At 56.7% G+C, this 135,076-nt stretch overlaps 8 protein-coding genes and 1 long non-coding RNA gene across 14 annotated transcripts; 4 read left to right on the top strand and 5 right to left on the bottom strand.

The window, feature by feature from the left end:
- Positions 1-3,331: 3,331 nt before the first annotated feature.
- LOC127391524 (uncharacterized) lies at positions 3,332-8,250 on the bottom strand. Of its 2 annotated transcripts, XR_007891049.1 has the most exons (3): positions 8,189-8,250; positions 5,648-7,694; positions 3,332-5,374 (listed from the first exon to the last, which is right to left on the bottom strand). It is a non-coding gene; the product is annotated as an uncharacterized LOC127391524 (long non-coding RNA). The 2 variants fall into 2 exon arrangements; XR_007891048.1 differs by having other exon boundaries at positions 3,332-7,694.
- Positions 8,251-10,225: 1,975 nt separating this feature from the next.
- CRYBA4 (crystallin beta A4) lies at positions 10,226-11,522 on the bottom strand. Its single transcript, XM_051634081.1, has 5 exons — positions 11,413-11,522; positions 11,170-11,288; positions 10,807-10,948; positions 10,551-10,693; positions 10,226-10,455 (listed from the first exon to the last, which is right to left on the bottom strand). The coding sequence occupies exons 1-5, from the start codon at positions 11,503-11,505 to the stop codon at positions 10,308-10,310; spliced, it is 645 nt and encodes a 214-aa protein (XP_051490041.1). The 5' UTR covers positions 11,506-11,522; the 3' UTR covers positions 10,226-10,307.
- Positions 11,523-15,364: 3,842 nt separating this feature from the next.
- On the top strand, positions 15,365-19,654 carry CRYBB1 (crystallin beta B1). The gene is made up of 6 exons (XM_051634058.1): positions 15,365-15,541; positions 16,137-16,293; positions 16,978-17,096; positions 18,766-18,898; positions 19,032-19,174; positions 19,360-19,654. The coding sequence occupies exons 2-6, from the start codon at positions 16,156-16,158 to the stop codon at positions 19,538-19,540; spliced, it is 714 nt and encodes a 237-aa protein (XP_051490018.1). The 5' UTR covers positions 15,365-15,541; positions 16,137-16,155; the 3' UTR covers positions 19,541-19,654.
- Positions 19,655-29,346: 9,692 nt separating this feature from the next.
- On the top strand, positions 29,347-34,416 carry TPST2 (tyrosylprotein sulfotransferase 2). The gene is given in 7 exon segments (XM_051633599.1): positions 29,347-29,480; positions 30,109-30,393; positions 30,395-31,017; positions 32,199-32,397; positions 32,829-32,879; positions 33,475-33,523; positions 34,205-34,416. Coding segments are annotated over 5 exon segments (1,116 nt in total). The 5' UTR covers positions 29,347-29,480; positions 30,109-30,180; the 3' UTR covers positions 33,505-33,523; positions 34,205-34,416.
- Positions 34,417-34,750: 334 nt separating this feature from the next.
- TFIP11 (tuftelin interacting protein 11) lies at positions 34,751-42,979 on the top strand. The gene is made up of 12 exons (XM_051633590.1): positions 34,751-35,036; positions 35,361-35,514; positions 36,153-36,309; positions 36,846-36,973; positions 37,430-37,582; positions 38,185-38,694; positions 39,361-39,467; positions 39,703-39,871; positions 40,047-40,290; positions 40,928-41,070; positions 41,323-41,488; positions 42,534-42,979. Exons 1-12 carry the CDS (start codon positions 34,840-34,842, stop codon positions 42,887-42,889), a joined length of 2,484 nt encoding a protein of 827 aa, XP_051489550.1. The 5' UTR covers positions 34,751-34,839; the 3' UTR covers positions 42,890-42,979.
- Positions 42,980-43,520: 541 nt separating this feature from the next.
- SRRD (SRR1 domain containing) lies at positions 43,521-45,563 on the bottom strand. 4 transcript variants are annotated; one of them, XM_051633597.1, is made up of 7 exons: positions 45,428-45,563; positions 45,221-45,261; positions 45,000-45,136; positions 44,822-44,920; positions 44,564-44,718; positions 44,305-44,350; positions 43,521-43,824 (listed from the first exon to the last, which is right to left on the bottom strand). In XM_051633597.1, the coding sequence occupies exons 1-7, from the start codon at positions 45,532-45,534 to the stop codon at positions 43,600-43,602; spliced, it is 810 nt and encodes a 269-aa protein (XP_051489557.1). In that variant the 5' UTR covers positions 45,535-45,563; the 3' UTR covers positions 43,521-43,599. The 4 variants fall into 4 exon arrangements, with proteins under 4 accessions (XP_051489557.1, XP_051489558.1, XP_051489555.1 ...); XM_051633598.1 differs by having other exon boundaries at positions 43,521-43,722; XM_051633595.1 differs by having other exon boundaries at positions 44,305-44,718.
- A 102-nt stretch (positions 45,564-45,665) lies between these two features.
- On the top strand, positions 45,666-59,159 carry HPS4 (HPS4 biogenesis of lysosomal organelles complex 3 subunit 2). 2 transcript variants are annotated; one of them, XM_051633591.1, is made up of 13 exons: positions 45,666-45,779; positions 46,310-46,400; positions 46,914-47,057; positions 47,984-48,091; positions 48,434-48,550; positions 48,676-48,770; positions 50,117-50,189; positions 50,847-50,880; positions 51,470-51,566; positions 52,038-52,965; positions 55,820-55,952; positions 56,649-56,757; positions 58,239-59,159. In XM_051633591.1, the coding sequence occupies exons 1-13, from the start codon at positions 45,739-45,741 to the stop codon at positions 58,408-58,410; spliced, it is 2,142 nt and encodes a 713-aa protein (XP_051489551.1). In that variant the 5' UTR covers positions 45,666-45,738; the 3' UTR covers positions 58,411-59,159. The 2 variants fall into 2 exon arrangements, with proteins under 2 accessions (XP_051489551.1, XP_051489552.1); XM_051633592.1 differs by lacking the exon at positions 45,666-45,779 and adding an exon at positions 45,978-46,184.
- A 3,021-nt stretch (positions 59,160-62,180) lies between these two features.
- Positions 62,181-67,907, bottom strand: ASPHD2 (aspartate beta-hydroxylase domain containing 2). Its single transcript, XM_051633594.1, has 4 exons — positions 67,520-67,907; positions 65,853-66,967; positions 63,441-63,554; positions 62,181-62,677 (listed from the first exon to the last, which is right to left on the bottom strand). The coding sequence occupies exons 2-4, from the start codon at positions 66,739-66,741 to the stop codon at positions 62,568-62,570; spliced, it is 1,113 nt and encodes a 370-aa protein (XP_051489554.1). The 5' UTR covers positions 66,742-66,967; positions 67,520-67,907; the 3' UTR covers positions 62,181-62,567.
- Positions 67,908-72,548: 4,641 nt separating this feature from the next.
- Positions 72,549-86,547, bottom strand: SEZ6L (seizure related 6 homolog like). Its single transcript, XM_051634457.1, is given in 16 exon segments — positions 72,549-74,448; positions 74,753-74,855; positions 75,073-75,184; positions 75,302-75,334; positions 75,590-75,784; positions 76,009-76,200; positions 76,295-76,489; positions 77,652-77,848; positions 79,685-79,823; positions 79,906-80,100; positions 80,984-81,150; positions 81,407-81,572; positions 81,991-82,176; positions 82,703-82,895; positions 85,309-85,442; positions 85,602-86,547. Coding segments are annotated over 16 exon segments (3,183 nt in total). The 3' UTR covers positions 72,549-74,418.
- Positions 86,548-135,076: the final 48,529 nt, after the last annotated feature.

The following is a 135,076-nucleotide window of genomic DNA, read 5'->3' as shown; positions in this document are numbered from 1 at the left end:
CATTGGCCCTTCCCTGTTCTCCCTGGTTTCCAGGGGTATTTGGGTGCAATGGTGTAAACACCATTAAAAGACACCCAGAAAGTTTCCAAGACATGTTTCACTTTGCCCTGGCCCAACTCCTTACCATTTTCAGAATATTAACTTGGTGGATCATTAGTTGTGGGAATGAGAAGTGGCCAAAAATAAATTAAACCAGGGACTCCATTATTTTAATTAATGTTACTTCCACCTTCCTAATGAGGTTAGGCCAAGAGGCCCCATGTGCAGCCACATTTCAAATCATACAGTGACATTTGGGCCAAACACAGTCCCCTCGAGGTGGCCCTGAGAGATGCTGGGGACAAAAAGCACACGATGCTTCCCAGGATCGAGCTCTGGGGCTCAGGAAAAAGCCTCACTGAGGATCAGAGTGATGGGTGTGTGGCACTGGCACTGCCACCTGACTCAGTGCCTGTGAGAAGAGCACAGCTCTGCCTGCCTCCCAGAGGGAAGGGAGGGGAAAGATGGAAAACGGGTGGGTTTTTTAATGTCATTTTTGCAGCTCTGGGGACAGGGCAGAGGCACCCGCGGCGCTGGTGGCAATGGCACCGCTCCATGCCCAGGTGGCACCACAAGGAGATGCACATGGGCAGCATTTCTCTTGCCTGGACACCCCATCTGGCAACATGTGTGGGAGAGATGTGTCAAAACGCTGCTCCTGGGGGGAAAACACGGCAGGCAGGGCTGCTGCCTGCCCGCTCCACCGAGCGGGGGCTGCACTGGGGCCTCAGGTCCCTCTGCCCGCACTTCTGCCTCTGGCTGCTGGTGAGGGCTGCGGGCAGGGCCCCGCTGAACTGGGGGCGGGATTGCGGGCGGGGTCCTGCCGAGTTGCGGGCGGGATTGCGGGCAGGGCTTTCCCGGAGCACGAGCTCCACCTGCCGCCGCCCTGCCGGGCCGGTACCGGCAACTCCCGGTCCCCCCGCTCCCGCCGTTCCCGCCCCGCCCGCGGCTTCCCCCGCCGACCCCCCGAGCCCCGGGCCCGGCCCCGCTGCGGGGGGTGTCTGTGCGGGGCAGTGCCCGGCCCCGCACCCCGCGCTGCCTGCCCTGGATGTGACACCCCCTCCTGCACCCTCCCCGCCCCGGCGCGAAGCCGCTTCTTCCCAAGGGCCGTGGCATCTCTGTTCCCTCCTGCCCTGACACTCCGTCCGGCCCCCCCGCGCCCCACATTGCCCTACTGCACGGTGCACATGGGAGCTGCCCCCCCCCGCCCCCGCCCATCCCTGCCCGTCTCCCCCCGCCTCCTACACCCCACAAAGACACCAGACGGCAGGGAGGTTGCACACTTGCCATGTTCACAGAAGATATTACAGGCAGCAAGGACATCCTTGGGGCCGTGGGGACCCGCGGGGCTCCCACTCACACCACTAAGGCAGTCCCAGGCCTCCCCTCCCCAGAGGGTCCCCTCCCCACTCCTGCACCCAGCCCCACCCCGGCCGTGCCCACCGGGTGAGGGGTGGCTGCGGGGTCCCGGCCAAGCAGGACAAGGCACCCCAGGGCCAGGCACCATCCTAGACCCCTGTCCATGTCACTCTGGGGTGCTGGGGCAGAGCGAAGGAACAGCTCGGCTGTTTTGTGAAGCCTCGCACCCCCGAGTCCCCAGTGCCCTGTCCCCACCAAGGGGTCTGTGGGTAGCACTTGCTACTTGTGCAGGATTGCACTTGAATCCTCTGGACCATCTGGGTGACCCGTGGTCCCATCACCCTCATTAACCAGCCTAGGGAAGTCCCTCAAGACTGGCTGGAAGGCTGCCCTGAAGCTGGAATTGGGGTGTCTGTAGGGCCAGAGAGGTCAGCACCTCATGACGGGTGGGTTTTGAAAACCCCAGCCCAGTACTCAAGGTGCTTCCAACCTGTGCAGGAGCCCTGGACCTGCCTTCCCTGTGATCGACCTAGCTTTTCCTCTCCCCATGCCTCTGCTGGACCCTTTGCCCCTACCTGCAGCAGGGCATTGCCTGCCCCTTCCATCAAACACAGGAGCATCAGCCCAAAACTCCCCCCTGATCCCAGCCATGCCAGCAGGAAGGGAGGCAGTTGGTTAGTGGGTTAAGGTGGAGGTTGGGAGCCACGGAGCTGGGCAAGAGGGATCCTCGTCAGTGTTGGAGCTCAGCAAGACCCCCCAGCTGGAGGGCCAGGCTATGGTCAGTGCAGGACACAAGCCAAGAGAGAGAAGCCAGAGCTGGATGCTGGCCTGATCTGCACACCCCTGGACAGATCTGCCCTGACCCTTGGATGAGGCAGCCCCCCTCCACTCCTGTGTCCCCCTACCACCACACACTGGGATGTCCTGAGTCAGCCCCTATCCCAGCCAGCAACCATCCTCTCCTGGAGCACAGGGCTTGGCTCTGCCCTGCTGGTCATGGCAGCAGTGCCACTGGTGCAGCCAGCACTGCTGTCTTACTGGGGATCACCAGCCTGCATGACAAACCCATGCAGATGTGCCAGACCCTGGAGCTTTAACCCTGGAAAGGCAGGGGACATCTATCTGACTGGCTGACAGACAGAAAGCAGAGAAGATGCCCCAACAGTGCCCTGGCAGAGCCCCCTCCAGTGCCTGCTACCTTCTCCTGCCTGCTCCTGCCCGTTTGGGGGTCACCCTGCAAGTACCAACCCAGCAGTTAGTTAGATGCAGCCCTCGGCACCGTGCGGTTAGTCAGGACAACGCTGCTGGCAACGGCTTCCACATGCAGCAGAGGCACAAGAGAAACTGTGGAGAGACAAAGGGAGTGAAGAGAGAAGCCCTGGAGCGCCCGCGTGCCGGAGCAGGGAGCAGCTCCAGACCATTCCCCATGACGGGTGAACTGGGGCCCCAGGAGAGCCCCAAACTCAGGCTCTGGTGGGGCTCATGGCAATTGCATCGCTTTTTGGCTGAATTTCTCTGCAGTCTGGGTTTGCTGGACCTTTATGGCCATTACCCATTAACAGTCATCCTATTTCCATCCAGTCCCTATTCCTCATTTAGCCACATGAAATTTCTTGTCAAGCAGAAGGCCAATAGGGAGATTCTCAAAGCCCCCCAGCCTGAGCATCTTCCCTTCCCTCACACCGAATGGGAGACAAAGATGCTCAGCAGCACTGAGAATGGGGCTGCTGCAGGTTAGTGACCAGGAGTCCAGGAGGAGGACACGGTTCATTGTCATGGCGAACAGCACCCGCGAGTTAAAGTGCAAAGAGTATTTGTTAGTAGCAATACAAGTCAGGAACAGTTAGTACAGGTGGTTAGTAACAGAAGCATGACACAACTGGTCTGACTTAGAGGACATACAGACTAGAGGAGAAATGAAGAGAAAAGCAGCAAAAGGGTTAGTTTGTTTAATTCAGTTCAGGAATGTGTTAGTAACAGAGATCTACTGGCTTAAAAAGGAACTGAAAAGCTTCTGCTGATAAAACCGTTTTAGGCTCCTAGTCAGCAACAGACTCCACAGGCAGAGCTGGGCATGGTGTGTGGGGGGAAACCCCCTCCTGGTGCCAGCAAGGGGCAGGGGCTGGAGCGGGCTGCCCCCTGCCTGCAGCGGGGGGCTCGGGCTGCCAGCCCTGCCCGTCACCCCTGCAGCACCGCCCGGCACTTCCAATCCTACTTACCCAGCTTTTCTGTTCCCCTTTAAGGACAGCGCTGGCTGTTAGTGGGAGGTGAGACAGGGCGGTTAGTAGGGCATGCGCTGGAGCTGGTTAGTGGGTTAGTCCGTGTGCCAGGGGCCGTGGCAGCCCCGGCAGCCCTCGCGGCGGCGGGTTAGTAGGTTAATACGGGAGCAGAGCGGCAGCATGCAGAGCCGTCGTTACCCCCACCAGCCCAGGAGCACTTTCCTGGGAAGTGTCCGTCTGGGTCTTGCGGGAGCAGTGGGGCTCCCGCTAGTGAGAGCAGGAGGTGGTTTTGGGCTTTGCCACCAGATCGAGTTTGGGAAGGTGTTAGAGGAGGGTTTAGCCTGCACAGTGTAACTCACTTCTTGAACTGAATGCTTCACAGGGACCTGCCCTACTGTCCGTGTTGGCGAGGCACAAACCACCCGAGCAGCCTGTGCTCCCACACAACATGTGTTTCCTACCCCCAATGTGGGTGGGACAAGAGATGGGCTGCACGATCTCGGCAGTGCTGGCCTCTATCTTGGCATTACAGCACTAAAGAAGCTGGAAGAAGCAGAGAGAGGGAAGGGGTGAGGCATGGCTAGTGCTGCCCAGGGCAAGGGTACAGGCAGCTCTGCAAGAGCAGAGCCTCTGCCAAGGCAACAATGGCTGCACTGGGTCTCCACCAAGCCAGAGGAGAAAGGAGAAGGAGGTTCACCAAAGAAAACCATCACATGGAGCAGAGGAAAGGTGCCTGATAGCTTATTCCCTCCCCAGCAGAAGCTGCCTCCCCGTGGGGCTGCCTGCAGGAGCAGGCGGCTGTGCGGTGCTGATTGCCAAGGGGCAGCAGGAGCAGCAGCTCTGCACCATGCCCCAAAAACCAGGCTGGGAAGGGGCACCCAGGGCACCCCCTGGGTCACCTCCTCCTTCAGCATGAGCTCCTTCTGGTCCCCAAGAGGATGCTTCTCCATTTTGTACTCTAAAGGACTGTAATGCCTGCCACGAGCTGTGTCTGCTCTCAGTCCCCAACCCCAGCACTCCTGGCTCTCCCGCCTGCTTGGGGAACACTTGCTGGCACAGGGCAGCAGGGAGATGGTCACACCTGTTTATGGGGCCACTGTTAGCCCCACGTGACCCCACAGAGGCCATGCCACAGGCACCTCAGAGTGATGCACTGCCCCTGGCCCTCCCCACAAAAGGGAGTGCAGGCAGTGTCCTGCTGGGACCTGGCACCAGCAGTGCAGAGCCCTTCCAGAGCAGAACTCACCAGGACTTTGCTGACAGGACAAGCAAGATCAGTGAGGACAACCAGGGTCCCTTGTAGGCCATCATGTCTCCCTGGGGAGCCATCAGAGCTCCGTTCCCATCCCCTTCCCCTTCTCCCTCCTACATTGCTTTCAGTGGAGGAGATGTGTTTCATCCTGCCCACGCCCTGCCCACTGCTGGAGAGGGTATGTGGGGAGATTCCCACACTGGGTCTGGCCGGGATGCAGCAGCAGGAGGGAAGGGGACCCCAGAACCTTGTAGGAAACCGTGTGCACACGCAGACCCGTGTCCTCAGGTGTCACCAGTGCTGTCTCTTCGGCCATGTCCCCCGCAGTGGCCAGGCTGGTGGCTCTGGCCCATGGCAGCCAGCACCAGGTTGCTCTGCTGGGGCCAGCCTGGCTTTGGCATCCGTGTGTGGGTGGTGGTGGCTGCTCCCTGAGCCCTGGCTCTCCTCTGGGCACAGCCTGTCTGGTCGGACAGGGGCTGGGGCTGTGCCCCTGGGGCTGGTGGCACTGGGGAGCAGAGATGCTGTGAGACCCTGGGCAGTGCAGTGGCCACTCCCTCCCCACCACTGGGCACACAGGAGACACATCCTCTCATGCAGGTGGCCCTGGGGACAGTGACCTCCTGCATCCAGCTGGACCCTGGGGAGAACCCTTGAGGGGATGGGACTCTAGGGAGGAAGGCTGGCTCCAGGCTACCCAGAGCCCTCCTGGGTAGCAAGGAGAGGGGAGAGATGGGGCTGGCACCGTCCGTAACTTCCACCCTCCCCCCACGGGTCCTACCTGTGGTCACCAGCTACAGAAATGCTCTGCAATGTCCCCCCGTCCTGTCTGGCTGCTCTGCCACGGAGGCCGCACAGGGGACTGTGTGTGAACAGACCTCAGGTCAGTCATTAGCAGCTGCAAAAGAAAGCAACGAACGCAGCAAGGGAGAGCAACACGGCACATCGTCCTGGGGCAGGGCTGAGCCAGCGGGGATGCATCCTGCTGCTGGGATCCTGGCAGGGACGGAGGCAGGAACACAGCCAGAGCCTCCCTCAGCTCTGCTGTCATTCCTGTGCCTCCCCATACCTGCAGGATTAAAGCCCCAAGGCAGCATCGTCTGCTCTGACCCCCCTGCTGCTGGCACTGCTCCTGGCCCCCCCAGGGTAACCTGCACTTGTTCCCTGTGTGGCTGTGCTTGGCTGCCCACCACTGCTCCAGGGCACCCAGTGCATGAGGAAATGTCACCACCCCCTCCTGTGCCTGTAACCGTGCCCAGCAGGGATGACCCAGACCTGCCAGCAGGGATGACCCAGACCTGCCAGCAGGCATGGGGAGCACCACAGCAGAAATGGTGGCAATGGCCCAAACTGTCTGCTACTGGAACTGCCTGCACTGGGGACAGGGACTGCCTATCACTGCTTCTGCCTTTGTCACTGTCACTGCTGCTTCTGCCTCTGCTCCTGCCCTGCAGTTAAGCTGGGTCTCTGGGGTCCTGCTCATGCCGCTGGGCACAGCGTGTGGTCCCAGCTGCGCTGCTGTGGGTGCTGCTCCAGCTCTGCCCGTGCTGCCTGCCCTCCTCCTGCCCTGCTCCTGCAGAAAAGCCAAGCCGGCCGCGGGTCCCGGGGCTGTGATGACTCTGCAGTTCGGCTGCGGTTCATTGTGGCCGCACGTTGCAGGCGCTGCCAGCAGGACGGTCCCTCCCGCGGGGGCAGCACGTCCAGGCGGTATCTGCAAACCAGATGCTGTGGGGCCAGCCAGCGGGGCCAGGCTCAGGATCGGGGGCAGGCGTAGTTGGGGGGGGGGGCAGCGGCAGGCTCCAAAGATGCCATCGAGCACCTGGCAGATGGATTCCCTGCCTGAATCGGGTCGGGAGGTGCCTGTGGTGGGGCAGGCAGGAGGGGTCTGCAGGGGGTGACCCCTGTGGGGTGGCCTCTCTCACCCAGCAGTAAAGCACACCTCAGGAGACAGGGGGGAGAAAAAAAATGTTATGTGGGCAGCACTGAACCAAACTCCTCTCGTGCATGGCGAGGGGTGATTGCCAACCCCAAGCTCCAGCTGCCTCTTGCCACACCAGGCTGGTAGCACGTACAGTGCCTGAGCACCTCGAAGCAGCACTTGGGTTAAACGGGGGCTAAAAGCCCCCACAAGCAAGGAGGGGGCCGGATGGGAGCCCAAGCCAGTCAGAGAGGGACGTGAGGGCAGCCCACGAGCTGCCCTGTGCCTCTGCCATGCTGCTGCTCTGCTGCCCATGCCCCTAGGGACACCTCTGAGATGTGGCATCTGGGCACCCCAACCCCCCAGCTCCTGGTAGGGGGCTGCCACACACCCCTGCCCTTGGCCCTGCCAGCACTGCTGTCTCCCAGCAGAGCCCAGGCTCAGCGCAGCCCCGGCTCTGGTGCAGCCACAGCAGTGCTGGGTGCTGCCTCTCTTTGTCTGCAGCTCTCGGCTGGGCAGCGTGGGCAGCCTTGGGGAGGGGGAAGGGCAAGGGGGGGGAGAAAGGCTCCCTGCAAGTCCAGAAGCAGCTGGAAATCTAATTATTTCTGGGCTCTCCCAGGCAGGATATAATTGCAGACACAAAAGGCGGTGAGACAATGAGGGACAGAAAATGGCTCCCCAAAAGGAGCCCGGGCAGCATCTGTCAGGGGGAAGGGCTGTGCTGATCACCCTGGAGAGATGCTGGCCCCAGCCTCTCTAACCCCCTACCTAAGATCATCAGGTTTGGGAGAAAATGGTGGTTTCAAGACAAAGAAGTAAACCAGCATTTTGGCTACATTTCCTTCCAGGAACATTGAAAATCAGGCAAGAATCCATTTACCTGTCTCGAGCCCTATTCTTGATGAAGCGTCTGAAAAAAAAATACAAACAAGCGGTGTATCAGTTCACATTAATTCCGGTGGAGGGGCCGCAGAGGTTCCCAGCTGGAGCTGGGCATCGCCCGCCGGGCCGGGGTGCGGCTGGGAACACCCCGCTGCTCCTGCGCCTAACAAAGGGCCCAGGCACTCCTCGGGAGAAGGAAGCGGGGGATCCTGCCAGTGCTCGTGGCTTCGCGTGGGATTTATTTATAACCAGAATAGGAATATACCAGTGGGGGAGCATTTTTTTTTTTTTCTTGCAGACGGAGCCGCAGGAGCAGCAGCGGCCGCGGCTCCGGGCAGCGATGCCCCAGGACCGGCCGCGTCCCGGCTCCTGTTCGGGCACCGCGGCCGGAGGCGGGGGGGGACCCCGGGGCTCCGCCTGACTCCCCCGCACCCTCAGACACCCCCAGCCCCCCTCAGAGCCTGCAGAGGAGCCACATTTCCATCGGGAAAAGAGCCGAGCGACCCGTGAGCGCGGCGTTACCTGGTGTCCGGGGCGGGCTGGGCTGGGGCCGCGGCTCCGCACGCTCCCGGCCGCCGCGCAGCTTCTTTGTGCTGGAGCCTTCCAGAGAGCATCCCTGAGGAAGAGATTGCCATGCAAACTCCTCCTCCCCGCAGCCCCCGCCGGGCCCGCCCGGCCCTACCTACGGCGCAGGAGGATGCTGCAGCTCCCAGTCCATGGAAATGCTGGAAATGCGGCCGAGTCACCTGCCCCCCTCCCGCCCCCCGGCTCCACACCGCTCCCGCTGCGGCAGAGCCCGGGGGCACCCACCCCTTGGCAACCAGGGGACAGGAGCCACTGGCCACGGCCCCCACTGCGAAGGCCACCATCACCCCACTGCCAGGCCCCCGAACCACCGCGGTGGCCACTTCGGGTGGAGTGGGCACCTCATACCCGCAGGGGTGGCACAAGGGGTAGGGGACACGGGGCAGGGGGTGCTGCACAAAACCACGCGGGGACATGGTGTGCAGGATCCAGCCGGGCTTGGTGGGGACAAAAGGATGGCAGGCACCCCCAGCCTGGGCACGTCCTGACCACGGTGCCAACACAGGGAGGGAACCAGGAGTGCTGCAGCCCTGCCCGGCCATGCCCAGCAGGGCAGACCCCCATCCTGGGGCCCCAGGGGACTGAGGCAGCCCTTCCACAGCTCCTTGCTGCTGCTGAGCCCTTGCATTGTTCTCCAGGTCCCTGCTGTGTCCCCGGGGACCCACCGGTCCCACAGCCAGATGCTAGCCATGTCTGGCTGTGTGCTGGCCCAGATTCCAGTCCCCTGTGTCCTGGCGGGGCTGTGGGGCCGGGCACGGGCAGGGTGGGCTGGGCAGGACAGGGTTTCCCACCAGATGTGACCATGGAGGGGCTGGAAAGCTCAGCTCCTCCAGGTCTCCCTGACTGGCAGTCCCAAGACAGACTTGCCCTGGGGCAGCAGGAGGGTTTCACACAGCCCATCCCAAAACTTTTTGTTTCTTCTTCCATTCTGTTTTTTTAATTGTGATTTCCTGTGGAGAGAATTCCTTCCTGGGCAGCATTGTCTCTGATGGTGGTCCTGCTGCTGCAAAGGGCAGGAATGGGACATTTTCATCACATCAAACCTTTTCTCCAGAGCTCTTCTGAAATGACAGTTTTTCCAAACCAGCTTTTCCTGACACATTTTCAGCTTCAGTTAACCAGAGCTTTCTCACAATCTGAAGAAGATGGTTTACCAGCAGTCCCCAACAGCTTCTTGCTGCCCCAGGTTTCCTGCAGCAACAGCCCAGGCAGGGAGGGGCAGGTGCTGCCTGTGCCTGCTGTGCTGCTGGGGCAAACACGGTGCTGTGAGCCCGTGGTGTCACCTCACTGCTCCAGGGCAACACACGGTTTAGCCTGGTCCCCTGCACTGCTGCAGGCAGAGGGGCTTGCTCTGCTCTAGGCACAGGAGGTGGTGCAAGCTGGTGTGGGTGCAGGGGTTTGTGCATGGATGTTCATGAGGGCAGGGATGGGTGCAGGGAGGGGTGCGCAGAATGCAGCAGCAGCTGGCTGGAGCCTGCAGCTCCTTCCCACTCCTAAGAAAGGCTGAGGCCACTGGGGTCCTCCCCAGCCGTACTGGAGCTGGACCACAGATGGGGTTTGCAGGGTACCAGAGATGTGAGGGTCCTGCAGAGCCCCTGACCTGCAGCGGGGCTGGTGCAGGGACAGGACAGTGGGATGTGCAGTGTTGTGCAGGGGCTGCTGTGACTGACAGCACCTGGCTCCTCACCCCTGCACCGGGCCTGGACACCCTGCCCTGGCCCCACAGCTCCTCGAGGGGCCAGCAGGGGGGGCCGAGGACAGGCCAGCACACTGCACTGCAGCTCCACAGGGAGAGGGCAGGGGCTTCACCTGCCTGTGTTGGTGACATGGGTGCCGGTGCTGGCTGCAGGTGCAGGAAAGGATGGTCATTCCCTGCTCCTCAGGGTCACCCTTGCCCCTGCAGAGCCCCCAGGCGTGGCATCGCTCCTGGCCACGCACCCCCATGGCACCCCCTCCCCAACTGCCAGCGCCGCCTTGGACAACTGAGCCTTTATTGAGCTTTGTCCCCGTCACCCCGCGGGACAGACGGTGCCTGGTGCCACGGTGGCTCCAGCGGTCACTGCTGGACCCTGCGGATGGACTGGACCTGGCCTGTCTGCGCGTGGGAGCCCCACTCCCGCACGTGCTTGTACTCGCCCGCGTGGCTGTCGCTCTCCAGGAGGTACTGGAAGCCCCGGTACCCCGGGTACTGTGAGCAGACCCACCTGTGGCAGAGGAGAGAGAGTGGGCTCGGGGCTGGCAGGACCCTGCACCACGCGGTGCTGGGTCCTGGCAGGGTGCAAGTCCCCGGGGTACTCACGCTCCGGAGCGGACGAGGAAGGAGCCCACGGCGCTGCTGCCCCAGCCCAGGGCGGGCAGCGAGGGGCAGTCATCGCTCAGCTCCCCCCGCCTGCCCTGGAAGTTCTCCTGCTCGAAGAGCATCAGCCTGCTGCGCCCGTGGTCCTGCTGCCGAGAGGGGCACGGTGTGGGCACGGCTGCCCCCTGCCCCGCCCCTGGGCTGTGGGTGGGCTCCAGGGACCAGCCCCACAGCAGGGAGCTGGGTCGGGGGCACTCACGGCGCAGACGATGGGGCGGAAGGAGCACATCCTCTCCACATGGTAGGCGTTGCTGCCACTCCACGCCTCCCAGCACGGATACTCGCCGCGCTCCAGCACGAACTGCTGCCCCTGGAAGCCACAGTGCTCGAAGCCTGCCCACCTGCCAGGGGCAGAGCAGGGTGAGACCCCCACAGCACCCACTATCCCACTCACACCCAGGGCAGAGCCTGCTGCACCCTGCAGGGAAAAGGCTGTTCCCCGGAGGAGGCAGCCCCATGGTTCAGGTGGCAAGAGGCACTGGAGACCTCTGTCCTCCAACTCCCCTCCATCCGCGGCGTCCCACAGCATGTTTGGGAGGCAGCCCCTGTGTCCCCCACTCACGCCCCACTCTCGATCTTGCAGGAGCGGACGGTGCTGAGGCCATGCTCTGGAGTGCTGTAGCAGTCAGCTGTGAACTCGTGCTTCTTTCCCTGGAAGAAAGCCTCATCCCACACCACGATCTGGGGAGGACGAGGCAGGTCAGGAGGCTCCAGGGGAGCAGAGGCCCCAAGCAGACACTGCACCCCCATGCCCAGCTGCTCGTGGGACTCAGGCTGCGTGGCCAGTCCTGCCAGGCCCCCGTACCTTCCAGAGACCAGAGGATCTCCTGCAGCGGTGGGTCATGGTGGCTCTGCCAGGGCACAGGGGAGCATTAGAACCTGCCCGGGGCTGGTGCATTGCTGGTCCCTGCCTGCCTGGCCAGACCCACCAGCCCTATGCAGGGGGTTTGGCTCTTCCCTGGCACTCCCACTTCCTGACACTGGGCTTCAGGCCATGCCTGGCATGGACAGTGCAGGCAGATGAAGGCAGGAGCCTGCAGCCACCTGGTCTGCTCTGACGGGCTGGCTCCAGCCTCTGCCTGGATAAACTGCCCTCAGGAGCTGGGCAGGTCCCTTTGCCGGCAGTGTGGGAGGCAGCAGTGGGACGGCTGGAGCAGGAGCAGGCGCAGAGCACGGGCCAGGGCTCTCCCAGCCCACCCAGGGCTGTGTGTGGGGCAGCAGGTGCCTGGCAGGGCAGCGGTGGCCCTGGCAGCCATCCTGGCAGCACGGCACATGGCAGCAGGCTGAGCAAACTGCCTGCCCACATGGGGAGGTTCCTCCTGCTGCGGGCAGGTCCCCAAGACAAAGCCCCCATGTAGGCAACCCCGGTGCCCACATCACTATGATGGCTCCCAGGCTGCAGCTGGGGCAACACTGAGCTGGGACCTCTGCAGAGATGGCCACGTGCCCATGCTGAGCAGCAACACCTGCCCCACTGCCATGGCCAGCGATGGCCCTGGTCCCCTGGCCACTGTCCCCCCATGCAGAGCAGGGCCACAGCCTGTCCCCGGCAGCTGCCCTTGCCTTGTGTCCTGGCTGCAGGACCCCAAAACCCCCCCACCATGTCATGCCATGTCATGCCATGCCACACCACCAGCCTTGGCTCCTCCTCCCAATGTCCCCACGGTGGCTCTGCTCATAGGACCCAGCCATGAGGGGTAGGGGCAGCTGCCGCCAGGCTACTGCGCTTACCTGAGGTGAGGTGCTGGTGCCTGCGAGGTGACATGCCCAGCAGCCCTCCGGCTGGGTTTTTATAGCCTCCAGATAGAGACAGAGCCCAGGAGAGCATTACTGAAACCCCTAACTCAGCAGATGGCGGGGAGGAGGGACCGGGCAGAACAAAGGCGATGTTGCAGAGAAGCTGATGAGCCGGGAGGCTGCGGCTCCCGCTCCCCCGGCCCACCAGGCACAGGCTCTGACCCCCAGCCCTGCAGCTCTGGAGCCAGGACATTGCTCCTGGGGTCTGTCAGTGCTCCTGCCATGTCATGATGCTGGCTCCCAGCTTAGGCAGCATTCCTCCTGCCTGTGGGTAGCACTGCCTGCCCCGTGTTTCAGCGGGGGACACGAGGAGGATTCCTCACTTGCATTTCTGGGATGTAGGAGGAAAGATGCATCTCTGCTTATGGCAGTGCTTCCTCTCCTTGCTAGGGCAGAGCAGCTGTCCCAAAAGCCGGGGCAGCTCTTCTGCGAGTTGGGCACACAGCAACCACGAAGCATTGCAGCAAGCAGGGGCCGATGGCACGGGAGAGCAAGAGACAAGTTTGCAAAGGGGCTGAAGAGGCAGACCAAGGCACAGGGAGTGATGCAGCAGCCTCCTGCCTCTGTGTGCAGCAACCTGCAACAGCTTTGGGGTGCCTAAATATCTTCAAGCTTTGCTCACCGCCCCCCCCCCCAAAAAAAAAAAAAAAAAAAAAAAAAAAATCGTCCTGTGGTCATGCTGGGAGCGTGCAGGTCTCAGCGGGCTGGACACCTTGCAGAGAGACCCAGGCAGCCTGCCCGCTGGAGCGGGGAGCAGTGGGGCTGCAGGCAAAGGAGGCTGTGTGGCCAGGTGGCAAAACCTGTGTGCCCAGGTAGTGCTGTGCTGTGGGACAGCGTTTGCCGGGAAGCTGCCGGGCGGCTGAGCTGGAGCATCCTCCCCCGTGCAGCCGCGGCCCCGGCACCGCGGGACAGGCGGAGCCGGTGAGGGCAGCAGCCGGGGGAGCTCACAGGCAGCCGGCTGCTCCTGGCCGCAGTGGGGCTGTACCGCCAGCCCCCCACATCCGCAGTCCCCAACAAGTGTGTGTCTGGCACGAGTCGCCCCCAGGCTCTCGCAGTGGCCTGAGCTGAGCTCAGCTTGCTGCCGGCCAGCAGCGCAAGTCACGGGCACTCCAGGACCTGCCCCGGCACCGGGATATGGTCGCGTGAAGCCTGGGCAGGGGATGCAGCAGTGGGAACTCCATGTGTGGCAGGACTCACCAGGGCAGAACAAACTTCTGATGTTGGGCATGTGCCCAGGGCTGTGCCTGCCAGGCTGGTTCAGGTCCAACCATCTGCACCAGCAGTGAAGCACGGGCAGCTCTTTGCTGTGTTTGAGCTGTGAATCCCACGTGCTGAGGCCAGGAAGCGAAGAGAGGGGGGAACATTGTAGTGAGGGGCTGGGGTAGGACCCAACAGTGCAGCAAGGGGCTTTCCAAACCATCTGCAGCCAGTGGCAGGGGTGCTCTGTGGGGAGGCCAGAGATGTCATGTATGGGCGGCTCAGTCCCTCCCAGCATGGTTTTCCAACGTCGAAGTTGGAAAGGAGCTGGGAGGGAAAGTGGAGGCAGGATCAGGGCAGAAGAAGCTGGGGGGTGGGCAAGACCTGCTGGTTGATGGCCAGGAGCCACAGGTGAGGCATCAGCGTTAAAAACCCACCGTGGCTCAGGAAGGAGAGAATGCAGCTGAAAACAGAAATCTGTCCAACAAACATGAAAACAAATGCATTTTGAAAGGCATGGATCATAAAGAGCTGCCCAGCATCAAGGTGAGAGACCAGACTGCAGGAGGGGTCCAGGGTAAGGGGGCAGCAGCACCTGCCCCAGCCATGCCTGTTTAGGCACAGCCTGCCCTAAACCACAGGAAAAGACGGGATGAATACAAGCTTTTTGCTTGGGATTTTGGGCAATAGGCTGAAAGGTGCAGCTGGGTCCTACCGCTGCTGGTTGGCATGTCACTAAAGATGACTGCAAAACTGAGGGCTCTAAGCTTTCTGAACACAGCAGCCTTTGGTGATTTACTGCTGCCAATGACAATGGGCCAGACCAGGAGTGCTGGGTATTGGAAAGGGCTGGGGGGACACAGGGGTGCAGAGATTTACACGATGAACAGAATCACAGCCGGCAAATAGGGAGTGCAGCTGATGCTGGACTCGATGGGAGCCAGGGAAAGGTCCCTCTAAGGTGCATCCTGGGGGTGGAGCAGCCATGGAGTGCAGGAGGCATGGCACTGGAGGCTGAGCCACCACAGGGACTGGTGCCCAGTGTGTCCCCTCCAGCCACCCACAGCCCCTTCACCTACCCCCTGCCAGAGGCAGCACTGATGCATCAAAACCCCACGTGGTATCATGCCATGTGGTGATGGAAAAGTGAGGGATGATACAGGATGGGCACAGCAGAGATTAAACAGACTGAAAACTGGCTAAAGCCCATGCCAGTGGGCACGGTGAGCAAGGATATCCTTGAAAAAGCAGACCACTGTCAGGGACTGAGATGGTTTACAAAGTGTCAGCTTTGATTACCCATAGTTGGGAAAAAACCCCCAACTCCTGAAGCATCTCAAAACACTTGAGTTTTGCCTCCTGGCATCTTCAGGGCAGCTCACTCAGGCATTCGCAGGTACGGAGTGATGTTTAAAGCAAGAAATGTGGTGTTCAGAGGGGAGAAATGAGCACCATCCAGCCATGGGGCTGGGCACCAGGCAGCTATGGGTCCAGGCACTGTGCAGCCATGGGGCACGGGGCTGGTGCACCCTCCCCGGCTGCAGCAGGAGCTGGGTGCCCGTGCGGGTCCGGTGCCGGGGCGGCAGGCAGGGGAGGGCAGGTCCCGGCCCGAGGGCTATATATGGCCTGGCGGGGCTGCCGCACGGGGGCAGCGGGTGCCGCCGCACGCTGCAAAGTGGCACGGTCAGGTCTTCTGTTGTGCCGCGGGCACAAAGGAAAGTGCTGGGTTCAGCGGCTGGGCACGGGGCCGGGGAGAGGCTTCCAGCTCGCCCAGCGCTTTGCAGGATGTGATGACTGGGCGGCCGCGCAGACACTGATGAGCTGGCAGTTCCTTTGTGCGCCCGCCCGGGGGTCTGCCCTTGCCAGGCTATAAAGTGGGGTCCTTGCTGCGCCCCGAAACACCAGCCCGCTCACTCCAACAAGAAGCAGCAGCTGCCCAGGTAAGAGGACAAAGTCCCCAGGCACTGGGCTGCAGCCAGACCCGAGGCAGGGAGAGGGGGACGCAGGGTCTCAGCTGTGGCCACTGCTGTGGCCATCATGGCTGGGAGCATCCTGGTGCTCAGCATTCCACTGCCTTCTGCTCCCCTGGAAGCCACTGGTGGCCTGTGGGGCCACTGGCAAGGTCCCCACTGGAGGGCCTCTCTGCAAAGCAGGACTGTCCCCTGCCACCCCCTCATGAGCTGCCCTGGTCCCCAGCTGGGCTCCCAGGCACAGACCGTGTGGAACATCCCCAGGTGCAGCATCAGGCCCCAGCCCAGCTGGGGAAAGCAGACAGAGACTGGGTGGTGGGACTGTGCTCAGGGCTCCCTGGACTACAGAAGGAGAGTGTGCATAGCTGTGACCTCCCGTGGTCCACCTCTGGAGAACCTCCCGGCAGCTCCTCTCCTGGCCTCAGCCACCCATCCTATTGCTGAGCTCCCCATCCTGATGTGACCATCCCCGGGGCAGGGCAAGGGCCAAGGCAGGTGGTGGGTGCCCACATCTGTGCCACCCCTCTAACCTGCTGCTGCACCTTGTCCTGGTGCTCTGTCCCAGACGAGAGCCCAACACCGCGATGTCTGAGACCACAAAACCCGCTGCTGCCGGCCAGGCTGCGGAGGAGGAGAAGGCAGCCCCAGCGCCGACTCCATCCCTTGACCCTGCTCCTGTCGCAAACAGCAAGGGTGAGGAGCCCTCCACAGAAGCCTTCAGGGTAAGTTCTGCTGCTCCCCACATGCAGGGACATGGTGCTGGTTTGGTGAGGGACACTGGCAGCATCTCGGGGGCAGCCTGCAGGAGGAGAGGGCAGATGATGCTGTCCCTCCCTGCTCAGTCTCTCCTGGGTGCAGGATTCAGGCAGCCCCTTGTGGGTCTGCTGCAGGAGGGCTGCTCCAGGTGCCCCTTGACCAGGATGGCTAGCTGGAAACCACAGGCTTTGGAAATGCTCTTCCCTGAGTCATGACTTCAGGACTGGGTGCCACCAAGGTGCTGCAGTGGGACTGGGGACGAGGGGCAAGGGATGGGAGGGCTCCAGCGACACTTCTGCATGTGCCAGGCAGCGATGGCCACAGTGCAGAGGCAGTTCCTAGAAAAACAGCTCCTTCCTGGCCCAGCTGGGGCTTGATGGGCCCAGCACAGGGAGATGTGGCTTTGCAGCAGCAAAACTGGTGACAGGATAAGGCCATCTCAGAGCAGGGATGGCTGCCAGGAAGGCACCTTGTACTCGGCTCATGTTGGGATGGGACTGCTCCTGTGCAGGGCCCAGCTCAGCTCCCTCAGGCACCAGACCTGAAAAACCTTGGAGAACCGAGGAGGGCATGAGGGCTGGTGGGCTCGTGCCTGCAGGACCTCTTTGCCTGCAGCCCCCTCCTGTCCCACCCTTTCCCTCTGTCCCCAGATCATCGTCTTTGACCAGGAGAACTTCCAGGGCAGGCAGATGGAGTTCACCACCGAGTGCCTGAACCTGGGGGATCGTGGCTTTGACCGGGTGCGCAGTGTCATCGTCACCTCTGGACCGTAAGTGACCCCATCATGGGGTGGACCATGGTCCTGGGGATGCCCTGGTGAGATAGGAACATGGTTCTGGGGAGCAGCCCTGGGTGCAGCATGACATGCATGGGCAGAGAGCAGAGCAGAGCCAGCACAGGAGCAGAGCTGGGGACTCTGAGTCTCCTTCAAGGAGGGCAGGATGGCCTGGGCTGGTGGCTAAGGTGCCAGGGCCATTTGTAAAGCAAAGGGCACTAGAGGCAAAGGCAAAGGAAAGGTGTCCACTAGCTCTGCTACCCGAAGCTGTTCACAAAATGCAAGAGACCTTTAGATTTTAGAGAAGCCAAGGTGAAACAAGACAGGTGTCCTGGACCAGGCTGGTGGCCAAGGCCACTGCAGAGGGAAGGCTGGAGTGGGCTGCCCCTGCACGCCTGCCTGCACCGGGCAGCTGAGCAGCAATAACGGGCTGGGAAAGTCTGAGAGCCATGGGAACAGTCAGCACAGGCAGGGACAAAATGATGGCCAAGCTAGATAACCAGACTGACGGGTGATCCTTGTGTTGAAAGAGCATCCCACCATGGCCGTGACAGGCTGGAAATGCTGTGCCTGGGAAGGCAGCCTGGCGCCAGAGGGACAGCCAGGGGCTGGCAGTGCTGTGGGGGGTGGGGGGTGCATGGGACATGGCTTGTCCTGTCAGCAGCCCTGAGAGGCTGGGCAAGGCCACCTGTGGTCACCTTGAATGACACCATGTAGCACTGATGACAACTCTGTTATTAGGAACTCAGAATATCCAACTCTTCTTGAAAGGAAAGGGGATGGAGCAGCCCCGGTGGAGCTCACTGGGGATGCCTGGGAAGCTGCACTAGATGGAGAAGGGGTGAAACTCAGGGAACAGGGTATTTAAGTGTCTTTCAGGTCCTCAGAGTCTTCTTGCCACTCGTAAGACTCTGTGCTCAAACATTACTTGGGGAAAGAAAAAAGCAAAATCAGCCAAGCTCAGCATTAGAAGTCAGTGCAAGGTCACACTGCCTGAGGTGCTTGAGCGTGTCTCCTGCCATTAGGAAATACCTGTTGGCACCTGCAGAAATAGCCCTGTTTTGCATGGAAAAAGGAAGCAGCAAATGCGAGTCTGTTGTGGTGTAGAGGGTTTTTGGAGCCCCGAGATACTCTCAGCACAGCAGCACCTCGTGGATTGCTACAGAGGTGACCTTGCAGCTGAGTAAACCCTGAGTGCCTGCACCCTGGGGATGGGATGAACGCCAGAGCTGGTGCAGTGAAGCAGGCAGGCGTGCCAGGATGAGACAGCCTGGGCAGCCCTGGCCCCGGCTCGGTGGTGCCAGAGAGAAAACAGTGAAAGTCCTGAGATAACACAAAGACAAGGCTCCTGTGTGCAGCCCGCAGGGCTCGCCAGCAGCCTGAGGGGCCCGGCGTGCCCCGGCTGAGGCAGGGGAGCACTGCTGGCTCGCTGCTGCCTGCTGCCGGCCTTGGAGCTGTGCACCAGTGAGCAGGCTGCTGATATACAGGCCAGAGGCTGCCTGGGCTGGGAGAAAGGAGGGAGCAGGATGGTGGGGCCAGTCTTGATACCCACAGCCTTTTTGGGTGCTGGGAACCCAGCTCTGGAGGCCTGCAGGCTGGCTGGGTTGGAGAGGAGCTGGTGGGTGGAATCTGACCCATGGTTCTGTCCTGCCCCTCTCCCCAGCTGGGTGGCCTATGAGCAGGCCAACATGCGTGGGGAGATGTTCATCCTGGAGAAGGGCGAGTACCCTCGCTGGGACACCTGGTCCAGCAGCTACCGGAGCGACTGCTTCATGTCCATGCGTCCCATCAAAATGGTGAGTGGCCCAGGAGCAAGAAAGTACCCAGCAGGGTCTGGCCAGGGCTGGGTCCATGCTGCTTGATGCCTCAAAGCAGCGAGCTCCAGGGCCATGGCCGTGTCACCCAGCGCCTTCCCCCCGTCTTCCCCAGGAGGCCGAGGACCATAAAATCTCCCTGTACGAGTCTGCTGACTTCAAGGGCAACAAGATGGAAATCCAGGAGGATGACGTGCCCAGCCTCTGGGCTTATGGCTTCTGCGACCGTGTGGGCAGCGTGCAGGTGCCCAGTGGAACGTAAGCTGGGCTGCGGGGGCAGCTGCCTCCTGCCAGGCTCCTGTCCCCCCCTACTGCCCACGGAGTCTGAGCCCCTGCGGGGGGCTCTGGAGCAGCAGAAAGCACCACACGGCTGGTCCCGGGGGTTTTTGGCTGCTTGCCGTGTCCGACCCCGCTCAGTCACCCTCTGTTTGCTTCCCCTGCAGCTGGGTGGGGTACCAGTACCCTGGCTACAGAGGCTACCAGTACCTCTTTGAGACCGGAGACTTCCGACACTGGAACGAGTGGTCTGCCTTCCAGCCCCAGATCCAGTCCATCCGCCGCATCCGGGACATGCAGTGGGACCAGAAGGGGACCTTCGTCACCCCCGACGCGCCCTCCGACTGAGCCTGCCGCCTGCTAGCAACGAGCCCCGGGCCCCGTGGGGCACCCCCCTCCCCTCGCGCTCGCCTGCTCAGCACTTTCCTTGTACATTGCACATTCCCTGGATGTACTCGACCTTGTGAGGCAAATTAAAAAAAAAAATACAGAAGACTAGAGTTGCCGGGAGCGGGTGGTGCAGCAGCGCGGCCGGGGGGGCTGTGCGGCAGCTCCGACCGCGTCCCGCTCCTGCCGGGAGCGGGGTGGGACCCGGCGGGGGGGACCTTCCCGGGGGAATGGCTCTCAGGGCAGGAGCCTCCCCACCTAAGGGAGACCCTGGTCAAAGCGGGAGGGCAGGGGGCTGCTCCAGCCTGGCCTCCCGCGCCCGGGGGAGCGCTGGACCACGGGGGGGGTCTTGGGTCGGGCCACGGAGGGCTCCGGGCTCCCCCCGTGCCTGCGGGGCGGGGAGAAGCGGGGGCTCACGGGGTGGACACCTGCCAAGAGGCAGGTCCGTGAGCAGCGTGACCTCAGCGGTAACTAATTAGCAGCAGTAATTAACAGCCCACCGACGGCCAATTCACTCTCAAGGAGGATTATTTAGCCGCTGCCCCGCCACGCCAGGCGCTTCCCTCTTTCCTGGGGCCTCATCCCCACCCCTTTCCCTGCTCTCCCGCCCGCTGCTAATTAGCGATGGCGCTGATTGCGGCGCTGCCGGCAGCGCAGGACGCCCCCCCGGCCCCGCCAGGCGCATGCGCGGTGGGGCGCGCGGGGATCCCGGCCCCTCGTGCGCGTGACGTCGCCGCGTCTCGCGCCGCTCCGGCCGGCGGCGGCCCCGGTGAGCGGGGCGGGGGTCGGGGCGGGGGTCGGGGCGGGGGGGCACGGCGGGCGGCGGCGGCGGGAGCTGCTCGGGCGCGGGCAGCGCTCGGGAGCGGCGGGCGGCGCGGGAGCGCGGCGGGCAGCGCTCGGTGCGGGGTGTGCGCGGGGAGCGGCGCGCGGTGCGGAGCGGAGGATGCTCGGAGCACCGGGCAAGGCAGGGGTCTCGGTGCGCAGAGCAACGGAAGCTCCGTCCTGCGCGGGGCACGGGGTGCTGAGGCAGGTGCTCGGTGCACCTTCCCTTCCCCCGTTCTTGCCTCCTGACACGCTCCCCTCGCCCCGGGCTCCCTGACACGCGTTTGGGAGCCCAGCGCCGGGCTGTGCCCTCCGTCCCCCGCGCGTCGCCGTGCGGGGAGCGGGCCCGGGAGGCACCTGTCGGGAGGCAGCCGCGGGGCTGTCTGTCCATCCGTCGGTCCGGGCTCCCGGAGCTGAGCCCGTGGCTCGGCGCTGCCTTCCCCTGCGGGGCTGGCACAGCGGCGCGGGCCGGAGGCTGTGCCGCGGGTTCGCGGTAGCCTCGGCTTGGGGGCCGAGAGGTCGTGGCAGCAGCTGCAGGTGCTGCTGGGGGGCTGCGGGTCTCTGGCTGGGGGTTGTGGACAGGCTGCCCGGGTGCCTCACAGCCCACCCGACACACCGGTGCTCTCCCTGCTGTGCCCTGTGGTGCTGCAGGGCCGGGATGTCAGACCCGTGCTATTTCTGTAGCAAGCTCAAGTTCCTTGGGACTCGTGGCTGGAGCCACAGACCTTGGTGCTGCTGGCAGCATCAGCTGGGCCGTGATTTTCTATGGGATGGGTACGGTTTGCGTTGCAGGGGCCTTTGTTCTGTCCCTCGCTGTGTTTGTTTGCATGCTCGGTCTCCGTCCAAAAAACATCTCGCAGCTTGACGCCCTTTCACACGTCTGCCTCTGGGAGTCTGAGCCTGGCCCTGCCAGCTGCCGGTGGTTAATGGAGGGGTGGTGAGACTCCCCTCTGCACAGCTGTGCTGCTCGCTCGGGCACCGAGCAAGGCTGAGTGGAGAGATTAACACGATTTGTACTAACAGGTTTCCAAATTTGATGTTGCTTTTCTGGGAGTGCTGCAGTGTGCTTGTGGGGAGCTTGTCAAGTGCCAACGCAGGTTCAAACGTTTCCTTCAACTGGGGTTTTGTGATAGTGTGTCTCCCTGCAGCCCTGCCTGCCTGTGGCACCCAGCAGGAACTGATGTGCTGTGCTGCCTGCAGAGAGAGCCAAGGGTCTGCAGGGTGCTCACACAGCCCCTGAAATTGGGGGGTGATTTCCAGTGCTGACCTTCATAACAGCCCCATGGTCTGTGCATGAACCCAGAGGGGAAAAATTTGAGGAAGGGGCTGGGTGGATCTTGGGGATGCAGCTGTGGGCGCCCTGCCAGCAGCCCAGTGTTCTGGTCCAGGGGGCTGAGCTTTCTCCAGTCCTGCAAGTCACTTCTGTGCCTGTGTGCGTGCCTGGGGGCCAGTGCTGCTCTCTGGCTGGCTGCTCTCTGCAGCTCCGTGTTTCCCAGAAGACCAGAGGGTCGCTGCTGGGACCATGACAGCCAGAATGACAAGATGTCCCAGGCTGGGGTCACAGAAGTGGGAGCTGCCGTGAGTCTCTCTGGGACGTGGTTTGCCGGTGGGCTCACCAGGACAGGCAGGCTCATGCTGTTCTCTGCCTGTAAATTTTAAAAGCTCTGTTAGTAATTTCTGTCACTATTTTAAGGACATGCTTCCAAAGGCAGTTTGCGTTACAGATACACTGAGCCCTCAGGGGATGGCAGGAGTGCTACACAGCACAGTGTCTGTCAAGAACGTTTTTGGGGAGAGAAAACAAACACCCAGCAGGTGGTTTCATTTGGCACTGTACAGATGTGTCTTCTGATGAATTTGTGATGGTTTAGGAAGCCTCAGCAGAGTGTGTTTCACTTTGGATTTCGCAGCTCTCTGGGTGTGGGCAGGCAGCGTGCAGGCTGGCAGAAGCTTGCCGTGTTGCCCTCTGCCTGCTTTGCTTCATACCATTTTGCACACCTTTAGTCTGTGTGGTTCTCCTTAAAGCTCTGTCTGCCTCCAGCATCGCAGAGATTCCCCTCAAAGACATCCTGTCTAGTGGGGAATGATGCTTTTTCACCCCAGCCCATCTGTTTGTGCTGGGCTCTGGGTGCAGGTCAGGCAGGAGGCTGGGCCCTGCCTGCAGGAGCTGTGCAGTGAGAGGCGGGTCCCACCAACCCACCCCGAGCCCCTTGTCCCCTTGCAGGATCTGCAAACAAGAAACTCTGAGAGCAGCAGGGTTGCTTAATCTGCAGTGCTAGGAAATTAAGCAATGGTTGGTTCCCAGGCGAGTGAGCCCAAACCCAGACTGGGGAATCTACAAGTGGCTGCAGCATCGAGGCCCAGAAGAAATGACCTGTGGCTCCGGAGCCGCTGCAGTCACAGGCTGCTCCCCTGGGGCAGGGAGAAGCAGCTGGGGTTTTTTCCAGTGTTCCTGTTCCTGTTTGGTGCTGTGGGTGGATCCTGTGGTGTGAGTGACCATTCCTGGCAGTGGCTGTACCCAGACATGGTCCTCTGGCTCCCTGGACAGCTGTGTTCAGAGCTGGCCACAGGCCAGCATGGTGGGGTGGCATGTGGAAGAAGGACAGTGTGCAGAGTCAGCCTTTGGTGGCCCAGCACTGGCAGATGTAAATGGCAGCAGAGGACCCAGGGCTCACAGCTGGGCTTCTGAAGACAGGAACCGAGCCGTGAAGCACTCGGATGTGGTGTTCAGGGTCATGTGTCTTATGGGGCAGCCACGCCAGGCACAGAACAGCATATCTTGGAGGGACCCAGTTCCTTTTCTTCCATCCACAGTTTCATAAGAAGAGCTTCCCCTGTGCTGGGGCTTGGTGGGAGGTGGTGGCAGGTCCTCACTGGAGGCTGTGTAGGCACAGGGGCTTGGTGGCAGATCGAGTGGGAGGCCAGACGTTCACACATTGCTGAAATGGGTGCCCCTCTGCCCACGTTACCCTCTTCTCCACTGGTGCCTTCAGCTCTGGGGACGCCTGGTGTTGCTGCGTGGAGAAATAAAACATTTTGATTTTGTTTCTTAAGCAAATTTGAGGTTTTGGGGTTTCTCTTGCAGAAACAACCTTTTATTTGCAATTCCTGGTCTTTGTGTGTGCGAGAATGGAGCTTGCTGAGACTTACGGTTTGGCATGTGGATTTGGAAAATATTTTTTTGATGATACCTTGTATTTTCTCTAGCAGCTCCTCTGATTTCTTTTTCTCCCTGTTGTATGGCGGGCTCTGACCACCCACATTCACGTGGCCAAACTTTGCTCAGTTTTGGAAAGTCGTGTTTGCACCGAGCATGGTGAGCTCACACAGAGGCCGCATGCTCCAGCTCCCTTTGGCCTGCACCCATCTCCAGTGGGGTCTGGGACAGTGGTGGGACTTGAAGGGACCCTGGTTCGAGGAGCAGGGGAGCAGCTCTCTGCTTCCCAGAGACCCCTTGTCCAGCACAGGGAGTGTGTTTGTGTGTCACTATCCGTGCAGTAGCACCTGCGCTGGCTTTGCCTTTGTCCCCAGGAGGCAGTGACTGCAGAGTAATTAAGCAAAGGTGAAGCTCTGTGAATTGAAGCTGCAGATTGATTAAAAGTCAGACGTGTCCCTCTGAAGCACAGAGCTCCTGTCCCCTCTCAGCACAAGTTCTTCCAAAGTTAAGGTGAAGCCAGTCTCCCAGGTGGGCCCATCCATCCTGGGAGGGTCACAGACACCCCTCCTGTTCTGGTGCCCATCCCTTGCAGCATGGGGTGGTGAGTACATCTCCTGTCCCTGTCTTGGGTCTGTCCTTCCAGCAGCAGCTGTGCCTTCCGACCCTGCTCCTTGATCCAAGAGGGAGTTGTGGTGAGCCCCTTTCCTGGCATTGCCAGAACTCTGCTGGGGTGTGGTGGGCACAGTGGCTTGTGCCACGTTGCTGGGGTGGAGGCCTCCATCACTGCCTTCTGCCAGCAGCTTTCACTTGGGGTGTTTCATAATTAATAAGCCAGTTTGAGACAAAGGCTGTTGCCTTACGGGGAGGTTGGCAAAAGTGGATACTGTGGTTTCCACTGCAGGAGGATAAAATGCTGTTGCTGTGCTTGGAACGAGAGGCGGGTAGAGTGAAGATGCTGTGAATTGGTGGAATTTTTATTATTTCAGGAGCACTGTAGCATTGAGCAGGATAATGAAATGTTGTTTTTTTCAAATCATAACAGCCTTAAGGCAATAAACAAACAGTACATTTGTGCTGTGAAATGTCTGTTGATTCTGTGTTGCTCTGATTTAGAGTCTGGTAAAGCAGGCTGGCACGCTCTGCACGCATCCTGGGCCAGGTTCTCCAGGGATGCTGTACAGGGCTGCCTGGCTGGGAATGCTGCACGGCTCAGGGCTCCCAGCTTACAGGCCTTGCTGGGTGACAGAGCTGGCCTTTGAAACCACTGTGTGCTGCCTTCATCCTCGGGGTGTCAGATCCTGCTAGGTTATTTTTATGTGTACTTAGCGGTGAAAATTAAATTCCTCTGTGTGCCGCCCGGAGCAGGGATTCGTGCTCTCGGAGAGAAATGGTCTTTAGTGACACCCATCTCGTCCCTGCAGGGCCAAGCCAGCACCCTGCAGGCTGTGGTGGTGGGCTGTGCTGCTGGACCCTCTGCCCAGCCCCTGGGGGGGCTTCAGCATCTGGGTAGAGCTGCTGGAGTGATGGGGAGAGCCCTGGGCAGTGGAGCAGGGATGCTCTGGAGCTGCTGCCAGGAGGTGCAGGGCCAGGAGAGCAATCAGCTGGAGTGAAACAGGGCAGCACCTGCAGGTCGGTGTGCCTGGCTCTGCTGTGGGGGTGGGCTGAGCCCCTTGGGTGCTGAGGTGCAACCTTCGACACCCCCTTCGTGGGCTGGGTGCTAAGGTGTGTGCTGGAGCACTGGGTCTTGCAGCCTTTTGACTATTTTTTCCAATTTTACTTGGGATGGGTATGTTGGCTGTTCAGGTGCCAGCCACGGTGCTGTTTGTTCTGTGCGGGGATTTTCCAAGGCGCACGTAACCCTCGAGTGCTCTGCTCTAAAATCCGTGTACTTTTAGAGGGATTAGCTTCTGGTTCCTGGAGATCGGGCTGCGTTTGTGGCCTGCAGTGCACCCTTAGCTTTAGTAGGCGAGAAACTGTTTTGCTGTTCATGTTCCTGTTCTCACCGCTTGGTGGCCTGAAAGCAGCTTCGTTTGTTTGTTTGTTTTTGAATGCTGTAGGTGCCGTTCAACAGCCTAGTTCGTGCAGATGAAAGCGGGCTCTTCCAGCACCCGGAGCCTCCCGCCGCTGCTCACCCCCAGCAGAGGCTTCCGCAGAGCTCCTGTTCTGCAGCAGGGACCGGGGTGGGCAGAGCAGGTTGGACCCTGCTCCCACAGGCTGCCCCGGGGCATCGATCCTCGCCCTGGGTTGTGCAACGGGGGCTGAGGTGAATCTTTTAAAATTCGCTGTTCAGCTTTCGCTTGGGCTGCTTTGGAGTGGAGCTGGAGAAACACCCGTGTGCTGCCTGCTGGCAGCTGATCCCTTCCTGCTCCTCACCCTCAGCCCCCACCAGCCTTTCCTGGTTTTCCTCTGCTGGGGGTGGTTTGACCCCTCTGCTGCTGCCTCCTTAGGACTGAGCATCTCTGTCCTGCCCAGGGAGATGCCTTGGAGTCATCTGGTGCTTTGAAACACACATTGCAAGGTGCCACCAGCAGAAGGTGACAGCACTTCTGGGCACGTCCTTTGTCTGAGCTCAGGCTGGGACACAGTGGTTGCCCTCGGGCGAGCAGTGTTTATTTTTGTATTGCATGCTGAGTGTGAACTGACTGGAAACTACCAATTAAGTGATTAAATTTTGCTGATTTGTAAAGATGCAAGCTAGATAACTTAAGATATTTCTTGCTGACTATGGCTTCTGCTGCTGTTCCATCACAAAGACCTCTGCAGTTCCTCATCATTTTATTAAGCATCATTGATTTGAGCTAAAATTTTCCAGGCCACACCTAAGTCTTTTGGGGAAGCTGCAGCTGATGGCAATCATTTCTGGGAATGGTTTCAAGAAAAAAGCATTTTTTGATGATGCTGAACTTCTTGCGGAAGCTGGTGTAGTTGTTTGTCATGCTTTGCTGCTTGGAGAAATGGACTTGGGGCGTTGCTTCATCACTGCAGGTGGTGCATTCCCCCTGGCAGGTGGAGAGGGCTGTGGGGTTGTGGGTTGGTGCTCGCTGGGCTGTGGTGACTGCCCTGGCAGGCTGCGCAGCCTGTGCTGCGGCAGGAGGCACCAGGAAGGAAGTCAGCAAGCGTGTGTGTCCGTGTGTCTGTGCAGGCAAGAGCTGGAGCCGTTTCCGGAGCAGAGTGTCTCTGGGCTGGGCTGTTACACCACCACTGCTCCTTGCACCAGATCATTTGTGGCACTGCAGAAGCACACCCAGGGACGCAGCTGCAGCTTTGCACACCTGCAGCCTTGCCTAGACCTGAAATCCCATGGTCAGTGGAGGCCAGAGCAGGGCCCAGCAAAAGGCTGTGTGGGGAAAGAGAGTGATGTGTGCACTTTGGACAAGTTCTCATGAAATTCATGTTGGGTGGAGTTTCCCTCTGGTTTTTAATTAGTGCTAAAGTGGAGGGGCTGTGTGTTGTTCAATGGCAGCTGGGCAGGAGAGGAAGAGACTTCTGGGTGGCTGGAATAACAATTAGTGTCTGTACTTGAAATGTTCTTACAAACATCCTCCGAGGCTGGGACACCATCCTGATGGAGGGGCAGCTGCTGCAGGGAGGCTGGAGCGTCCTTCCCTCCTGTGCTATGGATGCGTGACATGCTCGGACTGCTGTTCCCTGGGGTTTTACGCTTCCCAGCTGCTCCCACCCTCTGTGGCTTCTCCCTTCCAGGAGGTTTCATGTCCTAAAAGAGCAGCCGCCTTTCCGCTTCCCTCAGTTTCTCCTCCTGGCTCAACGCCACGGGGTGGGTGGCTGAGCTGCTGGCTGAGCTGGGACCACCAGCTCTGCCAGGACACCCGTTCCTCTGGCTGTGGTGGGCAGGGGAGGGAGCTGAGGAGGTGGGAACCCCCCTCACGGAGACATGTGCGATAAACAAATCGACGTTGTGGCTTTTCTGCCCCATTAGGTGTCTCGGCGGCCACCTGCCCTCAGCATGAAGCTCGGGTAGCAGCAACATGAGCCAGCCAGGGGGAGGTAAGGACACAGCACGGCAGTGCCACGGGCTGCTGGGGGTGGGCTGGGGATGTTCCACATGTCTGTGCACGCTGCCACTGGCACCCTGTGTGTTGTATTGCCTTTGCAAGCTGACAAGGAATGGCTTAAGTTGTTTACGCCCATGTCCCATCAGCGTGCAGTATAAGGAAGGCTTCCTGCCTGTAGGACCTCGTGTCCTTGTTTGTCACTGCTCTCCTGTCACTTCCCCACCAGCTCGCATCCTCCCCCATGCTCTCTGCTCTCGGGGATGGAGCCCCAGGCTGTGGGTCACAGTCTGTCCCTGTCCTGCAGTGTCTGAGCTGCACCTGGGGCCTCAGCCCAGGGTCAGTTGCTGGCACCTGGAGTCCTGCTCCCTGTCACCAGCTGCAGTGATGTGCCAGAGAAGCCCCTGCAAGCTCCCTAGTTCCTGCTGGAGTGGGAAGCTCTCAGAGCCAGTGTGGGCACCTGAAGGATTAGAAGGCCATCTCTGACCAGCCAGCCATGCCACCTAATTGTGCCATGATGTTTTCCACCAAATACCTGCTGTGCAGGAAATGATCCATCCCCCTAATAATCCCCATGGGCCGTGGTGGGGGCTGTGTCTGTCCTGGCCAGGCAGGCAGGGTGATCCCCAGGGACACAGCACTCTGTCCCAGGAAGCAGGGGTGGCACGGTGGGCTCCCTGCCAGCCTCCCGCCTGGCACAGCACATGAGTGAGTCCCTTTGTTCCTCTCCAACCGGAGCTGCTGGGAGCATCTCGGTGGGAAGCCCTCGCTGTAAATCGTTCCTGCAAGGAACAGAGCACCTCTGTGCTCCCTCCTTTATAAACTCCAGATCTTTCCTGCTAATTAGCCTGTCTCGGTCTGTGTAGCTGTAATTATTCCGGTTGGCCTTAAATCCTGACTGCTCTGGCTACAACACATTGAAATGGGTCTTGTGGCATTTGCAATTATTTTTAGGGTGAACGTTTGAATATATTTACATGACTCAAGCGGATCAAGATAGCAGGAAGGAGCAGATGAGCACTTGCCTTTGTAATGGGCCTGACTCTACTGCTTGGTGCAGGAAAAATGCCAAAGCTGTTTGTTATTCCCTCTGATTTACATCTAAACAAATGGCCCAGCATGTGACTTTGTTAATGTGATGCAGTGTATGGGCATTTGAAACTGTATAACCTTGATAGGTCAACCAAGCAGCTGGCTGGCGTGTTAGAGAGCCACAAAAATCATGGTGCTGGTATGGTTACTTTGCTGCTGGGATGGGAAAACACATCCCCAGGTAGGCAGAGAGGCACTGCCTCTCCTTGTGGCAGTCATCCATGTCACAGTCCCAAACACACTGGGAAAAGGTGGATGGAAGCCGAGCGGGTGGGCGGTGAGCTGGGAAGGTGGAGCAGGATGGTGGGGGTGGAAAGGGAAAGGAGCTATTCCTGGGGCGCTGGGCCGGTTCTGGGGCTGCCTGTGCTGGTGGGCAGGGCAGGGTAGGAGGCTGCTGGGCTCGGGGGTGGTTCTCCTCCCTCCTCTGAGGGGCTTGGCATGGGCTGCTGCTAAATGTGCTCTTTCATGGAGAGAGTGGAGACGAGTTTTTCTTCAGTTTTCTGAAGGAGTTCTTTGGACTGTCAGCAACACAAAATGCGTGGACATCCCGTTCCTTCCAACCATTCAGCTCTCACCCCAGCCACATAATCACAAAGAACTTGAAATCCCTGGGTGAGCCCAGGGGAGGATTGCAAAACCTGGGCTCCCGAATGGAGCAGAGGGGGGGAGGGTGTGGGAAGCTGTGCCAGCCTTTGCAGGAGTCCTTCCCGGGTAGGCAGCAGAGCAGGGGACTTGGAGAAACTGCAGGATATCCTACCCAGACACAGAAAACCAAAACAGTCTTAATGCAGGATGAAGTCTTCAAGGATTTTTATGTAAGGTCAGTCTCTGGAAGGAGGGGAATTTAATGCTGACTCTGTGTTGCTGTTAGCCTTCAGCTGGTTTAATTTCTCAGAGTGTTTCCCACAACTCTAATGGGTAACTGCTTCTCCTGACTCAGACCCTTCACATTTGCATGAGATGCTTTTGCTTTTTTCCTGTTTCAGCTTTCCACCCTCCCCTGTGACCACACATTGAAACTAAAGAAAATTTAGGAAGGGGACAGGTAGCTGAGAGCAGTGAGCAGAGGGTGGTGTGCAGGGAGAACTGCAGGGAGGGCTGGGGCTTCATCTGGGGTGAAACAGACTGTGTAGAGACTTTTTTGAAGGGACTGGCTGGGTACGCCTGGCCCCTCCTCTCTAAATCATTCCTGGAGCTTTGCTCCAGTTGTAAACCTGTGTTTCTGGGTTCACAAACAGTCCAGAAAGAACCTCTTTGGGTGTGCTCTGAGACAGACTCTAATTACCTCCTGGGTAGAAGGCACCTAGCCTAGAAGTTGCTGATAAGTGAAAGAGATGACAAAGCCTGGGATGGTGTCAGCATCCTGGAGGAGCCGGGAGGCTGAGGTGCCACCAGGGCTGGGCTGGATTGTGGCTTCTGCTCCCCTGACTCTGCTGTTTCTCTCGCAGATGCTCGCTGGGATGAACACCTGGTAGCTGAAAGCTGAAGCGTGGTCACCAGCCTGTGCGGAGGAGAACAGGATGCGGGTCACCACGAGGAGGGTGTTGCTGGTGGTGGGCTCGGCGGTCGCCCTGATGGTGACTCTGCACCTTGGCCAGCAGGTCCTAGAGTGCCAGCAGGTCCTGAGCGAGAGGAGGCACAGGCTGATGAGACCCGAGAATGAGGAGCTGGTCATGATGGATTCCAACCACGTCGAGTACCGTTACAGCAAGGAGATGCCCCTGATCTTCATCGGGGGGGGTCCCGCGGAGCGGCACGACGCTGATGAGGGCCATGCTGGACGCCCACCCCGAGGTGCGGTGCGGGGAGGAGACCCGCATCATCCCCAGGGTGCTGGCCATGCGCCAGGCCTGGTCCAGGTCGGGCCGAGAGAAGATGCGCCTGGACGAGGCGGGGGTGACTGACCAGGTTCTGGACGCTGCCATGCAGGCCTTCATCCTGGAGGTGATCGCCAAGCACGGCGAGCCAGCCCGCTATCTGTGCAACAAGGACCCCTTCACGCTCAAGTCCTCTGTCTACCTGTCCAGGCTGTTCCCCAATTCCAAGTTCCTCCTGATGGTTCGAGATGGCCGCGCCTCGGTCCACTCCATGATCACACGGAAGGTGACCATCGCGGGCTTCGACCTCAACAGCTACCGGGACTGCCTGACCAAGTGGAACAAGGCCATCGAGGTCATGTACTCCCAGTGCCTGGAGATCGGGCGCTCCCGCTGCCTGCCTGTCTACTACGAGCAGCTGGTGCTGCACCCCGAGCAGTCCATGCACGCCATCATGAAGTTCCTGGACATCTCCTGGAGCGACACGGTGCTGCACCACGAGGAGCTGATAGGGAAGCCCGGCGGGGTCTCGCTTTCCAAGTGAGTGTCTCGGCTCCTGCCTCAGCTTTTCCAGCAGGTCCAGGCTAAAACTGGGGGCAAAGACCGGTCGCTTGTGTTTGTGTGCCCTGCTCAGGGGCAGGAGTCACAGCACGCCCGGTTCTGCTGCAAGAGGTTTTGTGTTTCTGAGCAGGAGAGGGTCTGAACACTAGCAGTGTTGTACCCAACAGAGCAGCTTGTCAGGAGCAGGTGACTATTTTACTTCTCTCTTGACAGTGCAGAAATTATTTTGGTTTCTAATTGAAAAGAACTGCTTGCTTTGAAATGTGAGCTCTCTAATGCCTCTTTTCACCAGCTGTCCTCAAACACCTCTTACCACGATTACTTTTGCTGCTAATGACTGGCTTTCAGCAGCAATCCCTGCCAGGTTTGGTGCTGGTATTGCAGAATAAAAGAAATACCTGCTCTGTGGAGACACACCCCGGCTCTCCCTCCTGGCTGTCCCTGGGTGCTTCGCCTTCTCTCACCTGCTCCTCCTCTTTCAATGCTCTTTATTTCCCAAATGGAGGCTTAAGTTAACTTAGCAAAATCTCATCAGTGGTGTGAGGGAACCACACAAACAGTCTTTGCATCAACTGCTTGTGCCTGAGTGGTGAGGGCAGCTGTGCCCAGGAGCTGCTCCATGTCTCTGGAGCAGCCATGGGTGTGTGGCCAGGATCTGCTCCCCTCCCCTGGGACACTCCGTGGTGACCAGGAAGGTGGCTGTGGTGCAGGACAGAGAGATGCAGGCACCTTTGATGGCTGAAGCAATGATTTCTCCAGGGCTTTCAGCACTATTTGCTCAGAGTTAAGTTTTGCTGAGGTTTCCTAAACAGAGAAGTTATTGGATTTTCAGTGGGGTCATGTGGTGTGTCTGTGCCAAAGCCCACACCACTTTCATCATTTTCCTGTGATAAGCAGAAGTGTCCTGGTAACACCCTGACCCCGGTGCAGGATGGATTCCCCCAATACAAGGGGATCCTGTGGAAACCCCTGCCAGGATCTGCTGTCCTGTGGGCAGGATGGGGCTGCCTGGGCCTGGCAGGTCTGGTGGGTGCTCAGCATTGGCTCTGAGCGTTGGAAGTGAGGTGCAGGAGGCAGGCAGTGCAGCTGGCAGGGGGCTCTGCTGTGACATCCAGCTCTAGCGTCTCCGTTTGCTCTTTTCCATTACTCTTCTTCCCCAGGATAGAGAGATCAACGGACCAGGTGATCAAGCCCGTGAACATGGAGGCGCTATCCAAGTGGATCGGGCACATCCCGGGGGATGTGCTGCAGGACATGGCCCACATTGCCCCCATGCTGGCCAGGCTGGGCTACGACCCCTACGCCAACCCCCCCAACTACGGCCACCCCGACCCCTTGGTTGTCAACAACACGCACAGAGTGAGTGTCAGTGTGTGTGTGTGGGGGGGGGGGGGGGGGGGAGGTCCTGGCCTGGGGCTGGGGGTCCCTGCACCCACCAAGTCCTCTGGAGCTGCAGAGGCTGCTGAAACAATCCCAACAGGGCAGGGAGAGGAATGCTCTCTTCCCTTGGGAGATGGAACAGCAGCCCCGCAGCTCCAGCGGGATGGTTTGGACACGGCTGCTGTGGTGGGTGGAGCTGGGGGGAGAGAACTGCTGGCTCCCTGCAGGGCGCTGCTCCCTGCCTTTCCTGACAGCCCTGCTTTTGCCCCAGTGTAGCACCTCGATGTAGAACAAAAGCCCATCAGGGTGTTCCAGCTGGTTCAGGACAGGAGGCAGTTAACGAGGTGCATTTACAGATGTCCAGAGAGCCACCACCCCAGAGGGTCACTCCAGTTTTCTCTTTTCTGTAGGTTTTAAAGGGGGATTATAAAACGCCAGCCAATTTGAAAGGTCACCTGCAGGTAAGAGCTTGATGTCCCTCCCAGGGCTTTGCCCTGTTCAGCCAATCCTGGGTATCTGGTCCCTTGCTCCCTCTTATGGGCATTTGAAGGATGGGCAGCCAGCTATGTGGGACACCCCTGCTCCTGCCTGGATCCATGGGGTCCACATCCCTGTCCTCCCTCCTGCACACTGCTCCACCCTCCCTGCTTTCACTATTGATGTCCTGCATGTTCCGTGCTCCTCAGACCCTGCTTTGTTCATCTCTGCTACCTCCTTCCTGGTCTGTTTCTGTGTATGTTTTTATGCTGAGGAGTTCTGTGTCCATCACCAGACACTTGTGCTCTTCATTTTAAGACACTTTAAGCCTTGCTCTTTGTTCCAAAGCTCTTGGTTTTGCTGCTGGTGGTTCCCGGGTGGCTGCCCAGGCTGGTTCCTGTTGAGTGAACAGCAGCAAAACAAGTGGCTCAGTCTCATGGCAGCATCTCCTGGTTCCTGCCCTTGTGCTGTTTTCCATGTCCTAAACATTTCCTTTTCATGCTGCTGGGAACACAGCGGGAATGTTTGGAGTTGCAGATGGTGGCTTAGAGCTGACCCTTCTGTTTTGGTTTATTCCAGGTGGCTCAGAACACATCATCTTCTCACTAAGAAAATTAATGATTTCCAGGTAAGACCTTCTACTTAATTCTGGGACTTGGGCAAATCTGCCCATGTGGCTCTAGGTTTAGTGCTTTTCTTGTGTAATTTGGCTTATCCAGGCTGCTCCAGGCATGCTCCTTGTGCCAGTGATCCCTTTCACAGCTGCTGTAGGTTTTCAGAACAATGCTGTTACGTGAGACCGTTTGTCAGAAATCCTTTTTCTGGGCTCTGGAAACAGGCAACTTCAGGAAACCAAAACCAGCCGCTTGGGAGGGTTAGTACTGACCATCCCTGCAGGGAGCCTTGGAAAGGGATGTGGAATTGTGAGGATGAGCTCAGCCACTCCCCAGCTGTCTCTCAGGACATGCTGTGGAAGGGAAGATAAAGCAGTCACAGCTGCTGTCCATTTGGAATAACAAAGCTGCTGCCCTGGGCTTCTGCTCCAGATACAACTGTTGAGACGTTGGTTGCTTTTCCATCTCCCTTTTCAGCTCACCTCTGTGCTAAAACACAGTGTCATCTTTGCTTCCTAAAAATGACCCTTTACACACTAGTTCCTGTGTAAAAATCAGTGTATTGGGGGGGGGGGGAAGAAAAGGGCAGAAGCACAGAGTGGGAACAGGAGCTGTGAGCCCGGGGCTGGGGCCTGGTTCTGTGGCTGCTTTGAGACCCTCCAAACCCGCTCAGTCCCCTCCTTCCTCTCTTCCAGAACGCTGCACCCGGCCTTTCGTTGTCCCGACAGAGACGAGGCCGCACGGGCACCGCTGGAAATCGGTTATCCAAGCATATTGCTTGCTCCTACTACTGCCAACACGACTGCGGCGCGAGGGGCGGGTTTGCGTTTATTTGCAAAGGCCAAAACCTCGCCCCGGCTGGACGCCCCTCGGCCTGGTCCCGGGGCGGGGGGTCCTGGTCCCGGGGCCTGTCCCGGGGGGCCCGTCAGCCTTGGCCCGACGCCCCGACCCCCCTTCTCTGCTCCCGGGGCAGGAGCCGCTGCCCTGGCCCTGTCGTGCTAGTGCCCCCCCCGGCCCTCCCAGTGACTTACAGAGGCTATCGCAGAGTTAATATATGATCCCCCTCGTTGCACCATTAAAGTCTTGTTTTAGTAGCGCCGGCTCCGCCCCCCTCCCTGCGGCCTCCAAACCATCGAGGAGCCGCTGCCGCCGGGCCCGGGCGCGGCCGCTCTAGCCAGCCCGCTGGGCGTGGGCGGGGCTCGGCTCCGCGCGACTCTATGGTTGTGGGCGGGGCTCGGCGTGCGTCACCGGATGGAGCCGGTTCAGTTCCGGGCGGGAGCGGCGGGGCCGGGCCGGGGGTCGGTGCGGGCCGGGGGGGCCCGCGGGCGCCATGTCCATGTCGCACCTGTACGGGACAGACGGGGAGGATGGGGTGGAGATGGAGAGCTTCGAGGTGTCGGACTGGGACCTGCAGAACGAGTTCAACCCGCACCGGCAGCGCCACCGGCAGACCAAGGAGGAGGCCACCTACGGCGTCTGGGCCGAGCGCGACTCGGACGAGGAGCGGCCCAGCTTCGGCGGCAAGCGGTACGGGGGAAGGGGCGCCGTGTCGGGCGGCCCCCGAGTCGTGCCCCGCTCGGTGGGTGCGCGGGGCTGCCCCGGTGCGCGGGGGCTTGGGCTGCACGGGGCCCCCCGAGCGGCCCCGCCTGGCCCGGGGCTGCGGCCGCGGGGAGATCGCCCCTGCGAGCCTGTCCCCCCTGCCCCGGGGGTCGTTTCCTGGCGAGACCAGCGCGAAGCTGCTCGTCAGTGTTTAACTTCGGCTTCAGGCGGGGTCTGAGGCACAGCGGCCCCAGGCGTGTGCGGGAACGTGTCCTGGCACAGAATTCCCTCACGGGCCTGGTTTTTGTGCAGCTCCAGGGATTACTCGGCCCCCGTGAACTTCATCAGTGCCGGGCTGAAAAAGTCAGCAGCAGAGGAGATGTCTGAGGAGGACTCCGATGAGGATGAGAAGCCTGTGAAGCAGGAAGAAGCCCCCAAGGAGTTTGTGCCAAAGAAGTTAAAAACAGTGAGTTGTCCGGGAAGCTGCCAGCTCTGTGGGGTGTTTGTGTGAAACTCTGCTCTAAACAATAACAGAGAAAGGGAGGAATGGTTAAAACCAGAGATCCCACGTGGCAGCCTGCACTGGAGGGGACATTTACTCCTCCTTTTGGAGCTGCTGTGATGTACCCTTGTGTGTGCTTGGGAACATGCGGCCTTTTGGGCCCTTTCACCTTGCTTAATATTCCCTGTGGTTGACTGAGGTTAAAATGTCCGTGGTTTACTTCCTTTCTTTAGATAACACAAATTCCAAAGATGTTTTAATCTTGTAGAACAGTGTCATGAGTCTGAGCATGGTGTAGAGAGAAATTCCAAAGCAGTTTTTCAGTTCCCCAGCACAGATGGGATCAGGAAGCAGCTCAGTCAGTGCTGGAGCCTCAGAGCTGCCAGACTGGCAGGATTTCCCTTTCCCATCTGAGGAATGTCAGGAAAGTCCTTGCCTGGATGCACAGGGGATTGCAGTGAGCTGTGCAGTGCAGTGATATCCCAGCTGCTCTGGGAAGGATCTTCCTTTTGGGTGGAATTTCCCAGGCCTGGGGTCCTGTGATGCCTTCGGTGGGGTCACTGCCACGGGGGGATGTTTGTTTGTTTGTTTGTTTGTAACAGGGTGGTAACTTCAAGCCCAGCCAGAAGGGCTTTGTAGGGGGGACAAAATCTTTCATGGATTTTGGCAGCTGGGAGAGACACACGAAGGGAATTGGGCAGAAGCTTCTCCAGAAGATGGGTTATGTCCCAGGAAGAGGTCTGGGGAAGAACGCTCAAGGTACCGTGGTTCTGTGTCTGGTCTCTTAATGTTAATTAGTAATCTGGGGTTGTGATTGGTTCTTTGAGAGCTGCCATCTCCAGCTTCACTCTTCCAGCTTCACTCTTATTTCCTTGCAAGGGATCTGTGTTCTCATGACAAGGCTCAGTTGTATTAAACTTAAACCAGAGCAGATTTGGGCTAGTGGTATTTTGCATGAGAAGGGGGTAAATTCCAAATGCATCAGCTCACAGAAAATGAGATGTTATTTAAGGTGATGGAATAAAAAAGCAGTGAAAGGCAGATGGGAACAATGCTCTGCTTTGGGTTTGTTGGTGTGTGCTGGGATGAAGTGATTAGAAAATCTATTACCTAAATTAAAATTGCTAAAATCACCTGCTGGCTACAAAGCCACCAAGAAAGGAGTGGGGTGGGGGAAGAGTCCCTAGCTGCAGAGCTGGGCTGGGTGCTGGTGGAACCACAGGGTGCTGTGAGAGCAGCACTCCCTGTCCTCTCTCAGTGGACAAACCCCTCCTGATCCAAGTGCTGTCCTGCAGGAATCATCAACCCCATCGAGGCCAAGCAGAGGAAAGGCAAAGGAGCCGTGGGCGCGTACGGCTCCGAGAGGACCAGCCAGTCTCTGCAGGACTTCCCTGTTGTGGACTCGGAGGAAGAAGCTGAGGAGGTATCCCTGGGATTCTTGCTCTGTTTCCCTGTTGTGTTTTATGTACAAAACTGGGTGCTGGGATCAGCTCCTGTGCCAGAGAAAACATCTGGGCTGATTTAGATACCCTGAAGACAAAGCACCCGAATTCCGTTCAGATGTTTCTCCCACTGCTGTGATATTTTGTTGTTGTTCCTGGCTCATTCATTCCAATAGTCTCTCTACCCTCAAACAGCCCCCCCAGGTGAAGAATCTTTGGCCTTTTTCCAAAAGAAAAACAGGCCAGAACCAGACTGGGGGTGCTGGGTGACCAGGCCACAGCACCTGATCTGTTTGTCACTGACTTCCACCAGTCTCCAGTGACTTTGCTGTACAGCATTTCTTCTGGATCTGGTGGATATTCTCCTGCAGAAAATGGAGGCAAATTCAGGGCATGACAGAGAGCAACAACCGCAGCTTGTCTTTGTTTCTGGGCAGGAATTTCAGAAGGAGCTCAGCCAGTGGAGGAAGGACCCTAATGGAGGCAAGAAAAAGCCCAAATACAGCTACAAGACAGTGGAAGAACTGAAAGCCAAGGGCAGGATCAACAAGAAGCTTTCAGCCCCTCAGAAGGAGATCTCCCAAGTCAAGGTAAGATTGGTAACCCAAGAAGTAGCATCTCTGAGGAGACTTTGTCCACACCTGAACAGAACAGTTCTGAGAGCCTGTCTGCAGCCTCAGACTCACCACTGGATCCTGTAAGAGACCACTCTGTCGCCTGGGACCTTGCATTTGTTTTTCAGCAACTTCTTTGGCCTCTGGAAAAGGCAAATCAGCTTAAATGGGGGGGGACTTTTAATTGCAAATCCAGGTTAATTGTCACAAATGAAACTCTCATCCGCTGCTGGAGGTGCAGTTGTGCTCAGTGGGATTGTGCACAGTGTGACCCAGCTCCTGCCTGGAAGGGGTTGGTCTGTTATGCACTTGATAGCATTATTCTTCTACCATTAGTATGTCTTTTTAAAAGTATAAAAGCACCCAAGACTCCATGCAGGAATGGACAGGATGCTGCTTGCACTTGCCTGCAGCACCAGTTGGTGAGCTGGGGAGCCGAGTGTGTCACAGCCTCCTGGAGCAATCCCAGTGCTTGGAAACCTCCAGGGTCCAGTTTGGAGTTGGGGATTTTCTCCGTTTTTTCCCCACACCAGATACAGGTACCATTTTGAGACCTGTTTTTCCCGCTCTGTTGGCAGGTGATAGACATGACAGGCCGGGAGCAGAAGGTGTATTACAGCTACAGCCAGATCAGCCACAAGCACAACATCCCGGACGACAGCCCCCAGCAGCCGCCCGGCAAGGACGCCAAGGCCCAGGGCTTTGCCCTGCCCGAGCTGGAGCACAACCTGCAGCTCCTCATCGACCTCACGGAGCAGGAGATCATCCAGAGCGACCGGCAGCTGCAGTACGAGAGGGACATGGTGGTCAACCTGACCCACGAGATACAGAAGATGTCTGAAGTCCTCTCGCACGAGGAGAAGGCGATCGGCAACCTCAGCAAGGTGCTGGAGATGGTGGAGGAGTGTGAGAGACGGATGCAGCCCGGCTGTGAGAACCCCCTGACCCTGGATGAGTGTGCCAAGATCTTTGAGACCCTTCAAGACAAGTATTACGAGGAGTACAGGATGTCTGACAGGGTCGACCTGGCCGTGGCCATCGTCTACCCTCTCATGAAGGATTACTTCAAGAACTGGGATCCCCTCAAGGTGGGCAGTAGTTCTGTTTACCTGCAGCTCTTACCCGATGGCTTGAGTTGTTGGGATTTTCTCGACTCCCCTTCCACTCCTTGTCCCAAACTCTTGGTCAGTCTGGAGAGAAAAAAGAAGAAAAAGCATCTTGCTCTTGCCTGGCAGGAGTGAGGAAGGATCCAGAGAAAACTCCCAGTGCTTGTGGCTGAGTGAAACTAAAATGTGCACAAAATGGCCCAACTCTGCACCCACTGACACGTGCTGTGCTTGAGGGCTGCTGCTGTGAGGTAGCTAACAGCTTGGGAGCTTGAGGGCTAAAATCAGTCACTTTCATGGGTGTGGGGAAGAGAAAGCAGATGAAGGTTCAGTCTCTAGTCTTTGTCAGCAGGAGCAGGAGGGGTCTGTCTGTCAGGCAGACTTGTCCTGCCTGCCCTTTATGCCCTTTTGGTGGTGATGGGTGAGGATCTGAATTCTGTCTGTGCACCTGAAAAAGTTCAGGCCCTCCTTCCCACACGGGAGATACGTTAGATCTATAAAGTGGGATGTACCTCCTGTGGGCTTCACTCATCACAGCTGCGAGCTCCTCACTTGCCTTCTGAGGGGGTGAGGGAGCTGTGCCTGCTCTGTGCAGATACCAGCTGAAATGAATGATGCCAGGTTATTAATGACACTTATCGTTCCCAGGACTGTACATATGGCACAGAGATCATAGCCAAGTGGAAGAGCCTTTTGGAAAACGACCAGCTGTTATCACACAGTGGGCAGGACCTGTCAACAGATGCTTTTCACAGGTAAAGAGCAAATAAGTTGTATTTTGTGCAGCATCTTCAAGGGCTGCTTCCTTAGGGATGGGAAGGAACAGACACGAGTGTGCTTTCCAGATGATTCTCTTGATGTGTCTGTTAAAAGCCAGCTGTCAGCTGTATAAAAAGAAGGAGCTTTTAAATAACAGTTGCCATTTGGTTTAGTTAGGCCTGGGTCTATAGCTTTGAGCTTAGCTTTGATTTATTACTGTTTTTTTTCCAGACTGATGTGGGAGATCTGGATGCCTTATGTCAGAAACATTGTGGCTCAGTGGCAACCCAGGAACTGTGGGTCCATGGTAGATTTTTTGGATAGCTGGGTTACTGTTGTTCCTGTCTGGATACTAGACAACATTCTGGATCAGCTCATCTTCCCCAAGCTGCAGAAGGAGGTGAGGGGGCTGTGCTGGAACAGAGTTGTGCTCTGGCCCCGTGCTGGAATTCCAGGCACCTGGGATTCCTGCAGTGCCTGTTGGCTCCTGGTGTCCGAGTGCTGCTCTCTTTGCATCTGGCAGAACTCACTGTGGAGGGATGGACTTATTTTAATCTCTTCTGTTTTACCTCAAGGTGGAAAGCTGGAATCCCCTGACAGACACAGTCCCCATCCACTCCTGGATCCACCCCTGGCTGCCCCTGATGCAGGCCCGGCTGGAGCCGCTCTACTCCCCGATCCGGAACAAGCTGGCCAACGCGCTGCAGAAGTGGCACCCCAGTGACTCCTCTGCCAAGCTCATCCTGCAGCCCTGGAAGGAGGTGTTCACACCTGGCTCCTGGGAGGCTTTCACGGTCAAAAACATCGTCCCTAAACTTGGTGAGACCAGCCAAGCAGTGCTGAATTTCTGCAGGCTTCCCCCTTACACCCAGCACAGATGGGTGTTGGCAGGGGGTTGCAAGTGTTACTTCATAACAAGTAGTGGGATTAAGTAAGTAAGGGAGTAAGTTTAGACCAACTTGAATCTTCTTTCCTGCTGCTAGTCCTGTTTCAGAGGCAGACTTTTTAGAAAATACAGGAAGTGCCCTGATTATTCTGTGTTTTCTGTCTTACTTTTCTGAATCCTCTGGTTCCTCTGTTCTTCAGCTGACAGCAACACCCAAGAGCTGTCAGATGGTACCAAGCTATAGAATGGTTCTCTGTTACTGCTGTGTTCCTGGGTCTGAGCTAATGCTTCACCATAAGATCTTGTAACTCACCCTTTGGCCACGAGAACCAGCTAAAAGACTGTGGTCTAAAAAGCAGTTTTACGTGTCTCAGTTCTGGCAGCGCATTGGGAATGCTGGAAGTGGAAGCTTGCTGTTTTGGTGGCAAACAGTTTAAAGATCCTATATGTCTCTTAGGGTAACACACAATCCAGGTGCTCCTCAAATCCTGTCCTGCTGGGGAGATAGGTCAGGGCTTGGATAAAACTGGGAGTCAAGCTTTCTCCTAACTCTTCTCCCTCTTTTCCCAGGGATGTGTTTGAACGAACTCATCATAAACCCTCACCAGCAGCACATGGATGCTTTCTACTGGGTGGTTGACTGGGAGGGGATGATTTCTGTCTCCAGTCTTGTTGGGCTGCTGGAGAAACACTTCTTCCCCAAGTGGCTGCAGGTGAGAAGCTGTTCATGAACTGGCTCTGAAGTGTTCTAGTGGCTCCAACCTGGAACTTGCTGCCCCAGCATTGAAATGATTTAACTGCCTAATGGGGTAATTTCTACTCATTGCTCCACACACATCAGAACAGACAGTTTCCTGAGATATTCACAGTCCTTTCTTTCCTCAGTAATAAACTAATTGATGTTAAGGACTCTCCTCCATAAATGTACCTGTCCTGCTGCATTCATCTGTGGTTTTGTTTTGCAGGTGCTGTGCTCTTGGCTCAGTAACAGCCCCAATTATGAAGAAATTACCAAGTGGTACTTGGGTTGGAAGTCCATGTTCTCAGACCAAGTGTTAGCACATCCTTCAATCAAAGACAAATTTAACGAAGCTCTCGATATCATGAACCGGGCTGTCTCTTCCAGCGTGGGTAGGTGGCTTGTGGTGGTGGCTCCTCTTGCTGTGGTGGCAGCAGAGCAGTGTTGTTCCTGTGAGTCTCTGTTTAGGCACTGCCCTGCTAACTGGCACTGGAGCAGTAAAAGTCAAAGTGTTTTTTACCTTGCTGTGTCCTAAAATAACACCTGTAGGGTGCTACTTAATAATTGTCTGTGCTTCACTGAAGCAGAAACAGGGTTTTGGTGGCAGCTGATCCTCTTCCAGCCTTTCCTGGTGATGGTGTTTTATGTTGGTCACTGAGGCCATCCTTGAAAGGTGTTGACTTCTGAAGCTCTCATTTGTTGAATGTTTTTCTTTCCTGTGAGATACTGGTTCTTCTCCCTAGCTTCAAAGCAGTGCCTCTCCCTTCTTCATGACTCTCCCTGTGACCCAGAATAGATTGTTAGGAATTTGCTGGGAATTAAACTGTATACAAGAGAGAAACTGTGGGTGAAGGAGCAGCACCTGAAATTTGTCAGGTCCTCCAAGGCTGAGAACCCCTTTCCTGCATTCCTCTTGCTTACTGTCCAGTCTGATGGAGAGTCTGCATCAGAATCTTGGAGGGTTCCTTGGGGTCTGTTGTGTTATGTTTCTGTGGTAAATGGTACAAGCACAGCCAGGTGTTGCACAAAGAGGAATTAACCTACTGAGGAACTTGTGGCACAGGACTCCTGCAGCCATAGGGTGAGCTGGGGCTGGCAGCAGCTGTGTCCCTGCTGCAGGGCTGCTTCCTGCTCCATCCTTTGCCTGGTTTTGCAGGAGTCACTGTAACCCAGCAGTGGCACGAGGCAGCCACAGGCCAGATTTGGCTTTGAGGAGCATTTTTGTTGTTGTTGATGTTTTCCCTTTGCCAGGAGTAGTGCAGCACAGTCCTCTCCTGTGCAGGTACCATTTGGGATCATACCAAATCCTGCTGCTGCAGTTCTCAAGTTCACCAAGCCGGCCTAGGCATAAAACTTGATGAGTAAAGAGGGGTGGCAGGTGGACTTCCCTGTGTCCTGGGCTGGGACCTTGTTTTCACCAGCTGTCTCCCCAAACAGGCGGCTACATGCAGCCGGGTGCCCGGGAGAACATCGCCTACCTGACGCACACGGAGCGCCGGAAGGATTTCCAGTACGAGGCGATGCAGGAGCGCCGGGAGGCCGAGAACATGGCCCAGCGCGGCATCGGCGCGGCCGCCAGCTCCGTGCCCATGAACTTCAAGGACCTGATCCAGACCAAGGCAGAGGAGCACAACATCGTCTTCATGCCCGTGATCGGGAAGCGGCACGAGGGGAAGCAGCTCTACACGTTTGGGAGGATCGTCATCTACATCGACCGGGGCGTGGTGTTTGTGCAGGGAGAGAAGACCTGGGTGCCCACCTCCCTCCAGAGCCTCATCGACATGGCCAAGTGAGGCCCTGCTTGAACTGCTACCACCACCTCCCTGACTTTTTGAATGTAACTCTTTGAATAAAGAAGTTACAGATTTGTAAATAGAGTGAAACTGTAGCTGGATGCTGGGATTTTTTTCTTAGAAGAGCCGTCCAGGCAGCATCCAGAGCTGGGGTCACACGGGCCAGTCAGTGCTAAGGCAGGAACAAGCAGATCCAAGGGACCATGGGAGGTGGTTCTGTGCTCTAAAAGCAGATGATTGAGGGCTGGTCTGGCCCAGTCCTGGAGGACTCCAGAGATGTCACAGCTTCTCCCTGCCTGCTGCACACTCTGGCAGTGAGTTACTGTCCTCACAGAGTCTCTTCTGCAGCAGGCTCCTCTCTGCTAAGTGCCACCAGGACTTGTTCCCACCTCTCCTCGCCTGTGCTGTGAGGAAGCTTTTATAAGCCTATATTAGGAACTAGGCATCAACACCTCCAACTACAACCTCTGCTCAAATAATTCCCCCTTTCTGATGCCTCAAAATCTGTGCAGAGGCTTTTAATTATTCCTGAAAGGGGAGGTGATGAAAAGAGCAATAATTATGCAGCATGGATGCCTTAAAAGGCAGGTTTCAGTTAAATTTGTTGGCTGTAACTGAGTGCAAGTCAAAGCACAGCTTCACCTTTTATTAAATAATAAAATACAAAAATGTCCCACCAGGCTCAGCACCCGGTGCCCCCGCTGCAGGGGTCAGCACTGGGTGGCAGTGGGGCTGTGTCTCCCACCTCCCTCCTCCTTCCTGATGATCTCCAAGTCATCACAGTCCTGGTACGTTGGCTCCTCCACACAGTCCCAGAGCTGGGGGGAGAGTTCCTGCAGTTTTTGCAAGGGAAACCAGTGGACAGAGGTGTCGTTAAAGGTGTCCAGGTACCGTGGGTGGGCAGGGAGGGCCACCTCCTCTGTCCCTTTCAAGACCTAGAGAGAATTTGGGGGAAAAGCTACATATGATGCAGAACTTTCCAGTTAAGGATGGTGAGGATGATGCTTCATTAACTTCAACCCCTGCGTGCAGGTAAGGTGAAATTATTTACAAGTCACATGGACAAGACAAGGGGTCATGGGCACAAGTTGCTCCTGATTGGACACAAGAGGTTAATTTTTCACCATGAGGACAGTCAAACATTGGAATAGTCTCCCAAGTGAAGTGTTAGATTCCCTCACATTGGACAGTTTAAAGTCTCAGCTTGACAGGGTGCTGAGCCACCTCATATGGTAGTGCCTAGAAATGCTGGACCATATGATCCTTCAGGTCCCTTCCAACCTGGCAGTCTATGATTCTATGAAATGATCCTAAAGCAATTAATTTTTATATTGCAGCATCCAGGGAAAAAGGTTTGGAAAACAACCACCATCTTTGTTAAAAAGAAAAAGGTTAAAAAAACTAGTGACTCATACCTTGGCTATGTAAGAATAATCTCTCTCCAGTATTCTTGACAACAACCTAGAATCACAAAGGGAACCAGCATCAGACACGACACTCCTGAGAAATGAAGACAACTTTTCTGAACAGGGATGGGGGACAGAAAAGGCAGGAGATGCTTGATGACTGCAAGCTGAAAAGGAGCAAAATCTGGAAATCATTCTCAGAAACAACAGGGGGGAAAATGGAGTAAAGGAAGCAAGGAGAGGAAAACCCAGATGGAGGCACCAGAACCTTTCCTCGATTCCTTTAAAGCTGTTCCCAACGATGACCATTTTGGACAAGGACCCCGTGGCCCAGTTCTTCCACAGCAGGTTGTTGTACAAGGCCTTCCCACAGTGCACCATGTAAAACAGGGTGGATGATCCCTCAACGTCGTGTTTTCCTTCCTGGAATCAAGATGGTCCTGAGCCGAGGGCCCGGGTCGGGAACTGAGGGTCCAGCCCTGCGGGACTGACCCTGCCCCCAGCCCTGCTCCCCAGCCCTTGTCACCTCGTTGTCCGGGAGCAGCCTCAGCCCCAGCTGCCCCAGCACAGCCACCTCCTGCTCCGAGAACGCGGGGTCGAACAACCAGCACTGCTCGGGGGGCAGCTGCGGGGAGAGAGGGCAGTCGTGGAGGGGAGGTCGTGACGGTGGGACCTGCCCCCCGCTGTCCCCTCCCGGTGCTCACCCCCAGCTCCTCCAGCAGCAGCAGCAGAAAGGCCAGTTGGTACCGGGCGCTGGGGCAGCCGCTGAACCGGCCCAGCCCGTAGCAGACGCAGCGGGCGGGGGGCTCGGTGCTGGCGGCCAGGGGGGCCCGCACGGCTCCTGCGGGCACCGAGAGGGGCGTCAGGCCTTGGGCTGGGGCGGGGGCACCCACCCTGTGCCCTCCCCCCAACTCCGGTACCGTACCGGCGCTCGCCGCCCAGAAACCGGAGCTCAGCAGATCGTCCCTGCGGGGAGAGCGCGGGGTTAGGGCGGCCCGGGGAGGCGGGGGCCGGGCACCCCCCGGGGGGACACCGGGCACCCGCCGGGGGGACACCGGGCACCCCCCGGGGGGACACCGGGCACTCACCGGGGGGACACCGGGCACCCCCCGGGGGGACACCGGGCACTCACCGGGCCTCCCGCAGCCTCCGCAGCACCGCGCTGCCCTCCTCCGCGCCCCGGCCCGCCCGGCCCCGCCGCCGCCCGCCCACCGGGCACCACGGCCCCGCCGCCGCCATGCCCCGCCCGCCCGGCCCGGCTCGGCACGGCACGGCACGATAGGGCCCGGCACGATAGGGCCCGGCACGGCACGATAGGGCCCGGCACGGCCGCCGTAGCGCGGGCGGTCACGGGAGCGGCCGCGGCTCTTCCCGGAAGCGGCCGCGGGGCCCGGCGGCGGGGCGGCCCCGCACCCAGCCCGGCCCGCACCCAGCGCGGCCCCGATGGCCCGTCCCGCCGCCCCGGAGCCCGCCCCGGCGCCGTGGTGAGCCCCGGGCAGGGGGACGGGGCCTGGGCAGGGAGCGGGGCGCGCGGGCAGCTCCGGTGCCTCTCTCCGGGACGCGGCCGGGGCCGGGGCTTTCCCGCGGGCGGGCAGCGCGGAGCCCGCACCCACCGAGCGGCTCCGCGGGAGGAGCGGGTTCGGTGCGTGCACCGGCGGCGCGGCCGCCTGCTCGGGATCCCCCTCCTGCTCCCGGGGCTGCCCGGCCTGGCTGCGCAGGGTTCCTGCTTCCTCGCCCTCGTTCTGCGCTGGGGAGCGGGGAGCTGCTCGCCGCTGCCTCTCCCCTTCCTCCTGGCTTAGCTGCGCTCGTAGAATCTCCCCTAAACTCGCAGGTTTGATCGTGTGGGCCCCTTTTAGTGCTGCTTTCATGTCTAAACCCAGTGCAACTCGGTAAGAATCTCTTCTCGTTTGGAATAACCTTTGTACTGCTCTGGCTGAAAGGATAGAAGGGAGAGGGAGAAGAGTAACTGCTTGCAAACATACCATGATTTCTGCCAATGTTTTGGGTTTTTTAGGTGGAATTACTTTTTCCTTTATGATGGTTCAAAGGTCAAGGAAGAGGGAGATCCCACGAGTGCTGGGATTTGTTATTTTTATCCTTCTCAGGTAAAGTCTGATTTTATTTCATTGCCTGTTTTGTGAGTCAGCGTTGATAATCCTGGTCCAGGAACAGCCAGGCTTCCAGGTGGAGCTTTGGGTTAGTTCTTAGTATTCCCAGAAGTTTCAAGGAAGTGGCTGCAGCTGGAGCCTGCGGGGGTGGGTGGTTCCACACCAGGTGGGTGCACAGGAGTCCTTGGGCTTGAGTCTGTGCCTGCTGGGTTCTAGTCAGTGGGGTCTTCCAGCAGTGCCCTCATCCCTTCTGGTGATGTGATTAAATGCACACGAGGGATGAAAGTGCCTCTAAATAAGCTCCAGGCCCTTGTGCTGCCTGAGAAAGGCAATCCAGTTCATTTTATTTTTCCCCAGAAATTTGCTTGTGCTACTGCATTTTGTTTATAATTGGTTTGAGCTTACAATTATTTTTCTTACTTACACCTGAATACAGCAGAGATTTTGTTTCCAAGTTCTTTTAAAAGGAAAAAAACCAGCAAGGTCTTTCTTCCCTGCCTTCCTCAACAGACTCTCCCCGACCAGCAGGAGCTGCTGTGTGGGCAGATTGCTGGGGTGGTGCACTGCCTGACCGAGATCTCTGGGGCTCCCCCAAGCCTCATTCGCCTGAGGAAGCTCAAGTTTGCAGTCCTGGTGGATGGAGACTACCTGTGGGTGAGTGCAGGGGACCTGGGGAGCGAGAAGGGTGAGAGTCTGGGCTGCTCTGCCAGTCAAAGGGGGATTGTTGTTCTTTTCAGGGCACAGGCTGCATGCTGGGAGGCCTGGGGAGGAAACACACAACTTTCCCTTGCAGGGTGATTCACGTTCTGTTCTCTGCAAGCCTGTGTGGTGGCAGCCACTGCAGCTTCATTTGTGTGTCACCCCCCACCTGTTCTAAGCTGTGGCTGGAAGGACCACGGTGTGTATCTGCAGGTTCCTGGCAGTGGCTGGAAGTAGGATTCCAAGTGCTGTTGTTTGTGACAAGGACTCAGTCTCCCTGTTTGATGGTCTGACTGTTCTTCCCCTCTAACCCTTGGCGTTCCCCACTGCAGAGCTTGCTGTGCAGACACACAGCACATGAAGAGCAGTGCATGGTAGAGTCTGCAGTCCTGGCAGAACTGCTCCCAAGTGTCCCTGGAGACAGGCTGGGGCCAGTCAGACTGGCTGGCCTGGCTGTGCTGCCCGAGCTCACTGGGCTCTCCCTGAGGCAGAGGCTGGTGCTTCTGCTTCTCTTGGAAACTCAGAAACTAAATGAAGCATCTTCAATGCTGTAAATAAAAAGTTAATGTGAATATTTTTTATGTGCTTAGTTTCAGGAAAATGCTCAGCTATTAGAGCACCGAGCTAGGCCATCTGGGAAGGGAGAGAGTCTGAAAGGCTGGGTTTCTGGGGTCACTTATTTATCCTGTCTGTGCCAGGGCTTTTCTTTGGGTATTTCTGAATTTCCCTTTCATCTGACCTGTGAATCTGGGGTTGTTTGCCCTCCACAGAACTGCTCGCACACCTTTTATACACATTTGAAAGTTTTAAGAGTTGTTCTCACCTGCTGTGCCTGGGTTTTGTCAGTAAACACTCTCCATTCCTGGCTTTCTGTGTCCAAGGTTCTGGGCTGTGCTGTGGAGCTCCCTGACATCAGCTGCAGACGGTTCCTGGAGCAGCTCATCAGCCTCTTCACCTTCTACAACGGACCCGTGCGCCAGGCATACACGGTAAATACAGCCCAGCAGACATGACCTGTCTGCCTACAGGAGACCTTCAGCACTTCCTATATTGTCTGAGCTGTGCCCAGGCACAGACCTGCTGGCCTCTTCCTGCTGGCAGGGTCAGAGCAAGGTCCTGTATCAAGGAGAGGGGACCTGTGGCACCAGGTGGTGTGGGTCTCTGCTGGGAGTTTCTTACACCCTCAGTCTAAAGCAGTTGCTTCTCAATATCATCTTCTTATCCTCCCAAGATTTGCCTCTTTGGGTAGAGCCCCAGAGGGATTGCATCTGACATCCTGGATGCACTAAGGCCTGGGCAGTGGCAGCCACTGGGATTTTTGTCATCTGCAGGTGTTTCCTCAGGAGGAACTGAGCAGGCAGTGGGACAGGTACATTGAACATATCCATAAAAAAACCACCGACCTCCACAAGATCTTCAGTTCTCTCTGGAATCTGGACAAAACCAAGGTAAAAGCCTTTCCTCTGCAATGTCTGGCTCTAGAGCTGCCTTAATGCTGATGGTTTGGTGCTTATTTGCTGCTTTGAGCATTTCCCAGGATTCTCCAGCCTCACTTCTGGCTCTCCTTGTCTAGGTGGACCCCCTGCTTTTACTGAAGGCCACTCTCATCTTGCAGACCTGCCAGCGCTCTCCCCACATCTTGGCAGGCTGCATCCTCTACAGAGGCTTGTAAGTGACCAGGCATGGTCAGAGGGTCTGTCTGGGCCTGCAATCTGCCCAGCTGTGATCCCGGGGTGCATCCCAGGAGCAGCACAAGGGCACACACTGTACACACAGGGCTGCTCCTTGTTACTGGCAGGAACGTTCATGCTTCAGGCAAGGTAATCCCTGCCTGCTGGTGTATTTCACAGGGGATAAATGGTTATTGGTGTTTATCACCAGGAGAAATGGAAGCATGAAAAAATTGAAGGCTTGGGCTTTAGTAGTAATTTGCTGCCTTTGATATTCAGCAGGACATGAATGCTGAACTTGATGGGCTTTATATGTGGGAGTTGCCATGAAAAAGAAAGATATGTGAATATTTCTCTTTCCCCTCAGCATTCTCTTTGCAGTCTCACAGACAAGGCATGTGTGTGTGTCAGTACCTCAGTATTTTTCACTGACTTGTTGTCCAGGACCTCTGCCTGCACTGGCAGAAGGTGTGCAGAAGAATGGGCCAGAATTTCCCAAGAGCAATCCTGGCTTCTTCCAACCAAAGACTGATCGTAGCTGAAGAGGCTGCAGATGCAGCACTGAACAAGATCAGGAAATGCCTCAAAGGTGGCCTGCAAAGGCAGGAGGTGGAGGATTCTGAGAGCTCCTTGGCAGTAGCATTCAAGCCCCATTTTTCTTTGGCACAGACTGTTCCCGTAACACCTTCTGCAAGCACTGGAGATGTGCCACAGTGTGAGCATCCCTCCAGGCCTGACACAGGCAGCCAGGCATTTTAAGGGAGTTATCTCATACTTGCAAGCAGGACATGGAGCATGAGTCACTGCAGCACCTTAAAGCTGGTGGCACGTCGCGGTGGGGCACCTGCCTGGCCAGTAGAGCCTTGCCCTGCTTCTGCCCACCACTGGAGTGTGTCCTGTTGTATCACTGGTCTGCCTGGTAGAGATTTTTTCACCAGATGTCCTCAGAATAGTTCTCAGAGCTCTGAATCTGACTACAACACTGCAAAGGGCTTTGTACTTGGGTTAAACTTGTCCTTCCTTAGAGTCCTTTGGAGAGTCTCCAGCATGTGGATCTCCACAAGATGTAAATGGGAAGACTGAGAATACCTTTGGAAGCCCTCTCTGAGGGGCCTGTGCTGCAGTGCTTTGAGTGCTGGTCTTTCCAAATCTTCTCCACTGCCCACAGCTCTTCATGGGGTGCAGGAGGCCTGTGTGGGTTGGTCAGTCTAAGCCAAAGTGCCAGTGAGAGTCTGATGTGAGCAGGGCTGCTGGCCCTGCCCATCCAGCACCGAGGCAGGGAGATGTGGCTGTGCCCCATGGAGTGCCACTCTGATCCTGCCTGACTTGGGATTGTCCTTCTAGGATTGTGAGCACCCAGCTGCCACCTCCCCTCACTGCCAAAGTTCTCCTCCAAGGTGATGAGTCTCCAGACCAGGTATGTTGCTAAACATGTTCCCTGCATGCAGATACACACTGCTAAGGATGTGGCCTGGGGGCTCTTGTCACATGGATCCCCTGTGTGCCATCACTGGGAAGGACAAATACTGATGCTGGAAGCTTTTAGTAGTTGTGATTGAGTAAGGTTTCTAGACTGATGCACTAGGAATTTGCTTTGCTTTTGTCTGTAAGTTACTGAATTAATGAGTTCTCGTCTACCTGCTATTTTGCTTAACTTTTTACCCAAATTTAGGCATTTAGTGCTAAACATATAAAAGTCTGGAAGCGACAAATAGATCCGTTTCTGTTGCCATTAACACCTGTCAAAAGTAATTATTTACATGGTTCAAGACCCAAACCTGAAGAAGGTCCTGCCCTTCCTCTGGTTCAGAGCGAGCCAAGATTTTCTGCCCTGGGCAGGCAGTAATGGCAAATTGTGACACTTGTCCTTGCTTTCAGGAGTATTTTGGTTCTTGGGAAGTCCCTTGACTTTGAGGGCTACCTAAGGAACAGATCTCTGCCCAGTGTAGTGAATCACAATGTTTGCTGAAGGGGCTGGTCTGGGCTCTGCTGCAGCCACGGGTAGGGTGGAAGAGCTGTCCTGGTGGCAATCTTGAGTCATGCCACAGGGCTGATCCTTGGCTTTTTCTTTCAGAGCGAGCCTGGAGGTGAGGAGCAGCAGGAGCCTGGTGAGCATCCAGTGCAGGGCACGGGGGGAGCCTCTGGGGCTGAGGCTCTGCGGGGGAGCAGAGCTGGGGATTCACGTCCGAGCTCTTGCTGGATGCAGGAGTGTGTCCCTGAGGGTGTTGCTGCCACCAGCCAGTGTGTGCCAGTGGGTGTTGTGTAATCAGACCTGATTCCTTCCTTTGGCTAAGCAAAAGGAATTTGCTCTTTTGGGTTTAATTGCCAGTTTTGTGGATTCCCAACGTGCCTGCTTTAATTCCGGTTACCCGGGTGCCCATTTGGCTGCCATGGAGCCCTGAAAACAGATGGCTGATGCTTTCAGGCCAAGCCTTCAGTCATTGTTTCTGAGCGTCAGGGTAGAGATCCTCTGCCAGAAAGGTTAGAAAAAAACACTAAGGGAAAATTTAACACTGTCAGGCATGATGTGTATGAGGAGGATGGGAAATGCTGCTTAATCGGACACGGTGGGTTTGTGGTGGCCCAGGACGATAGCGTGTCTTCTGCTGCAGAAGCCTTCTGGCTGGGGGAGTCTGGCTTCTGTCCTTTGTGCTGGGGCATGTTAATTGAATCTTCAAACCTCCATTGCTCTTGCAGATTCTCCATTGCCACAGGGCGTCTGTATCATCCCAGTGTTCCTAACAGAAGATGAAGTCTCCATGCTCCGAGACTTCCCGGTGGAGTGGATGACACGGTAGGAGACCAATCTGACTCACAGGCTCTTGCAGCAAGGAGCTGACATGTGGGGCTGTGTCCTCTCTGGCCCTGGCTGCTGTTTCCTCTGGTGTTCATGCTGCCATTGGCTGCTGAAGCTGCCTGAGGGCTTCCAGGCTGGACAGGATGTGAGGTGTCCATGTCTCCTGTGAAGCAGCTTCACACAGAACTGTTTCCCCAGCCCAGCTGCCATGTCCTGTGGTCTCCCAGCTGGTAGTGCTGCCTGAGCTGTGGGAGGGAGGGAGCCAGGTTCCCAGGAGCCTGCAGTGTCAGGCTGGTTGCTTTTCACCAGTGTTAGACCACAGCCCATCCTTTCCTGAGGCCGATGCTCTTTGTAGCAGAGGACAGATCAGCTATTGAACACTGCCAGGATTTGGTCGTGTTAGGAGGTATGTAATAACTCCAAATGGATCCCACTCAGTAGTTTAATCAACTTGTCATCTCCCACTAGGTCATCTGTGTCCCCAGTGAGCCCTGAAGGAGAGAAGAATGTTCTCTGCTCCCAGACTGTTTCAGAATCAACAGGAGGTCACGAAAACCAAGACCTGAATAATACCTCTGTGCAGGAGCCCCCTGAGCAAGCTTCAGGTGCAGCTGCACCAGAAGATGCTGTGCAGACTGGCAGCCTTGCAAACACCACCCCTTGGAAGGGCTTCCCTGAGGTGGGAGCCAGTTCTGAGAATTCTCCAACTGCAAAACTGAGCTGCCCAGACAGCAAAAGCTCAGAGCTCAGTAGAAAAGTGTCCTCCCCATCAGAGACAGACATGAAGCAGCTGTCAAGTCCTTCTGCACTCCATACTCCTAAATATGCTGCAGCTGCAGGTCTGTATCTGGAAGGCTTTTCCTTTCCAAACCCTTATGCCCAGGAGCAGGAAAGTCAGACCATGGTGGAATCCCGTGTGGACTCTGATGCTGAGCAGCTCATTTTCCAAAGTTACGATGGAGCCAGTGTCAGCCCAGCTGTTTGCTCTCCTGCCCAAGAGTCAAGCAGAAGGAAATCGAGTGAACAGGATGAGCACAGGACTCTGAGCCAAAGTAGTGGCTCTGGAGCAAGCAGCAGTGCAGCTGGAGGCAGAGGCTGGGGCTTGGATTGTCCAGCCAGTGCTGTACGATCAGAGCTCCACAGCAGGAGTCCACGGCCAGCTGGAGAGGTCCAGGAGAGCCTGCCTGGTGACCCAGCAGAGAACAGGCACTGTCCTGGGAGTGGGGAGAGCAGCTGGCCATGGCAGGACAGCCCAGGAACCCGGGCTGCTGTGGAGTCAAGCAGACAGGGCAAACTGGTTCCCATGAGCTTGTACGTGCACTGCATTAAGGGGCTGGTCCTCTCCCTGCTGGCTGAAGCCCACCTCCCAGAGGACCAGAGCTCTGTTGAAGATGTGGTAAGTGGGATCGCTCTCCCGCAGCTGCAGGTCCACGGGCTGCTGCTTTGCTGGTGGGGACGGGTCACAAGTGAGGAGCCAGCCCTGGATTGCTGTTCCTCCCCTCCCTTGCTCTGCCTGGCGGCTCCGGGTTCCCGCTGCAGCCGCAGCTCCGTGGGCGGCTGCTCACAGCGTCAGGCAGCCCGAGGGGTGAGGGTGTTGTCTCACAGGCAGCTCCTGTTGCTGCTGTTGTCTGTCAGTGCCAGCGTGTAGGTGTGACCGTCAGACAGCCCTGCGTGTTCACACAGCCTGTGCTGGGCTTGGGATGGGTTGGGAAACCCCCTCAGTTTCCTGGTGCCTTTTGGAGAGCGAGGTTTGTTCTGTTTCACCTCCGCGTCGGGTGTCGCCGCGTCGCGCTCCGGGAGCACCAGCGGGACGTGTCTGGCAGCCGCTGCCTGAAGCGCTGCCTGTCTCGGTGGGAGCCTGGCTGGCTGCTTCCCAGCCTGCTTCCTGGTGCTGCCCTCGGGGGGCCAGAGTGAAGGGCATTCCAGATGGGTGTTGTACCAGAGCAATCCCAAATTCCTCTGCCCCGGGATTTGCTGCGGTCTGCAGGCTTCCCTGCCGGGCAGGGAGGAGCTGCGGGGGCAGGACATGCTGGCCCGGCCTCTCCTGGTGAAGCATTAGTCTGCAGAGCTGCCACCCGGCCTCTGCCTCCCTACCCGGAGCTGAGACAAAGCCGCAGAGCCCTGTTTGATGTGCCAGTTGCCATAGGAACAACCTCATTTCTTTACCCGTCAGACTGGAAGGTGGAGGGAGGCTCAGACTGGTGCTGGTTCCCAGCACTAGCAGAGCCTCAAGGTTACTGCTTCTCCTTCCGAGCTCTGGGGACTCGGGGGCTGTGGCTGCCCCCTCCTGTACACAGGGAGGTGCCACCTCCACACAGCACAGGAGGATTGTCCTGCCCAGGAGGGGATTGCTGCAAAATCAGCCTTTTGCACCAGACGTGGCAAATTGCTCCTTCCCCTTCCTGCTCATTTTGAACAGGCTCCACTCGACCACGTCTTCTCTGATTGTAGAGAGAGGGGGACACAGGAGCTGGTGCTGGGAGCTGAGGGTCACCCTCCTTGCAGGGATGCCCTTGGCTCCTCTGGGCTTCCTCCAGCTGGCAGCACAGCTCTGCTGGTTCCACAGCCCCTGTGTCACCGTGGCTGGGGACCAGCCTCTGCTCTGCTTGCTGTGACCTGCCCTGAGCAGCAGCTCCTGGAGGATGGAGCCAGGGGGCCTGTGCCTCCCTGGGGGTCACCTCTGCCAGGGACACAGTGCACGTCCCCTCCTGGGCCGTGGGCCCAGCCTGGCTCAGTGTGTCACTCCATTCATCAAGCCTCAGGATCACTGACACTGGTGCACTGTGTTCCAGTCGATTTTCCTTTAGGTATTGCCCCAGGGCGACAAAGCCTGTTCCATTCAGCTTCCTCTTTTCCCAAACATTTTGCCTCCATCTCACATGCTCTTGCTTTGGATCCCAGCTTAACAAAACTGTCCTTTCATGCAGCTTAGGTCTTGGCTGTGATTGGGTTCTTCTGACTACACCCTTCCTGTGGGTGCAGGTGTTTGTTATCTCTTAGCAGAGATGCACCACATGTCTCATCATCCCAGGAAAACAGTGTTATCCAAGGAGGCAGAGCCAGGCTGCTGGCGTCATGTGGATTTGAGGCGTAACCTCGGCTTGTCTGCTCCTTTGTTTATCTGTAGATTACAAATGACCCTCAGCTCTCAGGGATGTCAAAGCTTAGTTATAATTAATGTCTGTTGAATGCTTTGAGGCCCCTGAATGACACCAAAGAAGGGTAAAATATGCTACTTGTACAGTGGAGGACAGCAGGCAGTTCTGATCATCCCTCCTGAAGGGTGGTTTCTGATACAGCCCTTCCCTGTGGAGCAGGAGGCTTTGGGGGCTTTCAGGCTTGCTCCCTGATGCTCTTGAGGTCTTATCCCTCCATTTCACTGCACAGAAAATCTGTTCCATGACTGGGGGGGCCAAGTGTAGGCCAGGGGCTGTTCTTGCTGAGCAGAGGCTTGATCCTCTCCGTGGCAGAGGAGAGCACACAGCCAGGCTGGGGGATTATGGAATTAATCTTCCCAGCAGTGCCAGAGGGCCCCTGAGCCCTGCCTAGGAGCGCAGCATGGCCAGCTCTTGGGGCTGCTGGAATTCCAGTCAGGAAGGCACCTTGGTTTTCATGTTGTGTTGTGTGCAGTCATTTCTCCACGCTGGGCCTCTGGTTACCCCACAGGTGAGGCTGGTTCCTTGACTCCTTTTTCTTCTGGAGACAGCCCTGTGCCTGCAGCTGGCCAGAAGCTCAGGGTGGAGCTTGGGTGCCCATCAGAGCATTTCCTGTCAGAGCATTTCCTCCTGTGTGAGGCTGCTGCAGGGAACTGCAGGCAGTTAAACCAGCCCGAGGGTGTAAAGCTGCATCCCGTGTTGCTCTGTCTGGTGTAATAAGGGCTGGCAAGCAAAGGAATGTTCCTTGCTGTGGCTGAAAGTCATGGCCTGGATGTGAAAATGAGCCCGGGAGAGTAATGCTTTATGGTAAATTAATGGAGTCTTGCATTTTCCTGTAATGAATAGCATCAGGTGGTTCATGGCTTGTTTTCAGGTTGGAGTGACCTTTTCTGAGTCCCTGTCTCACTGGCTTATGAGCTGCAAGACTCGTCTGCTTCCCTCTGTGCCCAGGTTTCCCAGCCATTCCTCCCAGCATGGAGGGCTCCAGTCCCTTTGTCACCAACATCAGTCACCCAGGCTACCTCCAGGACCTCCTTGGATGTCTAAACAAAGCAGGGTTCTGCTCTGACACTTGCCTTTCCACCCTCTCTGCAGTACCAGAGCAGTCTGGCTTCTCTCAACGGCCTCGAGGTTCACCTGAGGGAGACTCTGTCAAAAGACTCCTCATCCTCAGCCAAGACAACCTACAGCTTCACTCACTATGACTGCATCCAGAACGTGCTCACAGGTGAGCCTCTTGTCTCCTGGAACAGCACCACATTGGAGGAGGGAAAAAGGGGGAAAATGGGGGTTTTGGTAAACTTTCCTCATACTTCAGACAACTACTTAGAAACATTATGTGCTGTAGCTCTTACCCAATAACCTGGATATAAGAATAAGACCCTGCTGAGGAAGGTTTGTCTTTTGTGAGTTTAAAGGCATCCCTGGTGTCATGCCTTTTGTCCCACAGCACCACAGAGTGTTTGTCAGTTGATTCAGGCCCCAAGAAGCAGGAACTGGGACCAGGTAGTTGGGCACTGCCCTGGGTGGGTAGACCATAGACACACAGAAAGCCCTGTGCCCATACTGCTCCAGTTCACTAGTTTCCCTTTTCCTGGCAGCCTCACATGCAGCGTGCCACCCCTCCCCAGCTTTAGGGAATGAGAGAAACCCCAGTGATTCTGGCTAACCCAGGGCTTGGGCCTTCTCCTTACCCCTCTCATATGTGGGGTGGAAAGGTGGGCTGGGCTTTGGTTTGTGCATGACCGAGCACGGTGCGAGCTGCTGACTGACCCCACTGAGGTCCCGCTGGGGCTTAGGTCCCCACTCTGGTCTGCACATATCCAGGGGCTGTGGGAGAGGTCCAGAGCCTTTTCCTGCTCTGTGAAGGGGGACATGCTCCTCTGCAGAGCAGACTTTTAACCCACCCCCTGTTCTTGTGCAGCCAACCTGCCCCACACCCCCGGCCCCCTGGATCGGCACTTCCTGAGAGCTGCCACACTGATCCACTCCGACTTCAGCCAGCTTCCCACTGCTTCAGAAGTGATCATTAGGTAAGGTGTGTTTGTAACTCCCTTCTCTTCCAGGCACGGGACTGCTGCATGGCTCAGAACAGGCAGAAAGGGAGAACCCCTTTCCTGAGGCTCGCTGAGGTTTGGCTGATTCTGTGGCCACAGCAGTGTCCCTTGCCAAGGGCCAGCCATGCCTACTCATTCCTTGGAGTTTGCTCTTTAGACATGGGCTACTTAACTTTCTGCCTGCAGTGTGGTCTGGGTGCTGGGAGGCTGGGGTGGCACCATGGTGAGCAAATTCAATTCACAGCTGAGTTGTGCCACGGGTTTGGATTAAGATACAACGCTCGAGCATTGTCAGTCCCTGGCACCATAAGGTTCTAAGACACAGTTTTAAATTTAGCTGTTCCTAATAAATTTGTGTCTCGGCTGGGAGCCAAAGGCACCCAGAATTGGCAACCTAGATTTTGTTTTCTTGCAGGGCTTGTTGGGTTGGGAACACACTGCGGTGTGTGTGGCAAGCTCAGTTGGAATGTGTCAGGCATGATGGTCTTGCCACAACCAGGCCCTGCCAGGAACTGGCCTGGGACCCCCAGCAGCCCCTGTCCCTGCTGCTGAACCTGGGAGGGGGTTGCAAGTGAGCAAGAGATCCTGCCTGCTTGTTTGTCCAAAACATGATGAAATAAAGATGCTTCTGGGAACTACACTGTTTCACATCCCTGACACAGCTTGCCAAGGGAATGTGAATCATCACTCCAATGCTGGAGATCTCCTTGTTTAGCATTGGCTTGACTGGCTCCTTAAATCCTAGACTGGCCAAGCTGGTGGATTCTGTGTTGTCCCAAAAAAAGCAGCTCTTGTGTGTGAATCAGACTGAGTAACAAGATGACTAAAACTGCTTTCTTTTATGGAGAGTTGTCACAGAAGGGTGTCAGCAAACATAGCAGTTGCTGCTTTCCTCCCTCAGGGAGCCATACGGAGTCCTGTGCTCCCTGCCAGCCCTCCCACAGGTGTGTACTGAGTGGTGGCTTTTAATCAAGAACTTGAGCTGTCTTGGTCTGAATAGTGTCTGAGCTTCATCCCACCTGTGACTAAACCTCATCTGGTTCCAGCTGCAAGGGTGCTGTGCTGGGATTGGCTTATGGGCAGCAGCTGTGAGCCAGGTTCCAGCAGGAAGGAAGGGGTGTTGGACACGAGGAGTATTTAAATACCAGAATGGCTGAACCCCTGAAATGAAGGGATGTTTGTGCTGCCAGGTAGGTCCCAGAGGATAGGACATCTAAGCTTTTAGGATGCCAGGACCTTTGGGAAGAAGGGTCTGGTTTCTTGTGGCAATGCCTTGCAGGGTTTTGGTGCCTGCTTTAGCTCTGTGCTCCTTTGCTCAGCTGAGAGAGACCTGAAAGTCCCTCTCAGTAGCTGAGAGCCCAGTGCCACGAGTGTCCCAGTGTCCAGCCCTGCAAGTTGAAGGGGATCTTGCACAAAGCTGTGGATCCTGACAGCTGCCTTCTCTCCTGCCCTGCCAGGAATGCCTCCACGGCTGTGTACGCCTGCCGGAACCCCGTCCAGGAAACCTACTTCCAGCAGCTGGGCGCTCCGCTCCGCAACTCGGGCGTTCCCAACCCCCACGACAGCGCCTTCAGCCTGCCCAGCAAGGCCAAGCAGAAGCTGCTGAAGCACGGGGTGAACCTGCTCTGAGCTGCTGCAGTGCAGCCCAGCCTTTGCTGAAGCCAGTTCATCTCCAACAAGTAACATCTCCAAGTCTTCATCTCTGGGGTCTCCAGCCTGCCTTGCCCTGAGGAAGGGCCACTCTCACTGCCCTGCATCTGCAGCATGTTTCATGCTAGGGAAGGGTCTTGGTGGCACTAGCACTTACCAAAGACTGCAGACAGGAGCAGCTGTGTCAGGGTGCTTGGTTTACATTGACTCTAGGGCTGCTCTTCAAGTGCCTTGACCTAAAGTGAAGCCTCCTCTTGCTCTGAGCTCTGCAGACACCAGGCTCCTGGGCAGTACCAGCTTTCAGAGGTGTCACTTGGGCTCTGCATCTGCCTGGATTCTCTGCCTACACTTGCCCTGGTCAGACTAGGGCTTCATTTATCTCTCTTAAATCTACAGAAATGTTCCCCTGCATTAACATAATGCCTTACCTTGGTTAACAGCCTGTTTCACCTCCTTCCTCTTGCTGCTCAATTTGCCTGTCCTCTGTTGACAGGAAAGGCAAGTGGGAACCCTTAAGCTAAGGGACCAAAGAGGCCTTGTAGCCCCTCAGCAGCTCTTCTCTCCCTGCTCAGGCAGACATGTCCCCTCTTGAGCTGCTTGAGGGGGTTGGTAATGGCTGCCTAGACCTGAGTGATGGTCCCTGCCTCTGTGCTGTGTGTTTGGAAGCCTCCTGCTGTTACAAGCACACATCAATGTGACCAAGAAAATAAATGAGCCTCCAAGGTTCATCCAAGTGCTTTGTGTCACTGGCACAGCCCCACCTACTGCTTGGTCATCGTGTTTGTGATTCCTGGTGTGGGCTTTGGGGTTGGGGGACCTGTTGGCTCCCTGCTGAGGGAGAGTGCCTGATCTGGGGGGTGGAACAGGCGCTGCTTGTTGCCTGCATCATTCCTGCAAAGTAGCTACTTGTCAGGGTCTTAGGAGGTGGCTGAAGGTGGGTGTGGGAAATGGTGTGTTCCTGGCTTTAATGTGGTGGGCAGAGGTGTCAGTGGGTGAGGGCACCCCCAGGAGCTGGACAGAGTTGAATCACCCACATTACAGCTGCTGGTCCCACTCTGACAGCCGGTGATTCCCTTGGTTGCTGTGCCACTGCAGGCAGTTCTGCAGACCTTTTGGCTGGGAAATGCTGCTGGCTCCAGGGGAAGAGCCAGCTGCTTGCTCAGGGGGTGGCTGGGCAGGGATTGCCATCTGCCTTCCAGCTCTGGCAGCTGAGGAGGTGTTTCAGCAGCAGGGGAGCTGCGTGGTGCTGCTCCTGCTGTCCTCCTCCAGGGGACAAAGGGCTGGAAGTGCTCTGCACTATCCTGCTGTCAGTTGGCTGTTGGCAAAGGGCAGCGTAGATGGAAAACCTCATTGAGAAGCCACCAGGAGACCTTCTGCCTTGGTGATACCCATGCAAAGGGGCAGAGTCAGGCACTGCTTCTCAGAGTTTGGACAAGCTGCTTTGGTTCTGGAGCACAACATGGAGAGGTACCACGTGGATGGTGGGAGAATGCAGGAGGAAGAATGGTTGTGTGCCCCTGCAATGATGCTCGGGGCTCCTCTGACCTGCTGGGCCAAGAGGCTCCCACTGTCACATGCTGCTCTGTCTGTCACCTCTCTGCACTCACAGAGTCCCTCTGGAAGGAGCTCAGGAAGCCTCAGGCTGCCAGGAGGAGCAGCAAGGCAGCAGGCAGGGCTGCGAGGCAGCTCCAGACGGCTCTGCTCCCCCGGGGAGATCCTGCTGTCTCCTCACTGGGTGTTTTGGGAAGTGGTTGGGTGCTCAATCAGGAAACATGAAGAAGTTGAAGGAAAAGCCTGGGAGGGACAGGAGGGAGTTTTGGCACAGCAGCAAAGCACAAAATAGTTTTTGCTTTTGGCTGCTGTCGTGGGGGATCTGCTGCTGCAATCTGCTGTGCCGTCTGTTGGCTGGGGAGCAGCTGGGGCAGCTTTGTTCCCTTTTGCTTCTTGAGCTGCACCTGGCCAACAGAACCTGTTTATGTGCTCTGGTCGTTAGGAGGGTTGTCTGAGGGTAGCACAGCAAAGAGCTTCAGGTCCTTGACTTAATGGTTGCATTGCAGGGAGGATTTTGCAAAATCGGTCATTTCAATTATAATAAGCTGAGGAGCAGCTGGTGCAGGGGCTGGGCCCTGGCTGCAGGTGTGAGAGGGCTGCTAATGAGGGCCAGGAGCCTCTGCTGAGCCATCCCGTGTGTTGCCACGCTGGCCCTGGGGTCGGGGCAGTGCTGGCCTTGGGATTTGGGGCAGTTGGGCAGGAATGGAGGGGCAGCCCAGCACCCTGTGCCCCAGGGCTGCTCCCCATGCAGTGCCCTGGGATGGGTCAGCAGGCTGCTGGAAGCACATTCCCAGATGGTTTCTGTTCAGCCTCTCTGGCAGGATGGTGGCCCCAGGCATGGGCTGGGCAAGGCCTGGGTCCCAGGGCTATGGCAGGTACAGGGACATCCAAAGTAGGTTCTGCCCGTGCTCCCTGGCAGTGTGGGGTGGGTGGAATATGGCCCTACCCTACTCTGCATCACTTGCAGACTCAGCCTGGGCACATCCCCTCCTCCCACCCTGGAGCTCCAACTTTTCCAGCACGTTTCTCCCCACCCACAGCCAGCCAAGCCACTGGGGTAACAACCCCTTGGTGTTCTGCTTGACCTTGGACTAGTTACACCAGCAGGCAGAGCCTGTTTTCAGCACAACTGTTTATTGATAATCTTTGCTTATCCACGGTATGAATGTTACCAAACTGTAAGACAGTTACCAAGCCAGCCTGCTTCCTCGGGGTCTGGTCCCAGGTAGTCAAGGCCTGTAGAAGTCATGCACTTCAGATATTCTGTAACAAGACAGGTGTAAAAAATCTCGGATGTATTTGAAATCTCTGCCTTATCTTGCAATCTAATCACTGAAAAATCTGTAAAGAAATTGTAGAAGAGCAGGGCTGTGTTCCCTCCTGGTCAGGGCGCAGAGGTGAGCAGTCCCTGGGGCCACCCAGCCCAGCACAGGGTGCAAGGACAGGGGTGAGCACCCCGCTGGCTTGCTGGGCTTCCCAGGTAGCAGGTGATAAACTGTAGGGTAGCTCAGTACTCCCAAGGAAACCGGGGATGCTGGGAGACTTCTGGAAATGCGTGTTGGGTGCTGGGTGGGTAGGAGTCCCAGAGGGTGGAGGGCTCATTCCTTGGGCTGCAGGATTTAACAAACCCTTGTCCTTTGGAAACTTTTCCTTTGCTGTCAGGTGTGTGTGAGCTGCCTCTCTGTGCTCACCCTCGCTCCAGGAAAGGAGGTCGAGCAGCAGAAGGAAGCCTGACCTCCCTTCTACCCTGGCCTTTGCCTATGGACAATCAGAAGCTCTGCTCTGCATTCCCACAGTGTCCGTGCTCCTGCAGGGGCTTCCCAGCTTCAGCTGAGAGATCAGAAGGTTGCAGGTAAAGCGAGGAGGGGATTTAGGCAATTGGCAACGCCCTTGGTCAGACATACACCTCAACAGGTGTGTGGCAGAAAGGTTTCTGGAGGCAGGAGGGCTGGGGAGCCACGTGCTGGCATGCGAGGGAGGAGGCAGGAGCCCCTGGGCTTGTGGCAAGAGCTCTCTGTGAGCAGAGCCCTGCCTGCACTGCCCCGTCTGCCCCAGCCTGAGCAGCTCCTGCTCGGGGGGTGTGTTGTGCCCGCTGCAGCCCCCAGCACCCGCCCATCTGTCCGTCCATCGGTCTGTCCATCCGGGGGCTGCAAACAGGCCAGGGGCAGGCTGAGCTCAGTGCTGGGCTGGTTGGCTGGTTTGCTGTTCTGGTGTGTGTGTGTGTGTTGTTTTGATGACCACGAGAAATTTTACATCATTACATCCAAACAAACACCCTTGGTTTTGTTACTCTACTTCTGAACACCGCAAAACACAGTAGCAACGTAACACATACGGGAGTGGTGCCGCGGGGGAGGGCGAGGCGCTGCCGCGGCGGAAAACAATCCCTGAAGCCAACGATGGGAGGGGAGAGATGGGCGTCGATACAGGTCGCAGTTTCCATTTACAAGAGCCCCCAGGAGGGAGGACCCCCAGGCCGTGGGCTGGCAGGCAGCTTCCAGCACGGCCGGCGTCCGTCTGCGGGGCTGGAGCCGCCCGGCACGGCCCCCCCGGCTGCCCTGGAACCAGCTGGCCCGGCAGCGCCGTCATCGTCCCGGGGCGAAGATGAAGTCGAGGGCTTGGCGCTCGGCGGCGGCCACGTTGGGGTGCCACAGGTCCACCATGAAGACCACGCGGGGACCCTCCTCCGGGGCACCTGGGTGGGATGGAAGCACCGGGTGAGTCTGCTCCCGCGGGAGAGGCTGATGCTTGGGTGATGGGCTCCATACCAGGAACCTGGTGCCTGGACCCCCTGGCTGAGTGGGCACCCCCAGTGCCACCCCAGTAAACAACACCCGGTTACTGGGAGTCCAGAGCTTCCAGCAACCAGCATGGGGCATGGTACTCCCTGCCAGGGCTGCGGGGTTGCTTTGGGCTGTTGGACCCGAAGGATTCCCATCACAGGGAAGCGGGGAGATCTAGCTATCCCAGCTAATCCCATGGCTTTGCACTGAGCTGTGCTCCCCAGCTCCACAGCAGGGTTGGTGTGGGAGCAGCAGCTTTTGTTCTCCCACTCCCTTCACACTCCCCTGCAGAACAGCTGTTCTGTGCTGCTGCCACGGTCGGGAGAGGATGGCCAGCCCTGTGCTGGGCTGGAAGGGCTGTGGGGCTGCAAGCAAGGCAGGACGGGAGCAAGTCCTGGGGCAGCTGAGGAGAGGGCTTGAGGGGGTCCATGGGGCAGGGGGCACTGGGATGCTGCACTGCCCTGCAGAGCACGACCACGCGTGATGGGCGAGCCCACCAGGACATGGACAGAGCAACTTGTCCTCCCCGAGGGCAGCAGCAGTGCAACCCCCATGGGATGTTGGTGCCTTCAGACAACTTGGCAGGAGAAGAACTGGGCACAACCACCCTGCCTGCCTGCTCCTCCCCGTCCCCCAGGCACTGGTGCAGGATGAGGCCCCACGTGCTGGGCTTACCTTCGTGAAACGCCGTGTGCAGGAAGGAGTCATCAAAGAGCAGGCAGCGACCCTCAGCCCAGCACTGTGGCTCACCCCCCACCACCAGCTCACAGTTGCTGGGCGTCTTCAGACCTTCAGGGACCAAGAGAGAGAACAGGGAGGATCAGGGGATGCTGCGCTCCCTGGGACAAGGGGCCCAATGGCAAGTTCCAGATGAGCTCCACACTGCTGCTGAGGGGTTGGCATGGCAGAGTCCAGGGGTCAAACCCTGCACAAAGCTGGCCTTGCATTTGCAAGCTGAACTCTGAGCCTGCTGCAGTTCAGCCCTACCTGCTCCTCTACCTGCTCTCTCCTGCTCCTTGTGTCCCCAGCTGCTGCACGTCCCTCCTGCTGTACCCAAGTGAGCTCAGCCTCATGGGCACCTTCTTTTGTACCTGAAACAGCTGCCAAGTCCCCGGAGCCCACAAGCACAGGGTGTATGTAGAAAACATTTTCCTGTTGCATTTTTCTGTCTTCAGGACCAAAGGCAGAGTCTGCCCTCTCCTTCTTCCAGCCCTGCTGCAATTCCTTTGCCCACTGCAGGGCTGGGGTAGAAGAGGCTGCATGGGGACTGGAGAAACGGGCTCAGTTCCTGGCTCTGCCCCAGGCTCCCCACTTGACCTTGCATCATGCAGCCTTGTCACTCAGTCCTCAGCTGCAAGGGCAGAAATTCAGGGGAGGGTCGCAAAACCTCTGTTAAGGGAAGAGGCTCCTTGAAGGCCACGTAAAGAAGGACAATCCTAGAAATAAAATAGGTCTTTTCCTAAAATACTAGCACAGGTCAGGCCAGTTTGGCAAGGGTTGATCCCATGTCCCCGTGCACCAGGAATGTCACCCCTCACAGTGCTGGGGACCACTGGAGCTGGTGCAGAGTCAACCTGCCCCCAGGATGCAGCCGTGACAGAGAAAAGGGCCAGGGCTCACATGGCCTGCAAATGGCAACGATGCAGCAAACGAGCAGGGATGGATCTTACAGCAATGCCAAAACCAAGTGAGCGCAGCAGGGACTCCCAGCTGCGCAGCAGAGCTGAAAGCACAAGAAGCCGCTCTGCTTTTCTAACAGATGCTTCAAAGCCTACAAAACCCCAAAGCCATTTCCCTGCACAACAGCCTCAGCTGGAGATGCTCCAGCTGGGAAGGTGGAGCTGAGCAGGGGGGAGGCGGCAGTGTGCAGCATCTCCATCGCACCCTGGGGAATGCTGCCCTGGCCCTTGGAGGGGCAGGGCTGGTGCCTGTGCTGGACCCCATGTGCTCAGCAGAGCAGTAGAAGGATTGGGGTAAATCCAAGAGAGTGACTCGGCTACACTGATGCTGGTCTGGCTTTTCAGAGCAAGCTGAAACACACCCATGGCCTGGGCACAGTTTAAGCCACATACCCAGAGGTAGAGATGTTAGTGAACCCTGGGCACTGAGGGCTGGCCCAGCTCCACACCCCGGGACAGGATGTGTAAGATCCAGCCTGGACCTCACCTCGCTGGGCCCCTCCCAGGAACTACTCTTGGACCCTTGCAAGGAGAACACATCTCCTCAGCATCCCAGAGAGGGGGAAGCCAGAAGCTGGGTGGTGGGCTGCCCTCGGCACCAGCAAGGACAGGTACCGACTCCCGAGCAGCTCCCCAGGCCTGGAGAACTCCTCAGAGAAGCTCTTCAGACTGATTCCCATTCTCAATAAATGGCCAGTCACAGCCTGATCATGTTTACCCAAGAGGAGTTGGCTGAACAAGCAGGTTTGGTGTTTGCCAGCAGGGCCCGTGCGGTGCCTCCCCCGGCGCGATCTGTGCCACTTCCAGCGCGGCAGAGTCCCGGCCATCTGTGCTGCCTGGGCTCTCCCCATCCCGGGCAAGGAGCACCGTGCCACCACCAGAGAGGATACCCCAGGACCCCCACCCCTTCTGCCTGTGCCACCAGCCCAAAATCCCAGGAGAGGGAGAAGTGCTGGAGGGGAGGTGCTGGGAGACAGCTGGGTCCCTGGAGCAGAACCTCCAGCTGCCCTGCACCCCAGAATGGAGGGTGGGGGTGCCTGCAGAGTGGGGGTCATTCTGAGACCCCTGCACAAAATCAGCTCCATATCTTGCACAGGTGGGAGCCCACATCTCCAGGTTGGTGGGAGGAGGAGGCAAAATGCTCCTGCTGTGGCTTTGGGAACCCCAGGAGGTTGGGCACCTGGGGGGGATGGAGCACTGGCCTCTCCTGGGGAAGATGCTACCAGAGCCCCCAGACCTCCCACACACCAAAGAGGAGCAGAGACCGGAGCCAGCCCCAGGGCTGCAATCAGTGGCTGAACTTGGAGAGCATTGGGTTCCAGAGGCCTTTTTGGGGCTCCTGCACTCAGGCACAGCTGACTCCCAAACACCACCCATGGCAGGATGAACCCTCCCCCCAGTCTCTTACCTAGATGGCAGCGGATACGGATGTTGGTGGGTCCGTAGTGCTCGGCGATGACGGTGCCAGGGCTCAGCACAGAGATGCACGCGTTCCCAAAGACATTGTTGCCAATGCAGGTGCGAAGGCTCCCGAGCAAGCGGTACGTCCGTGGGCATCTCCTGCAGTTCCTGGGCACGCACATGCCCTGGTTCACCAGGTAGAAGGTGAACCACTCCCCGGTGGGCGTGCTGTTCATTTTCCATCCTTGTGGGAGGCTGCAGTTTGAGAAAGCTTTGTAGAGGGTCTCAAACTCGCACAGGATGGTCTGAAAATTGCGCTCCAGCAACTCCACGTCGTGCTTTTGAGCGTCCCGGGAGAAATAGGGCATAGTTGGCAAGTCAGGCAAGAAGAAGACTTCTGGCTTCTGGATGGATGGCCGGCTGTTGAGGTACCGGCCCTGCTCACGGATGCCCTTGTGGATCCTGCCCATGCCAGACCAGGAGTACCGCTTGGCGTACTCCTGCAGGTTATGGTAGAGTTTCTGGTTGAGCCCGTCGTGGTGGGTGCAGCGCACACACTCGGGCGAGTGGCAGTAGACATACCCGTTCTGCACGCCGTTGGCCTCGGCGCTCTGCATCAGGGCGTTGACGGTGGTGTAGGCGCGGGGCTGCTCCCGCCCCACGTGGTAGCAGTACCAGACAAAGAGGACCAGGAGGCAGGCGACGGCGGCGAGGGCGCTGGTGTTGCAGTCCCGGAAAGACTGGATGCCTGTGGCAATGAAATCCCGGAGTCCGTCCAGGGACCAGCTCCAGTCCATCAGCCACTCCAAAGACATGGTGGTGGTGCAGCAGGGGGGGGGTGCGTGCAGTGGGGCCCGGCGGTCAGTCCTGGTGCTCCTCAGGGGCACCCACACCATGCAGCTGGGCCGGGGCACGGGGGGAAGGGGCTGCCATGGGGGAGCGGAGCTGCAGCTGTGCCCTGCGTGCCCAGGGGCTCTGCATTGGCAGTGGCAGCTCCCAGGGGGGTGGGCAGCCAGGCTGCACTGGGGGTCCCAGCACTGTGGGTCAGCTGCAGTGTGCCCAGAAGGTCCCTGCTGGTGGTCCTGGGCCAATCATCCTGAAGGGCTGTGCTGGAGGGAGGCTCTGGGGAAAGAAACCCAGAGGTGTTAGGGAGGCAGCTCACACCAAATTCTCCAGCCCTCAGCTCCCAGAGCACAGTCATGGAACAGGTCCCAGGGGTGTTTCCCGAGGCTGGCACAATCCCCCCTCCTCCTCCACAGTGCCAGAACATGCCCGGGAAGGCAGGCAGAGCCCGGGCATAATCTGTATTCAGGGTGGCTCTCCCCTGTCAGGCTCCTTCAGAAGCCGACTGACTGAGCCTGTGCATGGGAGGAGCAGGACCAGGGGGTCCAACAGCCTCGGGGTCCCTGAGCTGGAGTTGCTCACACTCCTGCAAGGGTGGGACAGCACAAATAGCTCCACTGCTGCTCCAGGGCTGCTGTCAACACCTCAAAGGGGGAATCAGGGGAACTGTCAGAGCAGTAAGAGCTGGAAGCCCCTGTGGCCATGTGCAGCCTGGCTGGCCTCAGAGCTTTGCAGGGCCGGAGAGCCCTGGGCTGTGCAGGGACATGTCAGGCAGAACCTCAGGCAGGGATCCGGCACAGGCAGCCCCGATGCAAACCTGCCCAAACCCACCTTCCTCAGGGATTGTGCCGGTGGCAGAGCAGGGCCCCAAACACCAGCACTGCTCCTGGAGGATGCTGCACAGCCGAGACCTGCTGCCAGGCCAATGGGTGCTGTCACCCTTCCACCCAGCCCTGCGCTGAGATGACGGGGTCACAGAAAGCACCCCTGGCCCGAGATCCAAGAAAAGGCTCGTCAGCTCATCATAAACAGCAGAGCCAGTCCAGGAGAGTGGAAATCAATCCCTCGTTGCACTGAAGTTGTGCAGGACGTGGAGGCGAGCACCGTGCCAGGCAGCAGCGCCGTTACATAATGAAGGCAGAGGCTTCGATGCAGCAGAAAGTTGCATCTCGGCGGCTCCGTGGGGGCCCCGGCATCTCCTGGAGGAGGTGGATTTTACTCAGCCCGGCCAGGATGCCCAGGCCGTGGGCCCCGTGGTGACGAAGGACGCGTGGCGGGGCTGTCCAGGGCTCGGCACTGGCGGTGGCGCCTCCGGGAGCGGTGCGAGGAGCCTCCTCCGGCTGCCGGGGCGCTGGGGTGAGGCAGGTGCCGGCTGCTACTACGGAGCTGGAGCACGGCCAGGCAGCCACGGGCGCTCGCTCCGAGCTTTCCTCCAGCGTGTCACCCCGGCAGTGTCACCCCGTGTGATGGTGTCACCCGGTGTGGTGGTCGCCAGCTGGTGTCCTCGCTGTGGCTGCACCGCCCAGGGTGGCTCCATGACCCGGGATGGCTCCATCACCCGGGGTGGCTGCAACGGCCGGGGTGGCAGCGCTGCCCGCCCTGCTGCTGTCACATCAGCCCCGTGGCGGTGGCACCTGCCCTCCCTGGTGTCACCCGGCGCGGCCGTGTCTCCCGGCCGACGCCGAGCCCCCCTGCCCCGGCCGGGAGGAGCCGGGCTGCTCTCCCCGCCGCCCCCCGCCCCGCTCCGCTCCCCGCCGGGAGCCCCCGCCGTGCGATGCGGTGCAGTGCGACGCGGCGCGGTACCGACCTGCTGCCCGGGCCGTGCGGGGCCCCGCTCCGCTCCGCTCGTCTCGCAGCCGCCGCGGACCACAACTCCCAGCAGCCTGGGCAGGAGGGGCCGCGCCGCCCCCCGGCACCGCGCCGGTGGCAGCTGCGGGGCCTGCCGAGGCACCGCCCGCCCCCGCGACCGCCCCTCGCCGCGGCCTCGGGGCGGGGCGGAGCGGGCGGGAGCAGCGGCGCTGCGGTTCCCGGGCGGGGGTTCTTGGTGCGGGTCTCCGAAGGAGCATCCATCCCGGCTGCGGGCATCCCGGGCCGGGGGACACGGGCTTCTGGGGCTGCAGAAGGGGCGGAGGCGACGGGGCGGGGGGGGGTGGTGGGGTGCAGGAGGACAAGCAGGGTAAACCGGCTCCAAGGGTACAGGCGCTGGGGGTGCTGCAGTCAGGATGCAGGGGATGGTGGCCCCGGGGCTGCTGGCCCCAGGGGTGGGAGCAGCCAAGGGTGCGAGCACCAAGGGATGCAGGCACCCAGGAGACAAGATACTGGCTCCAGGGACACAGGCGCTTAGGGACGCAGCAATTGGGATGTGAGGGAAGATTGCTCCAGGAATTGCACCTGGGAATGCAAAGAGTACTGGCTCCAGGGATGTAGGCACCGGGGGATGAAGCATCCGGGATGCAGGGTCCCTGAGGAGGCACATGTCTGGCATGCAGGGTACAGGAGCAGTCAGGGAGGCAATGCCCAAGATGCAGGCAGCCAGGAATGCCTCAGCAAGGATGTGAGGGTGTGCTGCAGTGCCTGGGGTGGGGGCAGGCTGCTCCCTGGGGCGCTGGCTACCAGGATGCATGAGATGCTGGCCTGGGATATATGAGATGCAGTGCCATGGATGCAGACACCTGGGGAGGCAGCCCCCAGGGACGTGGGCACTCCCAGGGGCTGTGTGAGCCCCCCCAGGCTCACAGCTAGCTCCTGGGGGTTCCCTTTGAGAGCCCATAGGCTCTTAACAATTCTTAAGTGCTAGTGGAGGAACAGTTTGTGGTGAGCAGTTCTGCTTCCTGCTGGCTTTGCTTTTCTCCTCTCCAACTTACTTCCCATTCACCTACTGTCAAATCCAGGGGACCCAGGATGGCCCAGCTTCCTTCCACCATCCCTCTGGTGCCAGATGAGCTGCTGGGCTGAACTGGCAGCCAGCAGAGCCCAGGTGCAGGCAGAGCCTAGACAGCATTGCCCTCCCCTGCCCTGTGCCACGTGGACCTGTGTGGGACACGTGTCACCGCTGCCAGCTGGGGAAGCCCTGCCTTGCTCTGCAGGTTTTGCCATCAGGTGCCTCTGTCTAGACATGGCTCTCAGCAGCATGGTTTGGTGGTGGGCTTGCCCCTTCTTAGTTAATGGTCAAACTCCATGATTTTGAAGGTTCTTTCCAGCCTAAATTGTTCTGTGGGCCCTTGCTCCGGAGCAACCTCATCCCTGGATATTGCAGACCTAGCCTGCGCTTTCTTTTCTGTCCTGGCACATTTTTGCCTCCTCTCTGCTCCTGCTGTTCCCCTGTGCACCCAGGAGCATGTTTCTCATGCCAGCCACCCCCTCAGTTTGCTCTTGCAGGGCCCTGGCAGCATTGGGTGTTGCAGGGCAAGAGGGGGAGTAGCCTCCGCCCACGCCTCCTGCCCACTCTTGGCAGACAGAGTGTCCTTCTGCCACTCCAGCCAGCTGAGCATCTTTGGGGAGAAGGGGGACTGGAGCTCAGAAGCCCTGGGGTCTCATCCTGGCTCCCTGATGTGCATTTCCCTCATAATGCTGAGCCCACAGCACACAGCATGGGGGTTTCTTCCAACACATCCTGCACCACCCATGCCTGCCCCATGCCGAGCGTGCAGCGACCAGATGCTTCTGCCCTTCTGAGAGGCTGGCAGGGATGCTGTGGAGGTTAATCCTGCTGTCTGCCCCCTCCCTCCTCTGCTCTGTCAACTCCTCTCCTCTCCTTTGGCCTGGGTGATTCACCCAGCCCCGGAGCTCGGGGGCGGTGGCAGTGCTGTGAGTCAGGTGTGCAGGTCCCTGCAGGATGGGGGGAGCACCCTGAGCACCCACCCCAGCCTCTGCAGCGCCCACCTCACTGTGCCCACAGCCATGGGGTGGCTGCTAGCTCCTGGGCACCAGGGAGGGTCACTGGGCTCCAGGCAGGGACAGCAAGGGTCTGGCAGAGGCTGGGCAGGCATCAAGAGCAGACACAGGATCCTTCCCATGGCAGAAGGGCCAGGAGCAGCCCTGGGATGCACTTGGCATAGCTGTGCCAGAGACACCCTGGCAGGAGACATGTCTGTGCCTGGCTCCAGTGGTTCCTTCTCCTGTTTCCTGGGGTGTGCTCCTGGCACAGCCACTGCCTGGTGTCCTCTCCTGGGCTGCTGCCAGGACAAGACTGAAGCCAAACCTGCACTCATGTTCTGCCAGGGCCAGGATCCCACAGAGCGGCTGGAATGGAGCTGGGATGGTGTTCCTGGAGGGACCCCCAGTGCCCCTGGGGCCGAGGAGCCCCCCACTATGTGGACTCCTGTTCCCTGAGTCCCTGCCAGAGCAGCTTGTGCTTAGGCAATGTGCTGGATCCTCTGAGTGTGGCTTTATCACCCACGCTCAGCAGGTCTGTCCCTGGGCGCTGCGCTGCTGCCAGCCCCGCCCTGAGCCCCCTGCCTGCTCTTTGCTCTTCAATCATACCCCACCCCACTGCTGTTTTCTGGCCATGCACTGGAGGGTGCCAGCGCTGTCCCCAGGGCTGTCACCGCTGCCATCACTGACCATGGGCACCCCATAGCGGTTCCTGCCCCCCGGTGCTGAGCAAAGCGTTTATCAGAGCCAGGAAGGGGGTCTGGGGGCCCCCTTGGCTCCTCTTCCCCCAACCACTTTTGGCTCCTGCCGAGAAATAACCCTGTAATGTGGGGAGGTGCAGGAATGTGGCCAGCAAAACCCTGCTGGGGATCACCAGCCCCTTCCCTGGAGCTGGGCAGGGATTTTCTGCACCATCACCCTGCGGATGAGGTGAGGGGTCCCCGCTGCTCTGTCCCTGAGTGCGGGTGGGTGGGCGCGGGGGTGACTTGGGTAGGGGACTGCGGGGGACGAGCCCCCGCCCCAGGGGACAGGCGGGGAAAGGCTGTGGCTGCTGCTCCCGGACAAAGCTCCATCCGCAGCACAAAGCTCGACGTCGGAGATTGGCTCCTGCTTTACGTCACCGAGGGGGAACGGCAGCAGCACCATTTTATTTTTTTTCTCCCCCTTCATTTTAATTCTCTTGCAATCTCTGTCCAAAAATAACCCAAGCTTCCTCTCCTGGGAATGCTCCACATCAGAGCCTTGGCTCCTTGGCCCCCCTGTGCATTAGCCTGACAGCTGCTCAACAGAGCTATTACCTTCTGTCACATCATCTTCTTTACTAAAAGCATATTTTCAGAGTGCAGGTTATTTTATTGTTTGCTGTGGGGCGGTGCAGGGATGCACAGGAGGCGCCGGGAGAGGCATTTCCCAGGGCACTGGGTGGGCTGTGCTCCCTCCTCCTCCCTGTCTGCCAGGATGAGTCCCCAAAGGCTCCCTGCCCTGTGGGGCTGTGCTCCCCTAAACGTCCCGCACATCCTCGGTGATATGGCCATGGGTCTCCAGGGGGGTCCCAGTGCCTGGGGCAGGACCCAGCCCCCCACCAGACGTGGCTGAGGTTGGGCAGGCCTGGGCAAAGCTCAGGGAAGAGGGGAGGGTGCAGGGGAGCCAGCACTGGTGGGGGGAGATGTCCCCAGGGCTGTGCCAGCTCACCCCATGTCCCAGCAGGGCTCAGCTGCTTTCATCCCACGGGAGCAGGGGGAAATTGTGGGGTCACAACAGGTCAGGATCCAGTCCCTGGAACTGCACTCAGAGCCAAGCCAGGAGCATTGGCCACAGTCCCACAGCGAGGGGTGTCGAGCCCAGCACCCACCTGCTCCTGCACTGCTGCAGCCCCGGCCCTGCCCACGGGCCAGGCCCCTGCAAACTGGTTTCAGACACTTAAAAATACAGAACCAATTGTCTTGAGGTTACACTGAACACTAGAGCTTCCCACAGAAGTACTTCATCATGTTCAAAAATATTTAATCCCAGCAGTTTTCACATTGTTCTTATAAAAACAGACATGTATGAAGGGAAATGAAATGCTTAGTACATTTTTGGCACATTTTTTTTTTCTTTTTTTCTTTTTTTTAACCTTTACAAATTACAAACACACATTCATTGTTTTTAAAGGAAAAAACCCCTAAGTCTCAGCTGTACACTGCAGATATGCACTAACCATCCCAAAACTAAACCAGCCTCCTGTGGTTACAATTGCTGTTCTACAAGGACGAAAGAAAGACACCAGCAGCCAAGGACATCTTGTTGGTGGCTTTGCTGCCCTCACCCAGACCTGGCTGGGGGGCCAGTGGCATGGGGTGCCTGGGGAGGAGATGGTCCTTCTGGGGGTTCGTGTCCCTGTGGATGAGGACAGCCCCACCTGACTCTGGCTTTGGCAAGGTGAAGGTAGCGAAGGAGCGCAGGGGGTCATAGAATCATCAAATCATTTTGGTTGGAGAAGACTTTGAAGATCATCAAGTCCAACCATTATCCCAGCAGTGCCAAGGCCACCACTAACCCGTGTCCCTCCATGCCACATCCACATGGCTTTTAAATTTCTTCAGGGATGGTGACAATAGAGGATGCTGAGACTCGAGCTGGGGTTCACCTGTGGTGGGACCAGTTTTGATGGGCCCATATTTACCTGTTCTTCTCCCCATGGACTTGTCTCTCCTTGCCAGAGTCCAGGCAAACTGCCTGCCTGTCCTTTCCCAACAAACCTCTGCCTTCATCCCCTGCCCCTCTCCCTCTTCTGCCCAGCAAGGTGCCAACCCCGGAGGTCTCAGGTGGGAGCCGTGGTCCAGGGGACCCCGGGTGGGCTGTGCTGCCCGATCTTTGCCCACACACTGGGGTGGGCAGCAGGACCCCCCTGCAGCAAAGAGTAGCCCTGCAGCCATGGGAGGGGTGGCAGAGAGCCCAGTCTGTCCTGCTTACCCTGAGACGCTACGGGGGGGCTCGGGGTGACCTTCTGCCACTGGCAGGTCCAGGGTTTTCCTGGCGAGGCCACGGGAGGTGTCACTATAGAGGAACAACTGGCACGAGTGAAGTGGCACTGGCTGCAGAGCTCCTGTTGGCTGCTGGGGCTTCCAGCAGCTCCAGAGGCTTGTCCTGCTGGGGTCTCTGGTTAATGCTCCTCTGTAGAAGGATGGGTCCCAGCTCGCTGCCTCCAGAGCAAAGTGGGAAAAGAAAGTGGCAGGTCCCTGCTGCGTGCCAGGCTGATCCTTGCTCCCCAGCGTGGCAAGCAGGGCTCTGCTGGCCAGCAGCTTTCCCGAGCCATGCTCTGCTTCCCTGCAGAGAGGATGGTCCCTGTGCCGGTGGCACAGGAGCTCCTGAGCCCCCAGCTGTGGGTCGGGCTCGGGGTTCATGGAGCAGGGAGCTGCAGGACAGGAGGGGCCGGCAGCTCCAGAGGGACCCTGCGGAGAACCCTGCGCCTGCCTCGGCTCCCAGCAATCGACTGCAGGCTCTTGCAATGGAGACATGTTTAATTTTTAACAACATCAGAACTCAAACCCCCTCCCCCTGCATGTGTATGGGCTGTGATGGGGGCTTTGTGGGGGGACAGTGGGTGCCCCCATGCCACCCTGGCCTTGCCGGGACCCGGCCCTGCCCCGGCTCCCGCTGTTGCCTGCGCCTGGGGCTCTGCAGCACACCTATCCCAGTTTAAATAGAATAAATACAGTGAAGAAAACAGTAAAATCTTCAATAAAGAGGCAAAAGGAAAGACAACAGCAGGTCCAGGGGTCCAACCAAACTCCACGTGGTCTCTGGATTAGTTACTGAGGAAGTTCTATGAGAGCACATTAAGTTCGCAGCCGGAGACTCTCTTACCACTGTCCTTATATTGAAACTTCATATTCTCTGGTTTCCTGAAAAGAAAGAAAAGCCAGTTGAGGGCAGCAGCTGCCTTTCAGGATAATCCTGCCACTTCCAGGCTCCGGGTGTTGTTTTGCTCCTGGGGAACCGGTGCCGACTCTGTCAGACCCCTCTGCCTCCTCCTCCTGCCCACAGGAGCCCACCCGGCCCCTAAGGAGAGACGGACAGGGATGGAGCCTCCTGCCCCATAACTCAGCGTTCCCACATCAGGATGGCCGAACTCATCCTGTCACTGTGGACCCTGCAAAACCCGCGCTTGGATGGTCCCCAGGGAGGAGGAGGTGCAGCAGGACTCACCCCTGTCTCATAAATCGGGTTGTCGAACTCGGTTTCTACCGTGATCTGGCTGTAGGGGTGGGAATACATGAGGGGCAGGCGCAGGCTGGAGTAGTACCGACACCTGCAGGGGGACACAAGTGTCACAGGGCTGCACGGCACGACCCCAGAGCAAAGCACCGCCACCCCCATCGCCCCACCCCGTCCCAGACCCCTGCCAGCCCCTCAGGGGCTCCAGAGCTCCATGTCTGGCTCCCCAGGACCGTGACAGCTGGTGTTGCTGAGCCAGCCCTGGCTGTGTCCCCACGGGACTCTGCCCCACAGCCTGGCTGCCCCCCCACCTTGTGAGATAGATGTATGCTCCTCCCAGCAGCAAGGAGATGATCAGCACGGGGATGAAAATGGCTAAGGCCATATTTCCCCCCTCCAGCGATGTCTCTGCAGCAGCTTCTGCTACTGAAAGGACAAGATCTATTCTGCCGGAATTGCAAGCACCTTGTGATCCCCTCTCTGCCTCTGCTCCTCCCCTCCTTCCTCCCGGGCTCCACGCAGCAAACGCACAACACTCACCTTCCAGAGCGTGTTCAAAGCTGTCTTGATTCACTGGAAGAGAAACAGAGAGTCACTGGTGGGTAACTGGGTTTGACTGGGTGGCCGGGTTTGACTGGCAGCTGCTGGCTGCACAAGGAGCACAGGCCAAGGGTGTCCTTGGCCCATTTGGTCCCAAGGCCACACAGGTCCCAGAGGAGTTTAGATCCTGGCTAGAGAACCACTGGAGGCATGCAGGCAGACAAGGTCCCTGGGCTGTCCTGGGTTGGGGACAGAAGCACTGGCTGTCCCTGTGCCCCCCAGCCTTACCTTTGCAGATGGGCAGGGGTCCGCTCCAGTGGGACGGCTGGCCCAGGATGCATTTGATGGTCACCTCCCCCATGAGTTCAAAGCCTTCATAGCACATGAAGGTCAGGGACTCTCCTGGCAAGTAGAGGCGCTTGTAAAGTATTTGGTAGCCATTTTCTGGCAGTCCTGGATTATCACAGGCCAGTGACTCCTCAGCTGCAAGGGAACACATCCTGGGGTGAGCCCCAAGGCTCGGGCTGCTGAGGGAGAGAAGAAGCCTGGAAGGCAGCGGGGAAGCACTCTAGATCTCTCCCCCATCCTGTTTTCTGGTAGCTCTGCACCACGCTGGGTGCCTGGGGAAGGTCCTGGCTGCTGTAAAGGGCTGCCCAGAACCTCCTGAGCTGAGGTGCAGGGGAGCAGGAGGAACCATCTGAACTTACAGACGCAGTGTGGGAGCCGCGAGGTCCAGATGGGCGTCCCTGTCTCGCGGCTGTAGCAGGTGAGCAGGGAGCTGCCCTCCAGCACGAAGCCGGGGTTGCAGGTGTACTGGATGGTGGTCCCCACCAGCAGCACCGGATCCGAGATGAGGCGGGTGGAGTGCTCCACCTCCCCTGGGTCCGTGCAGTACATGACTGTGGAAAAGAGGAGGTCTGAGCAGGGAGCCCCAGCACGGCAGGGACTGAGGACACAGTGGGGACAGCAGCACAGAGTGCTCAGGGCACTTACTCTTCTCGCAGAAGGGGGGGTCACTGCTCCAGCTGAGGTCCCACTGGCAGGTGAGGGTGTCGCTCCCCACGATGTCATAGCCTGGGTCGCACTGGTAGGTGATCTTGGCCCCTCTCACCAGCTCCGTGTGTGACGTGGTCTTCCAGCCATTCTGGATCTCAGGCAGGTCAGAGCAGGAGTCATTGCGGGACACCTCTGCAGCCAAGAGAGACACTGCCCATCACCCACCGAGCAGGACCCCATGGCGCAGCCCTCCTGAGAGCCACTGCATACGGACACACAGCTCCTGGCTGAGTCTCTGTCCCTCCCCCAGAGCTCTCCAGCCCCAGGCAGCACAAATGGCAGGGCCACAGCTGGCAGCACATCCCATGGGTGGCATCCCCTGTGCAGAGGGAAGGGGCAGCAGTGGGTAATGGGGACCCTCTGAAGCTTCCCCTGACCCTAAAAGAAGGCAGAGAGCTGTGCTGATGGACACAGGGTAGTGGCTGTGCTGGGATCAGGACAAAAAAAGCAACCTGGGAGCACCAGGCTCAGCTATGTCTGCAGGCACAGAGACCATGGTTTCTGCCCTGCTGCCCCAGCCCCGTGCCCACCGAGTGCCGTGCCCAGGGCTGAGCCCAGCTGTGTGTGCTGCAGTGCTCCGAGGGGACCTGCAGCTCACAGGTGATCTGCATTGCAGCTTGCTCTGTTTGTTGTAACCAGAGCTGTCAGCAGAGGAAAGGAAACAGGCTTGGAAGAAGTCTGCCAGGGGAAGACAGGTGGGGGAGAGGCAGGCAGCAGTGGGGAAGGAGTCTCCTTCCCAGTCCTTGCCTCTCCTTGGGCACCAGTGTCCCCAGTCTGGCAGACACGGCTGCACCAAAGGATGATGCAAACAGATGTCTCCAGATGCAGTGTGGAGCAGGGAGCTGTGAGCTGGGAACATCTACCTCAGGAATCCACCTGGGAACTGGGTTCAGTGACCCTAGGAGGACACCTGTCTGCAGTGCCTCAGAGCCATGAGCTTCATGCCTGACAGAGTGAGGTGGGGGAGAAATCCTGCACCCCAATTTCCAGCAATTTTTCACCCTGTTCTGCTCCACAGTTGCACTGGCCAAACCAGGACTAACAGGGACCAAAAATGCCACCACCTTCTTGCCAGCCTGGAAGAGGGACACCCCAGAACTGACTGACCCAGAGACCTGCCGTGGGGCTGGGGGTTTCTGCAAGAGCTTGGTGGGATGTGGAGTGCTGGGGCCACAGCAGTTCTCCCCACTTCCAAACCTGGCACCTGGACAACCTGCTCCAGCTGAATGTCACAGCCCCCACCTATGCTGCAGTGTCAGGACAGGGGACACACGCAGCACCCCATGCTCCCTACCTATGTAGTTCATGATGAATCCTTGTCCCTTCCCAAAGATGAGCCCAGCAGGGTCCGAGTGGAACTGGATGGTGAGGTCAGGGCTGGAGGAATAGAGCTTCTGGGGCCCGCTGCTGCCCACGTACTGCCCCAGGATGCGGGCGGTGAGCTCGTCCCCGTCGTAAATGGTGAGGATGTCACTGTTGCTGAGGTTCAGGCTGGAAAGGAGAGCTTGGATAGAGAGCAGCTCGGGCAGGGAGCACAGGCGGGACGCGACGGTGTCCGGCTCAAGGAGCAGCGAGGTGAGCACCTCGTCCTAGACCCATCCCTGTCCCCATCCCTGTCCCCATCCCTGTCCCCACGCTCTCCGGGCAAGAGCTGCAGCTCTTGGGACGGGACAGACCCCCGGTACCGCCCTTCCCCCGCAGTGCCCGAACCTGTGCGTCCCGGAAAGCGGGTCCTGGGGGGCAGCCCGGCCCGGCCCGGCCCGGCTCCCCGCGCTGGTCCCCGCGGCCAGCAGAGAGCAGTGGCGGCCCGCGGATGGCGGCGAGCCGGGAAGGGCTGGGATCCCGCGGGAAGGCAGCAAATCCTGCTGCAGAGCCAGGGACAGCACCTGCCGCCGCCACCCGCCCCCGACAGCAGGGACAAAGGGCTCTGTCCTTTCTCCTCGCTCCCAAGCAAAGGGCAGGCGATGGATGCACATCCCGGGGGAAACATTGCTCTCGGGCTGCCAGCCCTGCTGCCAGGCTGCTTCTCTTGGCATCACGGAGTTGTTTTGTTTGGAAAGGACCTTTAAGATCATTCAGTCCAACAGTTAACCCAGCACTGCCAAGTCCACCACCAAACCATGTCCCTCCAGGGATGGTTGCTTCCACACCCCTGCAGGCCCAGCCCTTGGATGCCTGCTCAGTGTCAGTACCGAGGGTGAACTGATCTGATCAACTCTCCACGGGGAGAGGGATGAGGGGAGAACAGCATGATTCTCCGGGCCCTGCAGGAGAAGTGCCCATCAGGTTTGAGGCTGAAGCTACTTTCCCAGTGAGGCCTGGGCTCCTGCATGCAGGCAGGACCAAGCTGGCTGTGCCCACACATCCCTGTGTGGATGTGGTCGGTCACTGCAGGACCCTGCCTGCTTGTCAGCCTGTCTAATTCAGCCTTATTTGGAGATGCCTGAGCCCATCCCCAAGCGTTTTATTAAGAATGTTCTTGGAAGGCGCCCAGCTAATCCCCATGGCAAGCTGACATTTGTAGTAAATCTCTGCTTTCTGTCAAACATGATTTTCTCAGTGACATTTATGTTTGATGACTTCAAATCGCTTGGCCTCCAGTTCTGCTCAGCCCAAGCACTCACAAAGCCTGGAGAGCTGCACTGAAAGACTTCAGATTTTACAGGAACTTTAAAACCTTTATGACTCTAAGCCCCTGCTCAAACACTCCCTCTTGAAAACCCAAAATAGCATTGAAGGAGATTCCCTTTGCATCAGCAGCATTATTGTGCCAGGGGCTGTCAGTCTGCATTGGATCCTGTGCCCCTCTGACCCTGTGCAGAGGGCACTGCTGTGCCCAGACAGCACAGGCAGGTCCTGCTGGGCAGCTCTGCTCTGCTCCCCACAGCTTTCGGAGCTGAATGGCACAGGGACAGGCTGGCAGCCAAGGACTAAGCTGTGGTTTCCAGCTTGTGGATGTCCCTTGGCTTTCCCAGCCCCAAGTGACCCAGCTCATGATGGTGCTGCATCTCCCTCCTGAGCTGCACATGGCTGCCAGCTGCTGTGGCCCCATCCCTGCAGCTTGGTTCCAGAGGAGTTCAGAAGCTGTCTTAGGAGCAAATAACTACTGCAATGGATGGTGCAACAGTGCTTTGAACTCAGGGAGTGGCACCGGTACTGCCCTGGACCTCTCCTGTGTGCTGAGTACATCATAGGGGATCAGGAAAGCTCCAAGGGGGGAGAACAGTGGAACGTGGGTTCCCCTGGTTGAGGCGAGCTGGGATGCTGCAGCAAAGTGGGCTGGGCACTGGCGGGGCAGAGACATATGCCCAAGTCTGGCCTACTCACAGCTGGATGTCCAGGAAGAGCCGCTTCTCCTCGCCAACATGGACCCTCCAGACGCAATCCTCCCCCTCGGCGTAGGGCTCTGGCCAGTTGGGGGACAAGATCACCCCGGCCACGGCTGTCAGCTCCCCCCCACACATGGCTGTGGGAGCAAGTGGCAGGCAGGGCTCAGGCAGGGCATTGGTGCCCGGCCCCCCGCGGCGCCCCGCAGCGCAGGGACTGACCTCGGCACAGCGGCTCCGTGTCGTTCCAGTACGGGTCCCGCATGTTGACACACTCGATGACAGCAGGGCCCTGCTCCAGGGAGTGCCCGGGGTCACAAGTGAACTCCACAGTGGTGCCCAGGTTGTAGGTGGGGTCAGAGGTGGTGAAGTTCCCATTCTGGATGTAGGGCTCGTAGCAGTGGCCCCTCTCAAAGGCTGGAAGTGAACCCCCTCCTGTTAGCCATGGGGCAGGGGGCTGGGGCTGCCTTGCCCTGCTCCTCACACCCTTCGTGCTGCGACTTGGCTGGATGAGCCTCAGGCTCTGCCACTGTCCCCATCCCTCCATCCCTGCCATGCACGGATGGCCTCTTCCATGGCATATTTTACAGGCAATTAGGATTAACAGTAGTTTATCCATCCTGAGCCACACAGGCTTAACCAAACCCTGTTCCTGTGGTGTGTCAGCATCAGTAACACACTGCCTGTGCTGCCCCTTGCTGAGCAATCTCCCCTGGGATTACTGCAGGTTACTGAGCTGGCTCAGCAGCGTGGGGGCTTCCGTGGGACTGATCCCAGCACTTAAATTACAATAGGAGCGAATGTGTGTGAGCTGCCAGGGCTTGCCCAGTGCTTGGGGACTGAGGGAATGGGCCAGACTGAGCCTTTCATGGTGATGGTTACCACAGGCTCTGTGGTTCCCATGGCACCAATGGCCTTTTCAGCCCAGGTTTGGAGGGGCCCCATTCTGGACATCCCACCCACTGCCCCAGGGCTGCTCTGCAGCAGAAACAGATGTGTCCTATGGACACCTCACCAGCAAACCTTTCTGTTGCAATAAATGGCATTTAACTATTTCTTTTCCTGTTTCTTTCTAGGCAAATGTGTACCCCAAAGCCACTCCAGCCCCAGGCAAGGTGCAGGTTGCCCCAGTGACATGGGGACAGTGGCACAGTGGAGGGCTGGGCTGGCTGGTGCCAGAGGCAGCTGAAACCTGTCCTACAGCCTCATCTCTGTTAGTTGTCCCAACGTCCCAAGGCCAAGGAGCACTGGCTGAGGCTGTGCTGCTGCTCCCAAGGGTACCAACACGAGAGCACGTCACCTTCAAAGCGTATGTTGAAAGCTGTGGCAGCCGCGGGCTCCTCCGCGAGGAATTCGATCCGGATGGAGGAGCCGTCGCTGATCACCCCTTCGAAGGGCACGCTGTCAGCACGCAGCGAGTCGTAGAGGACAGCAGACTGGTTCGTGTCCCCACTGTACACCACCATCCTGCACAGGGGCACACGGCTCGTTACACGGGAGAAGTGACCCCTCACCCCCTCCCCAGCGCGTTGCCCAGCCCCCATCCTCACCAGTGCCCAGAATATGGCACTTGAAGGGAATCATGCAAGCAAAAATTCACCAAGCAGGTGAGTCTCTTTTACTGCGTCATGAGCAGGGGCTTTATTCTTGGATTCTACCACAAGCCATAAACCTGCTCTACCGCCAGCAGCTCCCAGGCACACGAGGGGCTCCCGGGCCTCACCTGTCCTTCTCAGTCAGCAGGAGCTTCTCGAAGTGGAGGTGCAGCTTCTGGCCCGGGGGGGCTGCGATGGCCCACACGCAGTACATGCTGCTCGACTGGTTCCCAGGGTAGGTGGGCGAGAGGACGCGGCCGATGGTGGCATTGCGGACTGTCCCACCACAGGGAGCTGCCAAGAGAGCACAGCCCACTGAGACCAACAGGGGGACAGGGCACAGGGACAGGGCATAGGCTGGCATTCGCACCCAGGGCTTCTGCACAGCAAAAGGGACAAACGTCTCCACAGATGCCTGCCCTGCTCTTCTCAGCAGCCTTTAGTGCATGAACCTCCTGCCCAGCTTGGCTTTGCTCTGTTTTATGTATACAAGCAAAATCTGTAATTCCCTTTGCCTTACCTGCCTAATTAAGAGAGAGATTCTGCTGCCACTGCCATGAGAACCCGCAGTACCTCAGGGCTGGACGCTGCTTGCACTCTCTCCCAGGACCGCACTCAACCCACAGCACCAAGAAAACCACTCTAATATATTTTTTTTTCTTTGGGGATCCCAGTTTTTCTTAGCACTTCAGCTAACTCTTGAGGAGGGTACCTGAGCATATGGGCTCTGGGCTGCTCCAGTGCGGCCTCGATGCATTGATGCACGTGAGCACCCTGGGGCCCTGCAGCTCGTAGCCCAGGTGACAGTGAAAATGAGCAATTCCACCCGAGTGCAAATCCATCACGGTGACGTCGCCAAAATCAGGTCTCCGTGGAAAGTTGCAGCTCAGCATAAACACTGGAACAAAGACACACAGTTCAAAGCTGAGGGTTTGTCTGCCCCGAGCCATCCTGCAGCCCAGGGGGGAGTGCTGGGGATGTGCTGAATGTGCCCACAGCTGGACCTGGCTGTCTGGTACCGACACCCCACCATGCTGCTGCTTCTCCACCTGTTACTGCTTTTGCCCAAACCCAGTTTCTATTTTAGAAAGAATTTGCTTGAACTCATATATTTTTTATAGCTCTTCAAGATAAAAAATAGACTTGCAGTCTGAGCCTGTTCAGGCAGGGCTGCCGTACAGGGATAGAAACAGAGCAAGGTGGGTGTGAAGAGCACATGGGTGCACACTGAGCCCTCTGCTCTGGGCACAGCTGAAGCTGCTGCTCCACCTGCCCCCGCCGATGCCCTGAGCATGGGCATGCAGTGAAACAGGAGCCTGGCTGGTCCACAGGGGCAGAGCTCAGCATCTGCCCACCCTGCAAACCTGTGGGATTGATGCCCCATCCCACCCCTCCTCGCACACCCACCTAGGGGAGGCACCTACCCTGGTAGTGGAGCTGGAAGGTCCCCACCACCTCATCCTGGAAGGTGCGGAAATAGACTGAGATGGTGTTGGTGGGGCTGCGGATCACCTGGCCCTCCACCAGCAGGGTCTGGTTGGCCAGGACCACCAGGGCATCGCCGTCCACCCCCCGGATGGAGAGCACCTCCCCATCAGACAGGTTCACACTCTTCACCTGGGTAGGAGCAGAGACCCATGAGCTGTGGGGATGAAGGTGGGGTCCTAACAGGGTGCTGGAAGAGTTGTCTCATCCCAGCCCCAAACACCCCCAGAGCTGAAAATGGGGGTTTGTGCAGGTAGACGCAGCAAGGGTGAGGAGGAGGAAGACAGAGGGATGCCATGAGTCACTGGGCAGGGCAGCTTTGGGGCCCAACTCCACCTGCATCGGCCCTGGGACCAGACCTGCATCTCGGGACACTCTGGCCTGGAGCATGGCCATGGCCAAGGCTCACCCACAGCTGGGCTGTCTGGCACAGCCCTGCAAGCAAAGCAGGGGTGCTGTAGGGCTTGGTGCTCACCATCCACCCTGTGCACCAGGGATTCTCCCTGAGATCCCTCACCCACACCAGGGAGGGGATGGGGAGTCACACACACACCAAATGCATCTGATGAGCAGTCCCCAAAGGCTTTAATTATTATCTGGAAATAGCCAAAAAGTAACCTCACATTTGCATTTCATGTCCATTTAGCTTAATAAATGGGCTCATATTTCAGCAGAAGGACGCTTATCAGATCATTTGTTTCCTTAAGTGCACGAGGACCAGGGCTCTATATTTAGCACAGAGCGCAGCCTGTGCCCGGGATGGTGAGCGCTCCCAGGAATGTTGTGACTAGAAGGATCTGGGCTGTTGTCACAGCCCTGCCCGGCCCCCCTGCCTGCCACATGAGGCTGGGATGTGCCTGGCCCCGAGGCTGCTGGTGCTGCACTTGGCATCTCCCAAAGCAGCATCCCTGAGCAGGTCCAGTCTCCAGAGCTCCCAGCTCAGCCCCAGTCAACCCACATGGAAAAAGGAATCCCCTGTGGGTCACTCCTGCATCCCACCATCCTGGCAGGAGAGTTTACCCTTGCTCCTCCTCACCCAGCAAGGTCTCCCCTGCTCATCCCCATTACTGGAGCTGTGAATTAAACCCAAATCACTTAAACCAGTTAACCAGTTATCCCCACGGTGCTGAGGAAGCTGCACAGCTTTACTCTGGCCCCTGCCTGGTGCAATTAGCCTCCGAGCCAGTGAAGCTCACAGAGCTTGTGTATGGGAAATCATTAAAAAGGGATGGAAGTGAGTCAGGCAGCAGCTCCAGCTAGTGCACCCCTTCCCACCCTGCCAACCCTGTGGTCACCAGGACCCCCCTGCCTCCTCCTGCCCCAGACCTTCTGGGATGTTTCCAGGGCTGGGACACTGCTGGGGGTGGGACACATTTGGGTCTGGCTGCCAGCTGGCAGCTCTGCCCCTGCCAGCAACACCTTATACAGGGACATCTCCAGGTTCAGGTCCCAGCTGCTGGCATCCCCGGTGCCCACCCACCCTCCTCCAGCTCCCACCAGTGCCCACCCAGCCGGGGCAGTTCAGCACCTCTGCCAGGCTGCCCAGGGCAGGCTGAGCCAGCTGCAGACGAGGCCGTGCCCAGCCAGCACGGACCTGCTGTTGCAATTTAATTTGTCTGAAGCGCTCAGAAGCCTCAGCAAAGCGAGATGCAAAGCTGGGGGGGTGGAGAGGCTGATTTTATGCTCCATTAAAATCTCAGTTTACAATGGAGTGAGGTCAGGAGCTGTGTCACCTGATGGATTACGGACAGAGGTGGATTTACCATGGAGCAGCCTGGCTTTAGTACCCTGCAGATTCGTGGAGACAGTGTTACTGCCATGGAAAAGTGTTGGAAATGTGCACACATGGAGGTGCTCAGCCCTGCACTGCTGCTGGGTGCCAGGACAACCTCTCCAGCTGTGCTGCTGAGCCCAGCCCCTGTGCCCGCCAGAGGGATGGCAGGAGTGAGCTCGCTGGAACTACCACTCTTTACTGCACATTCTTAATGACACAAATTAAAAGTTAATGGATTTTAATTGGATGCAGATGGTGACATAGGGAAAGGGCAAGAACGAGAAGGGAGATCACAGGCTGAGGGTGTTTGAGACGTGTCAAGGCCCCTGCCCTGCTGCCAGCCTCCCTGGGAAGTGGGATGTGGACTTTTGGGGAGAGCTGATGGAGCCTGTCACACACTCTGGAGGTGCCTGCACTCCTCTCGATGGGCAGGTGAGTGGGGGGCAAAGCTGGCATTGGCTGTGCTGGAGTGGTCACTGCTTCCCAGGAAGGATGAGTCCCTTTCCCACACCATCTCCTGCCAGTGCCTGGTTGTTACATTAACTGCGTGGCATTTACCACTTTGACCACTGCTGACGTTCAGCATGTACCAGTTCCTGGGTACGGGTTGTTTATTACACAGCCACAGAAAAAGCTCGTTTCTTCCCTGGGAAGGGTTTGCTTTTAGCAAGTGCAGGGGCCCGGGGTGGCTGTGCCCAAGGCTTTGCTCTGCTTGCAGCCGTGGCACAGGGGGATGGGCCAGGGTGGTGCCCCCCCTGACACGTGTCTCACCTGGAGCTCGACGCCGTAGCCCGTGTAGACGGTGACGTTGTAGGTGCACTCCAGGTAGCTGTGCCGGGGCAGTGGTGGGTAGTCCGTGGAGTCGATGTAGCCCTCAGGGTCGTGGAAGCTCATGCTGCAGAGGACTGGGGGAACTCATGTCAGCCCAGGGGAATGGCTCACCTGGCTCCTCCCTCCTGTGGTCCCACCACCCCAAAGCCCAGCACTGGGAGTGCTGACCTGTGCCCCATCAGGGCCCTCACCCCCCTCCCTGGCTCCCAGCCCCCATGGGCAGCACGGCTTACCTGGGGTGGGCTCCGTGGTGGTGACAGTGGTGGTGACAATGGTGGATGTGGTGGTTTCTTGGCTCTCCTCTGAGGTGGAGCCATGCACCTCACTCTCCACACCCTTCATCCAGTCAATGGCAGTGCTGGTGGGAGCTGGGGTCGGAGCCTCACCAGCATCGCCTGCGCCGTCGGGGACGGGCCGAGGGGCTGCAGGTGGCAGGGTGGACGGGGAGATCTGCAGCACAGGGAGGCTGGTGGTGGCCTGGGCCTCCCAGGGCAGCTCGGAGGGGCCCTGCTCTGTGCCTCGCATGCCTGTCACTGCCTCTGCTGGAGTATGCAGCTTGTGGGAAGCAGCAGGAAGCCTGGAACTCAGTGGAGTGGCCAGGGAGGCAGCCCTGGGGGGCCCTGCTGGGGTGGGCTTGGGCCTCAGGTGCTTCCTTGCCATGTTGATGTGCTTTAGAGCAGGTGGCTTTTTCTTAACAGGGAAAGTTTGCTTTGCATCAGGGGTGCTGGTGGGTGTTGGCAGGAGGCGGCTCTGCACCAGCAGTGTTGTCTTCTCCACTGCAGGATCTGTGCCATCCTCCGTGGCCGGCAGCAGGTTGAGGGCAGTGGCATGGCCAAGCATTCCAGCTCCACCATCTGAACCCATGGCATGGCCAAGCATTCCAGCTCCACTGTCTGAACCCACGGCATGCCCACGTCCTTTGGCTCCACTGTCTGAATCCATGGTGTGCCCAAACTCCCCAGCTCCACCAACCATCTTGTCCATCAACTCATCTGCAGCAAGAGGGTCCGGGCTGGTGGGGACCAGTGCTGTCCCTGATCCACTGTCTGCAAAAAAATGGGGAAAAGTGAGACTTGGGCAATTTTGGGCATGAAATTATAGCTGTTCTGGTGGCACAAAATCAGCCCCCCAAGGAGCTGTGGCTGATTGAACACCTGCCGCTCTCCTAAACAGACTCATTATGGGAAAGCAATAATGAGCCTGCACCAGTTCCCTGGAAGTTGGGTTTGTGCTGAAACTCGGTGGCCTTATCTTGCTGTTTCAGAGCTGCTATTTAGTCTCTTTATCTAGAGGTCACTTGTTCAGGGAGCTTCACTCGCTCCTGCTGAGTTTGTTGCTCTGGCTCAGCCTCTGTGTAAAGCTTTTATTTTTGTGATTGTCATCAGCAAACACGGCTATTTCAAAGAGGCTGATTAGGCCGTGGCTCGTTCCTATTGTCTTCCCCGGTGGGGAACAGAGGCTGATTCCCCGGCTGGGTCCGGCTCCCGCGGCCGAGCACCCACCCGCCCCGCCGGGGGTGTCCCTGGGCAGCCCCCACCCCGGGACGGCAACGCGTGGCTAAGAGCGGCAACCGGAGGCTCCCCCACCGCTGCCCCGGGGGGTCCCATCGCCTGGGATACAGGATTATTCAGCACCAAAGGGGCTGGTTGGGCCGCCCTGCACGGTGTAAAATCAGCAACGAACAGCGCCGTGCTCTGCCAAACGCTGCCGAGAGCTGCCAGAGGCAGAGCCAACGTTTTCCATGGAAACAGCAGTTGCCAGGGAAGGCGACTAATGCGTGGTGCTTAAAGACCGTAATTCCAGCCCCCTCAGCTCCCCCGGAGGGTTTGGAGCCCAGGTCTCGGAAATGCAGGGTCCCTGCCCTTGGTGTGGGCAGGCACCGGCTGGACATGAGGGGGTCCTGTGAGCCCCCAGCCCCGCTGCTGGCCTGGGGCTGCCCAGGCACGTGCTCCCTCTGTGACTGCACATGAAGGCACCAGCCAGCTCTGAGGAGTGGTTCAGCTCGCCATGTGCTTTGCAGAACTCAACTCCATCCATTGCTGAGAAGAGCCCTGGCCCTTTTTCCCATGTTGGCAGCCAGGGGACAACTCTTTTCCTGGGACAACAGGGGCCATGGTCAGCAGAAGCTGCTGCTCCTGGCTCCCGGCCGGTGAGCCGCACGCCCAGCCGCGCTCCGGGGCAACTTCAGGAATTAATTCTTTAATTAGCAGTGGTCCAGCAAATTCATTAGCCGATTCCCTTAGCACATTAGGAGACACTTCACACACATCATCTGCAATCATCAGCTTGTGGTGGCTTTGAATTATCTCCCCTGTCTCCCCCCAGGGTGTCTGGGTGCCTCGATGTCCCCCCACACGCTGCTGGTGGGGCAGCCTGGGAGCCCTGTGCCCTCCACTCCTTGCAGAGTGTCTCTGCTTCCCTCCCCATCCTGATCCTGGCTTCTGTGAGCATCCTGCTGTAGGGAGATGGGGGGAATCTGTCCCCAAGGCAGTGCCAGTGGCAACTCACTGACACCAGCTTGCAGTGGGACAGTCGAGGTGTTCCCACAGAAACCTGGGTCCCTAAAGCTGATGAGTTACCAGAAACAGCTAACCAGCATCCCAGGGTTATTTGTCATCTGGACTCTAATTCTTAACGGATGTTGCCATTAAACCATATTTTATGCTTTCAGAAAGTTGACTAATTTCTTATTAGATCCTTTGCCAGGATACATTTAAATTATTCTGTCCTTAACAAAGCATGAAATAAAACACTCCGCATAGCGACTCTGTAATGAGATATTTAACATGCTTTAGTTTGTAAAGGGCAAATGTGTATTTCAGGGAAGCGAACGCAGCCAGGATGGAGCAGGGAGGTGGAGGCAGAGGAGTACCCTGGCATGGGTGATTAATCAGGGCATCTTCCACATTCCCAGAAAGAGAAGTGATTAATGATCTGAACTCCAGATTGCATCGCCACCCCCAAACTGGAGCTGTGCTGCCAGCCCGGCCTGCTGCCTCCCAGAGCTGCCAGCCCCTCTCACCCTGCTGCCTCAGTACTGCCCCTGCCCTCTGCAGCCTCTGCACAGCCCCTGCCTGCTCCCCTCTGGCTCCTCTGGCTTTCCTCCACTCACTCATGCCTGATGCCTCCTGTCTTGGGAAGGGAACCACCAGCTCTCCTCTCCTGGGGGGCAGAGACCTCCACACACAGAGGGGGTGTCACTGTTTGTGTCTCACCCCCCATGGCCTGTCCAAGTGAGTGAGGCTTTGGGAAAAGCACAGAGCAGGTGAAGAAACCAGAGAATCTCTATCCTTAAGGAAGGATTGTAGGAGGTTTCTGGATTTGATATGAGGATCAGGGTGGGCTTTGGTAAGATACTGATCTGAATGCAAACAGCCTATCTCCCACCTCCAGGGACCAGGGGCTAATCAAAGTGGGAGACAAGGTTTGAAACTGCCCGAGCACCTTTGGTTCATTTCTCTCCAGGAGCACAGGGGTCTGTGGCTGTGACTCAGGACTGGAAGCCCTGCAGCCCCCTCCCCACCCTGCAGCCAGCCAGCTAATGCCTGTGGCTTATCATCAATTCTGTGCATTGACTCTGAGTTGCGGTAGCAAGAATATCACTGTAATGGCAGGCAGGAAATGTTGTCAGCTGGAGATGGCTGCCTGGGGGCTCTCCTAGCCAGGCACTCACTCTGCTGCCCACTGCCAGCATGGGACAAGGCTGTTGAATGCCACAAGTGCTGGAGGATACCCATGGTCCCTGCCACCAAGCAGACTCCACGAGATGCTTGGCCTGGCAGAGCAGGACCCTTCATGCCTGCCATAAACCCATCCTGCTCTGTACGAGCAATCAATCTGGAGACATTGAGCTGGTGGAACAGAAATGATCATGTTTGACCTTGATCTAATCTGCTCAACCAGCTCTGGAGGAAGTAAATGCTATCAAGATGTTCAAAAGGTTTATCTAGTACTGTGATCAGGAGCACTCTGTAGTCCATTCCAGGCTGGAAAGGCTCCTCCAAATCCATGAAAGCCTCTGCAAGCAGCCCCTGCAGCCCCTGCTCCCCCTGGGCATGGGGTGGCTGCTCCTGCATGGTGGGACAGAAACATCCAGGACACTTTGGAGCACAAGTGACCATAATGCAGAACAACAGCTCATCTCCCGGTCTATTCTGGGATCTGCCTAGATACCAGTATGTAAACAGTGAGGAAGGAAGCTGGGCTCTGGGAAGGACATCTCCAACCAGCTTTCACTCCCCCACGATTTATACTTAGCTGCTGTCGGAAGCGCTGGCTCCTGGCAGGGCCCGGGTGCTGGGTGTGTGGGCGTGGGGGGCTGAGCCAGGGCTGGGCTGGGGGGCTGGTGGCTCGGGGGTCTCGAGAGGCAGGGCAGGCAGAGCAGGCAGGGCAGGCAGGGCAGAGGCTGCCAAAGCAGCTCCCCTTGCCTAGACCCTGTGTGAGCTGGGTGCTTTCCAGCCACCTGAGCAGCACCATCAGCTGCTCACAGAAGGCCCTGGGCACCAAAACACACACAAACTAGTACAAATGCCCCCAGTGAAAGTGGCTGTCAGAGAGAAAAATTAACAGCCCCAAAGACCAATGTGCCTGTGGGCTGTGCCCTCTTCCCCATCCAACCCTTCTGCCTGTAAAGAACAACCAAGTTCACTGGCATTATTTTCTCAGGTGCAAGCAACCTTTTTTTTTTTTTTTGCCATTTAGGAGAGTTTTCCCTTGCTCTTTTGAACACGTTTGTTTTCTGCTACTCAGAAATAAATCTGCTTATTGCCTGTGATCTGTGCACACACAGCGACAGATTTGGGGTTGTGGCCTGGAATTTGCCAGGACAGCCCAGGCGCATTAACTGAGTGAACTGCAATGGATTAAGCAAAAGAGTGAATGAGATTGCAAGGCCAGGAGAATGAAAGAAAACCAATTAAACATGAGCACAAGCTCTCCCCTTTGCCACAGTTTCATACGCTCCCAGCTCTTGTTCTCCATAAAAGCGAAACAGGCTTTTCAGTGTTCCCTCTCCAAGAGCAGCTGGCCTGTGTTCTGCACAGGGCAGGGACTCGGTGGGCTCAGGCAGTTTTTTGCTGCCCAGTGACTGCAGTACCAGTGTTCCCATGTCCCCACATGTCCCCAAGTCCCCGCTGAGGGGGTCCAGCTGCACTCCTGGGCACAGGGCACCCCCAGAGGGGAGATGAAGGTTTCAGCTTCTAGACCTTCGTTTGCAAGCAAAACTTGCAGACTAAATTTGCAGACCTTCCCCACTGGCAGCAGCCACGGCTGTGCTGGGGCCTGAGGTGCCCCCTGCTGCAGGGACCCCCCAGCTATCCAGGGGCTTTCAATCAAGAGCACAGCCCAGAGCTTGTTCCAGCCCCAGGAGCCTTCGTGCAGCAGCAGGGGATGGGATGCACAGCATCAAAGCCCCAGGAGGAGCTGGCAGCAAAGTGCCTTGTCCACACTGCCCTGCCCATGCTCAGGGACTGGGGATGGCTGCAGGGTCCCCAGGTGTCCCCTGGGATGGGCAGACAGGGGACAGACAAGGCTGTGCTGGGTTGTCAGGCTTGATGCCACCACGGTGCCCTATCAGGGTCCAGGTGGGACCTCAGCTGCAGGACATCTGTCCAGGGGAGCCCATGGACCCCTTCCTGAAGCCACACTGCACAGACATGCCATTCCCATGGGAGGCTCAGCTCCAGCTCCCCCTCCTCTCCGGCAGGGACCCACCCTTTGTGGCCCCCCAGCCCCAAAGCTTCATCCCCAGGGGAGAGGGTCCCTAGAGCCCCCGCAGCCCCAGCCAGGGAGGCAGGACCACGTCCTGCAGCCACTTGATGGCAGACCCTCCTGTGCTGCTCCAGAGGCGCCGTGGCTGGAGGGAGCCGGGCAGATCTGATTGCTGCCACGATCTCAGCCGGAGGGGCTTAGAGGAATTAGGGAACTGCAAACGCTTGATAAAAGGATGCTGAAATAATCAGAAAGTGCTCATTTTGTTGCCGTGCTCCTGAAAGAGCTGAACCACGAGCCTCGGTATCTCCGGGCTCCCATGACTAATGCCGATGCTATCGCTGCCCGCGCGCGCTCCCGGGCTGCCACGGGACGGCGCCTGCATCGCCCCGTTGGGTGGGTCCTGTCCGGAAGGTTTTAGGTGATCTGATTAGAGCAGAGACCCTGAGAAGCTTATACAGATGCTATTAATGGTGCTCAGCCCCCTGCTCTGCCCGTCTGACAGGCTTAGGCAGATTGACAGTGCGCAGGGACCAGCTCATCCTGCTGCACGTGGCTCCGAGCCCTTCCCCAGGGCTGGGATCGATCCTGCACCCCCCAGCATCCCAACATCCGTGTGCCCCCACCCGTGTGTCAGCTCTACGGGTGCCCTGCTCGGGAAGGCTGCCCTGGTTGGGGGGATGCCCTGCTTAGGAGGAGCCCTGTTCTCAGGAACAAGTCCCCTTTAAAGGTCCATGGGAGCAGCTGGTCCTGCTCTGCAATAAAGCCAGGCCCAGGTGGATAAGTGTGGCTTGAGCACAGGGCTTCTCAAGGGCAGGGCATTTCTGTAAGCCACGCCACTCTGGGGTGGGGTCCTTGTGGGACAGCTGCCCTGGCCCCAGCTGAGTGCTGCCTGTGGGATGTGCTGGCTGCCCAGGAGCAGGGAGGCATTGCAGCTCCTGGGCCCAGGGAAGACTGTGAAGACAATGAGCCATTGTGCTTCTGTGAGGTCAGTCAAGGGTGATGGCTGATGATGGCTGGGGAGGGGGCTCTCTGGAGAGTGGGTGCTTGGGAATGGCACAGGGTGCTGTCCTAGTAGGGAGAGCCCATGCTCAGGGATGCTCTGTGCTGGCAGAGCTGCTCCTCCAACCCAGCTGGAGACAAGCATTTTGCTTTCCTTTTAAAAGGTGCTGCCTTGATTTATTTGTGGAGAATAGTTCAATTTTCTTCTCGTGTTCCCTGCCTTGAATGAGGTGTGCTGAAGGGTGAGATGGATGTCACAGTGGGGACAGGCAGTGAGGAGCAGGGACCAAGCTGAGCAGTGAACCTCAGCAGATGGTTCATCTCTGCCTTGTCACGGGCTCCCTAGGCAGCTGAATGGGGTTGTCAGTAGCTGTGATGAGCAGAACTGTCCCTGTGCCCACTGCACCACTGCATGGGGAGATGGATGGGCTCTGGAGCAGAGGATCCCCCCACTCCCAGGCTTGGGTGAGTGCAATACTGAGGCTAGGCAGGTCTCGGGACTGTGCTCTTGCTCAGCACCAAGCCAGGTGAATCCTAATGCTCCAGCTGGCACCCACCTCCCCCTACACCAAGGCTTCCTCCTCTCCAAAGCTGCTCCCATGGCTGCATCAATTCTGCTGTTGGCAAAGGGGCCTGCACAGCACACACTGTGCAGATTTCAGTATCAGAGAGGAAAAAAGAGGAGTGTGAACCAAGGATCTGGAATAAAGCAGCTTGAGTCCATCAAAACACACCAGTGTGATAGATTGGAAATGCTTTGGTTTGGTTTCAGATTTTATAAGGTTTTGCCATAGATCTTGAAGAGCAGAAAAGCTTGAATCAAAACAGTCTTTCATTTTCAAATGTCTAAAAGGTAGAGCCCGGACAGCTGCGTGTCTCCAAACAGGAGAGTGGAAGCCTGCTCTTTCCTGCAGTTATAATTCAGCAAATTAAGTTATTTTTCCAATGGGGAAGAAAAAAAAAAGTTTTCCTCAAGCACATCCTGACAGTTCAACCTATAATCAAATAAAATAGCAGTAATGTGATCACCAGTGGGTGTCCCAAGGAACCATCACTAGGCAGATAATTCAGAAGAAGTGAGATGCCCAGGATTTGCATGGGAAGAGGCTGCAGCAGAGGTCAAGGAGCTTCAGGACTCGTCTGTGTCCCATCCCTGTCTGGACACCCCTCCTGTGCTGTCCCTGAGTGCCTCAACTCCAGCAGCAGGTTGGAGCCAGCAACTTTCCTGGTTAATCTGGTCCTGCTGTGCCAGGCTCTGCGCTGGGCTGGGGACCTGGCTGGGTGCTGGGGCTGCCAGGGTGGGATGGGGTCAGGGTGTCTTCCTTCAGTTTTCCTGAACTTCTGAATGCCACAGAGACTTGTGCCCTGGGGGGTTCCCAAACAGCTTTAAAATGCTGTTCAATTGGCCACGTGCAGAGGTTTATTTATGCTCACAGGGCTGTGGTCTGAATATTTCATTTAAAAATTTACATCTGTGTCACTAGCAATGCTCAAATAAGGTTGCCATGGAAACAGCTCATTACTGGGTGAGGATGCTGGCAGTGGTGCCCAGCCTGAGGAGCCGTGGCCGGGAAGGACCAGGCCCACACTGTCCTCCCACTGCCCACCCAGCTGTGTCTCCTGCACTGGCAGCAAAGCCCACGTTTGTCAGAAAAGGCAAACAAGAGGAAAAGTGTTTCACTGGCACCTGCTGCCTGTGGTCAGAGCAGGGCTTGGTGAGAACTTGGGGACCTGCTGTGTCAGCAGGGGACACAGGGCTGGGACACAGTCCAGGGTGGCAGCAAAGACCTGTGCCCATACTTGGCCCCAGCCCTGGGCTGAGACAGGTGGACTGATCATGGGTGAGGGGGGTTTCTGGTGCTGGTGGGGGGCAACGGGCTCAGGGGCTGTGGCAGGGGCTGTGTGCAGGTGGGGGAACATTCTGCCAATGAGATGCTCTGTAAAAACCTGCTTTAGTGGCGAATCCAGGTGGCTTGTGCCTGACTCTGCTCAGGAGCAAGGACATTGCCAGGAATACGGGAATTAAAATTGAAACCTCTCCCCCCCACCCCCGTGCTCCAGAGAAGCTGGTAACTGCTCTAACGATCCGCAGCGGCCTGACAGATGCCAGCAAATTACACACTTCTCCCAGATACAAGGAAAATGGATTTTCCTCCCCAGTGCTGCTTTGCAGAGATGGAATCAATGAGACTTTGACTCTCAGACATTTGTTTTGGCTGTGCCAGCTCTGCGTGGGCTCCTGTGGCTTTGGGGGGCCCTGCTGATGCTCCCCCTGCTCTGGGAGCTGCCTGTGGGTCCCTGTGTCCCCAGAATGCCCTGGCCCAGCTGTGCCCCAGCCATGGCACCCCTCACCCCCCAGCATCACCCCCAGCATGAAGCAGCCCTGGCATTCCCAAGGATGATCTCAGCCCACGCTGGGGAAGGCCCAGCTCCTTCCCAAAGGGATGCAGGCACCCAGGAGCCAGCTCCCTGCGGGAGGAGTGGCAGCAGCTAACGAGGAAGAGGAATTAAAGAGACTCATCCAATTACAGAGGAATCAAGAGAATTATGGTGTGGAAAGGATAGGACCTGGGGTGTGCTGACTTGTCCCAGCTTGGTACCGTCGCAGCCTCTCCAGCTGATGGGGGGGTTAATTATCCCAATATTTCTGTGGAGATGCGTGAGCTGCTGGGGAACAGGGAGCAGGGGAGCAAAGCCATTAGAGACAGCAGCACTTTGATGCAGATGTTAGCTTGAGTTCACCCTGCAGGTTTTTAAAATTTCAAATGTAAGAAAGAAATGGTCTCTGCCTTGTTAGGGGCCAATAGAAACAAATTAGCAGGGTGGTTTCAAGGAGTAATTCAGGTTTTTTGAAAGCTGAGCCCCACTAGGGGCAAATAGAAAGTTTCCCATGGAATTTTCTAGTTTTTCTGGTAAATCCCTGGTGCCAAACCATTGATCTTGGCCAGATGCACCCCAGGCTGGCCCCAGCCAGCACCAAATACAGACACCCTTGACCTGCTCTGTCCCTGCTCCCTCCCATCCTCTGCAGCCATGTCCTCTGGCTGTCCCTGCTCTGGAGGGGTTTGTCACGAGGGGGAAGGAAGGAAGGCAAAGTGATCCTGTGGCTCTCCTGGGCTCCATAGCCAGGATGCTCATTCCTCAGGGCCCACCCGGAGTGAAGAAACTGAGTATTTTGGCAGCTTTTCAGGATACAAATTGAACAGGGGGGAGAGAAGCTCCTTCTTTCTCAACCAATCATCCAGCCTAGCTGCCTATATCAGGGTATAAAATTAAATGGGTTCCTAAAGAGAGAGTATATTTAGATACAAGAAGCCCATTCTAGGCAGTTATCTGAGACGAAAATAATTAATCTCCCATCACTGTTAAGATGCAGTGGAGCAGATCTTGAGAAGTGAGTGCTGCAGTTAACTCCTTGGGAGCAGGTCAGACCTGTGAAACACAGCTCATGTCCCACTCTGTGCCACGATGCCACTTGGGTGATGGAGGGGATGCAGGAGCCCAGCAGGGATGCAGGAGACACATCATCCACTGGGTTCAGCTAAAACTCCCTGTGTCTGGAGATGGCTGGGAACCAATTACAAGATACACAGCTGTAAAACATCTGGAGACACAAAGTTTAGTCTAATTGTAATAGATGACTATTTCCCTGCCTGGCTATAAATCATTCATACTCTCATTTCCAGGCAGTCACATCCATGGATTATCTGACTATTCAAAACCTCCTCCTGTTGTTCTACTTGTCTGCAGGGTGTTCACAGCTTGGTTTGATTTGATTTCTGCTCCAGAATGAGAAATGTGAGCTGAAAAAATCATGTTAGAGATCCAGGTGCCCAGGACAGCCCTGTGCTGGCACTGCAGCATCACTGTCCTGTGCTCCTCAGGCTGGGGGAGCTGGAGGATTCAGCTCTTTCCCAATCCAAGGGTGCAGCTTCTGCATCGACTGCAAGGCACGGGGTAGAGCTGAGCTGCCTTTTGCCAGAGCAGCTTGGCAATGCTTTATATTTCTTTCACAGGATGTAAGAGGAATTACAGAGTGGCTCTAGTTCAAGCTGCTGAGAGAGAGCAGAGCCAGGCAGCCTCCTTGGGCTCCCCAGAGGAGCTGCCCTGGGGAGGAGAAACTTGTTCTTCTCTTTGCATTTCCCCCCCTCACGGAGGCCGGGCAGAAAGCTGCCCACCTGCTGGCTGCATAGTGCCCTTGAAAAGACCCCTGTTGTACTCCTCTGAAATGATAGAGCTCTGGCATCTAATGATTCCTGACAGATTGTGAACAGCCCTGCTGCCACCAATCAGGAAGGCAGGAAAAGTGTTGGGTCACTGGTGTTTGTGGTTATTACAGCTATTGGACACCATCGACTACGGGGACTGTCTGTGCCACAGAGGCTGTCAGTAACTAGGACAAGACCCAGAGCTGCCTGTTCCCATTCCCATGCCTGCTGCCAGCCTGGCACGTCCTGGTGAAGCCGAGTGACCCCAGCCCAGCACCACAGGTGGCCGAGGGACAGGACATGCTGCACTCCCAGACACCGTTGGGCAGCCGGGAGGCAGTTTGTCTGCCAGTCACCTTCTCCTTTGCAGAGTGTTTTCCCTCTGAGGAGTGTCACAACCTGCACCTCAGATGCCAGATCCCCCTTTTGTCAGGGGGAGCTGGGACTGGCAGCCCAGCAGCTCCCTGGGGCAGCTGCACAGCCCGTGCTCAGGAGCCCGGCACCGCGCGTCCAGCCCCGCCTGCTGCAGGGTGCACTGCTGGCTGGCTTCCTTGCTCAGAAATGAACCTGGTTTCAGACCAGATTTGGCTGAAGAAATGGAAAACACAGTTTTTAATTTTTTAAAAAATGTTGTCAATAAAAATGGAATCATTCTGCTGAGGCAGAGCAGCAGCTCCAGCTGGCACAGCCCACCCTGCCCCAGCCCGGTGCCCAGCCTGGTCTGTCATCACTGGGTCACTGTTGGTGCTCCTCTGAGTCCTCCTTTTGCTTTCAGTGACACTGGTTTATATATAATTAATTCTCAGCTGTATCAGCCATCAGTGATTTGTGCTTTAAAGATGGCCTGGCAGAACTAATTCCATTTCTGCACTGTGTCGTGCTGGATGATGATAACCTATGTAGGGCTTCTCCCACAGAGCCTAATGACGAGCACTGCACTTTATTTTAATTAATACAGATAGCAAATATATTTTCATTAGCCGTCAGGGTGTCAGGAGAGAAGCACAGCCCTCCTGCTCAGTGAGCAGCAGTGGTGTCTTTGCTCCCAGTGCAGCCCCCAGCCCTGCCTGGCTCCAGCCACCTCTGCATTCCTCCTTATCCCTGTGCATCCCTCCACATCCATCTGCACCCGTTCCACACCAGCTGGGCAGGCACAGGGCAGAGAGTTTCCTGCCAGCCTGGGGTTGGTGGCATTGGCCCATCTGACCCTGGCAAAAGCTAATTTAGCTGTGCTGCTCAGTAGCAGCAGCCCTGGAGCCTGCGGGGACAGAGCTCTCTGCAGGGCCAGGCAGCCCCTGTGCTCCCAGACAAAGCCTCTCCCGGGGTCCCTCCTCCAGGGACACGCAATTAGAAGGCATGTTCGTAATTTCTGAAATTTGGAACAATTAAGCTGGCTCCCTGGTATTTCTGACGAAAGCAGCCCCTTGTTCCCCAAGGAAGTAACAGCCTTCCTTGACCTCTGCTCTATTATTCCATTTGATTGATCTTAATTGTATCAGAAAGGATGATGATAGGCTTTGTGGGGGTGCAAGCACATCGGGAACAAAGCTGACAGGCTCTTTGTTGAGCGTGCAGCAGGGCTGCAGCACTGGCAGGCACGGCTGCTGCGCCCAGCTAACGAGCCTGATGAGGTGCACCCAGCTAATGAGCCTGATGAGGTAAGAGGTCCCCTGTCCTCCACTCCCAGTGCCACTGCCCAGGCACCACCAGTGCCCAGGAAACCCCCATGTTCCCCCAAAACGGAGAAGCAGAAGGCTAAATGCAGGTCATAAACAAGCAAGGAGGACTCAGTGCTCTGCCTGGGCTGTGTCACCAGCAGACTGTGTCCCTGCCTCTCCTGCTGGCCCTGGCAGCAGGTGCTCACTGTAGGTACCTCCCAGATGCCCTCCTGTGCCACCCACATCAGGACTTCCCACCCTGCAAGGAGAGGTCTCACATTCCTTTGCACCCATATGGAAGCTCTGGCCAGTTCCCACCCTTCCCTGCCCATCCCAGGTGACCATGCCGTGCCCCCCAGCGCTCCACCACCCCCTGGCTGAGGGACCAAGTATAGGGATGCAGACAAGGGACATGGAAACATGGACATCTCCTTTTAAGGGACTTAGCAGGATCTCCTTCTCTTGCCCCCAATAATTCCTTAAATAGGAAAATCAGAAAACAAACAGGTAAATTATTGCTTGTTTGGTTCATTAATTGCAGCTGGGTTGGGTTAAATGAGAAAGCCCTTAAAAGCCAGTCCTTGAGGCTCATTTGAGCCCAAGTCTTCTCTCACGGTGGGTGTGCTGGGAAGCAGTGTGAGGGACCAGACCCTACTGTGCTGTTGGAGCACCAGCCTTCCCTTGGTGGCAGCTCCTGGCCCAGGCTGCCCAGAAAAGCTGTGGCTGCCCTATCCGTGGAAGCGTTCAAGGTCAGGTTGGATGGAGCTTGGAGCAACCTCGCCTAGTGGAAGATGTCCCTGCCCAGAGCAGGAGGCTTGGAACTGGAGGATCTCTAAGGTCCCTTCCCTCTCATACCAGCCTGGGATTCCTCTATTTGCAGTTTTTCTGTTCCCATCAAAGCCGTGAACCACTGCAGCTGCTGTGCTGCTCCAGCACTCGACAAGCCTCCCCAGAAGAGCTTTGATATTCCAGTCAACATGTGGAGAGGGGCTTTGTCAGATGTTCCTCTTATATTCCTGTAAAGCACGGGTGTTGTTCTGCTGGCACTCGTGCGTGGTTCCTGGGGATATGATGTCTGACACACCCTGCTGGTGGGGAACCGCGGTGAGGAGCACCTGACTCGGCTCTTCTCAGCAGGCAACGAATCGGCAAATCATACAAACCAGTGTGTCATTCGGCTGGGGTAAGTTTTTTTTCTGCTGCTGCTATTGTTTATGTTCCTACAGGGCAACTGCAGTTTTTAATGTGCTTTTGATAGAAGCGTGGTATGACTAAAGTAGGCACATTTGAGAAATAAATCTAGTTCTAAGGGTTGCCTTTTTGACACGCGATATGGAACGCTCAGGGAGGGACCAGCTGCTGCTGAAGGTGACTTGGGCTGTCCCTGTGTGGGGATGGTCCTGGCAGGTCCTGCTCTGGGATGGCAGGGATGGAGGGCAGCAGGCAAAGGCTGCTGAAGCCCAGAGCCCCCAGCTCCTCCTTAGTGGGGGCTTAGGAAGGAAGTTTTCAGAGGTGACTTTAACTCTGGGCTTTAGTCCTCAGTGTGTGTTGATCTGCTCGCTGTTCACGCTTGGTGTTTTGATCAATGGTGCAGTGCTGTATAATCTAAGAAAGACTTTGCTTGGGAGTCCAGTTTGATTAATGTGGAGCAGAAACATGGAACACTGCCACCCTTGCCCATGGAATCCTGCTTGGAGGATGTGAGTCACTCGAGGAGATGTTATTTGCCATGTTATGTGCATGCTTGGGTGACAATGAACCGATGAGCTGCCATGTCCCTGCGCCACATCCCGCCGGCAGAGCTGGGTGGGTGCTCCATGGAGCTTCTCCCCAGCATGTTCCACCACCAGCCACTTCCCCAGCAGCATCGGATGGTGCCTGCAGGAAGGGCTGGATGTCTGCTGGGGAGCAGGGTGAGCTGTTGGTTCTGCCATCGCTTGGCTCCCACGGAACCATCTGGCCCTGGCTGCTGCCGAGGGTGATTTGCAGCTCTGCCCGGGTGGGCTGGAGGGCACGTGCAGCCTCAAACCTCCACACCAGGCAAGCCTTGGGCATGTACAAGAGCAGTAGAAGGCAGTGCAGATGTTGACATCTGGCAGGCCACCCAGCTGCTGCAGTGCCAGAGGTGCAGCTTGCCTTTCACTGCAGACTCTTGATAAGCCCTGACTAGAGGAATGGAAAATGCTTTTTGCATTTTGATGTTGTAAAAAACCTTTTGCTGTGGAAAAGTGGAAAAGCTTTGCCTCTGGGGAGCAGCTAATCGTCCCTGGGTCTGGCTCTTGTTTTCTGCACCCTTCCCTCCCTACCTTTCCTAATGAATTCCAAGAAAGCCTCAATGCACTCCTGTATGGGAACAGAGCCTGTGTCCTTCACAGTCCTCTACACAATAGAGCTGCCATTTCACTGCTGCCAGGCATGGGCTCCTCTGGGTACTGGAAACAAAAGCTGAAAAGAAGCTTTTTTTTCTTATTAGATAGCTTGAAAAGTTTGCTTTTAATTGAAATTGCCTCACTGATTTCATCAAAACATCAGCTCTAAAGCCCTTATGGGAGAGCAGCTCCAGCTCCTTGCAGAAGCGATGGCTGCATGGATCCTGCTCCAGGTGTGGCCCAAAGGCACAGGAGAAGCAGGAATCTCTGCACCTTCAGGATGTGGCACCATCTTGGGAGACCCAAAGTGCTTTTTCCTCCCCATATGAGGAGCAGTACCATCACCCAGGAAACACCAGAAAGCCCAACTCCCCTGAGGATCATGGAGCTGCTGCCCGTCTGGGACCACAGCAGGAACCATGGAGCCTCCCCTGAACCCAAGGAGATGCCTGGCCATGCACGAGTGGCTCCAGCCAGCACCAGGGGCTGTTGTTCCACAGCCACCCACTAGCACCATCCCACCCTGGAAGAACCTTTGTGCTCCCCTGTTCCAAGCTGGTTCTGGTGCTGCCCCGAGCAGTGGGTGCCTGTATGGAGAAACTACGTTTAATCTTTTTTAAAAGGATGAATGAGGAAAAAAGACTACTTGGGAAGTTTTCTTTTGGGGAAATTCTGGCACGAAGATGAATTGAAATATTTCAAGGCAGGCTGGGGACTGAGCCTTGGATAAAAATAAAGCAGGAGGCGGCAGCACCTTCCCAGTGACATTAGCTCCATTCATCTCCCCGTGACACTGCAGCCGCTGTACTGAGCGTACAAAGGCAGTAGAAGTTACATTTTCCTTCATGATTTCTCAAATATATTTATGCTGGGAGATGTTTGTGGAGGTACATTGTGTGCCTTGGGCAGAGGATTAATTCCAAACTGTCACCTCACTTTTGGATGGGTTTGTAAATTCTGCTCTGTTGATTTGTACTCTCAGTAAATTGATAAAATCCTCTTTCCAAAACCTAATACACCATTTAGAGCTCACCAGGGGTTTAGACCTCATTGGCTCACATATTTATGTAAATATAGTGTCCAACAGCAATTTAAAAACTGCTGCATGAATAATCTGGATGGATGATATGGGGCGAAGGGAACCAAGTTGTCTGGCAGGGGCTGTGTGGTCTGGAAAGCAGTTTTTCCATGTCTTGGGGTGCTAGGTTTTGAGATGGCTTTGCAGGTGGCTGCTGCTTTGGGCAGACCTGCCCTAGGACCTGTCCCCTCTGTACTGGAGCCGACTACCTCTGGCTGTGCTGGGATTAGCCTGGGAATAGTCCCTAAGGATGCTTTCAGGGCTGGAGTGTGGGGTTGCAGCCCATCCCAACCCAGGTACTGAAGCTGTGCACCCCCTGCCCTGTTCATCACATTAATTGGATCGTGGTTTTAATGTTGTCAGCACCATCTACCTTTCTTACTTTAAACCCTCCCCTCGTTTGTCTCCTGTGCAGGGGGGGCAGGATGGCTGGTGTGTCCAAGCAGGCACCTCCCAGGGGGCATTTGCAGAGCTCCTTGCTGAGGGCAGGATGCTGCTGGTGTGCTGGGAGCACTGGGAAGCTCTTAGGGCTTGTGCTGGTGTAGCCTTCCAATTTAGGGACTTGGTGTCTTTGCAAATCGAAGTTTAGGAGTGTCAGAAACAGCCAGACTGTTACTGAAATTGCATTTACACCACCAGCCCAGTTCCTGCGCGTGGTCACGCATCCCGGCTGCTGGAGGAAGAGCTGAGGGGAGGGGAGAGTGGCACTGATGTCCTCTGGTATCATCCCCCAGCCACCCATCTACCCCAGATGAAGGATCTTATCCACGAAATTTTGACATGCACCATTAATCCACCCAAAAAAGTCAGATGGAGAGTCTCACTTGAATTTTAAATATTTTCAGCTGTTCTGAATAGCCCTGAAATCATCCCAAATCGACCAGTTTCCAGAACATTCCCTCACTCCCCCCATGTTATTCCTGTTTCATTAGTGCCTGGATGCTCAAACTAATTTAATATCGTCTTCAGTTTATTGCTTTGCTCACAGAGATGCACTGAACCCAACAACAACGGCTGCAAGCCCTGCCTGGAGATCCCCTGAGCCAGCTCCACATCCCTCCCTTTCCCCATCCAGAGGGGACAGGCAGCAGAACTGCTCCCACAGCACCTGCCTGCCCTTCCCCAGCTCCCCGTGGCAGTGCCGGGTTCCTGCAGTATTTCTCCTGTTGGGCTGCAGCACAGCAGTGGGACTCTGCCAGCAGCCCTGGGGACCACACGGGCTGTCCCTCCTCTGGCTCAGCCCTGCAGCCACCCCTCCAGAGCCCCCAGTGCTGCAAGTCCTGGCTTTGGCACAGAATGCACGAGTGTGTGAGACAGTGAGGTGGACAGAGACATGAAAAATCCTTTTTGCTGAGGAGATTACATTGCTCTGGGATCAGCCCCACAGATTTTCCTTCTGTCACACTTGAATTTTTGGATGCCTTTGCACTTGGCACTGAATTTCCTTCCCAGACTAAAGCTTTGCATTTGGAATCGCACCTCCAGAGCTGGGATTAGAGGCCAGGCTGCTTGTATGTTCCCTCCCTGCTGCTGCCAGGAGCTTGGCTTTCAGTTGCATGAAGTTTCCTTGTACCTCCCTGCTGCAGCCATCTGCCCTGGGCTGCTCGTGCCCTGCTCCCCCTGCCCACCTGCCCCCCACAGGCTCTGGCTGCAGCCACAGCTCAGTGCACCTGGCTGGATCCCTGCAACTCCAGCAGCTGGGCCAGTGTGATGTGATCCTACCACACTGCAAAGGGTCTTATTCCACAGCCATGTCACCTCAGAAAGACACTGGGCCACAAATAGCCTCTTCCCAGCAGGAGTGGTCCCACTGGCTATGGCTGCTGACATGTCCCACCAGCCATAGGGACCATGGCTACAGAGTCAAGTTGAAGTTGGACAACTCTTGCACTTGCCTATCAAGCCTCTGCCATAGGTTCTGCTGGAGATCCACAGCACTTCCCCCTCCCTTAGGAAAAGCAGCTCTGCCTTTCAGCTGCTTCCTGGCTCTCCCACCGCAGGCTCTGGCCAGCTCCTCCAGCCACCCAGCTCCATGGATCTCTTCTGATTCTGAATTCCTTATGGATGAAGTCAAACAGAGCTGAGTGACAAGGAGGTTGCAGCAAGTACCCGAAGTTCATTTATTCCCCTTTTTCTTCCTCCTAATAATGCAGTTTCTGCAGCAATTTTTCTGGGGTAACAGTGGATAAGCAGCCTGTCCTGCCCCAGCAGCTCTGCTTTCTTCAGGAGAGCTTCAGAGGACAGTGTGCTCTGTGCTGGGGTGCAGAAACTCCCTGAGTGAGCACTGGCCTGTCCTGGGCTCTCCTGTCCTGCCAGGCAAGGCTGCAGCAGGCAGATCTTCACTGGAGCAGGATGTGGATCAGAGTGGACAGGCCCCAGGGGGCTGTGCAAGAACAACTTGTCTGTTAACAAGCTGTGAAACCAGACAGACAGATGGGCAATCTGAAATGGAGGACACCTTCCCTGGGCTGCTTCCTGCAAAGCTTTTCTTCACATCATCCAGAATCCTGAGGACTGTGTTACTTGGAGGCTGAGCTGGACTTGGGCTGCAGTGAGAGCAGCTGAGGCACCTGCACCACGGGGGTCTCCTTCCTGCACCTGATCTAGGTATCTCTCACCCACACATCAGTGTGGAAAAATGATGTGGTGAAGAAGGTCCTTTTGGGAAGGGCTCTGGAAGGCCATGGAAGGCAGTTACCAGCAGCAGCTGAGCTGCAGGGACCTGAGTCAGAGGGATGCCAAATCCTACCTCACCCACTGCAGCCTCCCCAGCACCTTCCTGACCTGCTGTGCCCTGCTCTGCATCCCAGCAGGGTTGCAGCTGTGGCTCACCCAGCACCCCGAGCCTGGGAAGTCAAGTGGTTAAAGACACTGAGCCATCTCAGCACTGAATTCAGCAATTTCATACCCCTGACGGGAGTGTAAATCCATCCTGATGGACTGGAAAATTGGAAAGCCAGTGCTCACGCTGTATTTTCTATAGACATCTAGCTGAACTCCTGCAAGATACATTTATTGGCAGGCTCCAGTTCCAGCCATGTAACAGCATGTTATGCTAATTAAAATATAGCCTGTGTTTTGTAACAGGATTTCCTTGGAGTGTATTTTACTGTTCAGTAACCACTTTCAAATATTTGAAAAATAAAATCACATCAAGTAAATAACCTTCGGATTGCTCGCGGAAGCTTGTTCTTTTTTTTTTTTCCCCCCAAAGCCCACTGGAACTGGCAGTACTCATTGCAGTGACAGAGGATGTAAACCACATGGATTTCTGAGGCTGCTAGTAGGCTAGATCAAGAGCTGTGTGTTATGAATTGTACAGAGCCTATTTAATTTAAAAAACAGAGTCTGCAGGAAATGGGGTAAGGCAGCGGCGCTGGCTCTGCCCCCAGTGCCCGCAGGAGCGCTCTGGGCACGACAGGCCCTTCTCCCATCAGGTGTTTTTAAGGCCTGGGTTACCCGCCACACCTCTGGGCATGGTGCCTCATCCCTGATTTAGCATCTAGTAATTTCTGAACCTGGCAGAACCTGACTTCAAGCTAGAAGGAGCAGCTTATGCTTGTTCTGCTCTTCCTTTTTACGTGGTTTGCTTTTCTAAGGCCTCTGTGTGGCACTTGGTGTCCCCAGGGAGCACGTTGAGCTTCACTGGGCTATAGTCCGCCTCTTTGGCCCCAAATGCTAGTGTCCAGTTCCTCACTGAAAGAGCAGTTAAAAATGTATGGAAAGAAACATTTGTGACTCTCTAACATCCCCAAAGCATACACTTGAAATAGCATCTTTATATATATTCATAATGGCAAAAATACAGGAGGATTAGAGGGCTAAGAGATAATAATTTCATTCCCTACTGATCCAGACTTTCCCAATTCTCTCTGCTGAGGAAGAGGAGATGTTTATTATGGCCTCTGACACCTCCCCATCTGACAAATCCCATCCTATTATCCCTGGCCGCCCAGCCTGCTGGCAGCCCAGCTGTGCTCTCAGCCCATCACCGGCGATGAAGCTGCTCGGGGAGCTGCCGATCGCAGCCAGCACGGTGCTCACTTGTTGCAGCCTGCACTGAGCTCAGGCTCCCTCCTCCTTCCTGCTGGACACACCTGATTTTCTGGAAAATTTCCTCTGTGGTGCTGCGCTCCCCAGTCAGCCAAGTGAATCTCGGTGACTTGCTCCTCCACTGTGACAACTAGCTTGGAGGTACCCAAACGCCTTGAAGGGAAGGAGAAGGAATGCAGATCAGGGGGCTACAGAGGAGCATCCCCAGGCTTGCAATTCTGCTCCCGGAACAGCAACCTTGGGAAGGATTTGCTGGTCTCATCACAACCTCTAGTGGACAACGATCCCCATCACAAATGGATTTACAAACCCGGGGTCTCCTGGAGGTCCAGCTGCATCCCCAGGGACCAGGTTGCCGAGCCTGGGCAGCATAGGCAGCTCTGCCGCCCTCTTCTGCCAGACTTCGGTGGCCTGTCTGCACGCCCCGTGTTTGCAGGCTGCATTCACACGGTGCTCAGTAACTCTCCGTGCCCATGGCCATGCTCCTCATCTGCTGCCAGGCACCTCCTGGCACAAGCCCTTGCACAGGACCAAGCCTTGGCTGCCGGCTCCTACAGTGCTCGGGTGGGTGGGTGTGAGTGGATGCCACGAGCAGAAGCTTTCACACCTCCTCTCCATGATCTCAATTGCTCCACAAGAGCAAAACACCAGAAAGCCACCAGCCGAGCCACTGATGGGTGCGAGTCACGTGAAATTAGTTCTTTCATGCAAGAACAAACTGACAGTGCAGGCAGATGGAGCACAACAAACCATCTCTCTGCTCCCCACCCTGACAGCAAGGCTTGCTCACCCAGGCCCTGGCTGTGATCTCCTGCAAGCAGAACGACAAACCCCCCCAGGCATGGGGAGAGCTGCCACGTCACACCGGCTCCCGGCTGCACGCGCGGGAGTTTGGGATTTCACAGCAATAACTCACTGAACCTTGTAAAGGGTCAACTATTTATCAGCTCCCTCTCTGCCAAGGAAAGGGGAGTTCAGAACGCTGTGTTCTCCTACCCACAGATTTATGACAGATCATGCTTGCCATAAGGGCCACATCCTGCTCCTGCAGAGCTGGGCTGCCTGCGGGTGCTGCCGACGGGCGCTGAGGCCCAGGGCGGGAGGCAGAGGGGGAGCTGCACGCCCCGTGCAGGGCCCTGTGCCCGCTCAGTTTGTGTGCCTGGCTCCCCCAGAACCCTGCAGCACACCAGTGCTGAGCACACACGTCTCCAGCAGCACCTCACCAGCAGCCTCAACGAGAGTATTTGTGTAACGTGATGGAGAAAAAGGACTGTCTGTTTCTTCTGATGCTGAGCAAGATGCCAGCAATGGTGGATAGAGACCTCAGACCTGATTCCTTCCCGTGTACGTGCTTGTCTGTGGCCAGAACACAAACCCACGCAGGTGAGAGGGAGAAAGCTGTTATCTACACCCACTTCTGGTTTGTTGCCCAGAAAGAAGGATCGATTCTCTAATACAATCCCTGTCTGGAGCCTCGGGTTTAAGACCAAAAAGTCAAAGTCTTTGAATGCAATCTGAGCACGGGAAGAGGAACGGAAGGTGGGCAGGCAGCACTGCACAGCACTCCTGACTCCAGGAGCTGTTAATCCTTGCTAAAACCACCCCGTCAGCCCCGGAGGTCAGCCTCCAGGCCCTGCACAGCCGCTGCAGCATCGGCAGACACCGGCCTCTCCCGTTCTCCGCTGACCAATCCGCACGGGAGCCCCCGGGCAGCAGCACCGAACCGGCTGCCGCGGCCCCGCAGCCTCCCAGAGCCCGCAGCGCCGGTTACCGCTCTCTGAGCACCGCGCTAGTTCACAATGACTTTGTCAAGTCACCTGCAAACGGGTCCCGAAGCCTATTCTTGGGTCTCTCACCACAGCAGCGGGAAAAGGAGCCGATTCGCGTGGAAACATGACACACGTGGAATGAACACGCAGCTCCCGGGTAAACACCCCCCACCCCACCGGCATCCCCGGCGCTCCTGAGCCGGTGGGACGGGAACACGGGCGGGGACCTGGCAGGAGGGACTGGGGACACCTGGGCTCTGGAGACACCGGGCTGCTCTCCCTGTGGGGGGGATGCGGAGGGTCGGGCAGGGCTCCCCGGGGCGCCTGGCCCCGGAGCTGCCCCGGTCCCGTCCCGGCGGCGGGAGCTGTCCGCGCCGCGGTGCTGAGCCGCTGCTGTCCCGCCGCTGCTGCCGGTACCGCCGCTGCCGCCGGTGCCGCCGGTGCCGGCGCTGCTGCCGGTGCCGGCGCTGCGCTCTCCCAGCAATACCAGAAGTTTCAGCCCGGCGCGGCAGAAGCGGGGGGTCCGTCCCACGGCCGGTTCCCGCACCCCTTCCCGCGCCGGCTGCTCCCTCCCCGGTGCGAATCCCCTCTCCCCGGTCACGGCTGAATCCCCCACCCCCCAATCCCAGCCGCGGCCCCGGCCGGTGCCCCCTCCCCGGCAGAGCTCGCAGCCCCCGGCCCGGAGGCGCAGGGCCCCGAGGAGCCCCGCACGGCTCCGCGCCGCAGCCCCGGCCGGTCCCGCTCCGCCCCGCTTACCTGGGCGCGGGGCCGCGGGGCTGCCCAGCAGCAGGGCGAGCAGGCAGAGCCCGCGGGGCCCCGCCATGGTGCGGCGGCGGCGGCGGGAGCGGCGGAGCCTCCGCGGGGCCGGGAGCCGAGCCGAGCCGAGCGGGGCCGGCCGGGGGCGGGGGCTGCCGCCGGAGCGGAGGGCGGAGAGGAGCGGAGCGGCGCGGAGAGGAGCGGAGCGAGCGGCGGGGGGAGGGCTCCGGCGGCCGCCCCGGCCCCCGCGCAGCGCCGTGCGCTCCGGCCCCGCCCGCGGCTCCCCCGGCTCCCCCCAGCCCTACCGACCCGCTGCTTTTCCCCGGACCGACACTCCCTCCGGCTGCCCTCGGCTCCCCCGGTCCCACCTTTCCCCTCCCCGCTCCTCCTGCTCACCCCATTCCTTGCAGCTCCAGCAGCCCCGGGTGCCCCCCAGACTGGGTAATGCTCCCCACTGCTGGCCACCGCCCAGCCTGTGCCCAGTCTCTTGGATCCATCTCACTGCCCCTTGTCCCCAAGCCCCTCATAGCATCCCAACCCCCCTCTTAACACCCCAAGCCTTGCTGCTCAGCACCCGAAGCCTCTCTCAACATCCTCAGCCATTTTCAATACCCCAGGCCCTCCCCTTAGCACCCCAAGACCCCCTCAGCACCCAAAGTCTGTCTCAGCATCCTCAGCCCTTCACAGCACCCCAAACCCCTCTCACTTTTCTTGAGCCCAGCCTTACCCCCCTTCTCTCCCCTTGGGCCTCTCCCAAGTGCAGGCTGTGAAGAAGGCAGTGGTGCTATGGGGGAGCTGATACAGGCCCCATGGCCCCCTTGGGATCAGGGGTGCACCAGGGTCTGGTCCTGATACTGGGGCCACTCTGGGAGGGAGTTGCTTGTTGGGCCCTGACAAGGTGCAGTGAGGTAAAAGGGCTCTGGTCACAGGAGATCTCACAGTTTGTGCAAGCTGCACAGGTCCCCCCATAATGTGGGGCTGGCACTGCAGCTGTGAGGAAGCACTGGACTCTCCTTGGCCCTGCAGCAGCAGAAATTCCCTGCTCATCACCCAATGCCAGGGCTCCACACACCCCTCACTGACAGGTAGGACCGTGGGCCTGATGGCTCTCGGGAACTCCCTGCTGGGTCTGGTCCTGTGTGTCACCCTGCCCGTGCCACTGCAGCTGCAGGAAGCTGAGAGCTTCCAGTAGGTCTCTCCTGAGCCCATCAGTGCACAGGGTGTAATTACACTGACTTTGATAGGAACAAGAACAGAGCTTTGTCCTCTTGAAATCCCAAATCCTACCTTGAAATGTTTACTGTAAATCACCTCCCGGTGAGAGCTGCCTGCGCCTCCCGACCACTCCACCTGTCAAGCCAAATAGCCAGAGCAATGTCACAAAGCATGACACGAGTGTCAAACACCACAAGACCAAGGCCAGCCTTTCCCCTAGACAGCCAGTTAGTTGATGCTGCCATCTGAGAAGCCCCTGCTACCTTTGAGAGAGCAATTACACCGATTCGGTTACCTCAGCAACAATAACCACATACTGGTATCACTACAAATGCCACCACGCAGAACACATCAAGTCAAGGAACTGTGCAAACATGAGGACTGATCCTGCTGCCTTTTCCCTGCTGGGCTCTGCAGAATTCCTTCCCCCAGTGCTGGTGCAAGCAGGAGAAGTGGCAGCCGGGGGTTTTTGAGGAGCACGAAGCAGGCAGTGCGGGCAGCAGGGTCATTTGCATTCTCTGTGTTGCTCCTGGCTGCTGCCAGCTGGGAGCAGTTGGGCAGCAGGCGAGAGAAGGACAAAATAAGAAAGGGAGAGAAATCACTGAGAGGCACAGTGTATTATTTAACACTGTCATTTTCATACACAAAGTGGGAATCGCTCGCTCAGGGGTTTAATTTGCTCTAACAAAGCTATCTGCAGCAGGGCCAGCACAGCCTGCTCTGGTCCCCCCTCTGCTCCATCCCCAGCTTCCCTCCCGACCTGCCATTATTAAAGATAAAAGTTGTCTCTCGTTTAGCAGTTTTCCTTGAGTGGCTTTTATTATGTTCATCTGCATTGTAGTAAACTCTTAAGATAGTCAGATAATGACACCAGTGCCATGGTAACAGGCAGGAAAAAAAAGAAAAAATGCTGTATTTGTAGAGCAGAAATGCCCACTAAAGTGGCAAAAGTTGTTAGTGATGGAGAGGGGATGGTTCAGCTCGAGCCCTGGCTTATCAGCAGGGATCAGACCACTTCCCCATGGGACCCACCATCCCCGGACCTTGTGCCTGGCAGCAGCTGCAGTTTGTTGCTGCTCTGCCAAGAGCCAGGGGAACTCTTGGGGTGCATTTTCTGCCACCCAGCAGTGCTGGGGTCCCCCTGTTCCCTGGCAGCTTTTCTGGGGACTCAGGGAAGCTGGGAAGCAGCAGGGAGGAAGGAGCACATCTCAGGGTTGCCATGTGGGGCGGGATGCTCGCAACATGCACTCCCTGTAACTGCTGTGTAATAGGGGGATTGGAATTGTGTTCCTCCCATAGCCTCCCAGCACAGCCAGTGCCGAGGCCTAATGGGCTGTGAAATTCCAGTCTGAGGAGCAATGGTGACATGAGGTGGGTGGTGGGGAAGCCAGTGGCCTTGGCACTCCCCAGGCCACCACACTCCCCCTGCCCTTGCTAAAATACCAAGGCCCTCCTGCCTGTGGCTGGGACCTGCTGCCCAAAGCAGGCAAGATGATGGCAGCACTCTGGGCTGGAGATGTTTGCCTGGTCAGAGAGCTGAGGTATTTGAAAGGAAATAGAGAAGCATCTCCTGAGGCCACTTCAGTGGACATCGCTCTAATTAGCACCATGTTCATCGGCAGTTATTCAGACCTTTGATTAACAGTGAAGAAAATCAATAAGCACACTAAAAATTCAGATAAGTTTCACAGCTAATTTCAATTTCACATTTTAATCTCGTATTAATGTCAATCTTAATTACCATAATTAAGTCAGATGTGACTTAGCAAGAGAAGCTGGAAGATAAGACGTTAGGAGGAAGACGGTGCCTGTCTGGTGAGGAGGGAAGTGCTGCTGACCAGGGGCTGGGATGCAGCTGCTGCCGGTGATGGGCTGTGGCTGCCATGTGCCAGGGAGCCCAGGGGTTCCCTCCTTGCTGTCCCCAGCCTCGCCTGCTCCCTGCCTGGGGTCTGTCCACTGCATTGCCAGCCAGAGCCTGAAGCCACTCAGAAGTACTTTGCCCTGATTCAGGGTGCCCAAGTCCACAGCCAATCCCTTCAGCACTCTCCCTCTCCCCAGAGAGCACAGGGAGGTGGCAGCCCTGCCATTTTGGCCCTGTGCTCTGCTTGTCACAGCTGCTGAGATACAGGAGATCCAAACTGCCCAGAAAATCAATCTCTCATTTATTTTCATGATGGTGATGCAGCAGCCCAGCACTGCTGCATTTGCTCTGCAGTTACACCCATCGATCGCCGCCCGCTCCCGGCTCCCTGTGTCCCGGAGGCAGCAGCAGCCCTGGTCGGGAGCTCTGTCCAGCCTGGGTATCACGTAAGGAGCCCTCGGACACATCCTGCAAGTGCAGGAGCAGGGACGACACAGGGACGTGGCCTGTGTGTCTGCACACTCGGGGCTGGGTGTCCCCAGCGGGGCAGGGGGGCTGCGGGGGCGTCACTCGTGGTGCTTGTTGTGCTGCCAGCACCCCGGCAGGTTTTTTACTGCACCTCACACGTACTCAGCTGGGAACCCTTAGCTGCCTCTGGTGAATTCTTGGACAGTGACACCTTATCCACCACGAGGACAGCCAGGTTCTGCCCCAGCCCAGGCCAGGGCATCACTGCTGGAGACAGGGATGCAGGGAGCAAACCAGGATCAGCTGCCCTCCGGCAGCAGGTGCCAGGAGCAGGGGGCCACGTTGGCACCTCCAGTGCTGCGGGAAGGAATTTTCCCAGCCTGAGCACAGCTGTTTCTCCTGATGAGCTGAGATCTCCACCCTAACCTTAAATGCTTAAATAGGAGTTGGGTGTGGCTACCTCTCCCTGGCGCCAGTGTGGTAGAGGGAGGGGCTCGGTGTGGACGTGCCGTCGGTCAGCAGCAAGGTGAGTTTCCTCTGGTGTCTGTGGGGCGCTGAGGCCCTGGTGCTGGGGAGAACAGGGCACCCCCTGTGGGTGGGTGGGATTCAAGTGCTGGCAGGACAGACCCAGCAAGGGCATATGTGGCTCCAGCCCTGTGCTGAGCTGCCCCAAAGTGCCCTGGGGCTCCTGTTTAGTACCCTAGGCTGGCACCAGCCGCTCTGTGGGGCAAAGGACTCCTGTGGGGGGAGCCCAGGGCAGGTGTGGGGTGCCAGGCTCCAGCCCTCCCAAGCCCTTAGGGCACATAGAGGGGCCAGTCTCCTCTCTGCTGCTTACTTTCTTCCACCTCTCTCTGCTGTGCCTGGAGGGGCTTCTATGCCAGGAGAAAGTGGAAAAACAACCTCGGCTTTGGAGTTAGAAGCTGAGGCCCCCTGTAGTGCAGCTGAATGGGAGCTCTGAGGAGCGGTCTCTAGGCTCTGCTGGCTTTGGGGCACCGCTGTTGAGTGGCAATATTGTCCCGGGGCAGAAAAGCCCTTTGTCTCGCTGGGATGGCAGAACTACTCCGGTCTTTGGCTTTCGGAGGGGGCTGCCTCCCTGCTCTGCCTCACAAGCGCCGCAGCTGAATGGGGGGTTTGAGCCGGAGGCCAGGCTGGGTTCCAGCCCCTCGGAGCCGGTGCCCGCAGGCACAGCTGGGGGCCCTTTCAGGAGGGAAGTCCTTCTTCCTTGTCAACAGGAGAAGACTTTGCACTGATCAAAAATAGGCTCTCTGTTGGGGTCTGGAGGGGGCTGAGAGAAACAAACACGCTGGGGGAACAGGGAGGTGGCAGGCAGAAGTGTCCCTGTGGGGCAGGAAGAAAGGGACCCAGTGGCTTCAAGCCTGGGAGCTGGGTAACCTGGCCCTGGGCTGCTTTTTGGCCAAGCACCAGGGCAGGGGGGATGCAACCCTCTGTACCCCTCCTGGGCACCCCTTGGCCCCGTGTGGGGTGATGAGGCGCAGTGTGGCTTTGCAGAGATGGCTCAACCCAGGAGCAAAGGCTTCCACTGTGCAGCAGGGATGGAGCTGAGAGCACCTGCCTGAACCTGTGGCACCTTAATTCCCTAGCCATAAAACAGGACATTTTTTTTAATTCTCTGTGCATAATTCATAGCTTAATTAACTAAAGCTCCTCGTGGCAGCTCCCAGAGAGGCTCCCGCTGGGTTCAGGCACTGCAGTCTTCCAGCCCCCTCCTATCTGTGGTTAACAGGCTCTTTACCAAGGTAGTAATGCTGGCCTGGTTGCCAAAACTGTAACTCACTGCTGCACTGTGCTGCCCAAAAGCTTTGAAATGCTTTTTAGCTGTGTTTTTCATTATTATTATTTTTTGTTCTGGCAGGACTTGCATCAAGCAAAGCAGGCAGGAGCAGTTGGTGTCTGAGCTCCATGGCCAGCCCACACTGAACATCTCCACAAATACCTGGAGAAAGCTGCTGGCTACACATGGCCAAAAAATACCTGCTCTGCTGAGGCATTCCTACCTGGGCCTCCATTCTCTGTTCACTTCCAAATTGGTATTCATGCCAGGACACTGCTGGTATTTACTCATTGCATCCCATATAATTGCAAGATAAATTACTCTGCACCAAATACTGTTACTGATATGGAAATCTGAATTTGTAAATTCATGTGTACAGAATTATGTTCTATCTAGTAAATATCCCTTGAAGAAGGAAGTTGTGTTTGAAGCTTTTTTTCAAAGTGAGGCAAAGTGCAGTATGGTTTAGTGCTGCCCTACCAGCCTCTAGAAAAATCAGTTTCTTTGCCTCTGTCTTATTCTACACTTACTGCAATCTATTAATTGTCTCCAGGAGGATGTCCTGGCACTCACAGCAGCATCTCCCCATGATTTTCAGGGTCCCTGGGCAAGAGGGCACAGCATCACTTCTCAGCACCTGGAGGGTGGGCTGGAGGTACCTGTGGTACAGGCTGGGTGCAGCCTGTAGACCTGATCTGCACTGACTAGAGGTAACAATTTTCAGTTGAGCTGGATTTCCCCACAGGAATGTTTAAAAGTACTCTCTGATGACCTGATGCAATCAGCATCTCTGAGTGATGCTGATTGTGAATAATTCCTGAGATGCTGGGGATCCTAGAGAGAGTGGGTGAGCTGGGCAGCACAGGCTGGGGATGGGTAAAGGGAAAGGAGCTGAAAAATAAGGGAACGAAGGAAAGAAAAGATAATAATCAGCACCAGTAACCATGGCATTATGAATACCAGATTTTCTCTAACAGCTGATTGTGATCTCTGAAGAGATTATGCATTTGATGGAGGAAGGTATCTGAACACTGTTCTGGGTTGTTGGGATGTATTTGATGTGGTATCAAGCAGCATTCTCATGAAAAGCAGCAGGATGCGTATCAGTGCAGTGCATCTTAAGTGGGTTAAGAACCGGCTCATTGACAGATCTCGGGGAACAGCAATAAGGAATCATCTTCAAATGGGGAAATTATTAATGAGGCCGTCAAGAACTGGTGCTTAGCTCTGTCACTGCCTCACATTCTCACTTACGATCTGCAGGTAGATATAAAATCACCAGTGATTAGCTTTACAAGCAGGAGATTAGCAGGCTGGTTAACTTGTGGAGCTGCGCAGTCACACGGCACAACCCGGCTCACAGCACGGGATGAATTATTAAACCAGCTGTGGTCTAGCCTGTCAAATGCTAATTTTTGTGTGAGACAGAGGGGCTCAGGACAGGCGAGCTGCGCTCCGGGCAGCGGAGGAAAGGGCTGAGAGCCTGGAGGGTCCCTCAGCAGAAGCAGCCGGCAGGGCCCAGAGCATCCCCCGGGCCGCGGCAGCGCCTGGAGCCGGGAGCGGGGCTGCCCTGCCCCTCGGCAGCCGCCAGTTCCTGTCGCGTTCTGTGCACTGGGTTAGCAGGAACATACCTGCATCGCTCAGGCTTTGGGCATCACCTGGGGAGCCAGCACCAGCTGCCCCAGGGAACAGGACAGTGGCTGTGCCTTGCTGGGGCAGCCCCTCCCAGCCCACCCGTGGGTCCTTCCCGGTGCCGCTTTTCTCTGCGGGGGCTGGTTGCTCTCTTTGTGGGGGGAAAGAGGATTTATTCTAAAGCTCTTTTCATGGAAGACAAAATAAATCCATACTGTGCTGCTTTGCTCTGACCCGTCTTTTAAGCTGTGATGCTTTAATTGATGAGCTTGTAAGAGCTCGGCAGCGGAGCCCGCGCTTTGCCGGGGGCGTTTCCGCAGCTCCCGCAGGTGGGAAACCATTAACTGCCTCCGGGCTCGGCCCTCTGCCTGCACGCTGCCTTTAGGTGGATGCTTTTCATTTGGTTTCAACAAAAAGCCCCTGAGAGAGACAATCGCGACTGTAGCTGGGTCAGCCCTGCAGCGGGGAGGTCCGGGTGCATCCCGTGCAGATGTGCTCCCCTCCCTGCAGCACAGCGAGGTCCCGCAGACTCGGGCCTATTTATTCCCAGAGATCTTAGCAACATAATAACTCAGGCTTGTGCAGAGCTGTTATCAAGGCTTGCTCTAACTTCACGCTGCTGAGTGTGTCGGTGTGATGAGGGGTTGGTAATAAACCTACCAGCAGTCACTAAGTGCTGCAGTATAAATGCTGCCACTGAAATAGCAGCACTTTGGCTCCCAGAGCTTGCTTGGAGCCCCGTGAACAGGGATTTGTCAGGGCTGGAAGGTCTGGTGTTGGATGTACAGTTGGTTATGAGGTCCAGCAGCTCCTCTCAGGGGGGCTTGTCCATGGATGCCAGCCCTGTGGCTCTGTGCTCTGGGCAGGATTCAGCCACGGTTCTGTGCAGGTTTGCTTGGAGTGACTGGGAAGGGTGGGTGGCAGCTCCGGCGCTGTGCCAGGGCAGCCAGTGTGCAGAGGCCCCACAGTCCCTCCCCTGTTTGCAGAGGGTTTCGTTTGCTGAGCATAGGGAACTCAGGGATCCAGGCACCCTTGGAAAGGCAGGAGGGAGGTTCAGAGGAGGGAGGAGCAGGAGCCTGGGAACAACATGTGGGGGGCCCTGGCAGGGCTTCAGCATCGCTGCGTGTGCATTCGCACGCTGGGGGATGTAGCACAAGCTGCAATGAGATTAGCTAATGTACTGCAAACAGAACCCGCCAGGAAGGAAACCTCTTTCTCTCCAGCAAATGCAAGTCTTTCTGCCTAGTTTGCAGTGTGATGTGGCCCATTAACCACACGGCCCTGCCTGCTGGGGAGGGATGGACACAGGCAGGGCTTTTGGGTAAATGTTTGTGCAGGGCATGGTCCCTCGGCAGGGAGCACCCAGCCTTGCTTCCTGCAGCTCTGGCACGTGCTAAGCAGTGCCTGTCTGGAGGGACCTGCCTGGTGCTGCCTCCTCATGGCATGTACTGCCTGGGTGCAAAGAGCTGCCAGCTGTGGCCTCAGCCCACTCCTGCCTGCCTACTGCCTGCACCCATGGGCAGGAGCTCCTGCCTGCCCTTGTAGCCAGGAGTACCCACTGCTTTGCTGGGCACATTGAGCAGGTCCATGGTGCCTCGCAGGGCAGTGTCCAGTGCCCTGGAGGGACAGCTGCAGGGCTGGTAACCAGTTAAGTCCCTAGTGCCTCCATTACAATTAACATGAAGCCACGTCTTTTTGGATGATGCCCTTGGCTAAGCTTGGGGCTGTTTGGCAGAGAGAAGCAGTTGTCATGGACTTTGGCACACTGCAGGCTTGCTGTGAACCCTCGCTACGTGAGCCCCAGAGCAGAAGGTCTCTTCAGACACATAGCTGCACTTGTAACGTTGATGATGGTGAAAACTGCAACAGGATGAGCTTTTCTTCTTTCCCTTGAATGCATGTGTCCCACAAGGGGACAAGCTCCTTGTTGTGTGCAGACCAAGGGCTCTGTAGCCATGGTGAATCCCTCTGTGGGAAGAGAGCGGTGACTGCAGATCTTTAATGTAGAATATACAATTAATATTATATAATATATAAAACCTATGCAGCTTTGTTATTGACAAATTTGAAGGCAAGGCATGGGGGGTTGTTGCAGGGGAACAATCCTGCTGCGTTGACCTAGGCGTGTGTCCACTGCCCAGTCACTGTGGGTCACCTTGTCCCATCAGGCACGGACACCCTGGGATGGCTCTGGCCATCAGGTGATGCCGGCCCTGCTGCCACAGCTACTGCCGGGGCTGGGAACCTCAGAGCCCCTGAGTGAGCAAGAGGCTGGAGCAGAGGATATGGGAGCACATGGAAGCCCTGCAAGGGACAGTCCTTGATGCTGGCATCCCTCCACGCTGAGGGAGACCAGTGCTGTGGTGCAGCAGGGAGCACAGCTCCAGCTGCTTGCCAGCCGGAGGGGTTTAGTGGCCTGTCAGGAAACAGTGAGAGCACTCTTGACAGCAGCTCAGCTCTTTTTGGCTCTTGGGGAGTTGTCCTGCCCAGGCCCCACACCCCGAGATTGCTCCAAGGCCTGGAGCTGCTCAGGCAGGGCTGGGAGATGGGCTCCGTGTTGGCGAGTGGCCAACAGAGGATTGCAGGGACAGAGCAATGGCTGTGGGTTCAAGGGAGGTCACGTTATTGCAGACGTGACTGCTGAGCTCCCTGGAGCAGCCACAGGGTTAACAGAATAAAGCAGGAACATTTGTAAAACTTCCCTGAACACCCAAGAGATCAGTTTCTGCTTTGTGTTTGGCAGTGGATGCAAATGCTCTGTCGCTTTCCTCTGGCTCGGCCACAAAGATGACTTAGTGAGGGCTATTTTTGACTCCCAAGAGGTTTTTATACACCTGGGCAAGGCTCTGTGGGGTGAGGGACACTGCACCCAGCTGCAGGGACATGGCCCACACAGCCAGGCTGTGCCCAATGGGTGTTAACATTGTGGGGGATTTAAAATGGAAGAAGCCTCCTGACAGCCCACGTGTAGGTCTAATAATTTACTATAACTACTTTTATGGCAGACTGTAAAAATCTAAAATAAGGCTGGGAATTGTAAGAGAAACCCACATGGAGCTGAATTTCTGCATAACCACAGGTTTTTAGGCTCCAGTGTTCTGGAAAGCCTTGGTCCATGGGTCCCTGGGGTGTGCAAGGAATCAAACCTGTCAAGGGCTTCCCCACCAGGGAGTCCTTTGCTTGTGTGAGGGCAGCTTCACGTCAGCGTTGCTGCCCAAACCCTCAGGTGTTCAATGGGCTTCCAGGTACTGGTGATGGGTGGCTGATGGATGGGGTTACTGATGGGGCTGGACCAGGAGACTCAAGTGGTCCTGTCCCACCTGAATGATTCTATGATCCTAAAGGTCCCTGCTCCAAGTCTGGAGGCTAAAGAGCAGCTCCTCACCCTGCACGCTCTGACTGTCCTCCTGCTGTCCCCAGGCCCTCCCCAGGGACCATCCTGGGGGGGATGCAGAAAGGGATTTTATTTCCCAGGTCCAAGCTCTCCATTTCCTTCCATGCAGGACTGGGAGGACACCGTCTGTCCCTGGGGTGACGTTAAACACAGAGGTAATTCTGCTTCTGAGAGCTAACCTGGAGCAGCAGTTACCACAATTACTCTTGAGTGTCACTGGGTGATACTCGGTAATTATGTGGCTCTTTCATCTGGGGATCTCTGGGCAGTTACTTATCAATTAATTAAACTTTGCAGCACAGGATGCCTGTGGATCAATAATCCCTCTCTGGAGAAGTGGCCAGCTCCAAACAGCATGGCTGTGACAGCATGGGGCTTGACCCCTGAGCCAGAGGGCAGGAGAGGGATGGGGGCACAGGGTGGTCATGGTGTCAGGGCTCCTTAGGGAAGCAGAGGACAAGGTCACAAAAATCTCATGGGTGAGAAGTACCAGAGAGAGCAGTTCCTGTGCTTGGCTTTTCTCCCAGGAAGAAAGAAGAATATGGGAATTTCATTGGCTTGTTTGTTTGGGGTGCAGCTGCAAACATCCCCCTGAGCCTAATTCTGATCCCAATCTTGATCCCACAGCTCTGAGCAGCACCACAATCACATGTTCCCTCTGCACACCTTGCTGCCTGCAGCCACTGCCCCCAGGCAAGCTGGTTACTTCGAAAACTTGGGAAGCAGCATAAACTGTCCCTGTTCAGAGGAGTCCTGGCAGGAGACTCCTCACTGTTAGCACAGATTGTAAATCTCATTCTGACAAGGAGCCTGGCTGGGCCCAAGTCTGGATTTGTAAGTATGAAGACGATGGAAAGCAGGAATTCCCTTTGGGGCGCAAAGGAATGGAAACTGTGTCCTCCTGCCAAAAAATGCACCTTTGCACCATTATTGTCAGGAGGAGAAAGCTGTGCTGACAAGCCCATGGAGCTTCTCACCTCTTATGACCATGACCTCTTGCTCCCTGAGTTGTCCTGTGTTAAGGTAAGTGACACACCTGGGGAGTTATCTCTTTAAAAGGCTAATTTTCCATTGCATTGCAACCATATAAACTTTCCACAAATGCAGGACTGAAAACCCGGGTGAGACAGGTGCAGGGGCTGCCCTCCATTGGAGAGTCACAGCTTTTGGACAACTTGGAACTAAACTCCAGCATTTGTGGTCTGTCCCTGTGAGTAGAGCTGCAGGTTGGACCACCCCTGTCCCAACTCCTTGCTGAAAATCACCAGCTGCAGCTGGAGAAATGTGTGTGTGTGTCCCAGGAGCCTCCAGGCTCAGGTGAGCTGCTCTCCTACCACTTGCCCTGGCTGCAGCAGATGCATTCTATGATTCTGTGCATCCAGTCTCCTCCTGCCATCCTTTTCCTGGCTGCCATCAGTGGACACATCCTCTCCCTTGAGAGCTAAGGGCTGGGAAGCGGAGCAGTGCCAGGGGCTAGGCTGGAAGTGGGACAGGTTTCTCTCACCCTGGTACAGTTCCCTGAGCACTTGGCTCTCCTTCCTTCCCGGCAGCTTTGCAGCCCAGATGGAGAGCGCTGAGAGGAGTTCTGTTGCCTTCCCAAAACACACCAAGTGTTCTCTGCCTGGCTAAGGAGGAGTCTGCGGGGCCACGCTCTGTGACATGGATCTGCAGGAGTCCTTCATGCTTCTTCCCTCAGGTTTGGCAATGGGGAGTGATAGGGAGCAGTGGAAAGTGATGGGGAGCTCTGCCCCCACAACCTTTGCTTCCAGCTGGAGCAAAGCCACATCTTGCACATGGGGACATTCTGGGGATGCATGGTGTGCTGTGCTCAGAAGGCACCAGGCATGTGCCCTGCAGTGGACAGGGTGTCATCCTGTGCTGAGCATGCAGGGCACAACTTGTCTATGCCAGCGTTAGCCAGGGTTGTCAGTCCTTGGCTTAGTAGGGACTGTAAACAGGCTGGGCACGGGGACCCGACTCTCAGCTCCAAAGCTTGTTATAAAACCCAGCTGCAAAGGTTGTAACAGAGCTGAGCAGCAAAGGCTGGCACGGGGCAGGTGGGAGGTCCCTTTTCCCCTGCCAGGGCTGCTCCAAAGCTCGGCTCTCAAACAGTTTCTTTGGGGGTTGCTGAGGCTGTGCTTTGAGGATGTCACGGGTGATTCTTGCATGCTGTCAGAAATTGCTGTTTACACATGAACTTGTGATGGTGCGTGGTCCCTGAGGCTGTTCTCTCTAGGGTGCAGTGCCAGGCTCCACACTGGAGAACCGTGTTGTCACCAATGCTGCTCCATGTGAGCTTCCTCTCGGCTCACAGCCAACACACCTCCTTAAAACCTCTCACTCCTGGCATTTTCTCACTTTCACAAGCTCTTTTCCACTCGGAAAAAAAAGGTCTTAATTTACTCATCACTGCTCTAATTCCATTTGCGAGCTGTGGGTGTTGATCAGGGGTGGGTTTGTGAGACCCAGGAAGGGTTCCTGACAGCGTGAATGGTGGTCTCCAGCAGAAATGCCTGTGTGTGCTGGGTGGGATGGATTTCACAGGGCAGAAGGCACTCGTCAGGCAGCCCCTGCCTGTCTTCAGGTGGAGAGCAGCACTGTGGAAAATGCACTTAGTTGCTTATTAGACCAATTCAGTTCTAGCCTTCCAGGTATTTCTGGTCCCTTCCCATCTCACCATCTGCTTCCATCCTCTTTCATCCCACTGACCTTGAGCCTTCCCGTTTCTGAGCTGCTCTGCTTCCCTTCCCCTGGTGCTTTTTTAAAAGAGAAAATAAGTGAGCAGAGGGACAGCACAGGGCTGGTACCACTGTGGGGCTGGGCAGAGGTAACTCCTCTGCTCCCACCTTTTCCCATCCTGAAGAGCTGGCACAGCCAGCACGGTGCTTATCCCAGGGGCTGGATGAGGGGTCCCAGCTCAGCGAGCTCTGAGCCCTGCAGCACAGCAGCAGCCACCCCTCCAGGACCAGCCATGCCATTGGGGGGACTTTTCTGTGTCCCAGATCCCAGAGGTGAGGGGCTGGGGGGCTCGCTGCTCCCTGGGGAGCAGTCAGTGCCTTGGCCTTCAGACAGGGATGGATCCTGGTGACTGATGGCCGAGCCTCTCACCCCGAACCAAGCTGAGAGCTTCACAAACTCTGGTGATGGATGGGCTCATTAGATGGGGGCACTGCCAGGAAGAGGAGCAAATTGCTCACTGCCTTGGCTGTAGGCTTTGCTTGCTGCTTCATTCCTTCTTGCCCAAAGCCAGGGGAAGCACAAGGTGTGCTCAACACTGCAGTGTGCTCACTGGCACTGCTGTCCTCAGAGCACAGGGGGCTCTGGAGCACTGGGAGGGGGTGGCAGGCAGGGGCTGGGGTGCAGCACAGGGCTGGGGTGCTTGTCACAGGCAGATGTCTGTCTCAGCTGCAGTGCTTCATTTCCAGCTCCAGTACCTGGCAAAAACTGGTGAGATGATGCAAAGCAGGATGATCCCAGCTGATCCATGACCATGCTCACAAGGCAAGTGAGGGGACTTGACCAGGGCAGTGGGAAGTCAGGAACACAAACCACTTCTGCCCTCCCAGCCTGTCAAGATGCAAAACTGCTTCAGTGCATGCAGGTGATAGGGGCTGGATGGCTTTGTGTCCCTTCACCAGTTTGCCATGCAACATGCCAGGGCCAGTGTGCTGGCTGCAGCCACTGCTGCTGCAGGCCTGCCCACCACAGGGGTCTGGGCTGCACAGGGGCTGTTGTGGGGCTGGCAGCATGTCTGCAGCCAGGGGTGTCACGGGGCTGGCAGGGTGCCTGCAGCCAGGGATGACACCACCTTGTGCTGTGGAGCCATCTCTGCACTCAGGCACTCATGGTTTGTTCATACCCATGTACTCACAGCATGGATATCTGACAAGGTGATGATCCAATGTGTGAGTGGGAGGTATTTTGATGTTTCTTTCTGGAATAAGGTTTATTTTCTTGACACACTTCAAGACTTTCTGTTATAGGGGTGTAGAGGATGAGCAGGCTGTCCCCAGAGGTGCTGGATGCAGGGTTTGGCAAGGGATTTGGGCTACAGAGACTCAGTGTGAGCAGCTCCTGAGCAGACTTTTATTCTGCCCTTCATCACTGCTGGACTTCTGTCAGTCTGGGATGCTCTGAGGCACTTGGCCTTGATGGACCAGAAACATAATTTTGATTTACTCAAGTTTGCTTGGTCTTGAAACAAGAAGTTAGAGGGAAAGAGAGAGCTTGATCAGGGAGAGGTTCTTGGCTGCATTAGAAGGAAAATTTTCAGTCCCCAGCTGGCTGAGGGATGGAGGACTGCATTAGTATTGACCTCAGGTATGGTGAGCAGCAGAAATTTCCTAACTCAGCACAAGACCATGCTTGACTCTAAATCTTGCCTAACGCTGTGTGCATCAATAGCACCTGCCTTGCAGGAGTGTTTAGGGGCTTGATTAATCAATGTCTGCAAAAACGTGTTTGTGCCCAGAGCTGAGCGATGCTCCGTCAGTGCGGAGCGCTGTGATGGTTGTTAATTGTGCATCCTGCACACACAGGGCATCTGGAATCACCTCGTGCAATAGCAGTGTTCTGCTGAGCAGGATCCTGACTCTGGTCTCAGGGAGGGAGGGAGGTAGAGGGCCTAGCTCCAGGCAGGGATGGGGAAAGGAGGGCTCCTTGGCCTCTCAGCCCAGGCGGTGGGCTCTGTGCATGGGGGGAGGCAGAAGTTCCCGGGGGTTATTGCAGGAGTGGGGCAGGAGCAGTCCTGAGCTGCTCATCCCTGTCATTCCTTGATCTTCAGCTCCCAGGTCCTTGTTAGGCTTCAGAAAGAACTGAAGCTGGTTGTACAGCCTTGTGCCACTTGCAGCAAAGAATTATCCAGGAAAAATGTAGGCTCTTCCCCTCTGTGGACTCCTGAACTGCTTCGGCTTTGATATGCTTTGTCTGCAAGTGAGAGGAGCCAAAGCGAACATGAAATCAGCACTGTCTTCCCCCAGGAGTTCTTTCTCTTTAGGCTTCACTTGGTGTTACAATGATCCAATCAATCTCAGGGGGCTCCAAATACTTATTAATTAATGCAATGATTGGGTGATTTGGCCATCATTGCAGCTGTCTTTCACAGAGAGAGAGAAAAGCATATTCCTTTCTTATTTTTACTGCGTGCCGCTCCTCCGCCACGGAACACAATGTAAAGGCAGGGTGACTCACAGCCAAGGATTTGTATTCAATATCAGTTCAGATTACATTAGCTCTGCCTAATGCCTTAGCAATAAAGTGCCTCTTCATTGTATAGCTGCAATTTATTTCAGCTCCTGGGTTGGTACTGAACAAACATCAGTCATGCTGCAACACGTGTGCCCTGTGACGGGAGCAAGCGCGGTTGTTTGCTGGTCCCGCCGGTGGAGGAGGATGCTGGAGCTCAGAGCTGGCTGCTCGGCTGCCTGGCGTGCTGGGATGGCAGATGAGCTCTTTGACAGGGGCAGTTTTTAAAGCTATCACTTGGAAGGCAGAACAGGGATGCCTGTGGAAGAGGCTGGCCAGGCAGAGGCGTGCTGGGGATGCACTGAAGGCAAGAGCCCGCATTATCTGTTTGTACAACCTTAAAACATGCCCAGGGCTGCAGGCTGGGTTGCCATTTCAAGCAGGAGGCTGCAAGGGCTGCCTGGCAACCATGAACAAGGGTTTGCTGGGGTTTGAAGCCTTCTGAGTCCCTGGAGTCCTGCTCCTCCAGCCTGGCTATGTGGGCTGTGCAGGAGAGCAGCCAGTCCCTGAGCCAATGGCGTTCGGGTCACTTTCCTGCTACAAACACTGTTTTCTTGTCTCAGCTCGGGTGCCTTTCCCACTAGTGCTTCTCCCCTGGGTGCAAAAGGCCTTTGCAGAATAAAAGACATGCAGAAAAAAAGCAGCAGAGACTGCTGAAAGGACAGTTAATTCTGTGTTTCTGCACTGGCTGCAGATGCTTGGCAAAGGTTTCTTGTGCTGGGGCTTTGGCAGCTCAGCACCGCCAGCAGAGCCGACAGCAAGGACAAGGGGACAGCCAGGATTTCTTTTTCCTAGTGGGGATGCAAAAGTCTGGGAAAATGGAGCATTTTCCTCTGATGCCCTGGTGGGACCCAGTGATGATTCACATGGGCAGCAGCGAGTAAGAGTCTTGCCTTTATTTACTTGATGATTTCTTGATGCTGGCAGGGAATGCTTCCAAGGAGGAGGAAGAGCAGGTGCACAAAGACCCTCCTGGAGCATTTCCACAAGGATCAGGCCCTGGTGAGAGGAGGGCTGAGCAAGTCAGCAATCACTTATGAACCTCCCCGTGTGGGGCTGAGGTCTCCAGCCTGCTGAGCACAGGCACCAGTCTTGTCAAAGGAGGAACCTGGCCTCCATCTTGCTAAGAGAAATTGCCAGAGATCTTCCTTACTGCTGAAGAAACATCCCTGCACACCCTTCTGTGAATAAAAGAGGTAGAAAAATTCTTTGAGGTCTGAAAAAATGCCTCTGAGTGGCATTGTGGTGGGGGGCACAGTACATGGGAGGTGTTGCATGATCTCATCTTGTTTGTCCCCCAGGCATGAAGGAGTGATGCCACTTGGCCAAGGCAAGTATCAAGCCATGAGTGATCCCAGCTGAGCTCCCTGCAGGTATTCCCTGACCTGGGAATCACCCACGGCCACAGCTGGTGGATACCCAGGAAGGTCAAAGCCACCCACCTGAACGGTGAGTCTGATGCTGAGCAGTAACACCAAATCCCACAAAATGGTGATGGAGAGCATGACTGCTGGGCTGGGCAGGATGGCCCCAGGGTGGGGTGGCTAAGGCCAGCACTGGATGAGTGGCACAGACTGTTAATTAGCCGATGCAGCACTGACAGTGGGTGTATGTGATGACACTGTCCCTTGGGGCTGCCTGCCCGGGCACTGCTGGTGTCAGCAGGCAGGACCAGAGCTGGCACTCGGTGCTGTGCTGGTCCTGACGCTGCAGCTGCCTGGAGACATCGTTAGGGGGATGTATAATTGCTGAGGACACCTCGGCCGTGCGTTGGCGGGATTGCAGGGAGGGCTGGATTCGCTGGCGCTGCAGCAGCAGCCGGGATGGGGATGCTCCGCTCTGCTCTGCTCAGCTCAGCTCAGCTCACCAGGTCAGAGCCCGGGGGGCTGCTCTCCGGCTTCCCTCGGAGCGTGTCCAGGCCACCCTTCACACATCAGCATGTGCTGGTGGGGCAGTGGTGGAGAGAGCCACGGGGAGCAGGGCAGGGGGCTCCCCCGCGCTCCCCAGGCTGCCTTTGCTGCCGGGAGGGGGGATCCCCGAGCTGGGCCACTGCCCCCCCTTCCCCAAACACAGCACTAAGGAGCTTAAGCCACGGCCCTGATGCTAAACCCAGCAGTTCTAGCAGCAGCAGCAGCAGCAGCAGGGATCCGAGCGCTTGCTGCTGCAAGTGCCAGTGCCGAGGGTGATTCTGTGGGACTGAGCTCTCGGACCTGCCTGCGAGGTCTGGGAGCCACCGGGAAGCAGCTGCAGAGCTGCGTTTGATGCTGTGCTGCTTTGGTTCTGGCAGGGTTTCGGTAGCAGGGCAGTGGCCCCAGGAGCGGCTCCTGTAAGAAGCTACTAGAAGCTCCCCCAGCTCAGGTAGTCAAGGTCGTTAGAAAGACAATAGAAAGACCGGGAGCAAAGAGATTTGGGAAGACGGGAGGGGTGGGGATTTAAGCACCGCTCTTAGTTTTGGCTGTTTCCTGTGTGCGCTGATTAGTGACAAATGATTGTTTTTCCCCAAGTTGAGGCTGTTTTGCTCGGCACTGTAAATGGGGAGGGAACCCGCGCTGGTCTTGTCTCGACCCATGAGCTTCTGGTTGGTCTTTGTCCTCCCCACCCTGTGTGTGTGTGAGTTAAGTGAGGGGCCACGTGGCTGGTTTTGTGTTGTGGTGTTGGGCCCAAACCAGGACAGTGCAGAGCCGGGTGTCCCACGGGAGCTGGGGGATCTGGGTTGGTTGGTAAATTACCTGCCATCCAAGAAAAAACTCCTGTTCATAAAATTCTAGGTGATGTTTCAATCTAGAGATGGGAAATACACAGGCTGTGCTCACAGGCTGGGAGGCTGCATCCCAGAAAACGTCCAGTGTGAAAATAATTTAGAGGCTGCAGGAAAACAGCAGCTCTGTCAGGGCTGCATTTGGGATCCACATGGAATGCCCGTGCTGTGCTGGGACAGGCAGCCAGGGGTGGTTTTGCTGTGGTCTCATGATGCCAGGCAGGTCTGGGAGCTGTGAGTAATGAGAGAGGGATTTGAGCAAACGGGAATGGGGGGATAAAAGAGGTAGGAAAATTCTTTGAGGTCTGGGGAGTGCGAGGGGGGAGTGCAGTCCATAGATTTTAGCAAAAGGAGAATCCAGAGGTGTCTTGAATCCACAGTGAAAAACCTGCTCAGGATAAAGCAGTTAAAGGGCCTTTTGGTCTAAGGAGGAAATGTGTAACAAGAGCTAATGACTGGAAGCTGGAGCCAGACACATTTAAATTAGAACAAAAGACACATTTCTACCAGTGAAGGTAATTAACCACTGGAACAAATGATCAAGGGGAAGTGGTGCTTTCTCCATCTCTTGAAGTTTGAAAATAAGACAGGGTGTTTTTTTTTCTGAGAAGCAGTTTTACTCCCAACACAAATGACTGGCCTCTGAATTCCATTGCCCCATGCTCCAGGGACAGCCCAGACCCTGCCGAATCCTCCAGGCCTTAAAATCAGTGTAACCACATTTTGAGGAGACTGATGGAAGCTTTATGGCAAAGCAGGGTTTAAATCCCTGCCGTGGGCTGGAGGAGAGGGGGCATTTCCCAGCAAAGTGTCCTTGCATTTACCCTTGTCCCTCATGGGGCGTTTCCTTTGTCTTTTGTGAAATGGTGCCCTGTAAAAAATTTAGAGTTAGAATGGTCTGGATGCAGCCCCAGGTTATCTGCTCTGTGTGATGGGGCTACAGAGCTTCAGTGCAAAGCCACTCTGGAAGTGGAATGCTGTCCAAGCTGGGGCTCTTCCTGCAGGACACTGTATATATGCATATATATATGTGTGTGTGTGTGTATATATACATATCTATCTGTATAACCTGGTGAGTGGCTGCTCCTGGGCCATGCTGACAGTCCTGCAGCAATGTTAGCATCTGAGGAGGGCAGGGGATCCTGCAGCAGAGTTGCAGAGGTTGTGCTCGATGCAAAGTGGTCCCTGTGTGTGTTTGGTGTCAGAGGGCTTGGCCCTTCCCTTGAGTTGGGGCTGATATGCCAGGGAAGTCAATCAGAGCCACTCTGGAGAGCTGTGGTCCTGTAATTACTCTGTGATTAAATAAAAACGTAATTCCTTCAACACCTCCGCACTCCTGCTTTATTGCAGGAGAGCCCACACAAGGAATTAATGTTTAAATAATGGCTTTCTTCCTCAGGAGAAGACTCCAAAATAGGCAGGAATATATTAAAACTCTGCCCTGTGTATGGGAAGGAGCATCTCCTTGCTAGAGGGCTGGGGTGGGATGCCAGGGGCTGCAGCGTAGTATTAACTGGGAGTTTCCCAGGGATCTCTATCTCTGCAGCTTCTGCCCCCTCTGGACACAGCTGAGGGGTCCCCATGGGCAGAGCACGGGGGTGCAGCCCCCGTCCAAGCACCTTTCTTGGTGCAGCACCAGCTTGGAAACTGCCTGGTAATTTTTGCAATTCAGGTGTAGGTTTTATGACTCGAGGAGTGCAGAGAATTTCAACCACCAGCTGCACTAATTCCTGAAGTTGTCCATCTTTTGATATCAGCAGCTGCCAGCTGAGAATACCCAGTGAAGAAGTCTCTCCCTGCAAAGGGCTGTGCTGTTTTTCAACCTCTTTATTAAGCTGAGCACAATTCTGTGCAATAGCAGAGGAACGAAGCCCCTGATAAGCAGGACTAGCTATTTCCCCGAGTTTCCAATCTCCTTGGTTACAGTAACTCCACACAGTATATGATAGAAACGTGGTTTCTGAGACCAGGTTGTGGGCAGCAGCTCCACAGCTGGAGAGTTGGAATTCCAGATTTGAGAGATTCCCCACTGGAGCAGGGGGTCAGGAGGCACTGGAGGATGCTCCACAGAGGAGCCTTCTTGCAGGAGCTCATGCTGGTTTTGGAGGGGTGGCTAAGCAGAGCTGGTGGGCTCCCTGTGATCCTGGTTTTCCCAACTGCCATTGCAGGTGCTGTGTGGGGCTGGTTTTTGGTTGACCTCACCCCTGTCAGGGAAGAGGGTGGCTCTGGACAGAAGCAGCTCTCTCTACACGTGTCTGCTCTGGCCACAGGAAGGAAGCGGCGATGGGCTGTGGGCTCAGCTCTTCCCACGGAGCTGGGAGCTGCACATCTGGCAGCAGGACTGTGTCCCTGCCCCCAAAGAGCCCCCTTCACCAAATGTGAGGATTGGGTGTGAACTGATCTCGTTCCTTCTTCCTGCTCCTGAAACCAGACCAGGGTTTGCCCAGAGACCACTGGTCCTCAGGGCTTCTGTGGCTGCATCTCTGTGCCCTGGCTGCAGGGCAGTGTTCCCAGCCAGGGGAGGCTTAGGAAGCTGTTCAGATTTCACAGAATTTGTGTGCTTCATGGCTCTTAAAAGTGATCTTGTTTATTTTTGCTATTGGAGTTATTGACAGCAAACCCCAGCCTAAAGCTGAGGTCAGAAGATTGTGTGGGAGAGGGATCCAATGAGTTCTGGAAGCCAGAGGGGCTGGGAAGGGCAGGGACTGGTGCAGGGTTTCTCTCAGCTCCCTCCTCAGAAAGGAGGGGAGTTTTTCCTCAGCAAAAATCCAGAATCCGTGCACAGATCCCTTATCCCTGGGCTGGGGCAGGGAGAGGAGATGCAGCCTCTGCTCTTAGCACACATCAGGAGTTCAGTGCAGAAACCCAAAGCCAGCAGCTCCTTTCCCACAGCTTTACTGCTGGGCTGGGATCTGGGCTCAGCCCAGCAGCAGCAGGAGCCAAAAGCTGTCCGGGAACAAGTTTTCTGAGGCCTGGAAAGCAGCAGGAGGACCAGGGCCTGCAAAGTCAAACTGGTCACCCCTGCCCAGCTGCTAATGCTCCTAATCTGCCTGAAATCCTGGGGATTTGCTGACTGGGCTGACAGGAGCAGCCTGCCTGGTGCTGGTGGGGGTACCTTGCAGGAGGCTCCCCCCAGCCATCACTCAGTGTTTCAGAGCATGACACAGCAGAGCTGGGGCTGAGGGGGGGATCCCTCTGAGTGGTCCTGGGCTGAGCTCTGACCAAGTGAAAGGCAGAGCCCCTGCCCCCCCTTCCAACCTCCCTCTCACTACAGCCATTTCGCAGCATTAGCACCAGTTATGAAATCTGCTCTGAGATGCTGAAATGCAGCCTGAGCTGCTCCCACGGCACCTGCACAGGGATGTCCCTGGAGCCAGGATCTCTTGGCTGTGTCCCCTGGGACTATCCCCATCACTGAGCCCATCCCACAGCCCTGGCAGCAGGGACAAACCCCCATTTGGGCTGCCCAGCACTGCTTGAGGAGCAGGACGGCACTTCAGGGCACTAGTGGGCATGGTGGGGTTTTTTGTGGGTTGTGTGCTGGTGTTGGTTTTGTGGGGTGGGGTTATGGGTTTGTGTGGTGGGTTTGGTTTGGGGATTTTTTGTTGTTTTGTTGGGGTTTTTGTTTGATTTCTTTTTTGATTTTGTTTTGAGTGGTGTTTGTTTGTTGTTGTGGTTTTGTTTGTTGTTTCCCCTGGGTGGACAATTGAACTCAGTGATCTTAGAGGTCTTTTCCAATTGTGACAATTCTGTGTTTCTGTGACTGGGTATTTCCAGGCAGGAGGTGATGAAGTCCCATGCACGGTGTCCTGGGCTCCTCCTGGCAGATAGCTGAAGGACAAAGAGGAGGTTTCTGGCAGGACCCCCAGCAGCATCACTGCAGGGCCAGGCAGGAGTGGTTCCCGCAGCACCCAAGGGCTCATCCTGGCTGGGGCACCAGGTGCTATTACCAGGCAGCACCAGGCTGGAGTGGAACTGGCTGGCTCCATCCTCCCACCCCGCACCCAGAGAACATCCCCTCTGCGCCCCACATTTCCACTTGCCACATTAATTATAATCACTGCATAATTCCTGAGCAACCTCCCTGCTGTGCTGTGTTATTCATCGGGAAGCAGACAGGCCAGTGCATCCCAGACAAGCTGCTCCGAGGTATTAACAAGACAAAGGATTAATTGGCTGCTGGGAGCTGACAGAGGGAGGATGTGCTGCCCATTCTACCTGGCAGGGGGGTCATGGGGAGGGGGGCTGCAGGACATGGGGATGGTGGCATTAGCCAGGTTCATCGGCTAGCTACCATCTCCTGTGATCAGGGTGGCTTCAATACAAGCAAGACCTATTTTCTGTGCTCGCCCCCATCCCTTGTGTACCCCGATGCAGCCAGCTCTGGCTCGGTGGTGCCACTGCAGCCCCAGGTGCCACCAAGGGATTGCTGTCACACTGGCACACACCCCGCCAACCTGTGAGAGCCCTTAGCGATGCCAGCCTCTAGCTGGCCAAAGCCTTCTGTAGCTATGGTAATGAACTAACATAATTCACAATTACAATGTCAAATTTAAACCGAGGGCTTGTGCAAAAAAGATAAAAATATCTCCTTGCTCATGGGATCTCAGTATTATTTGCTTAGCTATATTGAAAGCTAAATGCTCTCCCTAACAGCCCGTGATTGCTCTGAGATTAAACACTTTTCTTCCGCTTATGCACGTTTCACCCTTTTATAGTTTTATTAATATGCTGGCTGCACTTCCAATTAAGTGAATCTCTTTTGCAATTGTAAGCACATTTCATATGAATAAACAATTTACTTTGAGGGGTGTTTGGGGCTTAAAACTGCAATTGTTGATGTAAATGTGAAAGTGTTAGAAGGGTGCAGAGCCAGCACCCCTTGAGGTCCATCCTGGCTGCCCACCTGCACGTGTCCCATCTGCAGCCCCAGCCCTGCCATCTGCCCCCCACACTGGGGAGCCCTGGAGGAGGGGGGGCCCATGGGCACAGCCCACAGCTCCCCTCTGCCCCCTGCTTTGCCACTGGCCGTCTCTCCTGGTACTAACGCCTTCCATCTGAGGCTCCCAAAGCCCTCTGCAAATATTAATTAACTCTCAAAGCTGCACAGCTTGGGCGCCGTGCAACTCGCAGCCACCATCTCGCTCAATTTCGCATGAGAAAAATCTGTCTGTTTTCTGCCATTTCTTCACCTCCAAATGTTGCTTTGTTGGCACTTCCCATAAAGCACATGTTCACGTTTTCAACACGCAACCCTGCTTCCCTGGATCCCTGCCCATGGTCCCCGGGTCCCCTTGCTTGGAGGATGCTCCTGATGCCGGTGGGTGGCTGCAAGCCCAGGGCTCTGCCCCCCAGTCCTGCCCCAGCAGCCACTACAGCAAACCCTGCTCCTCTTTAGCCCCTCGTCCCCACAGCCAGAGCCCAGGGTCACAGCAGGGACTGTCACCCTGGCCACCCTGCTTTTTTTGTGCAGCACTGAGCATGGAGCTCCCCAGGGAAAAATCCTGCTTTTGCTGGGAAACTCTGGCAAAGCAGGATGGTTTTCCTCCATAGGATGACAGCTGGCAAAGGTGGTGGCAGTTCAGAAGTCATTAAAATGGACAGATACCAAACCTGTGACCTTTGCCTTAAAAAAGAACCCCAAGATGATAAACTATTTTTAAAATGGCCAAAGTGTGATTGCCTCCTCTCACAGCCCTGGGATTGCAGCCATCTCCAAGGGGCCCATTTCTCAAGTTACAGTCTTTGTGCCTTATCCGCCCCCCACCCCCCAGCAGATAAGAACATTAATATTCATTTTTTAAAAACATTTTCAGCATCAACAGTTTTGCCCCAGTTTTGGTTTTTGCAGTTGCTCCTGTAAGTGATGGGTGGGTGAGTTTGTATTGCCAACGCAACGGGAATGCAAATGAACCTCAGACTAGGGATTTTTTTTTCCTGCTGGGTTCCCCCCCCCCCCCCTTTAAAAGCCTCCCTCTTCCCTAGGTCCCCTCAAGCCAGCACATTGCTCTGCAAAGGCTCCTATTATAGAACCTTATCTCCCCAGCTGGTTTACAATGTGCTGCACAAGCACAAGGACCTTCTGCTGTCATTAAGCCCTCACTGCTCTTTCAGGCCTTCAATTCAAAGGAACTCACCACTTTGAACGCAGATGAGCAGCTTGAGTGCAAGTCACAGAGAAAAAAATGCTTTTCCCCAGAGCTGTGGCTGCTGTGTTGAGGTTCATGTCCTCTGAGGTGGGGCTGGGGACCCGAGGCACCATCCTGGCACCTGCCCCATCACCAGTGTCCCTGCTCCTCTCCATCACCAGGGCAAGTGCCGAAGGGACCATCTCCTGCTCTCAGTCCTCTCATGCTGTGAGTTATTTAGCACAATAGCCATTAATAGTGATGATCAGTAGCTGTCCTGTGAAGTGTAATTGTATTGAGTTCATTTTGCAGCAATTTTGCTTAACAAGCAAAGGTGAACATCAGAGTGTGGTAAAAATTATCTCTCTGGATACAGGTGGGGAAGTCATGCATGGGCCTGTGCTCGGGAAAAAAGGAAAACAATAATTAATTATAACAATTAGAGCAGTTCAAGCAAAAGTGCCTTCAGTGAGAACTGGAAAATAGAATGAGGACAATTATACTGCTTTTTCCTAATACACCAGTCATTTATGATCATTATGATGATCTTAAAGGTCTTTTCCAACCAAAACAGTGTAACGTTTCTATGCTTTGATGACATACCCAGCTCCTCTCTAATAAAGAACATGTAATACAGAATACAATAGATTATAACATAATTATAACGATATATAAATACACAATATAATAAAATAACTATAGTATATAATATGTACTATATATTATATATAATATATATAATGACTGTATATACTCATTATGTATATTCACCATATATAACAAATATAATACATATTCTGTACCTTTTGTGTTGATAGAGAGGTTGGGAGCCACACAGAGACACGTGCAGAGGGGAGACAGCTCCCTACCCACCTCATATACCCCTTTGGCTCCTAATTAGTGCTTGCAGTCCCACCATGGCCTCTCTAGTTTGCTGTTCCAAGCTCAGCTTTAACATGGGGGGCTCCAGGGGTCGAGCTGGAGGGGCTGTGGGGAGGAGCAGCCTCAGCCAGCCCAGCTCTGCTCCAGCCCAGAGTCTCCAGCTCTTCCTCTGGTTCCTTGTCCTGACTTTAAGGCCTCATCCCCCGGATTGCTGCTCACTCAGTGGGCATGAGGTGATGGCACATGTCTGTAGGGTGAAGTTAAGTTCTCACCAGGTTAACCAGCACAGTCTGGGCTCCACCAGGACTGCTGGGAGCTTGGCCAGAGCTCGGCACTCAACTGTCACTGGCGCGGCAGGAGGGTGCAGGTGGCTGGCACCAGGGCAGCAAACCCAGCGGGACATCAGCAGGCATCGAATTCAGCCTGTAAAACATCCCCCTGACCTGACAGATGGCCTTGGATTTGCAGCCTCTCAGCCCTGAGCTGGGGAGAGAGGCAGCAGCAGGGAGCTGGGCTGGGAGCACAAGTCCTGCCACCATCCCGAGGCGATGGCTCCGGTAGGGATCACGGCACATGGGCAGCCATCCTCCCTGCCAATCCCCATGCCTGGAGGAAGTGTGAGGACACTCCTGGCAGGAGTCAGGGGTGACATTTCTGGTCCTGATCCTGGTGGGGACCTGGGACTGGGGTCACCTTTACTGATCCTGCACAGCATGGGGACACCATCCATGCTCTCCATCCATGCTGGGAGCACACGTGCTGGAAGGGAGGTTGGCCAAGGCTGCACTTCTTTGGCAAGTCTGGGCTACTTTTGTTTCCCAGCCATCTCTGCCCTGCCACAAAGGCTTGGCTCACCTTTCTGAGCAAATTCCCCTGCTCAAGCCAGTTTGAAGGTCACCAGCAAATCTCTGTAAAGGGGGTGGGCTTGGCTATTGTCAGAGCTGCTGGGCTACGAGACCCTACAGTGCAAGACCTGCCACAGTGGCAAGTGTTGAGGAGAGCAAGAGGAGGCTTCCACACCTGTTGAACTGCCTGCAGGAAGAATGATTTCAATTCTATCTTCCCTTTTGGAAGGGACACGTTTAAGTGTCAGAGAGGCTCTGTGCTTGGCAACAACCAGGTATTAGCTCCCTGCAGCTAATAGGCATGAAACTGAATCTTGTCTCATGAGAGGCAGATGCCAAATGCTGCCATCCCACAGGCAGAGGGATGTTCTGTGCTCCCTCTGGCTCCTGAAGCCACCAGCCTGCAGGGGAAGCCCTTTCTGCTCTGCCAGGGCCCATGCACAGCAGGGATGCAGGGTTTCCAGTTGCAGGCACCAGAAAAAAACAGCTCTTTTGTTTGGGAAGGGGCTAAAAAACTTGCAAGTAGAATAAATTGAGTTCCCTGCCTTCCCTAAGAAGACTGAAGGGACCACTGAACATCTTCCCCACCCCTAGCTCCTGCAAAGGCCCCACAGTTCAAGGGTGATGGGGAGCCTGAGGGGTCTTCAGCCTCAGTACCCCACAGCAGGACAGGGCAGTGATGGGTCTGGGGACCTGCAGCAGCAGCACGTGCCCACCTGCTCTAGCCTTGGAGTCCCCATCAGCCACGGGTGGGATGTGCCAAAGGAACTGTTTGCCAGCAGGAAAGCAGCTGTGTCTGGGCTATAGGAATGCTGTGGTCAGTGCAGAACAGCCCTGGGTGCAATCTTGAATGACGAGCATCCCAGAAATGAAGGAGATGGTTTCGC

Source organism: Apus apus, chromosome 16 (genome assembly GCF_020740795.1).
Source record: "Apus apus isolate bApuApu2 chromosome 16, bApuApu2.pri.cur, whole genome shotgun sequence".
Taxonomy (NCBI): Eukaryota; Metazoa; Chordata; class Aves; order Apodiformes; family Apodidae; genus Apus; species Apus apus.
This window is presented reverse-complemented; position numbering and strand designations above follow the sequence as displayed.

Bases quoted from the DNA above. Each gene is read 5' to 3' on its own strand.
- ASPHD2 (XM_051633594.1), bottom strand. From the start codon at position 66,741: ATGGTGTGGGTGCCCCTGAGGAGCACCAGGACTGACCGCCGGGCCCCA. The intron at 63,555-65,852 runs GTAAGAGACTGG...TGGTCCCTGAAG, and splicing joins CCGTATCCGCTGCCATCTAG to GTCTGAAGACGCCCAGCAAC. The intron at 62,678-63,440 runs GTAAGCCCAGCA...CATCCCACCCAG, and splicing joins GCACACGGCGTTTCACGAAG to GTGCCCCGGAGGAGGGTCCC.
- CRYBB1 (XM_051634058.1), top strand. From the start codon at position 16,156: ATGTCTGAGACCACAAAACCCGCTGCTGCCGGCCAGGCTGCGGAGGAG. The intron at 18,899-19,031 runs GTGAGTGGCCCA...CGTCTTCCCCAG, and splicing joins CCATGCGTCCCATCAAAATG to GAGGCCGAGGACCATAAAAT. The intron at 19,175-19,359 runs GTAAGCTGGGCT...CTTCCCCTGCAG, and splicing joins GTGCAGGTGCCCAGTGGAAC to CTGGGTGGGGTACCAGTACC.
- SRRD (XM_051633595.1), bottom strand. From the start codon at position 45,534: ATGGCGGCGGCGGGGCCGTGGTGCCCGGTGGGCGGGCGGCGGCGGGGC. The intron at 45,262-45,427 runs GTGAGTGCCCGG...CTCTCCCCGCAG, and splicing joins CGGAGGCTGCGGGAGGCCCG to GGACGATCTGCTGAGCTCCG. The intron at 43,825-44,304 runs GTATGAGTCACT...AATTCTCTCTAG, and splicing joins ATTATTCTTACATAGCCAAG to GTCTTGAAAGGGACAGAGGA.
- CRYBA4 (XM_051634081.1), bottom strand. From the start codon at position 11,505: ATGCACCAGCCCCGGGCAGGTTCTAATGCTCCCCTGTGCCCTGGCAGA. The intron at 10,694-10,806 runs GTGAGTGCCCCC...TCTCGGCAGCAG, and splicing joins TCCGCCCCATCGTCTGCGCC to GACCACGGGCGCAGCAGGCT. The intron at 10,456-10,550 runs GTGAGTACCCCG...CCTCTGCCACAG, and splicing joins TTCCTCGTCCGCTCCGGAGC to GTGGGTCTGCTCACAGTACC.
- HPS4 (XM_051633591.1), top strand. From the start codon at position 45,739: ATGGCCCGTCCCGCCGCCCCGGAGCCCGCCCCGGCGCCGTG. The intron at 45,780-46,309 runs GTGAGCCCCGGG...TGGGTTTTTTAG, and splicing joins GAGCCCGCCCCGGCGCCGTG to GTGGAATTACTTTTTCCTTT. The intron at 50,881-51,469 runs GTGAGCATCCAG...TTGCTCTTGCAG, and splicing joins TGAGGAGCAGCAGGAGCCTG to ATTCTCCATTGCCACAGGGC.
- TFIP11 (XM_051633590.1), top strand. From the start codon at position 34,840: ATGTCCATGTCGCACCTGTACGGGACAGACGGGGAGGATGGGGTGGAG. The intron at 39,872-40,046 runs GTGAGGGGGCTG...TTTTACCTCAAG, and splicing joins TCCCCAAGCTGCAGAAGGAG to GTGGAAAGCTGGAATCCCCT. The intron at 41,489-42,533 runs GTAGGTGGCTTG...CTCCCCAAACAG, and splicing joins GGCTGTCTCTTCCAGCGTGG to GCGGCTACATGCAGCCGGGT.